The sequence below is a fragment of the Amphiura filiformis genome, chromosome 7 (assembly GCF_039555335.1).
Source record: "Amphiura filiformis chromosome 7, Afil_fr2py, whole genome shotgun sequence".
Classification (NCBI taxonomy): domain Eukaryota; kingdom Metazoa; phylum Echinodermata; class Ophiuroidea; order Amphilepidida; family Amphiuridae; genus Amphiura; species Amphiura filiformis.
This window is the reverse complement of record NC_092634.1, coordinates 52,680,475-52,806,691: the sequence shown is the minus strand read 5'-3', so window position 1 is coordinate 52,806,691 and position 126,217 is coordinate 52,680,475. Positions and strand designations below refer to the sequence as shown.

The 126,217-nt window shown below is 38.0% G+C and overlaps 2 protein-coding genes across 5 annotated transcripts; one reads left to right on the top strand and one right to left on the bottom strand.

Moving 5' to 3' along the window:
- Positions 1-4,771: 4,771 nt before the first annotated feature.
- On the bottom strand, positions 4,772-49,457 carry LOC140157328 (DNA repair protein REV1-like). Its single transcript, XM_072180475.1, has 14 exons — positions 49,295-49,457; positions 28,140-28,272; positions 17,806-17,974; positions 15,811-17,085; positions 14,696-14,850; positions 13,405-13,524; positions 12,408-12,628; positions 11,456-11,731; positions 9,969-10,394; positions 8,912-9,009; positions 8,262-8,472; positions 7,099-7,609; positions 6,289-6,391; positions 4,772-5,301 (listed from the first exon to the last, which is right to left on the bottom strand). Exons 1-14 carry the CDS (start codon positions 49,352-49,354, stop codon positions 5,187-5,189), a joined length of 3,873 nt encoding a protein of 1,290 aa, XP_072036576.1. The 5' UTR covers positions 49,355-49,457; the 3' UTR covers positions 4,772-5,186.
- Positions 49,458-49,664: 207 nt separating this feature from the next.
- LOC140157326 (chloride channel protein 2-like) lies at positions 49,665-115,453 on the top strand. 4 transcript variants are annotated; one of them, XM_072180470.1, is made up of 24 exons: positions 49,665-49,738; positions 63,812-63,953; positions 74,037-74,168; positions 76,035-76,163; positions 76,494-76,627; positions 79,528-79,605; positions 82,709-82,738; positions 91,394-91,598; positions 92,012-92,096; positions 92,943-93,044; positions 94,354-94,438; positions 95,672-95,815; positions 96,885-97,065; positions 97,715-97,812; positions 98,647-98,762; positions 100,088-100,221; positions 101,140-101,315; positions 102,100-102,160; positions 103,857-103,885; positions 106,353-106,445; positions 109,775-109,810; positions 111,582-111,686; positions 114,127-114,213; positions 114,834-115,453. In XM_072180470.1, the coding sequence occupies exons 1-24, from the start codon at positions 49,691-49,693 to the stop codon at positions 114,930-114,932; spliced, it is 2,529 nt and encodes an 842-aa protein (XP_072036571.1). In that variant the 5' UTR covers positions 49,665-49,690; the 3' UTR covers positions 114,933-115,453. The 4 variants fall into 4 exon arrangements, with proteins under 4 accessions (XP_072036571.1, XP_072036570.1, XP_072036573.1 ...); XM_072180469.1 differs by lacking the exon at positions 82,709-82,738 and adding an exon at positions 80,275-80,313; XM_072180472.1 differs by lacking the exon at positions 82,709-82,738.
- The last annotated feature ends 10,764 nt before the right edge of the window (positions 115,454-126,217 follow it).

Below are 126,217 nucleotides of genomic sequence, written 5' to 3'. Positions count from 1 at the left end.
ATCAAAGAAGTTGTTTGCTCTGGGTAGGATTCAAATCCGAGACCCCTTGCATGCCAAGCACAAGGTCGGCGACCGGTACCGTAGCCACAGGCCTTTCGCTGGCTTGGTCAATGAAGCGTGCCTATATATCACTTAGGGTGATTGCATCATCACATTACGTGGGATGCACGCACGCGCAGTCATATAGTATTTTGTAGTACCTGGTACTGTTAGTGATAATATTTCAATGTCTCGATATTTGATTTACCTGTTTAAAACATTCATTTTACCACTGGCTTTACCTGTATTCTGTATGGTAGGACACAAGTTGTCCCTACAAACAAAAATATTTTTAAAACGTTATAATTGTGTTATAAACATGCTATGGTTCCGAGTTCTAATGTTTTAATAACATTTAAATGTTGGGTTTCATAAAGGTCATGAAAATGTATTTTAAAATGTCTTACATGAGAAAACACTGCTGAACCATTTTAAACATGTTGTCAAAATGTGATTGTAAAATTTTTTTGACAAACATTTTTCGAAATATTTTGATGTTTGGCAAAAAATTTCCACAGCTGTTTTTAAATGTAATTAAAACGTTTCATACCTTTGCGTATTTTGATATTTAAATGTTTTCTGTAAAACGTATTGCATTTGTTGGGTTTCTTATTATTCAATAGTGGCTTTTCTCTGTTGTTGACAAAGTTATGTCAACCTTGTTGAGAAGAAATATATACAAGAGTAAAAGACATACCAAGAAGATTCGCCTAATTGCACATATGGGCTCCCTTATACATAACTGAAATTTTAGGCACAAACTAAAAAGTGTCTTCCTGTTAAAATCCCACCAGCAAATAAGGGCACAGACGCTTAATTCTTGTTTGGATTTTCAGAGCTGAGAGCTCCCTATTTGTACTTGAAATTTACTTTATGGCTATGGAGCCCATGTGTGCCATTAGGCAAATCTTTACGGTATTATATACTGAATACAAAAAAGTGCAGTGATTTATTATAGTGCATTAAGCACAGGCATAAATCCACAAGCTTCACCACTTTACAGATTTCGCTGACCACTATAGCCTAACACACAGAAAAATACATCGGTCATGCAATTTCACATCCCTCAATTATTTGAAGTATAGTTGACATCATTGACTTGCTTAGCGTCTTAACCAATGGCAGTGGCAAAGTCCCGCCCCTACCCCCTAACTTGAGTTTCCCCCCCCAGTCAATAATTATTGAAAATCCCAATTTTAGGGCAAATATGACATATTCCCCTCCCCAATTTCAACATGCCCCATGGAAAAATATCCTGGTGACGCACAGCCGGTCTTAACCAGACTTGCATACTTTTAGGGGGCCAGCTGTGTTGAAGGGGTGGGGAAGCTATACATTACCCATAGATATCAGTGTAAACTACCTCTTCATTTGAAAGAGGAGTGCTCACTGCTCAATAGGGGTTGGAGGCCTCAAGTCTCTTGCACTCTCCTCTGAATATACCACTGATATATTTATCATCACACAATTAAGCAAAGAAAAGCAAAAGGTTTGTCTCTCAAACTTGTGCACAAAGCTATGTGAAATCAGTTTCTACTCTGCCAAAATAAAAGAAAACAGAAAAGAAAAAAGAGGGCTAAAAACACAATAAAAAGAAATCCATTTTTTGCAGAGCATTTTTTTTACTAAAAAATTAAAATAAAACAGAAAAGCATAGCACATAGCTTTTTTGAAAAATGTTTGAGAGACAATCCTTCTTCTTTTCTGGGCATTAGCTATATTGCTATTTACAATAATAAATTATTACTTGAATTTTTGTCTTGAACTTTTGCAAGAGCAGCATTAACTTAATGTGAATAAATATACTGGACTTTCATTGGCATTAATGTACATTTTTATCAAAATGATATAATATAGGCTATATGTCACACGATCTGGTCTATGGGGGCCAAAGGCGGCAAATATGAAATTGAGATAAAGGCAAAAATATGGAGTAATAAACAATAAAATACATAAGAAAATAGACATCACAAAACTTCATACCTTTAGAACTAAGTATGCTAGACCTTTGGTGTTTTCAACATATAATAGCCTGAAGTTTGTATAAGGTAAGAATTACAATAACTCAATTTTCAAAAATGCCTCCTTTGGCCCCCATGGACCAGATCGTGTCACATATGCTATTTATTTCTTTGTAACCTTTTGAAAACATTTCTTTTATAAAAAATATTGATATCTATAATCTGACTTACACAATATAATTTGTTATATATTTGGTTTTATGTTGATAATGATAAGGCAAAATGGAAGACAATATTCATTCACAATTTCATACATAATTTGTCACAAACTTAAACAATGAGTTAAAGCTATTTTCCTGTTATAACATTTTGATGAATGTAATGGGCCATTCCTCAGTTTCAGAACAAAGGTATGTAACATTAGTAATCAATACTGCGTTGTATATCTTAAACATGAAGCAAGTCATATGCTCAAATGCTCAATTTTGGGGAAAAACTGTTTTTGACCAAAGCATAGCAAAGAAGTTTGTCAGTAAAAACTAAACAAAAACTAGATATAAATATCTAGGAAAAGGTTTTTTTTATCAACTTCATCAACATTGGTTGAAACTTGGGTAAAAATCTGGCTTTTATATGATTTTTTTTTAATTGGGCAAGTTTCAACTACTTTTGATGAAAATTTCTCAAAGTTGGTTGAAAATAAAACGATATAAAAAAACGTTTCCTAGATATTTCTGTCTTATTTTTAAAAATGAATAAAAAAACCATTTTTACTGACAAGTTTTTTTAAAATGTTTTCTGGGTACAAAACTGAGAATGTTTACCCAAATTTGAGCACACAGATGGATTCATCATGCCTTTGCCATTCTAAATAAGCAGTATACTTTTATATACTTTAGACCACAAATTTAGCAGTTATGGGGCCCAAAAGTCTTGTCCTTGCCATGATATTAGAATTCTGATGATCTGATTCATGCATGAGTGAGAGGAAAAAGTGTTGGTTACTCACATTACATACTATCATCCCGAAACTGTGGAATGACCATGATGACTCCTAAACAGGATAGCTACAGCAATGAATGTCATTGATTAATGGGAATTAATAGTATACAAATATTAACTGTCTATGAGTGTGATGGTCGAAATATAATCACGAGGTGAAAGATGGATTGTTCCATTCCACGAGCCGGAACGGCGAGTGGAATGGAACAATACATCTTTCACCGAGTGATTATATTTTGACCATTACACAAATTTAAGACAGTTAATATTTGTTTTATATCACTCATACATAAATTCTATTACTAAAATACTATTTAAGGTAGGAAATACATTTATTCATCAACATAACACCATGTTTTGCGGTGATATACTTCACATTTTGGGGTCCACCCAATAACTAAATCGGCGAGTCCAAGAGTCAGCGCACGGCTTGGCGCTTAGCGCACTCACGGCAAAGCACATGATGGTAAAGACTATCACACGGAGTGGGTGATGGTAAAAATGGCAAATGGTAATCAACCAATGAACTGTCTAGAATTTATGTATGAGTGATATAATACAATATAGAGACACAATGACATTGATCAAACCTAAGTGATCCTGTTCTTCTATTCAAGGAATTGATATTTACAAATTATATAAAAAACTATTCTTCTTTATCTCAAAACCATTTCAAAAATATTATTGCATTGCTGATATTTTAGAACAAACTGTACAATTTTTATCTCTTTCTCAATATTGCTGTTGGTATGTTAAAACATGAATACAAAAATATGCCCAAGATGCCACATTTGTTGGTGGTCTACAAACTGTGCAACTTCAAGTCTTAGTGCCATACATTTCTTGTACAATATCCTGGACTTTGTCTTCTATGACAGTTGACAGTTTCCACATATTATTTAGTCATTAATAATACCTCTGCAGATTTATAAACTTTGCAACTTGAGTCTACTGCCATAAGTCTCATACACAATATCCTAGACTTTGTCTTCCATGACAGAGTAAGCTTCCACCCATAGTCATCACCAATGAATTATTGTTTGGGAGATCTATCAGCTTTGCAACTTGAGTCTACTGCCATAAGTCTCATACACAATATCCTAGACTTTGTCTTCCATGACAGAGTAAGCTTCCACCCATAGTCATCACCAATGAATTATTGTTTGGGAGATCTATCAGCTTTGCAACTTGAGTCTACTGCCATAAGTCTCATACACAATATCCTAGACTTTGTCTTCCATGACAGAGTAAGCTTCCACCCCATAGTCATCACCAATGAATTATTGTTTGGGAGATCTATCAGCTTTGCAACTTGAGTCTACTGCCATAAGTCTCATACACAATATCCAGTACTTTGCCTTGCATAACAGAGTAAGCTTCCACCCCATAGTCATCAGCAATGCCTTATTGGTTGGGAGATCTATCAGCTTTGTAACTTGAGTCTACTGCCATAAGTCTCATACACAATATCCTAGACTTTGTCTTCCATGACAGAGTAAGCTTCCACCCATAGTCATCACCAATGAATTATTGTTTGGGAGATCTATCAGCTTTGCAACTTGAGTCTACTGCCATAAGTCTCATACACAATATCCTAGACTTTGTCTTCCATGACAGAGTAAGCTTCCACCCCATAGTCATCACCAATGAATTATTGTTTGGGAGATCTATCAGCTTTGCAACTTGAGTCTACTGCCATAAGTCTCATACACAATATCCTGGACTTTGTGTTCCATGACAGAGTAAGCTTCTATCCATGCCGACTTCCACCCCATAGTCATCACCAATGAATTATTGTTTGGGAGATCTATCAGCTTTGCAACTTGAGTCTACTGCCATAAGTCTCATACACAATATCCAGTACTTTGCCTTGCATAACAGAGTAAGCTTCCACCCCATAGTCATCAACAATGCCTTATTGGTTGGGATATCTATCAGCTTTGTAACTTGAGTCTACTGCCATAAGTCTCATACACAATATCCAGTACTTTGCCTTGCATATAACAGAGTAAGCTTCCACCCCATAGTCATCAACAATGCCTTATTGGTTGGGAGATCTATCAGCTTTGTAACTTGAGTCTACTGCCATAAGTCTCATACACAATATCCTGGACTTTGTCTTCCATGACAGAGTAAGCTTCCACCCCATAGTCATCAACAATGCCTTATTGGTTGGGAGATCTATCAGCTTTGCAACTTGAGTCTACTGCCATAAGTCTCATACACAATATCCTGGACTTTGTGTTCCATGACAGAGTAAGCTTCTATCCATGCCGACTTACCACATCTTTCACTTAGCCTGGAAAAGATTACAGCAAACAAACAAAGGGTTAGGAATAATAGACATGTTGGTCTTTCCAAAATTACAACTAACTTTGTACTCACATACCGTAAAACCTTGTCTACAAGCATTATAAAGTGCTTTTGATGAAAGCAAAATTAATTCAGGCACCATCCATTGACAAAATTATAACATTATGGAGTTTGAGCAAATAAATTACCGATACAATCATATACAAACAAGTACTATTGTAAGACCAATCTATTGTATTGGCATATTTACAGCTGCTTCGTATTATATTAGCTTTCATCAAAAACACTCTATATGCTTGTAGACGATGTTTTACAGTATTACAGACTTCCTTTCTGATATCGCAGTTTGGAATTAATGTATTGGAAACAAATGGGCTAATAACGCATCAATGGGTTGGAGATCATTTAACTTTATGCTGATCCCATGGTAATCCCCTTCATAACAGTACCATCAACTCAATAATATCCTTAACTCCATTCTTTTCCTGAGATGGATGCACACAGGTGGCTATTTATGCAAGTAAGGAAGATCATCCTAATGTGATATCATGTCCTTTTACAGGTGTTCATATTCTTTTGAAATATAAAAGTTAAATCATGTGGTTGGAATAGCTTTCTCTGGCAAATTTGAATACAAGGTCACATTATGGGTGTAAAGAAACAATTAATTAATTCATCTAGGTAGGTTTTATTTCTTAACATAAAAAAACACAGAAATTGTCATGTGAGACCTTCCCTTGAACTCCATATCTGTTCTAAATTAAATAACTAAATTATACTAATTTTTCCCGAAAAATTTGTCAACATTTTGGAAAAAGTTGCAAAACTGACAATTTTGACTTTGGTATAGCAATGGGTCCAAATTTCTTGAAAAATTGAATATGGAAGGGTCCACATTCAAATTCTCAGGTGAACACCCATACCCATATCAAACTTGTGAACCCCAAGGGTTCAGCATGCCCTTCAGTCTTACCTTTTAACAGCTCTCAATACTAAATCCACCATCTCTAAATTTCTATCCAGGATAAGTTGATATAGATATTCCACTATATGATGGACATCCTCATCAAGAGGTTCTGTGAAAGTCAAATTAAAAAAACAATAATTACAGGTGTCAGAGTACAAACAAACAAACAAACAAACAAAATGTAAAATAATCTGATTCAATTAGGCCAAAGGAAACAATTGTGAAGATCATGTTATCAACTATCCCAATTCGCCCTTTGCTACCAAAACGAGGTTGTCCCTGCAAATGCATGTGCAAAAAGTGCATTTTTGTTTCTCTCCCTTTCCTAGCAACGCGAAAGAAGGCTTTTGTAAGGCATACACGGCAATTAAAGCACACGTTCTACAGGCGTACGCACACGCAACACACACTTTGCAGGTATAAACTCACTTTGAGATGACCGTGCAATTGCCGAATGCCTAGACGATTGCTGTGGATTTACGTGTCTCTATTATATGTGGGGTTTTGACATCACCCATTTGCTTTGGGTGTGAAATTTGGTCAATGTCTACATGTTATTATGATACTCCTGGGCTTTGACGTCGCAAGTTTTCATTATGTAATTCGCTTGGGGTACCTGTCTGAGTACCTGAACCAGCTGTTTAAAAAATAGCTGGGTCATATATGGAATGAAATACACAAAAAACACACTCCAATTGCTATATTATTTCAGATAGCATTATTTAAATTTGCAGTAATCTTCATTTGAAGCATACAGCAGGTGCAAATGCATGAGACTCTGATTAGTACCTAAAATATTTCTGACAGATTAATTACCTGCAAATGCAGACATCCATTCTTTGAGCAAGTTTTTGACATCCTGCAACTTGACGGCACCACAAAGATTCACTGGTTGATGGGTGGACACCTCAGATGCCTCTCCAGTATCGTCCTGTAGATCCTTCACACCATCCCCTTCCTTGTCCTCTTCTACCTCCACCTCCTGCTTCTTGTCCTTTGCTTCTGGAATATCCTCCATCCTTGCCTGTTCCTCCTTTGCCTTCATACCAGGTGATCCTGTTATCATTTGTTGTATATCACGCTGATTGGTTGATCTTTGGAATACCTTCTTTGATGGACTGTTCTTTCGAGGTCTACCTGGTCGACGACGATTGATCTTAAATGGACTTCTTTTTGATGCAGATGTTGGTGAGGAATTTACTGTTGGTTGGTTAGCTTTCTTGGGTGTTTTGTTTTGTGGGTTAACAGATTTGTTTTGTTTTTTATAGGCAGCTTGTAGCTCCTGTTGTAACTCTGGTGGGAGTGCTTCCAGGCAACTTGGATCAATCTACAATACAACCAAATTATAAATTTATCAATGACATGTGTCAGTATCTCTTCCCTCTTGACCAATTGAGAGGTGCATATATTTCAGGGGCGACACATATGACTTGTTTTATTCTGTATTCTGAAACATGGAGGGGACCAAAATTCAGGGAAGACAAAAATTTGAAAATTAAATATTTGTAACCCCCTGTACATTTGGTACAGAGGTATAGGCCCTTGAAAACTTACCATGGTGTGAAAATAGGCCCTGATCAATGGGAATTCCTGAATGACAAGAGAGCAGCTTGTAAAACTTTTTGTGAGAACTACAGGTTGCAACAAAAAAATCTATACAATTTAGAAAATAGTGCCTTATTAATTGGGTTGAGTTTTACTTCATCGTAATCTGTTTTTCTGGATGATTTAGTTAATTGAGCATAGTGTTTGAGCCCCTGTCAAGAAACCAAGTAAAGTTTTTCTGTTTGCCAATATATTACTGATTCCATGGCATATAACATTGTTACCACGACCTCTTTCATTTTTTTCTAAAAGCGAAATTGCAATTGTATAATTTTCTGGATGTACACTATTTTGTCCTCTATGAGTGATACATGGCAGAGTCCGATATCTTTGACACAAACAGAAACTCATTGCAAGAGGGATGTTCTCTCTACCTGCGACATATTTGGCAGTGCTTCTATTTGTTCTGACTTCACTTGCTGCTCTTCTCCAGTCTCTTGGTCTCTACCTTCCATGATCTCAGCAAGAATATCTTCTGGTAACTCTGCTAGTACCTGAGGATCCCACTGCTGTGTCTGCCTTGCTGGGGTATGATGCCGGGTGATCCCAGTAGAGGTACTAGGTTCATCACTGATGTTTGAAGATCTATAAAAGACACAAGAATGAGTTATAGCGAGGTCAAATATTTTTTACTTCTTTTAAAAACAAATTGAACTTATTGAACCGGCAGAGAAGAACGGCGGTTGTTTATATTTTGAGAGCGTAACACAGTGTAAACACAATCATAACAACAGACCAAACTTGACGAGCAAGTCGGAAGATGCAGAATTGTTCACAAAGGTTAAAATTGTTACCCCTGCTTGTTCTCACAAAATATGGGAAAATATCTACGATCTGGTGCCATATTCTATTTAGCCTTCACAAACAAAAACTGACTGTGTTCACCAATGACTTGATCATTTTGTTCTATTGTGTCGTATACCTGTAAATCATTTAATTGATTCTTTGTCAATAAATACACATGCAATCGTAAAGATTTTTTTATCATATTTGTCAATTAAAAAAAAGAAGGAAAACAAATCACCTTTTTATATTTATCTTTTGAATATCTTGTGACTTGTAGTTGGCAAGAACCTGACATCGAATGTCCTCTGGTAAAGCTGAGAGTACTGATTGGTCCAGCTGAAACAATATAGAAACATTACACTAATTAAACTCAATCAAGTGTTTTACTGTCCTAGCCATACTCATAGCCATATAATCACCTTTAGGTGCACCTCAGTGGCCTAAACTTCTATAGAGGCTAACTGTGTAGCTGTAGCATTGGAGCATACCTATAATATCAGATAGATGTTAGGTTCCATATAGCCAAATGCAGATCAATATGGGAAATCAGCCATATTGGATTATAATATATGGGGACTAAAACAATTTACCTCCAGCATTTTCCAGTGATGGTCAAAATTATATCAAATGATAATCAGGGTATAAGAACGTATGTTTGCTCAACAACACTGGATAACAAAATAATGAAAACTTTTTATCTGCTACTGAGGAAAATCCATGTATTTTTTTTTAAATCAGGGCCTCTGATTTCAAATATGAAGTCAGAATTTACCCAGCACATCCCACTTTCAAGTTAGTTTTTACTGAGAATGCTATATAAAAAGACATTATAAAATATATTTGTCATCATGTTTAAGTTAAACCGTCCTTGATACCTAGTTTTCATTACTAAAATGTCTTGATGGAATCTTTCACCATATGCATCTTCATCACTTACATCACCCTTTATATTAGGTGTAAAAAATCAAGGTGAGAATACTAGCAGCACATTTTTAAGACTCATTTCAAGCCAATGATAGGCCTATATATATATCTTAAAATCCTGACGTGATGGACAAATTCTGACTTCAGATTCGGAATCAGCATGCTCGATTTAGTCTAGAACACAATACTTTTGCCCCAATAGTAAAATCTTTGTTGTCCAGTGTAATCAAACCACAAACTTAATATCATAGTTTGCTGGGAAGTGCATTGAGGGAGTGCACTAGTATTATCGCAAAGGGAGCAACATGCAGTAACTGTTTGATGGGAATTCGTACTATTTTGAGTTTTCCACTCTCGTTCTATGAACGTACCTGAGATGGTGTTGGAATACTAAATTCATCTTCTGGCGTCATCACCCTGGCAACTGGTGTTCCACAATCACTCGGAGTCTTAAAATCTGGCAACACTGGAAGAGGAGGCAGCTTCTTATCTCTAGCAGGAGTAACATCATTTGAGGAAACTTCCTGATTTTGCTCATTTTTATTGTGGTCAAGCATGGTAATTTCAGATTGTGGTTGTTTGGTAATAAAATCAAGCATCGTTGGCATGTGGGTTTTGGTTTTCTTTGTCTCTTTTGCAGTATCACCAGATGGTCTGGTGGCAGCATTTGATATTTGAACAGTGTCCAATTTGGACTTTCCTCTGTCAATGAAATCCAGTAAGGATTTGTTTCCAAGGAGTGTTGCTGACGATGAGGTTGTAGATTTTGATGTCAGGCGACTTATCTGAATTCCGACCTGTTAGTGGGAGGAAGAGAATAACAGAAAGAAGATTAATAATGACTTTCAAGAAATATAAAGCTTGGAAGTCTTCTTCAAAAAACCTGTTGTCTTGTGACAGGTTAACTATATGAAGATCTTTGGCTGAATTCATTAGGGCATTGTTGTATTATGGTAACTTAATACAGTCATTTGCCGGACCATTGCAGGTTAAGTGATTTTATCTTCATATGAATTGCCACTCTTAACAACTATTTGTTCCTATGTCTATGGTACCACAGAACTATACTCTTTGGTTCACATCAAGTTCGGTAGTCACATCAATACTTTATCACAGTTTCTCTGTGAACGTGTGTGTTTACGCTCTACACAAGTAACTTTACGGGTGCGATTTGATACTGCTACCAGCGAAATACGCACCTATTATCACTACCTATTATCATCCACATCTCATGTATTTAATATGTTTTTGCTAAACTTAAGATATTTACAATTTCTTGTATTTGATAAACTGTATTTATTTATCCTTATATGTATTATCTTGTTTTATAATATTACCTGTTATATGAGATGGAAAAAAAAAATTGAAAAAAAAAAAAATACCAAACTTGAGGTGAACCAAATCACCAATGTATAGTCACATGTAGCATGACATCATCAACAGTGGTTCAAATATATAATCCATTACATCATTACAGGATTATACCTTCTGCATTATCATTTCATGATATCTGTGGCATAAAGTTAACAAAGCTCACAGTATTCAAATCAATCTTCTTTATCATATGTATGCAGGTGCATATACAGAACTTCAGCAACCGGGGGCGTGAATATCTTTGTACGAAAGGATCACAACGTGTAAATATAACATATTGAAGCTTAAATGAAGCGTGCCTAAATTTCCCCTTTTTAAAGCTGAAATGGTCAAATATGAGATTCATTTGTAAACAATTTCATCAAAAACACATGCACACAGACGTTTCTCTTCCTCTCTTTTTTTGATATGGGGGGGGGGGAGGGAGGGCACACCCTGTATATGCTCCTGGCATGTGTACCACAATTATTTTCTCTATACCTACTCCTCTCATATCAGCTGCTGACACCCTGACCTGCTTCAGCAACTTAACACTCTCACTGGCTATCACATCCACACTTTCTGTAGGAATTGGCAAGTTGACAGATTTAGAGACATTGTCACACACACCATGACCAAGGAACTTGGAGGTTTCTTTCGGTGCACCTTGTTGACGAACTTTGAGTTTGAGAGTGATGACTTTTCCCAGCATATTGATGGCTAGAAGACGTTTGTGTACTTCCCTGGCAAGTTCTGAGACAAAGTTCACAGCTTCAATATCCTAGGAAAATAATAGAGGATCAGTAACAACCATATGAAACAAATGTTAGAATTCTCAGAGGATGATTTAAAAACTTCCCATAATTCATTGCACAGGTATTTTTGCCAGGGTTTCAACTGCTATTTAAGACAACGAATCCAATTGAATTATATTGCAAAGACTCTCTTTTGAAACTATACCACAGTGTAGAACCTAGTCAGTCAGTGGGACAGCAAAAAAGCTCTACTAATAGATGATATTTCAGTCTAACTATGGATCAAATTAATTAAAATAGTGAAAAATTGCAGTTTAAATAAAAACTCAACCCACACAAACCTATGCAGTGTACTTGAGACCTTGGCTTCATTGCTTACAACTGGCTATATATTGACCCAGTTGGTGTGGGGAAGTACTTTAAATCATCCTTTGGATATATCCTAATCCCGAATACTATTCCTCTTGTACAGTGCATATCAAATGTAGTAATCAATCTTGAGATCTAGACCAGGCCTCCAGAAATAGACGAATGCATGCCATTATTTTACTTTATGATCCTCAAAAGTGGGTTCCGGACAACTGTCGTGTTTCAACAGGTTACATATTATGTATACTTTAGAATGCCTGATGTGATCCATACTGTAAAACACTATCCTACTCCTTAAAATAAACTACTTTGGTTATATCATATCATGCCTACCTCTTTGAATCTAATTCCATAGTTAATCTCAGCAGACACTGATTTCCTAGCATGCTGTGCTTTGATAGGCCTATCATCTATACCCCTACAATACTGATATAAAGATTGGCCAGTCTTGGGTCCAAATTCTTTCTGAAGTACTGAAATGGTGAGTTGTTGTAAGTCTTCACAGGAGTTAAGTCCCATGGCTTGTAATCGTCTACTTGTAGACCAACCAACACCTGTATATTTCAAGAACATCAATATTTTATATAAATATAGAATTTCGAATGAAAAATGAAACAAAACCCTATTGAAAAAAAATTATGTTGAAACAATGATACTGAAAAAAACATGTGACTAATCACATCGAAAGAGGGCAACCATCATAAAATGAGAGGTTTCTGAAACAAGTGAAAGCATTGCATTTATGTTGAAACTAGACTTCATCCCACAAGAGGTATGCCAACTCTCTGACTCCAAGTGCAATACACTGTCACACTAGTCAGTGGTCACATTGCCTATCAGATCCCTTGATTTGTTGATTAGTAATATGGTACATATGTAATACACATATGTATCCAGAATAACAGTCCAGCAGAGACAGATTTTAATTTTAATATTTTCTCTGCCTATTTACATTTCAAGCAAAAAAACTAAGCAACCCTGCCGGACTAAAGAAAAGCAGTTCAAATGCATGAAATGTTCACCTTCATTTATATTAAATTTTGCAGCATTATTGAATGACTATTCCTGCATAAATATGTATATAATATTGAATGACTTTGGGTGTGATACAAGAATATATTGCACAAGATCAGACTGACTTGGTAAAAATAAATCAAACTTGACTGATTTGACCCAACTAAGTGTGATTGTGTGATGCCAATCAGCGAAATGTATGTGTGTGCACATCATCTGCACATACATCTGTGTATTTCGAAGACACTGCAATACACAGATTTATTTATCACTTGGAAGGTTGATAATAATGTATAATATGACAATATATACTAACCTGGTAAATCTTTAACTGGTTGTTTCTTGATGAAATCTTGTACAGCATCTGGTTCCAAATAAAACTGTCCATTGGGCTTGGCAATACGTGTGCTCATGCGAGCTAGCAGAATGTTAGAAGCTGCAAATTCAGGTCAAAATAAAAATATGTATCATACCTGAGGTACAATAATACACTTAAAAGTTGCTGGCAAAACCTTCATTCATTCATTCATTCATTTATTTTCACTCATCAAATAGCAAAAAAACATAGGATACATACAAAATCATATATACATCTAAATCTAGTTACAGCCTCTTAGCTTCTGTTAATGTGACTGTTTTTCAGATCCTGCCAGATCTGCCAGTGAAAACGCACCAACATACACCCTAAGGCACAGTCAACTTCCCACCCACCCACCCACTCACAAACATACATGCGAGTCCACCTGTAAACATGGACACAACACACCCTTTGACTATCGGTCTATCACCATACTTTGGACATGATACCAGTGGCATAGCCAAGGGGTTGGGAAGTCATGCCCCCCCCCTTGCCCCTGTGGGAGGCCTTTTTTGTAATTTTTAGCCCATTTTTGACCATTTTCGTCAAAGTTTTCCCCCTGGCAATTTGCCTTGCCCACCCCCACCTGAAAAAGTCCTGGCTAAGCAACTGCATGATACACATTTGGGGTGTTTTTTGCCTTAACGCGAACTGTTAGAAGCAGTGAGTTCATGGTAAAAGCTACAAAAGCAAATCAAACACAAAACTCAAATGTATGCCATGTCCACAGTCAAGTGTAGAGTGTGTCTACCCTCATTGGTAAATGTTCCAACAGATGGAGCTTTTACCAATGAGGGCAGACTCATCCTATACATCCAAATGCAGACATTGTTTGTACCAATGTATGTTGTGATGCGATCAAGCAAAATCAGTCGGAACTCGGAAATATTAAATTTTCAGTTTCTATATATAGGACAGTAAAAAGCATTTACAAAGCTGCATTATGCAGAAAACCCCATTGAAATTGAACAACCAGTTCCAAAGATATGAGCAATTAAAGAGTTTCCAAAACAACAGAAAACAAAAGGAAATATTTCCTTTGTGTGGCTATGTCTCAAAATCAATATTTCTGAGTTCCAACTGATTTTGCTTGATTGCATCACATTTATGGGTATTTTTATCAACTAGCACCATCTAAAAAGCACATAATATGCATGTCCACAGTTCATGTGTACACATATTGTGTATTGTACACATATTTCTTGTGTGTGTCCGTGTTTACAAACCCACCCCACCCAGATACACTTACCCAGTCCAGCTGATGCAGGACACTGTGTCTTTTCCTGTATCTCTTTTCTCAAAACTCTGGTAAACTCTAAGGGTGATACACCAGTGTCTTCTAAAACACTGGTAATGTCAACAAACATCTCATCGCAACTAACAGCTTCAATGTCATGTGTGTAACTGTAGTGTGAAATCAAACGATTAATGAAAATGTAAGAAATTCAAATTATCCAATCAACTTTTAAAAATTGCAAAATTAAACATGCCAACTCCATGGTTGATAGGGATTTACAAATGCAGCCTGGTCACTATAAGAATAAGATGTTAGGCAGATAAAACTCCCTGTAAGGCTGATAACTTTTGATTAACCCTATGAGAACTACCTGCTGATTGGCTAATATGAATATTGTGTCCAATTTTGAACCAATCAAGGAAGGTATAATAAGGTCCTCTGCAAATGCAAGTTTGACCATAAATAGTTTAAAGCTTAGTCATAATTGGCAATTGAAATGAGCATTTCAAGTTATCAGCCAATCAGAAACGCTGTTAGATGACCAGTGGTGTCCAGTAGGTTAACTACCTGACTGGCTAGTGTCACAACTGATTAGATAAGATACATGTACACCCCTGGGTAACATTTCTATATTTGAAATACATGTATAACATAGCATAAGTTTCATATGTATACAAGAAATCATCTGTAAATGTGGGGTGATATGATACCTAGGTAATTGAAACACGTTTTGAGCAAATTGTGTGAGTTTCACCAAATTTATGTCAAGTATAATATTACTTAATATAAATAATACAATTTTGTGTGTTGCTATTTTCAAACCTGTATGCCCGCTCCGTAAATACCCTCACCAAAAAACAAGTTTTATTAAAGCAGGTATGTAAGTGACCAAACAAAGAAGAGGAAAACAGAGGACAAACTGCTTAAGAGGGCTGAACTTCCACAAGCTCCTATACTTTTGTACAGAGCAAGTGTAAAAATAAAAGGTTCTACCTATTTCTATTAGCAGTTTTATTCTCATAATATGCCTTATTGTATTCACATGCTTCTTGATGCTTCAAAATTTTGAACTCCAAAATTTGAAAATCTGAAATTTGACTTTAGGAGGAACTCTCACATAAGATTACCTTGCCACTGTTTCATACAGTAAATGCGACACTCGTTTGTAGCCATCAAAATCATACGGAATCGTCTGTAAATCAGGACACAGTTGCTTGGCTCTGCCCATGAACATCCCATTCCTTATACCAGCCTTCCTGGCTTCGTAACTACATGATGCTATCTCAGCCATTGAGCTAAATGACTCATTTGATGATTGCTTGGATGATGCAGGTGTTTTGCTTGTGGTAGATGGAGGAGACTTTGCCGAGGATGTTGGTGGTAAGCTTTCACCTTCACTGATGCTTTCATCAGTACTGGTAGATACATTTGAGTTATCTAATGACGTATTGGCTAATTGGTCATGATTACTGTCAGAGCTGTCATTTTGGTCTAATTCAGACTGCCTATCAATAGTCCTATTTTCATTATCATAATTGCACTTTTCATTAGATGCACTGGCACCAGTATCACTTCTCAACAAGTTAGAAATATCCATATTCTTGTTCTGCTTATTTCTATTAGCAGTTTTATTCTCGTAATACGCCTTTTCGTATTCTCGTGCTTCTCTATTGAGAACCGGCATACCCTTGCCTTTTGAGTGTGTCACAGCCACAGGTTTACCACGTAACTCAGGCCTGTCAATCAAACCGACCGATACAAAGAAACAATCCATATCTATATGCATCATTATACGATCACTTTGTTGGCCTTCAGATTTATTGGATGTTTCTGATGCCTCGTTTGAGTATGAAGATGACCCTTGACTCCCAAGGTCATCATCTTTAAGCTTCTTTAATTTTTCTCTACCAGGAAACCCAATACTGCCTTTGCTCTGTAATGAGTTCACATAGGCCTTGAATTCAGCTCCCCAAGTTGCTATATGATGTAGTCTTGAGTTATTGTAGAATTCTGACACAAACTTAGGATCACCAGCGGTGGCAGTAGTTCTTGCAGTTTTACTTACAGCAGGCTCCTGTTGAGTTATGCTTGATTGTCTAGGGCCTATCCTCTGTGGTGTCTTAGGGCCTATTGTTCTTTGTGGTGTTTTGAATTGAGGTGTCCCTGCTGAGCTTGCATGCCCACCCACTTGAGTTGCTTCAGTAGCATTTGGAGGTGGGTGTTTCCCATTTCCTAACCCTGGTCCGGGACCAGATTTACTGTTTGTTTGGGTGTTATCTCGGACAGAGTTTCCAGGCTTAATGGATGTCTTGATGGAGGAGAAGTTCAGGGTCTTCTGAGCAGTAGAGTGCTGAGTGTATAACAGATATGGTTCACATGATAAGAGCTCACCAGCTTCTATGCTGTAAATGAATAAGGCACAAGGTAGAAATGTTAATACTGTTTCACATGGATGAGTATTTTCCCATTGTTCTGATAAATTCAGGTTTCATTGTCAAATATCTTTGTCATTAGTTTCAATGTAAACTTGCATTTCATGAAGCATGCTTTTCCATACATGTACTCACTCAGTCCACCATCCTCAAGTTTCTGAATGCATAGTTTTGTGAATCTATGCAAGCGTAAGTTGGGACTTTATTAACGAGCGCAGTAACAAAAACCAAATAATACTCACCAATTATAAGCCGAACAAACTTTACCCACTGACCACAAGATAAGATAAGACTTTCACTGCAAATATTATTGGACTGTTCCATTTAAAATCCACACTACCCCTGTGAAAGATTTTGGAAATATCTTCTGCATGGGGAGTTAGCACATTAACCAACTTTTTTTTTAAACGAATCTGTGGAAGATTCAGGTTGAATCTTTCTCAGAGGGTGTATAAAATTCAAATAGAGCTGCCTAAAGTGCTAATTCCATTAGAAATTCATACACTCCCTGTGGAAGATATTTCCAAAATCATCCACAGGGGTAGTGTTGATTTTAAATGGAAAAGCTCATTACTAATATTAGCCCCTATTTGCATTTAAACATGTCAGGAAATGTTGTCATCTGCAAAATAAATAATGCACACTTCTTCTACACACAACAACATAAAAACAAACAAATATATATCTCACCTATCCATGATCCACTCAGGTCTCACTACTTTTTCATCAGTCAACTTCTTTAGTTTGGTATGAGGTAGCATAGTAGCAATGATATGGCTGACTTTAGTCTTCCCATAGTAATGTTGATAGGCACCCCCGTGCAGCTGCATCAGACGTTTCAACTCATCTGAAGATGGCACTATTATCAAAATAAAAACACCATTTATTTAAAAAAATTATCACAAAGTAGATTAAAAAGTTAATGAATGGACAATATTGTTCTGTGAAATACTACTCGCAAAACACTGACAATCCAGATTTACATTCTTTCTTCATCTGTTCTTATGGTGTCGACCAATGTGTTTTTCAGCTCAGTGATATGGGACACTCTGTAGTGCGAGTGTATATTGCTGTGGCAGATCTGGCAGGAGTTGTGTGAATATTGCTGATAAAATATAATACATTCATATGATTTACAATTAATTCACAAATTTTAATTTTCACAGATGTCAATAGAGAAGTCTATTCCATTCATTTTTTGTATGTAATGTAGATCTATAGTTCTTCAAGTAGGTTCTGTATTTAGTCTTTACTCTTTAGCAACTTTCATGACTTTGATTATAAAATTAGACTTGTTAAAACTATTCAACTGGACTCACGGTTTTGAGAGGCAACGGTTTCACACCTTATCCTAGGTGCATCTTCAGGCCGTCTGTTGGTCTGTCGGCAATTGGTCACTGACCAGTGGCAAGATGGTGTTGCCAGAGGTCGTAGATTTAGAGCCAAACTTCTTTGGAATGTTCTTAATAACGGAATTGTAGGCCCCCACCAAGTTGTGACGCAGGCCGCCTCCCCTGTTGAGCAAAGTGACCAATTGCCGACAGACCAACAGACAGCCTGAAGATGCACCTATGATAAGGTGTGAAACCGTTGCCTCTCAAAACCGTGAGTCCAGTTGAATAGTTTTAACAAGTCTAATTTTATATTTGATTAAACCTGGATAAATGACAACCTTCACAAACAGGGGCGGACTGGTGGTTTTAGGCGGCCGTGGCAAATTTATTAAGACCGGCCCTATTACTCAAATAGAGCGTAGCGACTTGCGCATGGGGTCCAGGGGCCCGCGTAAGGGCCCTGGTAGGTCCAGGGCGAAGCCCCGGACAACTAAGGGTTTTAGCTATTCTAGGGGGTCAGGAAGCCCGGATTTGACAACGATTTCTGAAGCCAAATTCCACGTTGTACAGACTTGAAATATTCTTTATCCATTGTCACTCACTTGCAATAATCAAGATCAAACCAACATTTATTCAATTTATAAGTATAGTGTGCATGTTTTATGTTTTGACTCATTTGCACACATATAGAATTAGGCCTACATCTTTGCAGAACTGTTATCATATCGTGAGTATATTCAATCATCAAAAGGCAAATGCTAAAAATTGTTTAGGCCTACTGGGTAAAGGTTAATAGCAACTTTTTTAATCTATTGCGATTTGGTAGTTCACAGCATCTAGTGAATGGTAGTGAGCTTTGGCAAAAATTGCATTGATCATTTCCTAGCGAGCGTGATAAAACTCCACAGTGGCGTAGATTTGTTTTTGACATTGGGGTTGGAAAAATATTCTTGAAATAGCACCTTTTGGCTTACATTATAAGTTTATTAGTACAAATGCGCGTGAAGCGCATGACATTTTTGGCATATTGAAGCTAAACTGATGATGATGCAGTGGAATAAATTAAGCGAAGCCTTAAAAAATTGACACTTTTAGGCTAAAATGGCCAAATATGAGATTGATTTGGTCAGAAACTCAGTAGGCCTACAGGTGTCATCATGGGAGGCTTGTATGGACCATCCCCCTTTTAAAATATTGGGGGGATTTGATCCCCCATCCCCCGGGATCTACGCATATGAGTTGAAACATCAAAAGGGAAAGAAATTGGTTTGAGTATTGAACTGAGTAATGTGGCTGTAAGTATTAGGCCCTATGTAATGTAATCCCTGCATTACAAGGAGCACCCCAGCCCAGAAGTTTTCGAATGATGGTCTAGCCGTGCTAGTTTTGATAGCTGATGGTGGTCCAAAGGCCTGGAGGGGGGGCACTCACTAAAAATGAGTGAAGCGATGTGCGTGCAGTGCGGCCACAACCCACATTAACCCCCATTTTTCAACTCCCTCTCACTCAATGACCACTTTTTTATTTTATATTTTACTGAATTACTGAACTCCGAGTCCTCACTCAATGACCCCTATTTTTTCTTTTCCTGTCACAAAAAGACCTCCCTTGGTAAAGAATTTTTGACAAATTTCTGGTAGTCTTTCACCGTTGTTTCTAAAAAAATCCCATTTTGACGACTTTTGAAAAACAATTATCAAAAATTTGTCAACTTTTATATTTTGACCCAAATTTTGTCCCAGTCTAACTGAAAGAACCCCCTTTTGAGGCCTCCTTACTGAATGACCCCCTTGGTCATATGGCGTCAAAGCTCTCACCAAAAGACCCCTATCATGCCTATAGCATGTATAGTTTCAAACTGGTGTCCTATTTCCAAGACATCCCCGTCACTTGAAAGTCGAGTACCTGTAGGCCTATCAGCCCCTATTTCTACAGGCCTTAGGCCCTATCACTATGCAGACAAACAGCGGGCACACTGTGTAGGCCCTTATATTACTCATCCCCTAAATGATCCCCCTCCTTTCTTCTCTTTTCCTTTCTTTCTCCTATGTCTGCCTAGGCCTATATATACCAAATGCTCATATCGGCCCTAGCCTCATTCCGCAGCCGCAATGAAATACCAATATTCCATTGACAGTCAGCCCAATATTTTGCTGTTGGCTTAAATTTAAATTTTTTACTGTATCGCATCTAGAGTATTGGCCTTTTGCTGTGTATACGGTCTAGAGAGGCGATTCAAAAGGCCATTTGTAGGTGATGCTGCGACGGTGTACTAGTGACCGGCCTAATAGCTTAGTGTTAGGGCCTATACCTTAAGCCCTAGGGCCTATGTCTTAGGCCTTACGCCTTCGGCTCTCGGACCTATGCCTCGGGCCCTAGGGCCTATATATGTCTTAAGATACTCCTTCTCCATCCTCTCCCCTTTTCTTCTATTTTCCCTTTCTTTCTCCTCTTTTTCCTTTTCTCTCTTTCTCTTTTTCCCCCTTCTCCTTTCTTTTCCTTTTTCTTTCTTTTTCTCTCCTTTTTTAGCAACCGGCCCTGAGCGGCCCAGAACCAAGCGGCCCATGTGGCGATCGCCACAACGCCACAGTGGCCAGTCCGCCCCTGTTCACAAACGTTTCATGACTTTGGATTTAACAAAAGCAATATTATCAATAAAGTTATCAACAAATTAATTATTTGCAATATTCACATATTCAATAATGCGGCACCCTGAAGGGGAGAGCAGATAAAATCATATAATAACCCTTTGGGACCCAAAGGCCACATTGCTAAGTTTGGATAGTTGGACAGGCTGGTAGTTATTTGACAGGCTGCCTACAGAGTTATTATTATATACTTCATTAAGGTTATACTAAACTTTGTAATTATCGATCCACAATTAGACTGCATGTAGCCCCCTTTAAAATTATCTATTTCTGGAAATAAATATCGTAGAGAGAAAACGCAAACTACGTCTAAAAGCTGAAAGTGTAAGGGTTATTATTATGCTTGAATTTTCCACTTGGCTCAAAAAGAAATGTACCTTTCAAACATTTCAATTTTTTTTTTCAATATCAGGAGCATCAAGATTTTTTGGGAACACGGCCATAATTTCTCAGTGGAAGTGGCGATTTTGTTGGGAACTACGACGACATTACAAACAAGTCAATAAAAGAATGTGCATATTCATTCTTGATATTGCTTGTCTCGATTTGTTTTAGTAAGCTTACATGTTGGCGAATTTGAAGTAAAATGGCCTCCACTTGTATGTCGTTTTGTAACCAGTAATAATAATTCCGTGCACGATTTCATAGACAAAATTCTGACCTACATTATTTCTATAAACCTCTTCTATATGCAGGTGCTATTGAAATTTTTATTTTGATAGCAGAAAATTGAGATATTTGCTATTTTTCCGACTCGCTGCTGCCAAATTGTCTAGTTTCGCGATAAAAAGATACAGCGAAATCAATTTTTTTTTAGAACCATTTCACCTCGTGCTTTGAAGTACAAACTTCAAAATTGATATAGTGATTCTATATTTCAAGCTGCGCCATACTGTGTTTTTTCTTACCTCTGATTGTCGCTGCTCAAGGCCAAAATTCAAATTTTTTGGACAGAAGTGACACTCTCATTTTTTTTTTTTAAACACACTGTTTACGTACGACGGGCTCTATTTGCCCGATTCCTTACGTCACAAAGTGGTGTTGCCGAGTTTGGATTTTAAAATATTTAGGTATTTTCTAGCTTAAAATCTAGCACCAATGAACCTGGTGCATGGAAGGGGAAAATGGGGGGGGGGGGGTGGTTAGGACGCAAAAAAAAATGTGCACATTTTCATGCTTGCTGCGCTTGCAACAGGTAGATATTTAGAAATCCATTTAAGGTATGGGTATGGAAATTGGGGATCCCAAAAAATTGGCATATAGGCCTAGGCCTATGCAAAGGGGGTGGGGCATTTTTGGCAGGCCAAGGGGAGGGGCCACAAAATTTGGCAGTCCAGGGGGTGCGGACAAGCGATTTTTGGCTGGCGAGACGGAGGCAAGCGATTTTTAGCGAGTCGCTTGGAAATTTTGGCTTATAATTAGTAGGCTAATACCGGTACTGATTGCACAGCCTTTCGAGAAAGCTATTTTTTTGCAAGCCGGGGCCGGGGGAGGGAATAAATTTTGGCATGTCGAAAGGGAGGAAGAATGACTTTACCTAGCACACATTAAAGGGGCATTTCGTGATCCACAGCCTCATACAACCCCATAGGCCTACGTCCTTTCTCACAAGTTAAGATTTTTATACCAGTCATCCCGCTCTGGCCACATGTTTAGGCATTTTCACACAGATCAATTTGTTAAGCAATGGAAAATATTGCCAAATTTGAATTTCGTTTTAAAAGCCTACTCCCCATTAAAAAAAAACCACTAATTTGGGATGATTAAAAAAAAGTTCTGTAAAATGAAACAATCCTAATTATTCATTTAATAGGCCAGGCCTTCATTTCTGAAAATAGCGGGAGCTCAGTTAGTCACTCTCCTATGTGTACTGAGGAGTTTGACAAGGAGCTCAATTATATAATATCAATATTAAACCATAGGATTTTCAAGAAGTGAGCAGCTCAATAAATGCCATTGGTAAAATTATTAGGCCTACGATATTTTATTTGACTGTGATCCGTTTTAATAGGCTATATACACTGTATACATACCTTTAAAATTTCTAAAATTGGTGGAATTGAACAAGCTCTAAATTTCTCATCGTCCAGCATAACCAAGGGCAACTGGGGGTGGGGTGGGAAAGCCCCCTAGCTATGGCCATACCCGTAGTGGCGGAACCAGAATTTTTTTCGCGGGGCATGGGGGAAGTGAATTTGAGACAGGGGCACTTTGAAATCATTACACTAAATTGCCGCAAAAAGTGGAAAATTACATAATTGTGGGGATTTTGCCTAAAAACTGGGTGGGAAAGAAAAAATATTGGGGAGATACTGCCCCCCCTAAGCGGGCGCCACTGCATATCCATCCATGATGCTAGAATGACGGAAGTTCTGGCGCTGAAATTCAATTTCAATATCACGAGTTTTTATCAGGGATTTTACCAAGGGAAGGCGATAGGTGTAGGATTTTGCTGATATATACCCAGGGGTCACTCCCATTGTGGCCTGTACACCATCCGCGATAATGAAAATGTGTAAAAAGGGTCGTTTTTTGTTGGTAGGCACGATCCGCTCGTATCGCGTTTAGGGTGTCATAAACATGAAAAATTGGAAAAAAGGGTAGCAAAATTGCAATTTCTAAATACGCGGAAATGAAATTTAGGGTATGAAATTTGATGTTAGGAATGAAATCCCTGTTTAGGGTGTCGTTTTTAGCCAAGGGTTAAATCCTTGTTTAGGGTGCTTTTCAAAGTTGATTATCACGGATGGTGTACAGGCCACAATGGGAGTGACCCCCGGGATATATACCAGGCAACCCGAGAAAGGAACAGAGGTGTGGCTAAATAAGGGAGTGTTCATTATAAATATTTTCCATTATCATACTTTTGACGCCGAGAGCATAATTATTTGAAGCGTACATCGTGTCAGTCACATGGTCACATATTTTCTGTTGAAAGAGAAACGCACATGTCTCTGATTAGCTCGGGGTTTAGCTACTGCGCGCTGGCCTGTTGTTGTCGAGTGGAAATGGGAAATTTATGAATGAACTTCCGCAACTTTGCAACATCATCATGCAGCGGCGTAGCTGGGATTTTTTCCAGGAGGGGCAAGACTGTAGGCCCTATGGGCGGGCCCAAATCCACCAAATTTCCCACTGGGGCGGGGCCCAAATAGACAATTTTGCCAGGCTTATTGATAATAATCGTATGGTGGTAGGCCTATTGAGCTGTATTGCATATCGCTTTGGATTCCCCATCTCTCTGCCCCTCCTCTCACCCTCTCTTTTTTTCCTCTTTCTCCCCCCCCCCTCTTTCCCTCTTTTTTTCCTTGCACAATTTTTGCAATTGCCCCCCGGCAGCTACGCTACTGTCATCACGGTAGACATACCGCGGTAGCCTACAACTACAAGAAAGGTTTACAGACAAATAGGCCTAGTAGGCCTATCAAAATGTTATATTTTTATATTTTCTGGTGGACTCGCGGAGAATATCATGTCATGGAGCCCGGCGCTGGGTTGGGGGGGTCTCAAGGCATTTTGGTATGCCTACCCATGCTTGATTCCGGGAGGTTTTTTAGCAGGCCCGACCATTTTTTTATAAAAACACCTCGGGCGGGTCTCTTCAAAACATTTGTACCGCGGGGATCAAAGTCACCCAAATTTGGCCTAATTTGACGCTTTTTTAAGGGCACTTTTGCCAAAATGCGCCCAAAAGTTGGTCTTCGCTGTAAACCCACCCATCATAGTCGTTGAAAAGGTAGGCCTACCCAAAAACTGTGGCACATCCACAAACGCGAGGGAGAGACCTCCGCGGGTAAAAACACACCTCTAGCGGGACCAGATTTATAATTTAAAATAGGCCTACATTTTGGAAGCCAGTCATCACGACAAAACGGGCCATGGTAGTGTTAATGGTATTAACACTTTGATTTTAGGCTTAAATAACGAGTGTAGGCCTATAAATTGCAAATTTGCACACACCCGGGGGAACCTTCTCAAGTTGGTTTGGGTAAGGATGTGAGGCTGTGACTCAGAAAAACTACGGTACGATTTTAAACCAAATTTGAATAAAACAGACCCAAAATTGTATCAACTTTTGGACTGAAAGTTTTCGCAAATTTTTACTTTTTCGAGAAAATTATTGAAAAATACCCTTCTTAAACCTAATTTTCATGACACTGAGGGTCAATAAAATCATGGCTAAAAATACAACAGAGTCTAAACTAAATGGCTGAAAATGCACCCCAAATCTGCAAGCACATCCCCGACACATTTCACCTTATAGATTTTGAAAATTGTCGCAATAAAATAGGCCCGAACTTATCCTAAATTATCCCCCAAAAAATATTTTTTTTGCAGGTGAGGTTGGAGTCTTATTATTTTTATTCTCAGAGAGGATAGGGGTTGATATTTTTAGCAGGGTACAGTTTGTCTTGTTTTTGTTTTGTTTTTTGACGTTGAAGTTATTATTCATTTCCGTGGGGAAAAAGACACACAACAGCTACAGAGAAGCCACAAAAAACTCCTGTGAAGTGCATGAAAATGCCCCAAAATGTGCCAACCTAAACAACCCGAACAGGAAGATAAAATAAAAACAAAACCAAAAACCCAGGAAATTTCCCGAAATAAGTTCCAAATTCTTTGTCCCCCACTAAAATATATTATGAACACTCCCTTATGAAGTCTGCCCTCTTCTGGCTATTCTGGTAGTAGGCGTTGACAATTACCTTCATATTGTTGAAGCATGTTTGAACCCGATTTGTTCTCTATTCACATTTTTAACGTTGCAAGTAACATTTCAAGACCTCTATTTGTGACAGGTATTTAATTATCTTGCTAGAGTAGTCCGACGTGTAGGACCTTTTTTTCTTATTTCCCAGACAATATTCACCTCAGACTATGACCACTATCTCATATCTATGGCGCAAGAAAGACGAATCGCGAAAGTCCAGTGACCACGCCGCCCGACACTGGACTTTCGCGATCAATCTTTCTTGAGCAATCAGAGCCTGAGCAGTGATAGTTGGTAACTGAGAAAAAAACCAGGTCCTATTCGTCGGACTATGCTAGAGATGTGCCTAAAGTTGAAATTCAATATTTCGGATCGCAAAGATCGAGAGATATAAAGTTGCTGAATATCAGTTTAACACCATGGATCATATGGGCATCTTATATGAACGATTATGATAGCTAAGCAAAAATGGCTGGGATACAGGTTGTATAAACATGATAAATACTACATGAATATTCATGAACTATACAGATTCCATTCTTCTCTAATAATAATGATGTCAATCACTCTCCTAGACGACAGTCGCTTTTTTTCCGGATTTTTTTATTTCACATGATAAGTAGACATATTTTCTTATGTATAAGGTAATAATATATTTTTTCTGGAGGTAAAGCCCTTCAACACTTTGTTTAACCTTAATATATTCTTGTTCATTGATTGGTTAAAAGTGGATCACATGACCAAAAATAGTTCTACCATCACTATAATTGGTTAGCCCGATTTTAGCCTATTCGATTTTTTTGAAGGGCAAAATATAGGTTGTGCTTAAATTGGTTGTGCTGTTCATTTAGGATAGAAGCTGGAGTGTCAAAACGTCAAATAATTTTCTTTTAACCAATCAATGAACAAAGAACATATATAATGAAGTACATGTATAGTTTTAACTAGAACCTCTCATGGCAGTATATATTTGTAAACTTTTGTTTTAGATTACATGTATAATGACAATTGTTATTTTATTGTAAGGAAAGTAATTGCAGGCCGCCATGAACATCATCAAGGGCTGCAGATTGTAAACCGCTGTCACAGTGAACATGTTATGTAGTCAGTGACTCCACCCATGTTTTAGACAGGCCATCTCAAAAGTTGATGGGTGGAAAATCCTCAACTCATCTTATGGACACCTATGAGATAAATAAGTCTGTGTCGATCCAACAACATTTCAATATGTTCATGAAAGAATAAAACAGGCCACAAATTTCAATTACATGTACATGTACATACAATTATTACACCCGCAATATTACTTCATAATAAACGCATCCCAAAAAGAAAGTATCCAGTTTGATTTTGGTCCATAAATCAAAGATGGGGTCTTAAATCAAGACCTACCAAAAGTATGTTACAGATAAATTAATTTCGCACATTTTGATACCTCATTTGTTCAAACCGATGCAGAATTGATGACACAATGATCTTTTGAATGCAATCGCCTCAATTTTAAAAGGTGCAGTAAATTTCTATTGATTTGGTCCTGCTACTCAACATGCTCAATATGGGCAGCGATAGATCAAGGCCATGGCGCATCAGACTTCTCGCTGTGAGCATGCGCCGCAGATGTCTGGCAGTCATTGATGCAGCAGGAGGACATACCAGATATTGACTGTGAAGAGTGAAGGGTAAAACATTGAGGAAGGAGTAAAAGAGTATCTGTATTGAATAAAACACATGAAGTGAAGTCAAACAGTCTTATACCGTCTCTGTTATTGTGTACCTTTATGAAGAATCTTGAGAAACAGGAAAACCACATCAATAGGGATTATTGCAACTTTTAAATTTGAAGTGATTGCATTTAAAAGGTCATTGTGTCATCAATTCTGCATCAATTTGGACAAATGAGGTATCAAACTGTGCGGAATAAATGCATCTGTACCACACCTTTGGTAGATCTTGATTTAAGAACCCATCTTTGATTTATGGACCAAAATCAAACTGGATACTTTCTTTTTGGGATGCATTTATGAATAATATGTACACTCACAATTAATGCATTTAAATTTAGTCCTTGTATTTTATGAGAGTGTTTAAAAATATGCTCTACATGTCTACATGCTATATTAGGAACGTTTGATGATGATCTACACGTAAAAACATTTATAAGTACCTTCATTAGATAGGAATCTGGTCCCTCCCTCCTTCCCTGAAAACCTAATTTGCCCAACATTTTAACTTTTTTTGACAAACTGAATCAAACTTTTTGACCTCTTCCTTCCCCCACCAACAAAATGACTTTGGTTTATAGGATGCCAAACTTTTAGTTTGTTCTCTTACCTGTGTATCCATTGACATGGATAGTGATGCCTTCAAATATCCTTGAGGATGTTCTGCAATTATCCTGTTCCCTTTGGATGTCTCCGCTAAACTGAGCCTGAAGCTTTTGCTTCTTGGCATTCATATAACCACCCTGTAAATAAGATACCACAAAAAGTAGAAACATTATATTCGTATAGTACATGGCAGACTTTTCAACCATTTTAGTATAATAGTTGTATTTATTGATACACACATTGCAGCTGTAACTGTATTATATGGCTGAATTACATGATTTTTACAGTTTAATTAAAAATAGTATATATAAAACATCAAATAAAACATTTTAAGAAACATTTAGAAATTGTAAAAACATCAAATTACATAAAATTTGCACACAGGAATGTTAAATATTATGAAAAACATCAAATAATTATTGAGTTTAAATATATCTGACAAAAATGAGATCATACATGGGGGATGATTACACAGAACAGACCAGCTGTTAAAAAAGCTGTTTAAAAGGTATAGAATGTTTTCGAAAGAGATGTGTTTATTACAAGCAAATTTTCAATGTAAAAAGCTTAAAAATTAAGGCCCTTGAAACTCAATGTTGAGTTTAGCATCCAATTTTTTTCAGCTCATAATGAGGCAACGATTTCATAATTAATTGTGGGATAGGCTTTTACGACCAGGGGCGTCGCCAGAACTTTTTCATTAGGGGGGTGTAAGAGTCAATGATTGCTGACGAGCCGTCTGTTTGCCGACACACCAAATACCAAATAGCTGAATAAAACAGTATAATGTGGTCAAATCGGTAAACATATGAATAATATACAAGAATTTTTATCTACAGCCTATATGATTAGAAACGTTCGTTAAATGGGAAAATTATCGTAAAATTATGTTAAAAAATCGCGTTGCGCTTGCGCGACACAGGTTTTTAAAAAAATTTCTTGGACAAGTTTTCCCTATTTGTAGGCCTATAAATTGTGTTAAACATGTTAAAAAAAATTGGGATTTGGGAAATGTCGAAAGCAGAATCAAAAATGGTCATTTGTTTGACCACAACGCAGGGGGGTGTAAGTAAGAAACTTTTGTAAAATGAAGACCTAATTGAAGCGATTTGGTGGACCATTTGGACACTATTAGAGTGTAAAATTTTAGTATGAAAAAGCCCAAACATTGTGAAATGAGCGGTCCATGAAGCCTTTTGCGCAAATTTCGTGGACAAGTTTTCCCTATTATTGTAGGCCTATAAATTGTGTTAAACAAAAATTGGGAAATGTCGAAAACAGAAGCGGAAATGGTCATTTGTTTGGCCACAACGCAGGGTGGTGTCTGAGGGGGGATTTTTCCCCCTCAGAAGTAAGAAACTTTTGCAAAATGAAGACCTAATTGAAGCGATTTGGTGGACCATTTAGACACTATATTAGTGTGTAAAATTTTTGTTTGAAAAAGCCCAAACATTGTGAAATGAGCGGTCCATGAAGCCTTTTGCCCGAATTTCGTGGACAAGTTTTCCCTATTATTGTAGGCCTATAAATTGTGTTAAACAAAAATTGGGAAATGTCGAAAACAGAAGCAGAAATGGTCATTTGTTTGGCCACAACGCAGGGTGGTGTCTGAGGGGGGATTTTCCCCCTCAGAAGTAAGAAACTTTTGCACAATGAAGACCTACATGTAATTGTAGCGATTTGGTGGACCATTATAACACTATAGAGTGTAAAATAATTGTAGTTTGAAAAAGCCGAAAATTTTTAAAATGGGCGGTCCATGAAGCCTTTCGCGCAAATTTCGTGGACTGGCAAGATTTCCCTACATATACATGTATATTATTGTAGGCCTATAAATGATGATAAATTGGCAAATGTTGAAAGCAGAAAATGGCCACTTGTTTGTGCACTGCAGGGGGGTGTCTGAGGGGGATGTCCCCCTGAGAAGTAAGAAACTTTTGCAAAATGAAGACCTACTTGAAGCGATTTGGTGGACCATTTTTGCACTATTTTGTGTAAAATTTTAATTTGAAGTCTTTCGTGGACAAGTTTTCCCTATTATTGCAAGTGTATAAATTAGGGCCTAAACTTGCAAATATTGAAAGCAGAAGCGAAATTTGGCCACTTGTGTAGTGTCTTACACCCTCTGATATTCATGTATCAGGATGTCAACCTTATGTATCTAACTTAATCTAAGATAGTATGTCAACCCTGTGTGAAACGCCACTCAAGAATAAGAACATGTCTGAGTCACAACATCATATTTGTGTGTCTGATTAACTACATTATATTGGCGACGAGTGAACGGATTCCAGATAACAAATATCAACAATGGCAACCTTCAATATTCCAGCACCTGCACAGCTGGATATGACAGCAACTAACCTTGCCGTAAGTTGGTTAAAATTCAAACAACGCTATGAAAACTTTGCACTTGCCACTGGTTGTATCAGCCAGCCAGATGAAACACAAGTAGCTACACTTCTTTCAGTAATTGGACAGGAAGCAGTAGACACTTATAATACATTTGCATGGGCCACCGTCGGTGATGACAAGAAGATTGCCCCAGTATTAGCTAAATTTGAAGCGTTCTGCTCACCGAAGAAGAACGTAGTGTACGAGCGTTACATATTCAACTCGCGAATGCAAGCAAGGAAGGTGAGTCCATCGACTCATTTGCCACAAATCTTAAACTGTTATCTGACACTTGTGAGTTTGGTGCACTGAAGGAATCCCTGATTATGGATAGAATCAGCCTTGTTGGGTTACGCGATACGCGTATGAAGCAACGTCTAATGAACATTGACAAATTAACACTTGAAAAAGCTGTCAATCAGATTAGATCAGCAGAAACCGCTGCTGCACAGGTTAAACAGATAGATACGCCCAAACTGGAGCACGTCAAAGCAGTGCGACACAAAATCAAGCCCAAGCACAAGCCACAGTCAAACCCACAAACGCAACGACCCAAGTCAAAGCCACCCGCCAGTTGTTACTTGTGTGGAGGTCAGTACCCACACACTGGTGATTGCCCCGCTAAAGGAAAAAAATGCAACTTGTGCGGTAAGATGAATCATTACGCTAAAGTATGTAAACAAGCAAAGAAACAGCCAAACAATCGCGCTGCAGCAATTAGCACTAACAAGTCAGACTCTGAAGAAGACTACGCGTTTAGAATAACGTCTAATGAAGATAAACAACCTAGAGTAAACATACAAACGCAAGGATCAACACTGAATGTAATGATAGACACTGGTACAGGTAAAAACATCATGAGCACAGAAACATTCAAGAACTTGAAAATCAGACCACAGCTAGAAAAAAGTCATGATGACAGACCACTTTATGGTTATGGTGGCAAGGCACCACTAGATGTTGTTGGCAGTTTTACATCACAGACAGCATACAATGATGTGGAGATTGCGACAACTTGGTATGTCGTAAAAGGTGACAGAGGAACAGACTCTCTGTTAAGCTTCAGCAGTTCAAAGGAACTCGGTCTTGTTGCAATAACCTACAGTATTGCTAGTAATCTTAGTGAAGATGTGTTGCATAAATATGATGATAGATTCACCGGTATTGGTCAACTGAAGGATGCAAAATGCACTTTGCACATCGATACCAGTATACAGCCAGTCGCGCAGCCGCATCGACGCATACCGTTTCACTTAAGACAGAAAGTAGCCGCTGAGTTGCAACGACTCCAAGACCTTGACATTATTGAACCTGCTGAGGATCAACCAACACCGTGGATCTCCCCATTAACAATCGTCACAAAGCCCAAAAAGCCTGATGAGATACGCATCTGTATTGATATGAGATCCGCTAACAAAGCGATACAGCGAGAGAGACATGTGACACCAACAATTGATGACATCGTCACACAAGTCAATGGCGCTGTTATGTTCTCAAAGCTTGACTTAAACTCAGGCTATCATCAAGTGGAGTTGGCACCTGAATCAAGATACATCACAACATTCTCCAGTCATGTTGGTTTGTTCCGCTACAAACGCTTGAACTTTGGAGTTAGTTCAGCTGCTGAACAATTTCAGAACTTAATACAATCTGCGTTAGGAGGACTCAACGAGTCCTGAACATAAGCGATGACATTCTTGTGTTCGGACACACAGAAGAGGAGCATGCTGCTAATCTTGAAGCTTGCTTTGAACGCTCCGCAAAGAACTTGACGCTCAATCGCGGCAAATGTGAACTGTTCCAGCGAAGAATTGAATTTTTCGGGCATGTCTTTACAGACACAGGAATACAGCCAGATCCAAAGAAAGTATCTGCAATAACTAATGCTGCTGCACCTCAGAGCAAAGAGGAAGTCCACAGTCTTCTCGGTATGGTGAACTATTGCGCAAGGTTCATTCCAAACCTTGCAATGCTTACTGATCCATTGCGCCAACTCATTAAAGACAACACTATCTGGACATGGACTGAAACGCACCAGAACGCACTGCAGCAAATCAAGGACAAGCTAACTGCAGCAGAAACAATGTCATATTTCGATCCACAAAAGTCAACAGAAGTTATTGTGGATGCAAGCCCTGTTGGACTTGGAGCCATTCTAGTCCAGCATAGCATGACAGATCAGTCATCGTATGTAGTAGCGTATGCAAGCAGATCGCTAACTCCTACAGAACAACGCTATTCGCAAATTGAACGCGAGGCACTTGCGGTAACTTGGGGCATTCGACACTTTCGTCTATTTCTCTATGGAAGCACATTTCAAGTCATCACAGATCATAAACCATTGCTCACTTTGTTTAACAATCCAGCAGCAAAGCCACCGCTACGCATAGAGCACTGGTTGATGAAAATACAGGAATACAGCTACCAGCTACTGTACAAGCCAGGCAAGAACAATCCCGCTGACTTCCTATCAAGACACCCACTTCCAGAAAGTGCACATAAGACATCAGCAGAAGACTATGTCAATATGGTATCCCTCAATGCAGTTCCCAAGTCCATATCTCTAGAAGAGATACAGAATAACACTAAAGCAGATAAGCTACTGCAACTGTGCATGACTGCAGTTACGACTGGTAATTGGCATCACGCGCGTACACAAGTACCACCAGATCAGATCCAAGAGTTTGAAAGCATTCACAAACTGCGCAATGATCTGACTGTTGACACGAACATGGCATACTCTTACGCGATCATCGCATTGTGCTACCACGCGAACTTCGTCAACGCACAATCAACATTGCACATGAAGGCCATCAAGGCATTGTAAAAACTAAACAACTTTTATGCGTGAGAAAGTGTGGTTCCCGGCATTGACAATATGGTTGAAACCACAGTAGAAAAGTGCCTTCCCTTTCAAGTTACTACACCTGCAAAAGCTGTACATGAACCGCTCAAAATGACTGAACTCCTGACTCCCCATGGACACATGTCAGTATCGACTTCAAAGATCTTCCATCTGGAGATTACCTTCTCGTTGTCATCGATGACTACAGTAGATATCCAGAGGTAGACATTGTAAGTTCCACCAGTGCAAGATCAGTCATTCCAAAGCTAGACAGAATCTTTGCCACCTTCGGTAGTCCGCAAGTTGTTCGCACAGACAACGGTCCACCGTTTAACAGCGCAGACTTCGCAGCATTCGCCGACTACATCGGATTCAAGCATCGTAAAATAACTCCCCGCTGGCCCCAAGCCAACGGTGAGGTTGAAAGAATGATGAGGAATCTCAAGAAACTGTACAGAACAGCGATAGAAGAGAACCGCCTTGGAAGCAAGCACTTTACGCGTGCCTTCAAGAACTACCGTGCTACGCCTCACAGTACAACAGGTGTTCCCCGCAACCCTTCTCTTCCAACACAACTATCGCACACGCCTACCAGAGACTATAACTGTAAAACAATCTGCACTTGACAAAAGTGTCAGACACAAAGATAAGAAAGAGAAACAACGCATGAAACGCAATGCAGAAAAACACAAGACATTCAGAAAGACTAAATTTCAAATTGGAGATGTTGTCCTAGTCAAACGCACAGGCATCATTCCCAATGCAGTCAGTCCATATCACAGTGAACCAGCTCAGATCACTATGATAAATGGCTGCATGATCACAGCAAGCAGAAATGGTGCAACAGTCACACGCAATGCATCATTCTTCAAACGTCTTAAGCATCATAGCAATGACTCTGTGTCCCAATCAGACTTTGACCCTGATCCCTATGATGATCTCCCTGAAGACGACCAGCAACAGCCACCAGCAAATCCTCCAGCACCACCAGCGCAGGTACCAGCTCGACGAAACCCAATGAGAAATCGTCACCGCCCAGCTCATCTGCAAGATTTTGTGCTTGGATAATTTGACTGAAAAAAAAAACCTACAAATGTACATGTGTTTTTGTATGTCTATTTCACATGCATGTTTATGAAACCACAAAAGTTATGTGGAATGCTTAGTGAAATTTTGGACACTTTTCCCACAACAATCACATGTATTTCTGTGAGCCTATTGATTTCATAACAAATTTTGAAAATTGTGTCACCAAATTTTAAGTGAACATTTGTGCAAAGAAATGCACCTGCTATTTAATTACTGTGTGACAAGTTGGACACATGTAAAATCACATAATGTGAAAACAATATAATTTTCTTGTATTGATCAGTCACACTTCAACTACATGTAAATTTTCAGTACCACCTGGACTACACAATGTACATGTAAACCGCAATGTACAATGTACTCTGTATGTGAATTGAAACTCCCTACATGTATGTCCATGTGTGTAATCAAAGTGCACAATGGCCACAGCTTGTAATTTTAAAGACTGAAAGTTAAAAAGACTTTAACTTGTTAAATTGGTAAACTATGTAACAACATTGTACATGTGTTAAAGTGTTGACTTTATGAAACTGTTGAACAGTTTTCCCAGTTTAAGAAAGAAAAGACTTTCATGTTGTTATATGAACACTCAAAATACAAAGGTGAACAGTAAAGATGCAGTGAGTTTTCACAACACTTAAAAAAGGTTGAAAGAGAGACTATTGATAAAGGACAATGACAAACTGAACATTTATCATATTGAGTTAATTGAAACTGGAAAACCACCAGTATTGAATTTCTTCTGATCAAGGTTGAAATGCCAACCTGTATTTGAGTTGAACCTAATTTGCAAACTTTGAAAGCCACAAGTTTGGATATCACATTTTGCATCAGATCATATTAAAGGGTAAATGATCTCTCTAAAAGATGGGAGAGATGTAGTGTCTTACACCCTCTGATATTCATGTATCAGGATGTCAACCTTATGTATCTAACTTAATCTAAGATAGTATGTCAACCCTGTGTGAAACGCCACTCAAGAATAAGAACATGTCTGAGTCACAACATCATATTTGTGTGTCTGATTAACTACATTATAACTTGTTTATCCACTACTCAGTGGGGTGTTAGAGGGAGGATGTTGGCCCTCAGAAGTTGCGAAATTTTGCAAAATGAAGGCCCAATTGAAGCCATTTGGTGCATCATTTTTACACTATTTAAATCAAATTGCTTTACAAGACTTGAGACTCACAATATGCAATGCATGTATCGAAGTTGAAGTCAGCACGTAGTCTGTCTTAATAATATTGACTAAAATAGTCCAAAACAGAAATGTTTTGTAGACTCATAACCGGAGCGATCTTACCTTTCCGATGTTGATTAAGATACTTCTTGCATCGATCCCAAGATGCGGAAAACCAATAGTCATTTTGTCCCACATAAATGAATAAATAACAAAAAAACCAGATCCCCGGTGGACTCACCCAAAAGGTGACGTCACACCATATGAACTTCCCTTATCCGACTTGGGATCCCCTACTCGGACCAAACTTGTAGGGGTGGCGGGGTCTGGGAATAATCAACATCGGAAAGGTAAGATCGCTCCGTTATGAGTCTACAAAACATTTCTGTTTTGGACTAGACTCAGTACACCGGACGATCTTACCGCTTCCGATGTTGATTAAGATACTTCTTGCATCAACATCTGAAAGATCGATCTAGCAAGTAACCGACGGATGGAGGTACAAGATTGGTCAGCATCTGATCAGGGATCGAGAGCGGGTAACGATGGTTTTCGCGAGGTCAGAAATTATTTTCCCCCAACGGTCGGGAAAACAAAGAAGACCACGCGATCACAGACATAAACCTCCTTACTTAATAAGTTCGGTGGTTAAGAATAGAGACACTGGTTCTTACCATGCTGAGTATTCTGTATAGTCTGAAAACCTGGTACCCGTACACCACCGTATTATGATCGCCGAACAATGTCCCGGTAAACCTCCGCCCGTCTCTGATTACTAACGTAAGCGGAAGTATCGTAGAGAAGGGCGAAGGTGGCTTCCGGGACACCGCCTGCTAGATCTCCTCAAGGGACAACCAAACGGTATACCCAAGATGATGAGATAGCTCGTGTCGAGTGGGTCGTGGGGCCTTGAAACCTTCGCGATCGCCTCGGACTCCACCAACACCTGGACCAGCCATTGTGACAGCGGCTGGACCGAAAGGCTCTGTAAGGGTGATGAATGCGGTCGTGAGTCCCTCGCAAGGCTTGTGTTCAGAAGAAATAGTGCTGCAGCGCCTTATCGGACACCCCAGCCTATCTTTGGCTTCAGCCGAACCTTGCCCGACCCTGGGGATTGGAGAGGGACGAATGTCGGTATGCACCACGCCCGCTCGTAACCACGAGAACAGAGCGCCGAAACAGTGTCGCTCCAGTGTTTGTGAACACGGAAGCTAACCTCGAGACCGTGTGCAACTCAGCACCGGCGTCCCGAAGCCAACGCCAAACCGGAAAGCCATCTTGAGAGTTACGTACGATATTTAAGCGTCGCTTTTGAGGGAAGCTCAAAAGGGCGACCCTTAAAGTAATCTAAGACTGTGTTGGGATCCCTTAGGAGGATCACTTTCCTTTTTGGCGGACACTCGTTGAACATACCGTCGAGGCGTAGACTAATAAGGTAACCATTGGCTATGATAGGCGGCCCGTCTCGAAACCTCGGTGAATGGAGAGGATAGCTGACTTATAGCTGGCCCCAGTGGCCCGCTGAAGTCTTGCTTGGAACTTTTCTGTCAGAAACTCCGGAACTAGCAGCACAGAGGCTCTAGCGGAGAGCTATTTGTCTCATTGCACCAAGCGTAGTATGGAGCCAGACTCTGGCTATACGTACGGAGGGTAGACTTCCGTCTAGCCCCGGCGATGAGAAAAACAGCTTCTGATGAAAAGTATCCCTCCGCTGCGCGCTCCCTGGTAAGGGCCATGCAGCTAACTGCAGGTGCTCTAGTGATAGACAGGGTACCTCCGTTCCGGGCATCCGGAGTAGATCTGGTACCTCGGGGAGTGCCAGCGGCCTTGCCGCTAGCAAAATGACAATGCAGTCTTCCCACCCGATCTTGGCCACCACCCTCATGAGTAGTGAGATCGGAGGGACTGCATAAGCTGTCATGCCTCGCCAGTCTATGGACAGAGCGTCCACGGCGAATGCTTGGGGGTCCGTGACCCTTGAGCAGTACACCGGCAGTGGATGATTGCGATGAGATGCGAACAGATCTATCGAGGGGTGGTACATCCCCCTGAAGATCGTCTGAGCGACCTGCGGAGCAAGGGACCATTCTGTTGGTCCCGACACCCTTCCTCGTGACAGATTGTGCGTGAGGATGCTGGTGACGCCCGCGATGTGTATCGTTCTCATCGTAATCTGCCTGGACTTGCACCACCCTATCAGGTGTCGTGCATGCAGGCACAATCGTGGTGGCCCGGAGTCCCCTTGTTTGTTGGGGTAGGCTACCACGGTTGTGTTGTCCGTCAGGACAACGGTATGTGATTCCACGATCACCTCCTCGTAAGCGAGGGAGGTTGATGTGAAACTCTGTCTCTATGGCCACCATAGGCCCGAGACGGAGTCTCCGTGGATGTGGACCCCCCAGCCCCGTTTTGACGCTATGGTCGCCACTACGTGACATACCGGGGGTGCAGGAAAACCTGACACCCTGGGTCAAATTGGGCTGATGGGTCAACCACCAGAGTTCCAGATATTGGGTGACGACTGGGCCTGCAAGCAGGCTAGAAGGTGTAGTTGGGTAAGCCTAACATAGAAATGGCAGTACGGTACGAGGTCTACCATACTGGCCATTAGGCCTACCACCTTCATCCATGCCACAGCGGGTATTGCCCGAGACTCGGCCCAGAGTCGGGCACACCGCACCATGTTCGTCACCCGCTCGGGTGAGGGCACCGCGATCCCCTCCGTGAGGGTGATCTGGGCCCCTACAAATAGTGGTGTCTGCGTCGGGACCATGCTGGACTTTTCTTGAGCTGAACAAAAAATCCAGGGTCCCGCACCCTACGGACTATCAACCCTATGAGACCCGTAGTCTCCAGTGGAGTGTGTCCGTATATGAGCCAAACGTCCAGGTAGCAACTGATGTTGACACCCCTGTGCTTCAGGTACGCTGCCACCGCTCTGACCAAAAGTGTAAACACCCTGGGAGAGATGGACAGACCGGATGGCCGGTATCAAACTGGTAATTTTGATCCTGTACCTAGAAGCGCAGATACCTCCGATCTTGAGAGGCGATTGGCATATGCAGATAGGTGTCCGAGAGATCTAGCGATGCTGTTCTCATACCCCTGATGGAGCAGGCTAGCACCGAGGCGAGAGTCCCCACCCTGAACCTCTTGGGCCTGAAGAACTTGTTCAACAGCCTGCGGTTCCGATGGGGCTCCGTCGCCGGTCTTCCTTGGAGCCAATGGCTCCAAGATCACCCGTAGAGAACGGGGGTAGACCGGACAATCGCCCGCTTCGTGAGAAGCTGTGTGATCCCTGTCAGTAGTGCCCGACGCTGGGGGCCGTCTGACGGCACTACTGTGGACCTCTGAAATGTGCAGATTGTGGGGAGACTGGGTTGCCAGTCTGTAACCCCACTCACCACTGACCATACCCAGGCGCCCAAAGAGATGGTTTCCCACCTCTGGGCGAAAGCCATAAGCGGTCGCCCACTGGGGATCCCCTGTGGAAAAACCGCCGAGCCCCCAGGAATGCTCCGCCTAGCTTCCCTTGGAAGAGCGCTGCTCTTCTTCGGGGTTTGCCAGCTGTTCCTGTGCTACCCTTGCGCCTCCCAGAAATGGGTGCTGCAGAGGTAGTGGGCTCGGGTACTGTTGGTGGTGCACGGCCTGCTGAAGTCGGAGCTCCTACCCATGGTAAGAGCAGCTTCCGACTTCTTCAGAGTGCTCCCGTTGGTAGCTTCTTTGCACGGTCCTCCACCGTGGCGCAGAAGCATCCAAAGAGAAAAGGACCCTGCCTTTCCATCGCAGAGAGCGATTGGAGTGGTAGGCCCCACCCCCGGCGCTGAGTGGACACCCTATGGGCTAGGCCCATGGAGCTCTCATTGAGGCTAGCTGTTAGCACCGCTAATAGGCTCACCTCGCGGAAGAGCTCAAATGTTGTCTGAGCGTCATACGCTTGACGACATCTGGGTCCCTCTCGGATCCCCTCAGGTAGGTCCCGTGGTCCTCCCGCGTTACACGCAGAGGAAGCGTGCAAGCACGCGGCGTCATAGCTCTACTGAGCTCGACAGCCCTACGATATCTACCCTTGAGGTTTGCCGGGAATGAGAGTGCAGGCGTCCCCTGTGAGGAAGCAGCAGCTGAGCATCCTACTGAAAGGATCCCCTGGTCCTCCTCCATGGACTCCCCCTTAGGGGTGTCCGGAGGAAGATCAGTGTGTTGCTCCCTCACAAGGCAGCGGGGAAGGAGATTGTAGTGATGTCACTACCGGACTCAGCTTCTGACTCCTTTCCCTCGCCCCCAGTATCCGTATCATGCTCCGATGATGACGGTAACTGGGGACGGGCATCTGAAAGCGGGTAAGAAGGCATAACCACCGTGTGGCTCGCCGACTACCTGCCAGCAGAAGAGGGAGTACTCCCGCAAGACCCTGAGGTACCCGTCATGGCACCACTGGGTCCGCATGCTCTCTTGCAGCCGTCGCCTACTAGCACTGGGCCTACCCTGATCAAGATCTGGGTTAGCCCCATGCCGGCTGGCCTGGTCAACAGCTGATGGTACTGCGTGGCCATCGCTAGGCGACACTTGCCACGGTGCTAGACCGTGCAAGAAAACACCCTGCGGCGGGTACCACGGGGCATACCCAGCCGGCAGCTGACCCTGAAAGGATCTGCCACCAGGGTAACCCCATGGTACTGCAGTACCAGCACCGCCTCCCCCCCTTGTTGCCACACAGACTGTGGCGACTAAGGCGGGTGCTGCGGTACCGGTGCGGTATCAGCGTGGGTACCCGTGAGGGTTCCCAACTGTGGACCGCTGTACCCTCGCCACACTGCATTCCCTGTTTGGGGGATCAAGCTGTGTGCTGGCGTGGTACCGGTGCGGTACTAGGGTTCCCGGCTGTGTACCGCTGTATGCGTGGTTCCAGCTTAGGTGCCCGTGAGGGCTCCCGGCTGTGTACCACTGTACCCATGCCTCACTGCGTTCCCCGCAAGGGGATCAAGCCGTGTGTATGGGTACCCCGCTATACCGGCTGTCCCTTGGCTAGAGGGAGCTTGCCTAGTACCACGGGTAGCTGAGCGTGCACACCCCCGATCAATCACCTCGCCACCTGAATAGGCAGCGTCAATCAATGGAGCTATGCTCTGTTGATTTGACAGTGATCGATCAAGAGAGGGTAATTGACCCATTGACGATAATAGATCACCCACGCTCCGCTGGCTCTCGAGGACATAAGTGGGTTGTTGATCAGCTAGGCTGTTCAAGCTACCTACTCTACCCTCTAGAGCTTCGCCCAAGGTCGCTGTGTGTGGCGGACCACTCACGGCAGCTATGGGCGGGTGCATAGCGGCTACCACTGAAGTCAAGCCGTAGCTCGCCTTTGTAGCTGCCACCGAATGCACCTGGGTCGCTGTCCCGTGAGAGACTGCGAGCCCAACCCCTGAATAATCGCCAGCCAGTCCCTGTGGACAGCCAGCAGCTATTCTAGGGCCCAGGGTATCACTCGGCAGTCCCGCCATGGAACGCTGCCGTGTGACAACCCCAGTTGGTTCTGCTAAGACTACACCCACAGCGTTAGCCGCGGTATCGTCTCTGCTGAACCCATGCATGCTAGGGTTCAACCCAGGCAAGCCCGGGTACCCTTGCATGCTGCCCGTCGCTGGCTACTACTGTGGCTGTTTGAGCCCGTAGATATGCCTGCAACAGACGGGTGTCCTCCTGCTAAAAACCTGTGAGGATTTTTGCTAAAGGACTGGTATCCTCCTGCTACAAAACCCGCCAGGGTTTTCGCTGGTTACCGCTCTGCTGCCTGCTACTTTGCTCCGACGTATAGTCAGTGCTTTCGCTAACTACAGAGCCTGCAGGCGCGCTAAGCGGTCCGCGAAGGGACCGCGTGCAGGTCCCGGGGGCGGCGGCCTCATAAGCAGAACTGCCATGACCCATAGGGGCTGTCACAGCAGAATCTACCGTATCGACTGGTATCCTCCTGCTAAAAAACCCGCTAGGGTTTTCGCTGGTGGTTACCGCTCTGCTGCCTGCTAATTTGCTCCGACGTATATAGTCAGTGCTTTCGCTGGCTGCTGAGCCTTTGGACGCTTAGCAGTCCCGAAGGAACCGCCTGCTTGTCCGGGGACCGGAGCCCCTTAAGCAGACCTGTCATGACCCATAGGGGCTGTCACAGCAGAATCCACCGTGTCGACCTTACCAGTGCCCTTGGTAGATTTCTTCTTCGCTTCTGGCGATGGAGCCTATCCCAATCGTCAAGCTGGAACTCGGAGAGTCCTAATCAAAAGAAAGACATCTAGAAGAACGTGAGCACTCCCTGTGGGTGAAACAGAGCGGGTGTGGGTCCCACTCCGTCACCAGGGAAGGGCAAGCCCGACAGGGCCAAGGCGAAGCGAGGAGAAAGGGAGGGGGGGCACTCCCCCCCCCCCCCCAACACGCGACTCAAGCCCAGTAAGCAAACCTGAGCACGGAGGCTGGTCGCTAACGTTAGTGGTAAAGTAAGGACTGGCTAACTTTATTACTAAAATGTCAGACGGGTCCCTACCAAGCCCCACCGTATGAATATCTGATTAACTCGTCATATCGGACGGTAATGAAGACATAACGATAGAGTAATCACCCTAACATAGCAACAATAACCTACCGTACATGAAATACAATGTGCATGTACAAACATCTATTGTAACTTACAGGCTGCAATGGTTGTTTTACATGGGAAACAAAATGAATGGCGCCAACGAGCGGCCATTTTGAATTGCTCGTGTGTCCCGTATACAAATGGAGGCACGATATTTATTTATTTATTTATTTATTTATTAGAACATACACTTTTGTAACAGTGGCACACGCCAATCCGGCGGTGCGTTCATAAACAAGATATTAAAGGAAACAAAGCAAATTACACAAATATTATACAAAGGTGACTTAAAAAGCACAAGTCAAAAGTAAAACTTGTTGTACAGCAAAAGAAATACATATTGAATGACAAATGAATGAGGAAAACACACAACTACCTGAACCCAAATTGACTTGAAGTGGGTTTACGGCAATAAAAATATTATATACAATATAGATTATATTAAACAAGCAACGCAGAATTTAGCACATACAATTATTAGTTATAATATGTAGCTAAGTTTTGGATTGTTTTTGTCACTTTTTCGCCAGAAAATGTCGTCAAAACTATCCTCAGCCGAACAATACCGGTTTGGTTTTACCTAAGGTGTGAAACTACAACCGTATATCTCGCCTTTGGTCGAGAAATTGATACACAGTGCTATGAACAATCGATAGGCACGCCTGTGTCAGTCGGAGACCAAGGAGGATAAGGGCGATCAGATGGTGTGACGTCACCTTTTGGGTGAGTCCACCGGGGATCGGTTTTTTTGTTATTTATTCATTTATGTGGGACAAAATGACTATTGGTTTTTCCGCATCTCGGATCGATGCAAGAAGTATCTTAATCAACATCGGAAACGGTAAGATCGTCCGGTGTACTGAGTCTGTGACAACGGGCCCTGCATATCGGCGAGGGCCGACAGTAGGCCTAATTTCCACATGCTTGATCCGCCTTCAAGCAATGCCTAAAATAATTGCACTAAGACCTACTTCCGATCGACCCGACTGTATGTTTTTAGGCATAGGCCTATACGTGCAATTATTCTCTCCTCCTTTTCTCCCTTTTTTCTTATCTATTTCTCTTTTTCTCCTTTTTTCCCTCTTCTCTTCTCTTCTCTTCTCTTCTTCCTTCTCCCTCTTTCTTTTTCTTTCCTTTTCCTCCTTCTCCCCCTTTCTCTGCGATTTGCCGACGACGGCACGATTTTGCCGACGGATTTGACTATTGGGGGGTGTCACCCCCCCATACCGCCCTCTAGCGACGGCCCTGTTTACGACGGGTTTTTAGCGGGTTCGCCGTCAGACAAGTTTATTTTAGAACTATACTGGCGACAGGGGCGGCGGAACGATTTTGAAAGTGGGGGGCCAGTCAGGGTGATGTAAAAAATCAAAATCGCGGCCATCGCGTCAAGCTTATGCCGACGCAGGGGGGGTGTCTGAGGGGGGATGTGCCCCCCTCAAAAGTGAGAAACTTTTGCAAAATGAAGGCCCAATTTAAGCCATTTGGTGGACCATTCTGGCACTATTATTGTGTACAATTTTAGTTTGAAAAATCCGAAAATGGGTTAAATGAAGGCCCAAATTGAAGCCATTCGTGGATAAGTTTTCACTATAATTGTATAAATTATTTAGGCATGCCAGGTGAATTCAAATTTGCCATCAAACTGCATCATTTTATATATCAAATTAAAGCCCTTGAGTAAAGAAAGCCAACACTGAAAACCTTTTTGTCATAGCACTTTCTGTAGCAAAGTTACATCTTGTCAAAGATTGACTTTCATCAAAAAGATTCTGCTAGCAAAATTCCCCAAAACAGCATTACGGGGGTGTTTCTAGATCTTAGTCTCATGACGATAGCACCTTTTTTTAATGGAACTGCTATCAAAATCTCTCTGAAATTCCATGTGCGAGTCTCTCATCACCAAAAAAAATCATATATTTGGGTCAAGTGAAGTATAGACAACATATTTATGAAGGTTTCCTTCTTAAAAAGCTTCTTTTTAATTTCAATGTAAATTTGTATTGCCGGTTTAGGCCATTTTGACTGACTAACAAATGTGTTAACTGAGGTTTCCCTGTGATACCTAAATTATTGCTTTTAGTGTTGGGTGTCCTAATACAGGGGAGTTGGAAAATTTTGCAAAATGAAGGTCCAATTGAAGCCATTTTGTGCATAATTTTTACACTTTCTTTAAGCATGTTAAGGTCTAGAATAGAGATTTGATTATTTATGTTCACCCAGACATGTTACACACAGCACATTATGGGTTAAAAGTGGGGGGGGGGCAGGTCCCCCAGTCAAAAAAGTGGAGGGGCCACTGGCCCCCCCGCCCCCCCCGGTTCCGCCGCCCTTGACTGGCGAGATCTGCTTGTTCTCTGTTGACAAGGCCAAGGGGCAGTCTTCAGTGAACGGCTCTTTTCAGAGCCATCAGTAGGCGAGGGCCGGGACGGCCTTCATGTCTCATTCTTAGGTACTTTGGCCTGAAGAAGTTGAGTATGGCAAGCCACATCATTCATAAATGCGAGTTTTGCCCGCTATACTGGTCGAGGAGCCCGCTATACTGGTCGAGGAGCCCGCTATACTGGTCGAGGAGCACGCTATACTGGTCGAGCAGCACGCTATACTGGTCGAGCAGCACGCTATACTGGTCGAGTTTCACCACGCCGAACGGCGAGTTTCACAACGCCGAACGGCGAGTTTTCACCACGCCGAACGGTGAGTTTTCACCACGCCGAGCGGTGAGTTTTCACCACGCCGAACGGCAAGTTTTTCTGACGTCGATCTAAAATACTTATAGACCCTAGTTCACGAAAAAAATACTACATGTAGGATTATAATAATGTTTAAAAACAATTTTGGTAAACTTTTTTCGGGGGTGGGTCTTTTATCTAGTTTTTTCGGTATATCTCTTATAAAACGAATCAATGTGCCCGGAAGTTTTAAAAGCGGGGTTCTCTTGCTCTCGTTTCTGATTGGACTTAAGCCGTTAAGCCTACACAGGGCATTTAAACAAGCTGCGTCACGCAGAGTTTTAACCTTAACGCGATCCACGATTTGCTAGTTTTGCGTAGGCCTACACGCGCATGTATTATTTGTATTGCTACTTGAACAATGTTCAGAATGTTGTATGAACCCCAGACAAACGAGAACTTATTCATAGGATTTCGGGCATGATCGTTGATTTATACGAGTGTTCAGTTAAGCGATCATGCCCGAAATCCTATGAATGAACCCCTAATTCAATATGTTGCAAATTCAATCAGTCAGGTTATTTATTAATGTTATTTATTGAAGATCGGGTTAAGTAACCGGTATTCTCTGAAACTGTTCATTTTTCGTGTGCACTCTTTTGCCCTTTAAACACCCCCCCGGTACTCACATGTATACGGGATGTGCACCATGGTTTTAGTCTCAATGGGTTTTAGTCTCATATATTGTCCTACTTTATTTCGCCGGAGAGTACTGCAGCATTACAAGGAAAGCCGCATTCAAAGACCACAAAAATGTTTGGTTGTAGGCTACTTGTAGGGCCTACTCCACCGAATCGATCCTAATGTGCAGGGTCGACCCATAATAGTCCTAGGCCTATATCCAAATCCAAAAATTAAAAGAGTCTATTTTTTTTTTCAAAAAAGAAAAATCCAGTTTTCCCAAAAAAATTGTTTTCCTTCAATAATTCAAAGCACATTCCTGACAAGCACCCATATTGTTTAATAAACATTTAGACCATAATCAGAGAGGATGCCCACAATTGACAATTAAGAATTAAAAATAAAATAATGAAAAATCATAAAAAAGTGAAATGTAATATGATGATATTATATGATGTTATATAGGCCTACACTTAAAACCAAAATAAAGAAATACTTAAAGGGCCACATAAATAAAAATCACCAGCTATCTGGTCAAGAATGATAAGAGGAACACCGGTAACTAGAAAAGAGCGGGAACATTTTTACGTTAATTTATAGGCCTAATACTGAAAAAGAAAAGAGATCAGAACCTTTAAAATAAAACACAGCACAATTTTCCTTTTAATTTCCTTTTGATATTTCCAATTTATTTTCCATTTTTACACATTAAACAGAACTTCAGTCACATTTTCAAAGGGCAACACCTGATATATACATGTAGGGCCTGTCATTTTTCATAGAGCGATCAATTTTCAATAAGCTAGTGAGTCCAACTTTGGAGCCAAAAACAGTGGGTTGTAAAACACGATATTGCCTTCATATTGCAAAATTGTTTTTAAACATTATTAGGGGTGGTGCAATAATTGTGTGTACCCCCGGGGGGTGAATTCTCAAAATTGTCTGCCAAAAATCGCTGTTCCCTTTGGCCGTGCTAAAAACCTTTGCCCCCCCCTTTGACGTGCCAAAAATCTTTGCCCCCCCTCTTACACATGCAAGATTTTTGGGAACCTGAATTTAAAACCTTAAATTGTCTTAACATATAATGCGAGCGCAGCGAGCAGGAAATTTTGCATATTTGAACGTGTTTGTAACGCTTTTCCCTCGCCTTTTAGGGCGTAATATAGAAACGGTGCCCAAAATATCTGTGCCAAAAATTGCTTGCCCCCCTTTCGACCTGCCAAAATCGCTTGACCCCCTTTCAACCTGCCCGATGCTTGCCCCCTTTTGGCCTGCCAAAAATCTTTGCCCCCCTATAATTCACCCCCGGTACACATAATTATTGCACCACCCCTTATACTACGTGTAGGCCTATTATTATTATACTACGTGAATATTTTAGATCGACGTCAGAAAAACTTCGCCGTTCGGCGTGGTGAAAACTTCGCCGTTAGCGTTGTGAAACTTCGCCGTTCTCGGGCGTGGTGAAACTCGACCAGTATAGCGTGCTGCTCGACCAGTATAGCGTGCTGCTCGACCAGTATAGCGTGCTGCTCGACCAGTATAGCGTGCTGCTCGACCAGTAGGCCTATAGCGTGCTCCTCGACCAGTATAGCGGGCTCCTCGACCAGTATAGCGGGCAAAACTCGCATTCTCAAACTTATAATGAGTGCAAGTGATTTTGACAGTATTACTTCAATAACCAAATTCGTCAAGTCAGCTTTTGATTCACGTACGAATAGGGACTTATAAAGTTATAGATAATAACGAAGTTCCCCTTTTATATTGTAAATATTTGTACTTGTAACTTGTAAGTTTAAGATTACAACTTTAATAAGCCTTTTCGCAATTTCGGAAAATTGCAACTGCGCATGCTCAGACATCGTCACACAGTTCTTCAACGAGAGATAAACACGAGGAGGCTGCAGTGCGTTTCCAATGCGGTGAACTGTGCCGTTTGCATAAAAACATCTTGTACTGGAATTATGCCGATTATTTTGTCTTTATTTCTTCACATATGCAAAACTTGCGCGCATCTGCTCAACACAGGCCTAATTGGTTCATTAAGCACGGGATTCCGTCGGCGCATTTTTCGTTTTTGACAAAACTTTTGCTGTTGATGGCTTTTAAAATAAACTTTCTTTTATAATCGTCGGACGGTTTCATAAAATACAAAACTTCTTCTTTCAAATAAGCCTAAATTCGATTATATCCAATGACGGGAACCGGTGGGCAATTTTGATTTCGTTTGGTCATTTTTTAAGCTTCAATGAGGACAGTGCCTGTTTTTGACGATTTTCTACGGGTTGCCAGCGCTAAATTCATCAGCGAAATTAAACTATCTGTCAAATGTGAGGTCGTCGGACGGAATCAAAATCTACATAATATTCTCTTTCCAGTGATATAACACACTTCGTGATTGGTTCATGGGAAGAGGTGGGCAAAACTTGTCCAATCACGAGGACCGTGTCTCCAGGGTTGCCAAACCAGCGATTTGGTAGCCCAATTGGGCGACTTTTGAAGATTTTCCCATGACTTTTGACAATTTCCTGTCCCATAGAAACCAATGGTTAAGAAAAAATTTGGACGACTTTTCAACATTGTCTCCCACGACTTCCGATAGTTTCCTGTCCCATATTAACCAATGGTAAAGAGAAAAATTGGGCGACTTTTTCGATTATTTGACCCGCTGATTCGGGCCACAACACTTTACGATACGGGGATGTGTTTGTCGGCTATACTTCCTGCTATAGGCCTAACTCACTCTGTTACGCTAATGTTTAGGACCCATTTGGTAAAGTGGAATGGTCCACTTATCTGAGCAGTGCTCATGAGCCGTGCAATTAGGTCGTCGTGTACAAAAAGGTCACACACACACTGAGTGTTGCAAACAAATAGCTAATGCACAAATCAGGGCAAAAGTTTTCCATATGGATACATTGTACCGTATTTGATTAAATATATTGATATCATGAAGAAGTAAAGACAAAATAATTGGCAAAATCCCAGTACAAGATGTTTTTATGCAAACGGCACAGTTCACCGCACTGGAAATGTACAGTAGCCTCATCGTGTTTATCTCCAATTTTATCGGCAAATATTACCCATGATGCACCATGATCTGAAATTGCGAAAGGGCTTATTGTAAATATTTGTATTTGTAACTTCAATATTAACTATACCAGTTTGTTTGGTGAATGTTAATAAAATATATTGATATTGATTGAACGATGTGGCTTGCCATAGTTGAGCTACTCCTGACGAAAGCTTGACGAACCATGGCCATGGAACCAGGCCGTTGCAACTTCTATACTAGCACAATACAAAAAGATGGCGTCAGCGTCGGCTTCCCCTGTGTATTACCCTGTGCTGATAGCCTAAAGAAACTGCAGAAAAATGCTGCTGCCACCTACGATAGTACTGCGTAGTGTTGTGGAGACTTACGTTAACCTGGCGTCACGAATATGCTAATTACAGAAAAATGCTGCTGCCATCTACGTCCACATGTTGCAAGCGTGACGATCGCTGACCTCACATCGACGAACGGAGTTGCAAGTCCATCGCACTTCGTGCTCTATTATACGTCCATGATGGAACATTCATTCATGACGTCATTGCATAATAAAAACATACATTTACATGCATAAGGAAATCTGAAATAAAACTTAGTACGGCACTACATGTAGGTCCTTACCCACTCCGCAAATCCATTTCCTCCATCCACCCTTCTTCCTTTTCCACGGCCTCTTCGCATATTTCTTAACTCAACTTTAAAAACTCTTAGATTAACACTTCCTGCACCCTACAACTTTTCTGTAAGCTTACTTCGTCACAGGTCATGGGCGCTGACATCTTGGTTTTTCTTATGAACGGCTCTATTTCTAGAAACACCAATAACGTAGTTGGAAATTCTCTAAAAGTAAAATAAAATTTTGTTGTCGTATTTTCTTCATACATATTGATAACATTACTCTACACATTCAATATTTAATGTATTTAATATCTTTAAGATATATTTAATTGTCTTATTTTCACCACAACTGTGTTTATATTTTTAGATTAATATTCTGATCACAGAAACACCTTCAAAATGGCGTTGCAACCGGATAAAAGACAGCTCGGCTACGAGCAAACTTTGGTAAGAATTTCATCTTTAAGAACCAAAATAAATATATATTTTATTCTACATTGTATAAATAAAGCTTAATTCATTTCATCTAAGCGATTTAAAAAGTTGTAACTATTTTAAAAGGGTAAGAAATCCGCTTTGGTAAAAGAGGTTTCATTAATTTTTTAGTAAGCTTAAAAAGTTTTAATACGTTCATGCACAGGTGCATAAAAAAACATTGCACAGTACAATTTTAAAATATTGGAAATGATTGTAGACAACACAATAACATGATAATGCACTGACTTATGTAAGACGCTATTATTATTATAATATTAGACCTGTGAGGCGTCGAGGCTGTGTTGTGTGAAATGGTACCGGTACTTTTAAAACCATCCATATGTCAGATACGATATAAATGTAATTCCGCGTAACGCAAAGTTAACCGAGCCAAGCATGCAAGATAAAAGTCAAAACTCGCTAAAACTATTGCATGAAAATGATTGGCAATGCAATGTCATTGCTAAATTAAAACTAAAGCTCATTATTAAATGAAAAGTTTCCGGCAATTTCCCGGGGCAATTTAATAGTACATATGCCTTTTATGTAAGAAAAGTAATTATCAAACATGATCATGAATCACATGGTTTTTAAACAAACTCATAGTCATGGGGGTCATAGAATTTTGAGACCAAAAATAGGGGGGTTTAATATAATTTTTTAACAACCAAAATAGGGGGGTTATACATGTAGAAATATAAAGGACTGGTGACTCAAATTTTTTAAACTTAAAAACCAAAGTACACATATAATCTTTAGTAAATACAATGCAAGATTTTTGCGCGCTCCGCGCATCTTCTTTAGGCCTACACTTATGATCAAAGTTTTTAACGCGCTTCGTGCACTCCGCTCTAAAATTTTGGCGCGCTCCGGGTCTTACTTCCGCCGATGAATAATTTGTCTTGAGTCTGTATAAGCGGAAGGGGGTCATAAAATTTTTCGACCAGCGATGGGGGTCGTAAAAAATGGACTCCGGTCACCGACATATTCATGCCCCCCCTGCCAAAGAACATGACATGGACCCCCCTAAAAACGAATAAAAACATCTGTCTCTCAACACTGACGTCCCAGTTATACAATGAAGGCTGGCGACAATTGAGCACAAATAATCATTACGTCATTGTACTTAGACAATTTCGGCGCGGGAATTTTGAATATCGCGTGTTGAGAGCGAACTGTTTTTATTTGTTTTTATGGTCAATAAAACAATGAGTTTGTTTTTAATAAAACCATGTGATTTGTGCTTGATTATTATTTTTGTAACATATTGAAGGCATAACGTTATGATTGCCGGAGACTCCCTAAAACAAAACCACTGCACGTGCACATGCATTCCACAAGATGCGACGATGCAATCAGCTTTTAAGTCATACTCCTTGGTTACAGTTTGGTGATCTTCTGTGTGGCATGCGAGGGGTCCAAGGTTCGAATCCTGGTGGTATCAAGTGACTTCTTTAATTTTTAATCTTCCCTCCTTTTTGGTTTCTTCTTTCCCTTCTGATAGCAAAAAAGCCACAGGTTGGCTTGAATAGGGTTAATTATAAACATGTTTTTCCTACAGTACCTGACGCGTGTAAGTGACCAAAACACGCGTGCCCCGCAAATTTTTCTTTCCACGCAAAACTCCTGTGTGGGAAGTACTGATCGCGGTTGAATGCGTGTTGTAATCCATCTGGAAGGCATGATGTTGGTCGAGGAGATACGAGTTGGCAAATTATGTGTGGTCTTCCGTGCAGTAGCATCGTGTATCGTGTTGTGAATTCTTGTCTCAAAATCAATATCGTTGTATTTGTTCTGTCAAGTGCATGTACTCAAAACCAAACAAGACGACGATTAACGTAATTGTTGTGGTTAAGATGTCCAATTAAGCTCAATCAATAGGCTACTGTCGATCAAAATTCCCGTTATGAAAAGTTTCCTTAGTATAGTAGGCCTAAAGTTAGTAAACAACATCTTGCGGAAATATTCACAACATAATGGTCCAACTCGGCGGTCATGCAAAATTGCATAACGGGTAGGGCTATTTAAAATGTTATGTATTGTAGAGCCTACACGTTGAAATAACATTTTTATTTTTTATTTTGTCTTTATTGTATTTTTCATAAAAATGTCAAACAGAAATTTAGTAACTGACCTGAGACTAGAGATGAAAATATACTGGGATTATACTCAGTGCTGTACGGTGCAAAAACTGATTGAGGAGCCAATGGCTCCTTACTTTATAAATTTAGGCGCCCAAATTTTGCTCCCAGGTAAAAAAAATCTGAGGTGCCAACTGAACAGCCATGTGCGTTGAATGTTCATAGCTGCTGTACTCTGATCTACATATTCCCATTGAATGATACATACTTCATACGCAGCATGTACCATGCGCATATTTGGGGGGCTTTGGGGCGCCAGTCCCCGGGTCAAAGTAGGGGCGGCAAAAAACGAAGGGTGGTGGAAGAAGAAGGGCGGCAAAAACAGGGCGGCAAAAACGAAGGCGGCAAAACAAATTAGCAAAGAAAAAAAGAGGCGCAAAAATTTGAAAAAGCATAAAAATTTTGGAAAAAGGTTGATTTTAGGGCGCTAGTGCCTAAAATCCTTTTTTTTTTTTTTTTTTTTTGCTCTTTACTTTTTCAAACGACCGTGAAAAAAATTGGGTCAACCTTTTCGGGCTGTTAAGGAAGGGCGGCAAAATTGTTTCTTCTTCAGCCCCCGGGTTGGGGCGGCCACGGCACGCCACTGTGTACAGTGTACATTTGTAGGCCCTACATGTAGGCCTACGGTTTATGTTTTCCAGGAAGTCCCCATTGAGACATCATGATAAATGCATATTCATAGCATACATTCGTACTCTTGAATGCTACATTACATACATGTTTTGTTTTTGGCAATTAAAAGCTTCTGCAGTTGGTCGCCATTGGCGCCAGGGATTGAATATTTAGTCGCCATCAGCAAAAATCTAGTCGCCAATGCGCCTAAAATGGTCGCACCGTACAGCACTGATTATACTGATTCACAATTTCGCTACAAAATATCGTTACGAAATAAATCTGCTGTGCTTGGCCATACCCCAGATTTAATACCCGAGTTGAAGAGAGAAAGTACAAGCATTTGAAACCAAATTGCAACCCGAGTTTTATCCATCACCCGAGCTGAGCTCATTCCAGCGATACGGACGGAACCGGGCTATTGAACAGCGATGCAAGTGTCATACCGCGACGCTTCATAAATAAGCTTTCGGTTCTTCGTTTTTCACCATAAAATCATCGAGCTATACAAATTTATTTGTGATGATCAGTAATGATGGAATACAACATAGGCCTAGTTGTATTCCATCATCACAAATAAATTTGTATAGCTCGCCGAGGCGACAAATTCCACGGAATTTGAAGACATGGCATTTGGCTTAAAAATCTTACCTTATGATAAATTTAAACCTATCATCAAAATAGGCCTATAAAAGCTGCAATTGTAAAATTATATTCCAGAAAGTAATGTTGATAGCCAGAGTCGATAGCCGTTTCATTAGAAATGGCCTTCCGTCGAGGGCCTTTCTGTGTTGTTCTTTGAGGCGATAATGTCCCGGGATATAAATTCAAACGACTCCACGATTTCATATTTTCCCATCATCATTGATATCTCCTTATTTGTTTATTTGTAGCTCAATCTTTTGAATCTTGGCACTCGCACAATTTAAAATATTCCCACGCCCGGGCTGTCTGCCCAGGGCCTGCGCCTGTCTGTACAGGGTTTTGTAGAACATGTCAGGGGGTCAGCGACCAGGGTCTATGGCTCTGTACCACATTCCATTTCCGCCGTCACCATGATGACTTGGGATTGGGTTGGTATACAATACCACAAGTTCACAACATGTGGTTACTTGTCATACAGTCGGAACAGGCAGCATGCATGATACGTGACACAAGAAAATGTTTTGAAATTCACTGACAATGTTATTGTTGGTACAGTGTATTTAAAGTTTTTTGAAAAGCTTTTCATGGCAAAGGGGAACGTGTGGTTGGTCCGAATCGATTTGAATATTTAGAAAATCTCATATATTTAAAATCTCAATATTGCCAACAAAAACCTGACTTTTTCCCGCGATCCCGGGCTTGCCCCCCCCAATCAGGCCGGGGCCCCCGGGGCGATTGATATACCAAAATTCAAAATTTTCGGCCAAATTTAACCCAGGCCATATTGTCTTAGTTTTTACAAATTTTCCCAAATTTTTTGTGACAACTTCGAATTTTTGGCGGGCCGAGAGGGGGTGGGCAAACGATTTTTGGCGAGCTGTTTGGAATTTGGGGGGTGGCTCAAACTTATTGCACAGCCTCTAACCAAGCTGCGCAAATACCGTAACATTCCTGACAATTAATGTAATACAACTGTTTATAATAAACCAAATCACAGAATATCTGTGACCACCATCACTGTCCCATATTTTCTTTGTCACTGCTTGAATGGGGAAGTCCTATATAGGAAACGCGATCTCATTGGATAGTATTTTGCTTTGCGGCCGTGTGGGTCACGTGATCATAAATTATTCATAATTTTAAAGCAAGAAAAGGCATATTGCTATACGTACATGTACGGTATGCATAATCCTATATTTACCACACTCGATAAAAAGTTTATAACTTTGGACATTGGTTACCCGTATGTTGGTAAGAGGATGTGCAATAATTATATGAGCCCTGGGGGAAGGTAAACTTAGGGGAGGGGGTGTAAAGATTCACAATACACCAAATGACCCTAAGCATAAAATTGCTTAAAAAAAATATATGTGGCATTTTCCAATTTTATTGTTTTTATTTAAAAAAAATTGATAATCTACATGTTAAATTATTGTTAAATTATCAAAATCTTTTGAGCAAAAAGTCAAAACACTGTAATTATGTTTAATTTTTTGGCAGGTCGAGAGTGGGGAGCACATAATTTTTGCATATATTTAGGGAGCACCTTTCAAATTTACACTCTAGAAAGGAGGACGTTCAAATATGCAATGAATTCTTGACAGGCCGGGGGGGGAGCCATTTTTGGCTGGCCAAGAGGGAGAGGGAGGGGACACACAATTTGAAGATCCCCCCCCCCTGTGCTCGTAATTATTACACAGCCCTTGTGACTTAGAAATATGGGCTTCAGTTTCGTCAATACTGTTGTTTTCTTTGGGTTTTTTTGCCATATTTTTCATTTCAAAAATACCAAATGACAATTTGAGCGACTATCCTTCACTTTTAAGCAATTTATAAAATTTGTTTACACTTTTGCTGGGATCACTGAATGGGACTACATGTAAGTGATAGTAAAGCTGTCATCCCTTACATAATGACGCAATCATCCACCATAAAAATTAAGCGTTTGCCGGAAATTTCCGTTCTTTTGAAGGAGCACCAGTATGATACATTTTGAATGCGAGCCAGATGGTTGTGTGCAATTGGTTTCACAATTCACAATACACCAAATGACCCTAGTGACCCTTAGCATAAAATTACATTAAAAAATCTAGAAATATATGTGGCATTTTCCAATATTACAGATTTTATTAAAAAAATGATATCTACATGTTAAATGATTGATCAACCTAAGTCTTAATGATCAAAACACTATAAATTCTGTTTGCTTTTACAACTTAACTTAATATTTGCTCTTGTCAACAAACAAGCAACTCCCCATTTCACATGTGCATCATATGTATATCGCCCAATTGAAGCATCATCATCTACAATCCAACGATCACTTGTATCAATATGCAAATATATGATTCAATACGTGCATGTTGATTAATAGGGATTAGTTTTTTAACGGCTTTTTTAATAGTCGGGCATGGGCGGGCGAAGCGTAAATAAACATGTGTTGGTTAATCCTAAAGACAAGCAGGTCATTAATTTTTATTCTTTAAATAATCAAATAATAAAAAAAAATCATTCGTGGCGTCGCTGTAGCACGGCAACAGCGGTACCTTCACCCAATGGCAAGGTATAGGTTAGCGGCGTCACTGTAGCACGGTAACAGCGATACCTTCCTCCTCTTCATTACATTTATTTGCTAACATGATCAAGTCATTACAAAAAGTCTAGCTTTGCGCCGTCGCTGTAGCACAGCAACAACGATAGCTTCGCGCCGGCGGTGTAGCCCAGTAAAAAGGTATAGCTTCGCTGTAGCACAGCAACAGCGATACCTTCGGTTTAGCCCCTCAAAAAAGTCTAGCTTTGCGCCGTCGCTGTAGCACGGCAACAACGATAGCTTCGGGCCGCCGGTGTAGCCCAGAAAAAGGTATAGCTTCGCATCGTCGCTGTAGCACAGCAACAGCGATACCTTCCTCCCCTACATTAATTTGGTGACGTGACCAAATAAGGTATACCTCGGTGCCGTCGGTGTTACCATACGGAAATAGGTATACTTTCGCGCCGTCGGTTATGCCCCTCAAAAAGTCTAGCTTGGCGCCGTCGCTGTAGACGGCAACATTAAAAAGGTATAGCCGGCGCCGTCGCTGTAGCACGGCAACAGCGTTACCTTCCCGCCGTCGGTGTAGCCCTGTAAGAAAGGTCCAGCTTCGCGCCGTCGCTGTAGCACCGCAACAGCGATACTTTCGCGCCGTCGGTGTAGTCCAGTAAAAAGGTCTAGCTTTGCGCCGTCGCTGTAGCACGGCAACAGCGATACCTACCTCCCCTACATTCATTTGGTGACATGATAAAATTAGGTATACCTCAGTGCTGTCGGTGTTACCATATGGAAATAGGTATACCTTCGCCCCATCGGTTTAGCTCCTCAAAAAAGTCTAGCTTTGCGCCGTCGCTGTAGCACGGCAACAACGACACATTCGCGCTGTCGGTGTAGCCCAGTAAAAGGTATAGCTTGGCGCCATCGCTGTAGCACGGCAACAGCGATACCTTCGCGCCGTCGGTGTAGCCCTGTAAAAAGGTCTAGCTTTGCGCCGTCGCTGTAGCACGGCAACAACGATACCTTCCTCCATCTCACTCATTTGCTAATATGGCAACTTTAACAATTACGCCTACATAAGGTGCACCTTTGCACCGTCGGTGTAGACTTTCACGGAAATAGGTCTACCTTACAGCGTCGGTGTAGGCCCCTCATAAAAGGTCTATCTTGGCGCCGTCGCTGTAGCACAGCAACAGCGATACCTTTTACGCGCTCGCTGTAGCACAGCAACAACGATACCTTCATTCACCATCACATCAATATTCAATATTATGATGTATTTACTCCATGAAATAAATGCTACTCATTCTTAATCAAACCACTCATTAACAATTAACATTCCTCTTATCAATATAACTTTAATCACTATTAACAATCATTGTTAATTACTTACAACAACCCTCTTATCCCTCACACTCATTATTATTATGTCATAATTATTAATTAACTACCATCGCCCTGTAATCCATCATCATAATAAAGTTTTTCAATCCCAAAAACCAATTTAACCCCTGCAGAATTAATGCTTGGGTCCCCGTTGTCATGGCCCATTGTCTGTGTGTTTAACGTTACTAGGTCACATGGTTGCGGTTGGCGATGTCTTGCATTCCGTTTAATTCATGTAGCGTCATTGTTTTGTCAGATTCAACAGGACTAAGTTGTGTTTTACAAAATTTCTTTCCCACCCACCACTCCCGTAAAATAATTGCTGAAAGGCATTGGAAGTTGTGGGGCGGAAAATATATACAGAGAAATTAAAAATTTCTATGATTATGTGAAAGCTAAATAAGCAAATCTAACGTGTATATTAGACCAATCAGGTAAAAATTTCAAGAAATACAAGTTTAAAATTTTTATAATTATATTGGGTTGATAGAGCAAAGGGTTGGTACAATTTCCTTGGCTTCAGGTTGGTCTCGGTGCAGTCGTTTAACTTCATTTGAAAGCGGTAAATTGGTTGCTTTCAGGAAAGTTCTGGACATATGCCCATCCATTGCTCTATCAATTAACAAATTTCTAATGGATACCTCATCGCATAGAGATTTAAAGCTCATCGAAATCTCTTTTGTGGGCTAATATGTATATAGTTAAATATTATTTAAATGTTATAAATGTCAAACAAAAATTTGAAGGAAAATGACAAAACAGCAAATTTTGTTAAAATAAAATGCACACTTGTGCAACCATGTCTTTCAATTGCGCAATGCTAAAGCATTAGCATCAATTAAAAATTTTAATGGATACCTCATCGCATAGAGATTTAAAGCTCATAGAAATCTCTTTTGTGGGCTAATATGTATATATAGTTAAATATTATTTAAATGTTATAAATGTCAAACAAAAATTTGAAGGAAAATGACAAAACAGCAAATTTTGTTTGAATAAAATGCACACTTGTGCATCCAGGTCTTTCAATTGCGCAATGCTAAGGCATTAGCATCAATTAAAAAATTTTAATGGATACCTCATCGCATAGAGATTTAAAGCTCATAGAAATATCTGTTGTGGGCTAATATGTATATAGTTAAATATTATTTAAATGTTATAAATGTCAAACAAAAATTTGAAGGAAAATGACAAAACAGCAAATTTTGTTTGAATAAAATGCACACTTGTGCAACCATGTCTTTTCAATTGCGCAATATGCTAAAGCATTAGCATCAATTTAAACAAATTTAAAATTCATTGGCAGATATTTTCTATTTTGAAACATATATCTATTTAAGTATGGACAAGAAATGCCCGGGAAGAAATGCACATAAATTAAAAGTATGTAGACATTTTACTAGGGATCAAGTTATCCAATTTAACCTGTTTGGGAATTCCCCTATATGATTACGATTCCTGGAAAACTCACAGGAACATATATATAATTATATTTTGCATGCACAAATATTGTTAAAGGTTTCAGCCCATCATTTTATATTACTGGCTGTGCTCTTTGTTTGGATATTTATAATCTCCCCTTTTTGTAGTTCACTGGGGATGTGATTTCAGATAGGTCATCTGGGGTGCCGGGTGCTATATTAAATATTCCTAATTTTCTGTTAACAAGATATTATTCAGCTCCCTCTGTATGGGTCACGAGGGTGGTGGCTTAAGATAGGTTTCATCTAGGTCCTCTAAAATATTCTTGTTTATTTATAAGATATTTATAAGCCCTTTGTAGGTTACTGGGGTGGTGACTTTAGATAGATCGTCTGGGTCCTTTATAAATTTAAATATCGTTTTTTCGCTAATAAGTCCAGGTACTGGGGGCTGACTCCTTATGCATGCTATTTTGTTACATACTTATTGCAAATAAATCATACTTATATATCTGTTGAACGTCTGACAAAGGCGCAAATCACTGGTTCCGTTTTCATTATTTTGTCTGGGGTTAATTAGAATTATATAATCATTCATAACCAATTACAATCGGCCTCTTATACATCACACTAATTATAATTATATCATGCTTATTAACATCATCTTTTGATGTGATCAATCATTATTACGTGAGTACATTAAAATCTATTACGCATAATTAATACTTCTATAATTTAATACTTAAATACAGACATTAAGGGACGCACCATTAGATTCTCAGGATGGAGGTAGGAAGTTGGGGTCGGGGATTTTTTTTTTCGCCTCCGAACTCCGAAGGCGGCAATTTTTTTTTAATTTCATGCATTTATATATATATATACAGTTAGGTGGGGAAATTTTTTTTAATGTTGGCGGAAATGTTTTTTTTTGTTTGTAGTGGGTGAAGTTTTTTTTCAAAACTTCCTACCCCCACCCTGAGAATCTAATGGTGCGTCCCTAACATCACAACATTCAATACAGGTTTTATTTTTGGCTGTGTGGAGTTCAAAGCACGTAAAAATGGTGTAATTGCTTGACATTCAGGATTCCGATGCAATTTCATTTTCAACAAAATTAAAGATCCCGTTATAAAATAAATGTTGGCCGGAGCTGCAATCGGGTCAGTAAAGGATAAGACTTCATAGCCGTGCCATGATATTTTTTGGGTGAGGTCTTGCAAGCCTTGCTGCCCGGCTGGGTGGATCAATGAAGACCCCAGGTCTACGGTTTCTTTCAATCCTGGGGGAAGATGTGGGCTTCGGTGCACTTCGCAAATGGATCATTGGATATATAATCTGACTTGCTTGTTTAGTTCTGCAACGAAAATAAGGAAATAGAACAAGTACTATGATATCAGAAGCATGAGATGAAAGACAATGTAAGGTAAATCACAGTCTATGGGTAAATACGAGGGGGTATCAAAAAGTTTTAGAAATCGCCCAGAAGTGAAATAGCTTTATCAATGAAATTTTGTCAGTGCAATCACTGGTCCTTATGTACATTATGGTCCAAAAATGGTCTCATAGGTATGTTTACTTTTTTTACAGGTGCCACTAGATGCCAATAACCCGCTGCCCCAGTTACTGCGCATAACCTGCAAGATTGAGAAAATTGAGGCAAGCAGCATTATTAAGATCCTGCTTTTGAAGGGTTGCAGTGCCTAGAAAATTGATGATGAAATGAAAGTTATCTTCGGTGGTGATGGTGATATGTCACTGTCACATTTTGGAAAAGGAATTTTTATTTAATCACAGATTTTCTGGGCACTGTAACCCTTAAAATGGAACTTAATCATGCTACATGCCTCAATTTTCTCCATTTTGCTGGTTATCAGGCAGGTAGTGACATCTAGCTCCTGTAAAAAAAAGTAAACATACTTATGAGACCATTTTTGCACCATAGTGTACATAAGGACCAGTAATTGCACTGACAAAATTTCATTGATATAGCTCTTTCACTTCTGTGCGGTTTCTAAAACTTTTTGATACCCCCTCGTACATGCTCAGTTTGCGAGATAGGTGTTGCGGAGGATAAGTTTCATGGCTAAGGACTGCCTCTCAGTGGTGTAGATTTTTTTGGGGGAAGCCAGTTGGTGAAACATTACTGAAGTTGCCTGAGGTCTATAGGGAATTCTGACTCTTGGTACACATCGCTTAAAAGTATTACTAAATAGCGCAAAGCCTGCGAAAATGTGAGGTTTGTAATTTAAAATATGCACACACACACGCGCGGCGTCAACATGGGGGGGGTGGTGATTGTATGGAACTCGCATCCTCCTCCATTTTAATTCCTATTAAATATTTAAAAATACTAGGAATCATGACGAACGGCCAGACAATTGATACGAAAATCTAAATGGGGATGCATGTATCCCAGACCTGTTTTATCTTTGGTTCAATACATGTATGATGTCATTTTATGAAGTGTTGTGTGCCCGAAGTAGACAAAAACACCTGTTGCTAATTTATTCATACTCTTAAAGACCCATATAAAATTAACAGATGTGGAAATAGGAGTATAAACTGACCAATAGATCCAGTTGTAGTCCTACTAATTCATGGCATATTGGATGGCCTAGGGGAAAGTTAGCCCATATTAGCAAGACTATCCTTGCCTTCAAGGTGAAACAAACCTACTCATGTTACCCTCTGGCCATGGGCTGGCCTGGTATCAGATCTTACCCAGGGAAAGATGACATTCCAATATATGCCTTTAAGCGTCCCCTCCCCCGGGCCCCTCCACCATATGACAGGGGATTCCCCGAGATGGTGTCTCACACTCTGTTCGGACCAATCAGATTATGAGTATCATGGTGGGTCATTAGCATACGTAATTGATTGGGTCTTTTTGTCCTGAGATTCAGATTGTATTTAGCTGAAAAATAAATACTTTGCCGTAAGAATGTACATGTACGATTTGAACTTACTTTTTCGCAAGCCCCAAGTATACAGTCCATCTATGTAAATGTAAAATATTGTATTGTGATTTAATTGTATAAAATATTACAATATTAAGTTATTTCTTATGGATCCTGGCAATCAACTTCTGGGACTGGATGTGTTGTCTTCTTCGTGTCATGACGCAAAATCCCTGAATGTCATGAAATTATATTTTTCACTTACGGATAATGATGTTGAATATTCCAGATATTAAATTGTAAATATTGTTAAAGCGCTCGGCTCAGTGTGCGCGATGTGCCATACATGACTTTTTTCGTAACAATGGTCCCATATACTTGTTATTAATATTGCCCGATTAATTAACAATAATAAATAAATAATATACAGTAAAACCAACAACACATCAAATTAATGGATGATCGTATCATGAAAAATGATATAACATGTTGACATGTGATTGAATGAAATGATAAATCAGATGATATTTGACCATCAGGGAAAAAGATAGACATATCACAAAGTCATACTCGGATGATATTCACTTTTACAGATACACAAGAACTTCGAGTATGCGTTTGCAAACTGTCGCGATGTCGGCCTGTTTTCCATGGGAGATCACTGGCCGGGGATAACGGTGATCATCGGGTCGGCTGGCCCCCGGGGATGGCCCGCCGCGGACGGTTCATTTTCCCCGGGAGCTGCATTTAAAAATAAAGGGCCAGTCATGCAAGGGGCCGGCTAAAGCAGTCACACTGGCTCTATTATTTTGAACCAACTTTGGCATTAAAACCCAATTAAAACTATATATTTTAACGATGCATAGGCCTATCATTAAAAGTAACCGCTGAAGAAAATGGTAAATGAAATTTACGAGACTGAACTTACGTAGGCCTATCACTATTTACCCATAAAGCCTAATTAGAGACTTGAATTTCTACTTCCACGTTAACATAAAATAACTCAATAAACTCAATATTCTGATAAATGAATTAGCACTGCAGTTCAGCCAAACTGTACCGCATGACATTACCTTATTGAAAGGAAATTGCCCGGCGATGTCACTCAGATGATCAACATAATACTGTGGGTAATCATTCTCAAGTGTTTATTGACAAAGCACTTGACACTTGGTAATTTCATCAGCAGCTATCAAGCGTGTTATACCGTGAGAGCGTGTGTTGTACCGTGAGATTGCGGTAGCTTTGAGTCATATACCAAACACCCAAGAAAACTCGGAACAGCTGATTTAGACCACTTAAAGTCAACACGCGTGTTGTAATACGGATTTTCAACACGCAAATAACACGGCAAAATAAGCGTGGCACACGGTCACTTACACGCGTCAGGTACTGTAGATATAGGCTTCCTTAACCCTAACTGAACCAAGTCTTACTAAAGCTCACCGCTGTACGACTGTGCGTGCATGCATTCCACGTGACGCAATCAGCCTAAGTCATATTTACCCAAGGAATCACTGCCCGGGGCACCGTAACCTCCTTGGCTACGGGTCGATGACCTTCTGCAATTGATATAATATAAGGCCTGATCTTTCACAAGGCCATAGGGGAGCACTTAGCATTACCAGTGCAAAACTACGTCCAACTGACCCGGAGGCTCACTCGCAGATCATCGCAAGGAGCTTTCATTGAACATCAGGCAAGGATTGACTACCATAAGTTCTCCTTTGTCCAAAGACAATAAGGGATTGGAATATTATTCCATCCAACATCACTAGCATCCCAGATCCAGAACATTTTAAAATTGCCTTGGGTGATTTCATTAGAGCCCAGGATGGGAACATTAAAGACTAAAAAGTCCTAACTGCGCACACCACAATCCTATGCGTCTTGTTCCACCAGGAATGTTGCACAGTAAGTTCAGTAACTAAAGAAGAAGAAGATTTTGAATGCTTATTTTGTCACTACAATTGTAAGAAAACATGCAAAATTGCATATTTTTGGCCCATTTTCCCTCATATTGTCCAAATATTAAAATTTTACTTTTATTGGCAGTTAGAACTAACTAAAGGATTAGGATTTAGTTATGTTTCATTTGGCAAAACAAGATTTAATTTTTTTTTTAATTCCAAAAAATGAGTGCTGTTTTTTCTGAAATAGGGAGTAATTAAGGTGCCCTACATATACAATGTAATGGATATGCCAAATTTGACCTTCCATGAATGAGAAAATAAAATTCATTTTGCACATCAACGTTTTTGTAGAGTGAACAGCTGAACAGTGAACAGTTCACACAATGACACAAACATATCGCACATACACACACCTGCACCCCCCCATCTACAGACACATTTTTGTGTATGATGTGTATCTAATAATCATGATATTGGACTTTGTTTGCCTTGATATGCTAGATGTATGGCCGCTATACGCGGGAACTAGGACAGTATGCCAAACGTGAAGCACAACGTCTAAGAGATGAACAAGAAAGGAGAAGACAGCTAGAGGATGACTTATTGAAGTATGAAGAACGCACATACTGGCACAGGTCCAAAGGTAATTATGGAATTGTGATTTTTATGCCAACGCTAACATATATACAAACACATTTTGAATTTACTCAAAATCACTCCAATGTGACTGATTTTTTTTTAGAAGTTCACGTAAAAATCGCAATAAAAAAGTATGTTTTAAATATCTGAAGTTAAGTATTTTAAGTAAGTACGGTACTGTATTCGCACATTAATAAACATTGAGTAAATTAGTTTCCAATGATTTTTTACGTTTTGGAAAAATAAGGGTAAAAATAGAACATTCAGGGTATCAATACCGTATTTCGTCAAATAAACGCCCCCGGGGGCGTTACATTTTCCCAAGCGGGGGCGTTTATTCAAGGTCAATTTTAGAACGATAATTCCCGTTAAAATCATTAGGTAAACTAAAAACACACGCTAAAATGACGAACTATGAACTAGAAACACTGACTTGTGGTGCACTTCCAGGTTGCTGATCCAGATTTTCGCCAATTATTGACGATGTGCGCAACTTGGTAAGCTTACTACACAAGATAGCATGGAAATATCGGCATTTTTAAAACATCTTGGTTGAAAAAAGTGGTGGGGGCGTTTATTTGAGGGGGGGCGACTATTCGACGAAATACGGTATATTGCTTTTAAGCAATTAAAATTTTAAACATAAAATTTTAATTATTAATTTTAAACAATTAAAATTGTTAAACTTCCTGGGATTGCCATGAAGGGGGATATTACAATAATGCATACCTTCTGTGTGATTATGTACATTTGTACAAACATGCGAGTTCAGAAATCAATGCTCCACACTGACCACATACAAAGTGAGGTTCCCCAAAAATGTTACAAGTTTTGTGTCCAAATAGTGAACCAAATTGACATTATTCACCTGCTTTACCAGGCCTGATGTTTGTCAACAATGCAAGCATGGAACAATTGACAATGAAAAAACTAGTCACTAAAATTAAAGATACCGTATTTCGTCGAATAAACGCCCCCGGGGGCGTTACATTTTCCCAAGGGGGGGCGTTTATTAGAGGTCATTTTTAGCACGAAAATTCCCGTTAAAATCATTAGGTAAGCTTAAAAGTCACGCTAAAATGACGAACTATGACCTTTTGACACTGAGTTTTGGTTCACTTCCGGGTTCGGATGCAGATTTTCGCCATTTATTGCTGCTACTCGCGACCATGTGAGCAACTTGGTAAGCTTGCTACACAAGATAGCATGGAAATATCAGAATTTTTGAAACATCTTGGTTGAAAAAAGTGGTAGGGGGCGTTTATTTGAGGGGGGCGACTATTCGACGAAGTACGGTAAGCTTAAGATGTAATTCAGGGATGTAAATCTTCTGGAAATTTGGCAAAACAAAATCCGGAAATGTAAAAAAAAATTGCATAATTGGATGATGATAATTCATCATAAAAAGAGCCAAAAATAACTTTTTAGGAGGGTGGTGATCCCCTGTAGCCAGCCGCCTGGCCAAGGACCAGATGGATTTTCAGGAAATTGATATGTTGCCCATTTACATCCCTGATGTATAACATCACCATTATTTACATGTACAATAAAAGAACTGCATCAGTCTTCTATTTCATTCGTAAGTGGTGCGATTACAATTCCAATATTCTGATAATGCGTAGGTGGTATGGTAATATTTCGGTGTAAATGAACAACATACAATGTGGTCTCTGAACTTTAAAAAGCCATAATGTATGATTTGCTCCACAGCAATGCCCTCAATTTTTTTTGAATTTCTACTTTTTGCACCATTGTAATGGCCATTGTTGTACATAATGCCCTGTGATAGACTAAGCCTGACGTGCTTTTAATTACAGTAAAATTTAACATTATAAAACCGGGTTTTATGTAAGGCCGTCGGTAGACGGAAGGCGTTGATGGAAAAAAAATTGGGTTAACAATAGACTATTTTTTACCCAGGGTGACAGAAAAAAGGGGATAATTGTAATAAGATAATGATGAAAAATTGTGAATGAAATTGAATTTTACATACAAATTTTGTGTTTTTATGTTGGTACCGCCTATTATCCTTTTTTTTTTTTTTTTTTTATTTTTTTGCTACGCCACTGGTTAAAGAGGCACAGTCGTGTTTTGGCTATGACCTTTAAAAAATATATTTTTGAAAAAAATCCCAACTGACCGACCCAATTCTGAAAAAGGAGGACAAGTAAACATTTTTTTTTTTTTTTTTGCTTCAATAGTTTGCCTTGATGTATTGCTTTGTCAAAAACTTGTCAACGTCAGATCTTGAGATTTGACGATTGCCGACAATGTAAATTCTACTCAACAACAGCCCTAGATGTATGCATAGATTATAAATTATTATTTTTGATAATCTATGATGTATGTATGTGACTGGGCCTTTAGATCTAGATGTCATTAAAAAGTGATGATGGCTGCCCAAATAGTAAAGCTTGTGTGTGTGTGTGTGTCCAAATCAGTGAACCAAAATGACATTTTGTTTTATTTTATTTTATTCTTTAATCCTGATGCGATTCACCTTGGGTGAACAAGATAATTTTGGCAAATTTATGCCAGATGAATAAAGTGCTTTTAATCCCATAAAAATGAGCTTTAAACCTGATGGCATCTTAATTTATTTAAATTGCATGGATACAGCTTTTGTGATAAATTAACTTTGAGTTGACCGTAAAAGTTGTCCACAAGTAAATCCTTGAAGTAATGAAGAAATGTGTTAGCATTAGCAAGTTGCTTTTTTTGCAACAATTACTTGGTATGCAAAAAGCAAAAATAACTGTACTGTTAAAAAATTCCACTACATGTAAGGCCATCTTAATTTAAAAGTTTGTCTCAAAGCCCCACGCTCAGTAAAATCACCCGCTTTTTTGCGCGTTATTCAGTTTTTGCCGCAGTTTTTTTCCCAAATCCGCCACACAAAAGTCTCGCATCTGACATTGCCATACGTCAAACTAGCCTAAATCGTAAAAATCATCATCTTGACCACAGTGAAACCTCCTTGAGATATGAAAAGGTGGTCTTTATAAGTTCGTCCCACAGATAACAAAAATTAAAGTAAAAAAAAACCTCTAAAAACATTGTGTTCCTCATTAGGTTTTTAACTTGCGAAGGGCTTTGAGACAAATTATTAAATTAAGATGGCCTAATACAGTGTTATTATTTCAAAACCGACTTAGAAAGAGCTTAGTATTTCACAAGAATTCGATTTTACCCTAAATGGGGCCTTAATTCCCACTGTTGGTTTGCCACAGATAAGCTGACATACTTTACACCTGTTTTATTGATGACAGACAGAACAGAATTTACATGGAAACATTTCAGACTTGACAAATTCCCTAAGGAGCTTGCACCAGAAGTGGGATGACCATGTTAATTAATCTATGATTCATATGTAATTTTCAAAGAACTATTTAAAATTAAAAAAGGTTATTAGCAGAAGATGCAGCATAATGGTACATTGCATAAGTTTGAACAAAAGTAATTTTGGTGGCAATGGCATTTCCTTTATCAAAATCAACACATGAGATTTAATTTGTGAAGTGTTGTTTTTAATTGCTTGAAACAGCAGATATGACTTTGAGTCATGTAAAGTATAATATTGGCAAATCATACATCTCTTGCAGCGGAAGTATTAATAATAATATTTAGGTATTTGATGTGAAATGCAGTCACATGCAGATCCATAGCCCCTTCCCAACCAGCAAAACCTGATGATCATTAAAGGTCAAGCAAAGTTAATTTTGAGTTCCTGGTTTTGTTTGGTTGTATGTGTTTTTTTGGTTTTTTTTGTAGTTGTACAGTAGGCCTATACAAATATTATGAGTACAAATTTAACCAGGTTATAAGATTTTCATGGACTGTTCCATTTCTACAAGACTTTGCTGAAATATTCGGTCCATTGTATGAATATTTTTAAAGTATTCAACATTGTTTAGGGACCGCTCATAAATACTTTGGTGGGGGGACTGGGCAAAGTGTGGGGGACACAAAAAGTTTTGAGTTGTACAAAGGGGGGACCAAAAGTTATGGTTACTAAAGGAGGGGGTCAAAAAGTTTTAAACAAAAAATACCAAAAGAACAAGAGCATACAAAATTTTTGCGCGCTACGCGCGCATATGTACCAATAAAGCCCGTTTTTACCACGATTATGGCCCAATGAGTGTAAAATACATCATTACCGATGTCCCATTAAAGCCTTTACATGTATTCCACAGTCGCTATAAGAAAAGGGTGATTATGTATGTATCCCACTGATAATACCGGGTCAAAATGATGCAACCAGGATTTTTTTTTGTCTTTGCCCCGAAATTTATATTTTGCCCCCGACCAAGAAAGCTGGCTACGCCCCTGATAAACAAGTCCATATCAAAACGTTTTAGCTGTGATAGACCCTTTACAAACTGCGACTTATTACTTATTTCCAACACTGTTTATAGGGATCACAAGGTCAAACGAGATCTGTGCATATCGTTCTGTGCAGGCTCATGTTACCAGTCGTAACCTTTTTGAAACCTCACTATACCAACCGCCTCACTGCACGTATTGTATACAGAGTGCGGAAAGACCAATGGTATCTGGTTCACGAGAGGTGATTTGGGGCTGTTGCTGCAAAAGTTCAATACTAGTTTTTTAGATTTTCCGCTGTTTGCGAGTGAGATACTTGACAAATCAGATTCTTTCTTAGATGATTGGCTTGGAAACATCCCAGGCTCCAATTGGATACCAGGAAGCAGGTATACAAATGGTGTCATGACATTGAAATGCTTTGAGATAAATGGTCAAAATACGTAGAAAATCAGTGAAAAAGCTGAAAAACGCGGATCGCAGGCAGAGAATGAAGCAATATTAATGCATAGGTGAAGGTGAATAAAAATTATTTGCGAGTGAACTATATCATCTACATTATTTTCGATACGATCATAAATTGCAGGACATTCTCATGTTTGTTTTGGTGTAAAGAAGCATGATATAGGACTAATAATTTCAAAGTTATGATTTTAGTAATACAAATGTTTTGAGAAAATGTCTGATTTTTGTTGATGTCAATGGATGGTTGTAATGGAATGAAATAAGAAAATGATCAATGGCGCTTAGGGTACCCTAACGTTTTGATATGTTAAGTATTAAAAATCTTGAGTATGTGCCCAGATGTTGCTCTGAATTTCCAATGGATAGCGACGGGGGAAGGTGGGGGCATGTGCCCTGGGCGCCACTCTTAGGGGGCGCCAAATTAACCAATTCAGCATCGATTCTGCGCCACTCTAAGCGATGAAAGTCAAAATGCGCTTTGCGCGCATATCAGGACAGAGTCATTTGAAAGATCAATTTAAGATATTCTTTCATTATAACCAAAATTAATTAGTGGTAGGCCCTATTTGTGCTCCGGGCGCAATAATTATTTCAAGAATCGGGAGCGACACCTAGTCCTATCCTTAGCCCTGGGTGCCACAAGCCCTAGCTACGCTACTGTCAATTTCCCTTTTTTGTATTACTTTTATTTATTTATTGGTTATAAGAATGAAACAAAAGTTAGAATGCATAAATTGAAATCAAACTTCATACAAGTCACAGCGTGTGAAAAACACCTTAAATATTCAGGCCTATAATTGTGACTGAGTTTGCACAAATGGAGTAGCCCCCTCCCAGACTGTTTTTTAACCTCTTGGAAAGCTGAGACGAATATACCTAAAGTATATTCGTCTCAGTTGGAAAGGGGGGGGGTCAAAAAAGTTTTATATGTCTAAAGAGGGGGGTCAAAAAAGTTTTAGGTTCTCTGGAGGGGGGGGCAAAAAAGTTTTGACTCCAAAATTTCCAAGTGCCCAGCCCCCCCCCACCAAAGTATTTCTGAACGGTCCCTTATAACTCAAATTCCTTTTCTTCCACTTAATTTCATAATTTACCAGGACAACAAAATAAACTAAAAAATATCTAAAATATGTTTATTTTAGAAGCAACACCCATAATTTTTGGTTAGTCCAGGTGGTTAGCATCCATAGAAAGTTAATGCTACACATGCAGTTATTACTTAAAACTGTGAAGTCACATTCCTATCCTTATTCATCTGCAATATGGTATGGGTGAATGCAAGCATTTGGAGCATTACGGGATCATAACGTGCAGACAATGGAAAATTAAAACTGCTCTCACACGGAGTGCAATACCCAGAATAGGAAATATATCAGTTGACAAATTTTATGTATGGTATATATTCCTTTAATTTGCTGAGAAAAAAATATTAATAAAGTTAAATGTTATTCAATTCAAATTTTAAGATTTACTTGGGCAGTTGATAGGAAATTGATTTTGCTTGACCTGGTTGATTGATCATTTGATAGATCAATCAATCTATTGATGAAGTGATAAATTGTCAGCTCATACATGTAGACCAAAATTACCAGTAAATTGACAGTCAGTGTAATTGATCATTCTAAATTAACCACTGTAACATGCAAGTTAAAACCCAAGTGTAGCTATGTTAGATGTTCAGTAGTGGATTCTCCTGTGGGTCATTGACATGGATGTCAAGTGTAAAACTCACACCATAATTGAAGCTATTTGGATAATTACATTTGGATAAGTGCATCAGTATAAAGTGCGATATTATTCTCCATAATGCAGGCATTTTGACAGCATGAAGTAAGGTTGATAATTGCAATGGCTCCCATTTTGAATTCCATGAAGTATAGCCTTACATATACCCAATAACTAAGTTTGCTGGAAAATGTACAGCTTGAGCATGAATGTGTGTAGACATGTATTGGCCTGTTACTATGATGTAGGGCTTCCTGTTTGAGGTTCAGAATGGGTTTCCTCTATCAGTTGACAAGTTCAGGGGCCACTAAAGGGATACCTATAAACACAAACAGACGAACAAACACAAATATCTCCCTAAGTTTACACACATCTGTCACAAAAAGACCCCCCGATTTCTATTTGTACATTTTCTATGCTATGTGAAACACCAAGTACAGTAATCTTAATGTAACCATGATCAACACTAAGCTATGAGAGTCCTGGACCCTTAAGTTTTACCACTTGAACCCAAAAAAGTGGTCTTCTTACTCTTCTCATATAGAGAGTCTCAATCCGGAAGTGGCAGAAACAAATTACCCTTGTATCACCCCGTTGAAGAAGCATGTAAATTGAAAAACAAAAAGCAGCCATAATTTTTGAAAGTAGTTATAATATCGTTGATACAACTACAAAGTTTTATATTCACAATGTGTGCAAAAGTCAATTTCTTTGCCAGTTCTAATTATTGTAGACTACATTTTATTAAGAACTGTTATTCAGATCAAAACAATGCCGTTGAATATAAAATTTGTTAAAGCTAGATTCTGATTGTATTTTTGGAATTGCTCAGAATTTTGTTGCCAAAATCCGCATCCTCCATTTTGAACTTGACAGTGGCACTGAATTGGTTACACATGGTGTTGCATTACCATTAGGCCATGTAAAAATAATTGTTTGATGAGGGTTGCATGCTACTCGAAATGTAGGGTTAGTCAGTCAATTTATTTTGTGTGAAACTTGAACATTACTAATTCCTGAGATACATTTTAAGAAGTTATGACAAATGTGGCAACTTTGTTTTTGCCCCCCCTGCACCGATGCCTTAAAAAATTGGGGTGGAGGTTCCTGAGCTACGGTCAGTGGGGAAACCCTAACCATATAATTATTTTCTATGGCCTTAAGGGATCTAGAATGAGCATTTATTGCGTTTCGACAGTATTTTTTGTGGGACATGAGAGCACCTCAGACCTAGTAATAGTTTGTCTAAGTCTTTCAATCATATTCATAATCAATACCGTGTGAAAAGTTGGTATGAATCGGCATGTCGTAAATCTTCTTTGAAGGAATATGTCCAATTTAAAAGACTCCTCACTTAGAAAACTATTTGCTTGACAAATTAGATTTTTATGGTGCAAGTATGAAGTTCAGAGCACGATCTAATACACTCTCGTTAGATAGAAAGTTAAGCATTTGGGATTATAACTTAAGTGGTATATGTACGCTATGTAATGATGGCACAGAGGATATTTTACATTTTATGTTTAAATGTACAGCACTAAAGGGTGTCAGAGATGACGAACTAAATATCCTAAGGAATAACCTTTGCAATAATGGTTTCTTTTATGTTTGGAATATTTTTATATGCAGTGAGATGAATATCAAATTACGTTTTGCTCTAGGTAGTAATGTATCTGATGGTCATGGATACGTAGGCCCACCATTCTCCACAGAATTCCAAAATATTATTGATGATATGTTTGATTCCTATTGTAAATCGTACATAAAACGTGCATGGTCTTTAAGGACACATTTGAAGGCATTATAAATAATGTCTTTATTATTTTTCTTTTTATATTCAAGTTCTGATTAATGTCCTTGAGTAGGCTACTAATTAATGTACATATAATGAGGTTTACTTCAGTGTAAATATTTTTTATTTTTTATTTTCATGTTTGAAACGTATCATTTGTATTTACTGCTGTTTAATTTTAAATTAATTTAATTTTGTTTTATATATTTATTCACATTGTTATTATTTAAATGTTTTTGGATGCACCATCATATTAATGAGTGCCACTGATGTAAAAGTGATATCCTAAACTAAACTAAACCTATCGAATTGCATTCTGAATACGAAGCATGTCTTTCTGATATCAAATAATTTTCATTTTTTGAAAATCACAATATAATACAAATTTTATGACAAATTATAAAAATTTGGATATATTCTTATGTATGTAGCTGGGAGAAAAAGCCGACGGTCAATTGAAAATTTTGACCTTTCATATTGAAGATATGGATTTTTTCCCAAAAAGACCTAATTTTTTGGTGTTTTGGGAAAAAAAATCCATATTTCCAATACGAAAGGTCAAAATTTTCAATTGATCGTCGGCTTTTCATCCCACCTACATACACTACTTTAAGTATAAATCATCAGATTTGTAAAGTTTACTTGAGTACTGTTAAATATCAAAATATCAATTTTTAATGATTTGCCATAAAATGTGTATTAAATTGCAATTTCAAAAATCAAAATTATTTGATATCAGAAGGACATTCTTCGTATTCAGAATGCAATTCGATATGTTTGATGTGCTCTAATGTCCCAAAATAAATACTGTCCAAATGTTCATACCCCTTCCCTTAAAAGTATCTTGCATTTAATACTGGTAAGTGCTTTATCAAATGTACCTTGAATTTATCAAACTTTTTTGATTTTTTTTTGTTTTAATCAAGTAAGATAGCGACACATTCCTCTTTCATTCCACCAGAGATTTGTCAACATTGAAGTAGAAGAACTATGAAAAATAAAATGTGCGGCTGGTTTATCTGTTTCACTCCGCTTTTTCAAAGTGCAGACAAGTCTAGAAGCAATTTATTTTAGTGTGACATCAATTTATGTTCAGTAGTGTCTAGAGAGTTCAGTGTACGTTGCAAGGTAAAATTACATTTCTAAGTGCTAGCATAAATAGAGACAGGGATCCATAGCATCACCTGTGACCAGTAAGAAAAACACTTCAGAATGGTACACTATAAGGCTAAAGAAATGTAATTTAACGTTGTGATGATATTTGTGTGACTGTTGTCTTATGGATACTCCAAAGTTGAAAGTCTACATAAAAGACTGCCGCTGTCAGAGATGCCAACATCAAAGCTCTAAATCTTGTAAGGCTACAGATTTACGCAACTAGATTGTGGTGATATTTGCATAATGCGCATTTCTAAGGCGTATCTCAAGAAGTTGCTAATGAACTGAAATGTGTTTGGAAACTATCACCGTTTGTGAATTTACTGTTACATTTGTTTCGCTCACTAGGACATTAATCTCTCATTCTGCAAAAAAGCAGCAAGGATTCTATAAAAATAATGCTTTTAAGAAGCGAGGACTTTTAAGGAAAGTGAACTGCAAGCGCAATGAAAGTGCATCATTGGTGTAGAATGTTTGCAATTGCCAGGTGTTTCATATCATTTCTTGATCAATGATACGCATTTGGAAATCTCATACCAATTTCAAAGTTTTCTTTGTTTGCACAAGGAGATGAGTCTCTTTGAAATGGATGTTTATACTGACCTCATTTTTTATCATCTTTTGCAGCCAATTTTAGATGGTTTCGAGACTGGGTGTTTACCAAAATCGGTGAGGATTGGATCTTCTTGTCACTGCTTGGAATTATTATGGCATTATTATCATTTGCAATGGACTACACAATAGCAAAATTTCAAACAGGTAATATTGTGGATTAAGTGAGTCAGTGAGTGAGTGACTGAGTCAGTGAGTGAGTGATTGAGTCAGGGGTAGGTGAATGAGTTAATGAGTGAGTGATTGATTGAATGAGTGGATGAGAATGAAAATATTAATGACAGGGAGTGAATGACTCTGTGATTGAGTTGGTGGTGTAAGCATGAGTAAGTAGCTAGCAGGGTTCCTGCGGTCCTTGAGAGTCCTTGAAAGTCCTTGAATTTGAAAACACCTTTTCTAGGCCTTGAAAATCCTGGAAATTTGCACAAGGGTCTTGAAAGTCCTTGAAAATTGGAATTGTACCTAAAGTATAATTTTGACAAAATTTGGGGAGTGGAGAGGAGCTGTCAATTTTGTCAATATGTGCCGCATGGAGAGCCGCATCATGATTTTTGTGTTGTGGTAAGTCCTTGAAAATCATGCTTTTGGACCTTGAAAGTCCTTGAAAAGTCCTTGAATTTTAAAGGCTTCAAGGTGCAGGAACCCTGAGCAAGATATTAGGAGAGAGTAAATGAGTAATTTAGCAAGTTACTCCTGTGATTGAGTTAGTATTGAAAGCATAAGTAGAGCTAGTGATATAAGTGACCAAATGAGTGACGGATTGAGTTGTTGTAAGCGTGAGTAAGTAGCTAGATATTAGTGAGTGAGATAGTGAAAGAGTAACTGAGTGAGGGATTGAGGTCCGGGGGTACTCAGTACAAATGACCATACGGGACGTGCATAAACATGGGTAGCATTTTCAGCCTTCTGGTATATCAATGACCCCTTTTTCAAAGCCTATTTTGGTATATGAATGGGTCCTTTTTTCAAAATTTTCTCATTTTTTTCGGAAAACAGCCCAATTTTTCCTTAATCTAGCCAAAATTTTCAAAATTTTGGGAAAAATTTGTAAAAACTAAGACAATTTTGGGTAAATTCGGCCGAAAAATTTGACTTTTGGTATATCAATGGGTCCAAATTTCTTGACAAATTGGTATATTTATGGGTCTACTTCCAAAATCTCAGCGGCACGTCCCTACCAAAACCAAACTTGAGTACCCCCCCGGGATTGAGGTACATGTAATTGAGGTGGTGTAAGCATGAGTATAAAGTAACTAGATATTAATAGTTTGAGTGAGTGAGTACTGTAATTTAGTGAGTGGCTCTGTGATTGAATGGGTGTTGTAAGTGTCAGTGAATGAGTAACTTAGTGAGTTGCTTTGTAATTGAATGCATGGTGTAAGTATAAGTAAGTGGCTAGATATTAATAGGACTGAGTGAGTGATTTGTGGTGTAAACATGAGTAAGTGACTAGCCAAGTATTAAATATTCATAACCTCATTAATAAACGCGATGCGTGCGATCCAATTACATTTAGTTATTTGTGAAAATGCGAATGCAAATCGAGGTCATTAATATCTCACAATTAACCGCAAAATGCGTAATTGTTCCAATGTCGCACACAATTGACCGGCGCTTTGCATGTTGTTGTAAAGTCAAACAAACTGGCTTGCTGCGCTGGCTGCCATATTTGGATTATGCGCTACCATATTTGCACAGATCGATTTTTGGAAAGGGAAGATGTATTAATCATCTATTTTTATAAACTTTTGAGCAAAATTTTGTGTTATTTTGTAAGGTGAAGAGATTAAAGTGACGGTTATGAATGAGGTTAATAACTTTGCATCGGTAATATGTCGGGCATTGTGAAAAATCTAAACATTTTTCTTTAGACCTCGGAATATATTCCTCGGTTCCAAAGGCAAAATGTATAGATTTTTCACAATGCCCACCAAATAACCGATACGCAGTTATTAACCTCTAATTAATCCAATTTTCATTTGTTAACATGGTATGTTTTTTAATCCATTGTAGCCCATGTAGAACTATTCCGAATGCTGAGTTATAGTGCTGGTTTACAGTTCCTGGCGTGGGTTGGGTTCCCTGTGGTATTCATGGTGTTTTCTGCTGGTTTTGTACATTTGGTATCAGCCAATGCTATAGGTAAGAACATTTAGGTGTTGTTTTTGTTTGTTTTATTTCTCGATCAATTTTTGAAATCACTTTGTTGTTTGTTCGTTTTTTGCTCCCTGTTTGTTAGATGGTTTAAAATTGAGGAAATTCATGAAGGTTGTGATAATTAAAACATTAACTTACGAAGTGAAGAATATTGTTCTTAAAGTTAAAGCCACATTTTACCAATACCTATGGAACTAATATGAGTTGCTGAAGTCTTTTTTTGTTGTTTTTGTTTCCCAGAAGGGTATTTTAACCAAATCCAAATATCCAAATTAGTTAATGTTGCCGCAACATTTTGTTCTTTTTGCCTTTCAGGTTCAGGTATTCCAGAAATGAAGACCATTTTAAGAGGTGTGGTCCTCAAAGAGTATTTGAATTTTAGAACATTGGTATCGAAAATAGTAGGTCTTTCCACATCGCTAGGAAGTGGGCTTCCACTTGGGAAGGAGGTGAGATTTATTTTTATCCAAAAGAACTTGGGGAAATTGGAGTGATTTTATTATTATTTGATTTAATTCCTTATTTTGATTTTATTTATATAAATATTGTGTTTTTGCTTTCTGTAACTCAATATGTGCATTGCATTTTAGGGGAAACATCTTTAAAAGAAGATACAAAGATTCCTCTTAATCTTGCATTGGTATGACTAATATTGATTCGGAAAAGATAACATATTGCCAGGCCTCGAAATAAGCCAGAATTTCTGAGGGCCATTTGGACCCTCGATCTTAAATGTTTGAGGGCCCTCACAAATTTTTGTGGGCCCGAATTTGGGCCATTGGTTTTAACCTATGAACCCCACAAAATAGTGAGAAAAATGGTAAATTATTTGTGGGCCATTTGGGCCTGCCGGATGTATTTTTTGCAGGCCCTCACTGATTTTCGGGGGCCCTTGGGCCCTCCTTATTTCGAGGCCTGCATATTGCAATACTATCAATTTTGGTAAGACACCATGTCTTGGCATTATTATGTTTTCAGAATCTTGCTTCCTATACCTCTCCACACAGTTTAAAACGTCAAAAAATAGCATATTGGATGCATTTTGAATCCAATTTTAGCGCCACCTGGATCCCAATCCCCCGTGATTTTTAAAATCACAGATTTTGCCGCCAATTTTAACGTATTGCAAACAGCAACGACCGTATGTGAGACTAGCGAACATAAACGCACTGAATGAGACTATTCATTCATGAACTCGATTTTGTTTATTTTGCTATCAAACCGGGAGAATTTGATTTTCTACGGACGCGAAAGAGATGTTTAATTTCATGAACTAGGCTTGAAAATCAACGTTGTGGTGTACTAAATGCATGTTTCAGCTGCTAAGAAATGAAGAAATTAATGTTGTTTGCCGTTTATCTGTACGAAAGTACAAAAAAACGAGTAAAAACCGGTGCTTAACAACCACGTAAAAGCTGCAGAATTCGCACTCTCATGCCTCGGACATCGAAAATTATCATATTTTCTGACCAAACCAGAGGATTTATACCTGCCAAATGTCACTTTTGTAACTAATTGAAGACTCTGCAAGGTTTGAATGATGTTAGCACAGACACGGTAGGGTTTTAGATAAGCTTATGAAATCGGCAAATATAGTCCACCCAACTGCACTGCACTGGCTCTTGCACACTCAGTTGCACTGCAGGCTTGCACTCTGTATTTTGTAGCTTAAGTTAAGCTTTACTTTATCAGTTTATTGCCTATCAAATATTATTAGGCTAAGTAAAAATAAAACATGTTTCACGTCCGGTTTTCAAAAAAAGGAGGAAGAGGGGCTTTTTATTTTCTATTTTTTATCGCAAAATTGGTGTAAATACCCATACTTGGAGCTGTTTTAGCGTATAATCCGTACATACAATAATGCCTGGAAAAAGGAGGAGGCCCTTTTTATTTGTTGTTCTGAGAGTTATACCCCCTCTAATGATCACAAAACCTTCCTAAAATGTTTCTTGTATCTTAACAAGGCTATAGAAAGCATCCCAACTTCCTAGACATATTTTTTGAAAAGTGATAACTGAATTTCAAAAAATAAAAATTTATTTGAGAAAACCTCAAAAAAGGAAGCGGGAGGGGACGTGAAACATGTTTATTTTTTTATTTGGCCTTATAAACACTTTATTACTTCATATTTTCAACCCTCATAATTCAATTATATCATTTCGCAACTTACGAACGACTCGGAACGAGTACGTAACTTCATGAGACATAGGGATTTTTTCCCATTTTTTTCCCTCTAGTGTTGGTAGGCAATCTCTGGGAAGTGCAGATTAGTAAATAATTTTAGTGAAATGTATTTTACAATACGTTCTAAAGTTACGATGGATTCTGAGACTTACTGAAGCGCCATTTAATCGTCATAAATTTTGGTGAAATGAATCCCGTTGATGTAAATGTTACGGAAACTTGTGGAATTGACCTCCCCCAAAAAAAAAAAAAAAAAAAATCTAAAAAAAAAACAATTACTGAAAAAAAAAATTGAATTTTGTCTTAAAATAAAGATTCTGAAAACATAATAATGATAAAATTGATGGTTTATTTCACCCAATGCAAAATTTATTGGTCTAAGCTATGAGTTTTAAAATATTGGACTCGACTACGCCTCGTCCAATATTTTAAAACTCATAGCTTGACCAATAAATTTGTGCATTGGGTTCAAACCATCCAATTTTATATCAAACTATATCCAGAAAATGGGGATTAATGCAAAATACTATCAGATAAAGCCTATAAAGGTCAATATTGCTTCATGCATCACATGAAGTGTTAACTTGTTAAATATCACCGTTCAATCATGCAGACAAATTATTCAGCTTTAGCAAGTGGTCAACGGGAAGCTTAAAGATCTAAGGAAAAGAAAGATGTACTACATGAGCAAAATGATCCAGTCCAATTTTGAGTGATCATGAATGGGGAATATGTTCCATGCACATTGCATTCTTGATCAATTCAGAATCAACATATATTTACTGTCAAAACAGCAATAAAATATTTTGAACTTTTGATGACTGAAATTGATAGCACACAAACATACTGTAACTCATGAAATGTTCAAAACTTTGCTGCAAATTTTGCGAGTGATATGGAGAAGCTAAATGTTTATGCTCGGAAAAATGACATTCTGTGTAAATGATGGTTGTTTTTGAATATTTCCTACTGCAAAAAATATTGTGCTTTACAGTTGTTTTACTAATTGTAACTTTGCAACAGTATTTTCTAATTGCCAAAGATGGCACTTTCCACTTGCCCAATTTTTTTTTGAGACAGGCTGTATAATTCCTGATACTTCTTATACATTGTAGTAAACCAATAATTTAAATGTTATATTTTTTTTTCAATTTTCCCATAACAGGGTCCATTTGTCCACATTGCCAGTATTGTGTCTACCATGTTGAGTAAAATGATTATCACATTCAAGGGAATATTTGAGGTAAGTATGTATGCATGGTCTGTGTAATAAGCATAACAGGTTGCACTACATTGATGTACATAGCCTGTAAAAAGCATAGTGCCCCTTTAATATTTGTCCATCTAAAACTGCAATAATAGTTCAGGCCATTATATAGTCCCATGTCTTTCCAGGCATTTTTCTGTTGCATCGTCCATGACAGACATCACATTTTTCAGTTGTCTGCAGAGACTTCTGTTTCTCAGCTGTGATTTTTTGTTCAAGTGTTTAGCTTTGTAGACAATGCAGAAATATTTCGCCTCTGCCAAAGATGCCAGTAAGAAATAAGCCGCTATGTCTGTTGCAATGGAAAATACACCCTCAAGATGTTGGACTATATACAGGCCATTATCCTGAAGTAAGGTAAATAAAGGCTGTGATAGATGTATGGGTTAAAAGAGTTTTGGACACTGTCACTCCTTAATAGATTGATGAAAATTGTAGATGATGATGATATATTTTATACATTCGAAATAACAAAACTTTATAAATCATCATTTTGTGGATGGTACAACTCTTTTAAATTCATTTTCAGAATAAAGGTATGTTTCAACACAATAAATCCATATTGGTGTCAACCCATCAGAGAAAATTAGCATGATTTCTGCTAACAAATTTTGTATGATTCTTTAATGCATCGTTTGGTTGCAGAGAAATTCTTATTTTACATCCCCAAATTCATGGAGCACAGTAAGTAGGAGACGGTGGTTTCTTGAAATGCCCAGAAATATGTGTTCTTATAAAGGGATGTTTTATAGATGTTCAAGTGGTAGTACAGTTTTCTAAAAGGCTGCAAATTAGTTACGTATGTGAATTTGTGGTGCAGGTAGAGTAAGAAATATGTGTACATGTTTGCGCAAAACATTATTATTTTGATTTTCATCGTTTATGACATTGTATACATATATTTTGATTATTAGTCTTGAAATACATGCACTACATTAGTGTTATTCTCAGAAATGCATAATTAGTTGAAATGATTTTTAACTAGAGTTGCTTATTTTTGTTCTGGGCAGTGCATGTCATGTAGATACTATATAAATATTCATCATATCAATGTACATACTATAATTTTCATTTTCGAATATTGTTGTTCATGAGTAGCATAATTTGCTGTCCAATGAAGACCTTGTGATTTCAAATGATGGGAAAAGTCTTATTAATCCATATTAATATCATATAAATAAGTTATAAAATGAATGGTAGTCATTGGCGGAATATTGTTCTCCTTTGATTCATTGATATTAATTTTGGTAGAACAAATAAATGAAATTGGTTTTAATGCAGTGAATTCAAAAATCACTTGACTTTCAAGTTAAAACAAGTTTGTTTTAAATTATAAATTAAACAGTAACTTGGATTTCACTCCAATATAGCATATTCATCGCATGGTCAATATAATTTCTACATCTTAAGCATCTGATTTCAATTTAGTAGCTAATAAATGATAGCATTTCATTTCAGCAAGCATGTGCATGTACTTCTATGCATCACCGTAAAGAACAATTAAACATCCTAAATTAGAAAAACAATATTAATTTTGAAGCAGCTGCTTTACATACAAAAGGATGTGAGTGGCAATGTAGGTTTAATAATATGTATTTTTTCAAAATTTAGTTCTTATTTTTACTATGAATTAAATATATGCTTTAAAATTAAGTTTAATGTGATATTATGAAAAAGTAATATGACTTCCAACAAATTAGAATGATTAACAAATACATGTATAGGGCATCATATGGAGCAAATTTACTTTATTTCGATTCCTGTGTGCATACAATACACATCTTGCATGTAGAAGCACATCATAGGCCTAGTTCTAGGATCTGAAAAAAGAAATATAAAGTATTTTGCTGGGCTTGTCATTTGTAAAGTGATGGGGGCTTCAATCTGTAGCTGTCGCTGTACCAGTGTGCCACACTGCATGGTTAAATTCTCTTGGTAGCTTAGATATATCCATTAAAGGAGCCAATTGCTAACTTCAACCAATTATGGAATAGTACACTCAAAGAAAAACTAATACTGTAAATATGTTGAGAGTGTAAGTATAACAAAAGCAATATGATAAAGCTATAATATAACTGGTCTAATAGTAATACATAGATATAAATATCAACAGAATAAATGGGCTATTCCATTTAAAATACACATTCCCCCTGTGGAAGATTTTGGAAATATCTTCCACAGGGGGAGTATGAATTTCAAATGGAATTAACACATTAGCAGCTCCATTTGAAACTCATCCTCCCTTTGTCTAAGATTCAGGTTGAACCTTTCTCAGAGGGTGTACGAAATTCAAATGGAGCTGCCTAATGTGCTCATTCCATTTGAAATTCATACTCCCTCTGTGGGACATGTTTCCAAAATTTTCCACAGGGGTAGTGTGGATTTCAAATGGAATGGCCCAATTTCCTTTTCACCTTCCACATTTGTTGAAGTTGCAAAAACAGGGATAAACACAATTCAATTCAACATTGTCGCTTCATGTTTAGACATCCCAATTTACTATATTTGTGTAAAGTGTCAATATAATAATAATATAATAATTTATTCTTATATAGCGCATTACATCAAAGACCACAAGGCGCTTTACAATTAAAACATGTGTACATAAAAACAAAATACCCATTGAATTATAAATATACATCATTAAGAAATAAGAAACAAAGGAAATAGGCACACGATGAACATTGCACAAAAGGGATTGCACGGAAAAAAAATGCATGGAAAATGAGCAGAGAAACAACTAAGTGAAATGTTCAAAGTGACGGCATAAGCAATAAAGCAAAATAAGTTTAACCAAATAACAATTTTGTATAAACAACGGCAATATACTGCAAACAAATATCAGAGATGAAATATTGTTCCAGGTTCTGCAAACTGTACATACGCTAATAGTAGGGATGATGATAGAGCTGTATGCTAGCTTGTGTAGAGTAATGTGGAATGCACATCATTGCATTGCATCATGTAGAAGTAATAGAGCATATGAGCACATAAAGCATAAGACTGTTTTCTCCTATGTGAACTAGTAACTGGTGTCCCTATATTGCACTATGTTATTCCTGTTCTCTTTTATGGCCAGGATAAACGTATGTATTATAGTAAAGGACAGGTGAGTACATGTTAGGGTTTGGTTTGTGTGTATTTCTTTATACCCTACCAGTGTGATGAATGCATGCAAAAAGAGGTGCCAAGTATACATAGTTTGGTAGATGGTGTGTATATGTTATTGTTACCCCATTTTGGTACATGAATTGGAAATTGGGGGGTAATAACCGGAAAGGAAATATTCTGGTTACTTGTTATTTAGCTAAACAGGATGTTAATTGTTAAATTTTCTTTAGGAAACTAGTCCAGTAAAATTCTACTTGCATGCAGAGATTTTAACAGAGCTAAAAGTTGTCTTTTTATGAACACTAGGCCTATTGTTGCATGGACATGAACTGCCAAAAAAGTGTCTCAACCCACAAAAGGGCAGACAATTAAAACATCATTGATGACACTGAGACAAAGGTCATCATGAGCAGAGACGAGGTCAATACAACTAAAGTTGCAGTGGTAATCAAGGAAATCATTAGCTGACAACCTTGTGTACCAACTACATACCATATATATGTACTTATATTATTACTTCTCCGTCCAAAGAAACAACTGTCAGTTGTACTAGAAAATATTTGCATATCAAGTAGAATTTTTACAGACTAGTTTGACATTTGACCTTCACAGCCCTAACATCTTCATGTTGAGCAATTGTTACACAGCCGTGACGTTAGTCACGGCTGTGTCTTTTTTCTTACAGGTTCTTCTTTCTTTCTTCTTTCTTCTTTCTTTCTGTCAACCATTACATTTGCTCTAGCACTCACATGCTTACATCGATTTTGACCTAACTTGGTCACAATGATCATTGACCGTGCCCCTACATGTCACATGAAACTTGTGGGGTCAAAGGTCATGCAGGGGTCACAGGGGTCAAAAACGTGATTTCAACTAAAAATGCATCTTCTCCCACAACTTACGTTGGACAGTGACCCCGCTTGCACACATGCATTGTTATTACCCAGTGTCTATGTGGTGTACACAGATTTGGGGTCAAAGGTCATTACGGGGTCATTTCCGGTATAAAACGAAAAACCTTCAAAATTTTTTATTAACTAAGTAAAACATAGCACAGTAACGGTATGTTCACATATGATCTGCAGTCACCCAATGTATATGTGGTATTTTTTTTTTATTTGGGGTCAAAGCTCATTAAGAGGTTACTTCCGGTATAAAACGAAATACCTTTAAAATGCATCTTCTTCCACAGATTACGCCACAGTGACGCCACTTGCACACATGCATTGTTATTACCCAGTGTCTATGGGGTGTACACAGATTTGAGGTCAAAGGTCATTAAGGGGTCACTTCCGGTATAAAACGAAAAACCTTCAAAAAATTTTATTTGCTAAGAAAAACATAGGACAGTGACGGTATGTTCACACATGAATTGTTGTTACCCAATTCGTATGTGGTATTTTTTTTTGTTTGGGGTCAAATGTCATTAAGGGGTCACTTCCGGTCTGAGACGAAAACCTTCAAAATGCCCCTTCTGCCACAAGTAACATAGCAAAGTGGAGCCACGTGCACCCATGCATTGACATTAGCCAATGTCTATTGGCGTTTTCATATATTTTGGGGTCAAAGGTCATTTAAGGGGCCACAACACGGCTGTGTTCGTGGTCTTAGACCACAGCTAAGTCTAGTTACACAGCCGTGACGTTAGTCACGGCTGTGTCTTTTTCTTACAGGATCTTCTTCTTCTTCTGTCAACCATTACATTTGCTCTAGCACTCACATGCTTACATCGATTTTGACCTAACTTGGTCACAATGATCATTGACCATGCCCCTACATGTCATATGAAAATCGCGGGGTCAAAGGTCACGCAGGGGACACAAACGTGATTTCAACTAAAAATGCATCTTCTCCTACAACTTACGTGGACAGCGACCCCACTTGCACACATACATTGTTATTACCCAGTGTCTATGTGGTGTACACAGATTTGTGGTCAAAGGTCATTAAGGGGTCACTTCCGGTATAAAACGAAAAACCTTCAAAATTTTTTATTAGCTAAGTAAAACATAGCACAGTAACGGTATGTTCACATATGATCTGCAGTCACCCAATGTATATGTGGTATTTTTTTTATTTGGGGTCAAAGCTCATTAAGGGGTCACTTCCGGTATAAAACGAAATACCTTTAAAATGCATCTTCTTCCACAGATTCTGTAGGACAGTGACGCCACTTGCACACATGCATTGTTATTACCCAGTGTCTATGGGGTGTACACAGATTTGGGGTCAAAGGTCATTAAGGGGTCACTTCCGTATAAAACGAAATAACTTCAAAAATGTTATTAGCTGAGAAAAACATAGGAGAGTGATGGTGTGCTCACACATGAATTGTGTTTACCCAATGTATATATGGTATTTTTTTATTTGGGGTCAAAGGTCATTAAGGGGTCATTTCCGGTATAAAACGAAATACCTTTAAAATGCATCTTCTCCCACAAATTACGTGGGACAGTGATGCCACTTGCACACATGCCTTGTTATTCCCCAGTGTCTATGGGGTGTACACAGATTTGAGGTCAAAGGTCATTAAGGGGTCACTTCCGGTATAAAACGAAATAACTTCAAAACAATTTATCAGCCAAGAAAAATATAGCACAGATACGGTACATTCACACATGAATTGATGTTACTCAGTGTATACGTGGTATTTTTTTTATTTGCGGTGAAAGGTTATTAAGGGGTCATTTCCGGTCTGAGACAAAAACACTTCAAAATGCCCCTTCTGCCACAAATAACATGGCAAAGTGATGCCACGTGCACACATACATTGACATTAGCCAATGTCTATGGGGTTTTCATATATTTTGGGGTCAAAGGTCATTAAGGGGCCACAACACGGCTGTGTTCGTGGTCTTAGACCACAGCTAAGTCTAGTTCCTTTTGTGATATCATAAAATATTCTTAATCTGAAGATAGTGTTTTGGTGCTAAGTAATGTAGGTAAAGTTGGTGGTCTGTCTTCAGCTTGTTAGGTGGTTTTAGACTGCTACATTAGTAGGAAATGTCTTCCAAAGTTTTGCTTGTGAAAAGAATGATTATTCTTAGTTTGATCAACCCATGAAAAAAGATTTTAAACCTATTTTGGTTGTTGTATTTTGGACAGTTGTTAGTTTTGTTGGAGATCTTTGACAAGTTTGAGATAGTGAGTATACTATCATTAATAAACTGCATATACCGGTAATATAAGGTTGGTGTATATTGTCTTGCCCCTTGTACACACGGTGGTTTGTTTTAAGTGAGGAGAAGTATGGTACACGGAGTTTGGTTATTAAGGTGTTGTGGTAAGTTCTGGTACTAATACAAACAGATCAATGAAGGTCCAACTTCCAAGTTCTTGGTTTGAAATTGGATAAGATATACATGTATGTTAACCATGGGAATAATAGGTCCACTTGATATGTCTGTAACATCACTGGTTTGTAGGGATATGTGTGTACATCCATTTCAGTCAGTTTGACAGTAGTATTCAAGAGTATTTATCATTGGGTCGTGCAGAAGGTTCATTTACAATGTAATGGGCCATACTTGGAAACCATGGGGAACTCAACCAAATTCCAATATTCCACCAAGCTGGACAGGTTTTTAATGTTCACATCAGCTTCTGGTAATAATGGTTTGGCATCATAGCTTTAGAAGTTCTTAATAGTTCAGCTGAGCAGGGACAGACTGCTAGTCTAAGGTTCTCTATTCTCAGAAAAAGGTTCGCTAGTCCAAAAAATGTTTCACTTCTCCGAAAAATAAAAGGGGTTCCCTAGTCTGAAAATTATGGTCAGGGTAAGGGTTTAGTAAATTAGTACTAGTAGGGTTAGGTTTAGGGGTATGGTACTATGGAATCTTCGGACTAGTGACCATTAGGACAAGCGAATGATAGAACCTGCTGACCTTAGAACTATATTGTGTCTTGTGTCAAGTTCAAAGTAATCCCATATTGGATGTCACAGTGGCAGTTTTGAATCACAAGTGATAACAAAATCCCTCTGGGCGTATATACACACTCGTGGAAGTGTGATGTGTCTGAACGCTGGCGATGTAAACACATTGACAGCATGACAGCACTCTCAACTTGAGACAAGACACATATAGTGGACCTTAGACTAGTGGATGTAGACCAGCTGAGCTCGTTATGCATCTTCTATGGATGTAGCATGTAGCTGCAGCGATATGTGCCAATCAAGTAGTAATGAAGGGGTAAGACTTGGCATCTCTCAAGCTTGTCTTGTTCAGTGTTTGTTGGTGTGTGTGTGTGTAGTTGGTTAAATATCTTCCAGCTTGCACAAAACAAAAACCAGCAACCTTGATAAAATAAGACTTTTGTAACTCTTAACAGGTACAGTGCTAAAGAATGTCATTTTAGCATGTGCTAGGTAAAAATGGAAATTGAAGGATGACTCAGCTTTCCTCTTTTTATTTGATGATAAAGTTGCTGGTGTTGTTATCCTGTAGTATTATCCCGTGGTATTATACCCATTTACAATATGAATGTTACTTGTGCACAACATTAACTTTAAGGGTGTACAAACCAGCTGAATTTGTCTTCACCCGAAGGCGAATCTCAAAATTAATAAATGGAAGCAAGAAATAAGTTTTTATGGACTAAAGAACTTTTTCATTCTGTTACCTTTCATGGTGATATGCAGCACTAGTACTAGTTTTCTCTGGGCCACGATTCTTAAAAACAACATTGCCAGTGTGCATAGATATATGCGTCATCAGCAGGGTACGCATTTGATTTGGTGCAATTGGCCATGAGATGCTGATATTTCATTATATAACCGATTTGATAGTTGAATTTGCCAGCGAAGTGCTTAAACATAATTCCTTGGTAACTGGATCACGCTCCTTTTAGGAATGATGGGGTACATCCGGTAGACTGTGTTGTGATCATTTTGATCATGGTTCGGAACTCATAATGTGTGATCCAGTTCACACGGTAAATGGCTTACCCATAACATTGCGATTACAATAGCAAATTAATTGCTGATGCAACTTTCACATTTGCACTTGAATTTTATGCTATGTGCTGAAGAATTGTGCCCTGGTTGCTAGTGTTCATTTTACTGTCTATGTATGATGTACGCCATTAAAGTGTTATCTTTGCCTTTGAATTTGACTATTGCAATGACAATACAAGTAGGTTTTTTCCTTATTGTGTTACAGAAATTTTACACACTTAACTTGTAAAACTGTTTTGATTTGAGTTTGAATGAGTGCCTTTTTCTCATTTTACTAAATTTTATTTGTAATCATTATTTGATTTCAGTTTATTGTAAAGTAGTACTTCTTTGATTGCATTTTGACAATGAAACCTATATGTCCATCCTAATCAGTACCCAGGGTGGTATACAAGTCTTTGCCAGGTATGGGGGGGAGACACTTAAATTTTGTTTTCTCATTGTTTTTGTAACCCAATGTCACATGAACACAGTGCTGTTGAAGAAGCACCAATAGTGAAACATGTGATTTAAAGCAATATTGTAACATTTGCTGTAAAAATCAAGGCTTTAGGTGCTGTATATTTTGACAAAATAGACTTTTTTAGTAAAACGATGGGACATGTGACGTCATTTAGTTCATAATATGTTCAAAATATTACTGAATTACAGTACACGATCGATGGAGTAAAATGCATTGCAAGATAGGCGCTTGAATTAAATATCGATTTTCTTTGTTTTACCTCATTAGTTCTGCTGAAAATACAGAATCAATATCTGGCAGTGGAAACTATCATTTCTTGTAAAAATAATACAAATCTATTTTTTATGGAAATGTTACAATATTACTTAAAGGAGCTGTAATATTTAAAAATTGTATAGGCGGTGGGAGCTTTCTTTACAAAATGTAGTAGGGCAAGGGTACTATTTAGGATGACTGCAGTGTTTGTTGTTCACATATTTATTATAGCATACATTAGTAGGTATTGTTTGCAGTTGAAGCACAAACCTTGATTAGTTGATTTTCATTTCACAGGGTTTCAAAAGATACATAGATTTACGATTGTATGATAAAATGTACCAAGATTGTTTATTTACACATGTGTGTTACTAGTATAGTGGTGGGATTGTACACAAACCATGCATATACAATTGTAGCATTGTCTTAGCTGTCAGCCTGGCTGGCAGCTTGCGCAATACGGAAACTAGTATGTAGTCAGTAATGTCAAAGGTAAAAGTATATCAAGTTTCTCACAAGGATTTTAAACATGCTCATCTGTCATGCCACAGTTCTTTAACCCCAATATGGTGTACACTCACAGAATGAACTTTGAATGTATCTGGTGTAAAAACTCATAGTCCACAATTTGGAGTTGAGCTATCATTGTTCAATTGAGGTTAATGACCTGTACGATGTGCTGTTTGAAGTGAGATCACAACATCTATACTGCCTTGCATAATTATTAATGTTGGGCTCTGATAAAAGGGTGTCTGACCTTTATGTAAAAGGTTTGCCATGTCAAATACAAAATAAGGTTTTGTATATATCAAATATGAAATAAGGTGGGCTAGGGTTAAGGTTAGAGTCAACATAGTGAACCTTATTTCATATGGCATATAGTGAACCTTATTTTTGACATGGCAAACCTTTGACATACTGAACCTTATTCTCGACATAAAGAAATTTAAACATAGCAAATTATAGCATATGTGATAAAACTTGGGTGGGGAGCATGTTCATGTCTCCTGAACCATAAGCCATAAAGGAATAAATATTATCAATCCGTAACACACAACCTGTTCCTGGATACAAATGTTATTATTTCTTCATCCCATGAAAAGAGACATCCTATCTCATCAGTTCTCCTCTGGATCTCCCTTTATGGATGGCATTACCTGTTAACATAAGTAGAGTGTCCACTTCTGTTATCCAGCAATAAATTCAAAATAGATAGGGTAGGGGTGAGTAGACATATGCTATGATATCCCAGGTGTACATTCAGTATGCCCTCTGTTGGTGTTGGTTAACACCAGGCAAAATAATACAACAGTGTAATCGCAGACCACATGAAATCTTTTTAAAACAGACTTCCAAAACCCTTTGTTGTATTGATTTGGTGTTATTATGTAACACCTGTAAGCATGTTTCATACAAATTTTGGTATTATTTGCTTTGAAACCAAAGTTAAAGCAAAAAACACAATTTTCTCCATGTAGTCTACAGGGGATTTTGCCCTGCAGTTTTAATCTCGTACCAACAGATGGTGTACCAAATTATATGAACATGTGTTATACTCATCTATGCATTACTGGAAGAAGGCTGTGTATGACAAAATTGGAAGCTACATATATCATTAATTCCTGGTGCATGTACACTTCATAAATGTGAAACATATTTGAAATGGCAATTTAAAGTTGAACACTCCAAGTATTTGCTGGAAACGTGGTCAAACCTTTCCTAAGATGAAATTTTATATGTTAGCCGGCGAGCCATTTCCTATGTGTATTGTAAGCAAATGGGGAATTAAGTTGTTTTTCCTTGCAAGAATTGAGTTTGAAAGTTTGATAGTTTATTTTCCTTGTTACTTTTATAACCTTACATATTCAGTTGTTGGTGCATGTACATGTATCCCTAAAAATGCATGCAAGCAGCTATATGCTATCAGCTCTTACATAAAATCTGTTGCCCAAATAAATGTTCCCCAGCAATCAGTTTCCCACAACATTCCTTAGAGAGGGGAAAAAGACAGGGAAATGGGGGAAGAAAAGACCCCTCTTTTCTATTCAAATTAATCTTTACCAAAGGTACAGAATTGAGTGTCACGCCAGGGAGTTACAACTCTCCAAACTGGCATTGATTTGCCATTTACAATGTAAGTCAAAGTTGGAGGAAATTTTCAATTTGAATTGAATCCTAATGGACTGGAATATACTGTAAAAGTGGACATTTTCACGGTACATTAATTTTGTGCGCTTTTCGCGCGCAACACAGCTACCGCGAAAATAAAAACATGCGAATATGTTCTTTTAATGTACAGTCCAACCTCTTTTATCCGACCATGGTGGGACCAAGCATTGTCCGGATAAGTGAAAAATCCGGATAAGTGAATTACATGTAATTCTGCATTGACTGTCCCAAGTACTGAAATTGTGACAACAAAAGATTGTTTCAACATGGGGTAATAGCACTAATAGATGGCATTTGAGTGATTTATGCAACATAGATATGCCATTCTCGGCATTCAGAGCATGGAATTAAGGTGTCAAATTATCAAAAACATGTTTTCCAATGAAGATTTCAAAGCCGGATAACAGAGAGATCCGGATAAAAGAGGTCCAGATAAGAGAGGTTGGACTGTATAGGTCTATGTAAGAAAACTCAAAATCACAAAATTAAAAACAAGCAATGTAGTTCAAAATCGGCAAAGCGCAAAAAATTTCACATGAAAATTAGCACTTTTACAGTATTATGATTTTGACATTTATAACTGGTTCAACAGCAGCAACAATTCAGTAAGTACATGTATAATGTGCTCTAGCTGACTTGTCCCTGCATTTGATCAAATACTTTTGACAGCTATACATAGCAGGTGTATATTTTTGTAGATTTACACTGTTAAAAAAGAATGTATTTTGATTTAGCCCTGTGCCTTGTCAAGATGCACATACAGCATACTTCATCATTGTGTTAATCATGGTATTATGTGGTTGCCCCAACAGAATGAATCCAGAAACAGCGAGATGCTTGCTGCTGCATGTGCTATTGGTGTAGCGTGTAACTTTGCAGCGCCTATTGGTGGCGTTCTATTCAGCATAGAGGTAACCTCAACATATTTTGCTGTGCGGAACTATTGGCGAGGCTTCTTTGGCTCAGTTTGCGGAGCGTTTGTCTTCCGATTATTAGCTGTATGGAATAAAGAAGAAGGTAGGTTAAGGTCATCCATTTATTGTGTTGCCTGAACAAAGAATGTTCATGGTGACACCAGTACACATTATGTCTGTAGGGGTTAATGGGTGTATGTATTTGAGTCTGTTAAAGTTGCAGTAAAGGTTTTTTAAATTGCTCCCATTTAAAGTGTAGGGCCCCTTATCAATATAATTTTGATGCAAGTATCTATGGATAGTAAGTTATTACTATTATGTAAGCTATGTTTTGGGTCAAAGGTCATTTGGAGTTGTTTTCCAAACCTGTTCAAAATGCTCCTTTGTCTAGAGAATTTGATGGATTTTGATGGAAATTTTAGGTTTGTTATATTTCCCCTCTAACTGAATAGTACTTGTGTATTATTGTCTTAGTAACACAATAATTATTATTACGATGTTTCTTGTTTGTTGCAGAAACCATTACGGCTCTGTTCAAAACCAACTTTCGTATTGACTTCCCATTTGATGTACAAGAATTGGTTGCATTTTCATTTATTGGGTAAGTCCATATTGAAATTCACAGAGCTGGAGTTTTCTGTTCAAAACTAAAATGTCATTATTAGTATTAAGTTCATCAGGGAGTAGATAGAATGTATAAATCTTTAAGGTTAGTAACTATTTAAAATTCTTGCGATTTGGTCATTCATAGCATCATTAAGTAATGGTAGTGAGCTTTGGCAAAAAATTGCATTGATCATTTCATAGCGAGTGTGTAGAAGAATTCAAATATCAGAGATATACTTTTGTAGGTCCTGAGGTTCTTGAGTTATGTTGTAAAGAGGGGTGAAACAACATCACCTTTGTAAAACATACACAACTCATTAACAACAATAAATCAAACAAGTTTTCAAAGTTCGGTATATGATATGTAGACAGAACTTTTGCAAAACATCAAGGTTTTATTTATTCAATAATATATTGATTTAGACAATAAAAAAGAATTTTTTGGCTGCCCTGACCAACAATACTTAGTCAACCCTTAAGGAACAAAGAAGATTCTGCAATAGCCATGCTATGAGAAATCATCCATATTGGAATGCCAACATGATAGGGTCTAAAACGGTATACTCAAGCATTTATTGCTAATCAGTATCGTAAAGCATGTGTGTTTCAAAGGTATCAAGTATTGTGTGTTATCGCAGACTTTAAATCAAATTTTGTTGGGTGTAAGTTGGAGTTACATTATTTTAAGCGACATGCATATGGACTTGGACATCTCCTAGTCTAAAATCAGTTATAAGGAGAAATAACAAAGTGGAAAAAAACTATATAGTTCTGATATTACCCATTTGGACCTCGCCAAAAAATCATGTATTACATTTGTTATTTTTGTCTGTTTCATCAGTGTTGTATGCGGTTTAGGAGGATCTTTATTTGTCTACCTACATCGAAGAATAGTTGACTTCAATCGTAGTCATAAACGATGGAGCAATTTTCTAATTAAAAAGTGAGTGAACTGCTTGTCATTATTCATTTTCTCCCACCAATACACACTTATTTATTAAGTTCCCATGACAAAATATGGGTTAATGCTGACACCAGGGGTAGTGCTCTATTGTCAGGGTCCAGAAATAAGAATAATTACAATTTGATTTGTTCAGGTTTTTGACAGCCCTGGATAACCCAAGAAAGCCTCTGTTGAAGCTTATTTCCATTGGGGTCCATTTGAACACCAGGCTTAACGTCCCCTCCGAAGGATGGAGCACTTTCATGATTCATTTACCAATTCTAAATGAACCATGGGGAGAGCAGAAGTCTGAATTTGATCTACAGAGGTTGGCAATTAATTGCAGACTTTTTTTTCCAAGTCACTATCCTAGCAAATCGTCACTGCCAGGAATTGCCACTGCCAGGACCTCATGCACTAAAGGCAAGTACCCTAACCATTGCGCCACGCTCTCCCTACACCAGGAGTAGTGCTCTATTGTCAGGGTCCAGAAATGAGAATAATTACAATATTACCTATTACTTTTTTCACACTAATCCAGTGCATTTTTTTAACCTTTCACTTGCTGATTGATGGAAGTTTTGGTGTCCAAAATTTGAAATCTATGAGTTTTCAAATCCTGGACTCTGTAACTAATTCTGAAAATTGACACCCCTAGCTGCCCTGGAACTTGTGCATCAAAGCAAAATTATAAACTTCATATTGGGTTATAATAGCATGTTATGTGGTTAAGCATACTATCAACATATAAATGTTAATACTTGTCAGATATCAAACCTATCTGTATCATGGTAAAAAGTGATAACCACTACCAGTATGGGGAATTGTTACACATGTGTTTTTACTTCTCATATCAAAGCAGCTGGAGCAATATAACTCAGAATTTGCAAATAAGTTGCTTTAAGGTTGGTCTTAACCCTGGAATTATGGACATTGTTGGGCCTCTGCTAAATTGTTGATATAAGAATAAAGTATTGATGATCGGTATACCCAATGATCGTAAGTGAGGGTATGCTGTGAAACTAGTAGTAACGGTTGCCTTTTCCAGAGGTCTATACTTTGAATTTGTTTCTACGCTCACCTGTAATGGGTTTGAGCACTTTTAATTCCAAAGTTAGTCACCTGAAAAATAAAACTTGTTATAAGAATAAAGTATACATATTTAGAATTGCAAAAACTTGACCAAACCATATCTGAAGTCAAATTTGGGCAAAAATACTCAGTTTTGGAGAAAAAAAAAAGTAATATAGAAAATACAATATAAATACATCTGAACACCCACCTTTAATTTGATTTCTTGCATTGACAGTCGTCTGATCTATCCATTGGTTGTGTCATTGGTTATTAGTTCCATCACTTTCCCTCTGGGTCTGGGACAGTTCATGGCTGGTGAGGTAAGTTAAATCATGATACTGCTTTTACACAAAGAGATGAACATATTGATAGGTCATACAACTTTGATGTGTCTGTACTTTTATACAAGTTCATACTTGCCCACTTCAGCAGTACGTTGTGTTAAATAGGCTGATAAATCTTTGACCTCTGTTTAACTTAACTGCAATTCGGTTAGGCAATGTACATGGTGCATTTTTCATGCATAATGCATGATAAGGAAGCACAGAGCATGCAGTCTCAAAATAGTTAGTGAAAACCGATTTTTTTCAACATATTACTTGTGTGCTGTACTATCATTATCAGTAGCTTGCAGTGGAACACGATCAATAGGTAGCTGTGTTAGTTACTATACATTGGTTTGCTCAAGTTTGGTAGTGACGTTAGCGCATATTTCAATTGTAGCAGTACTGAATCGCATGCGTATACAGGTTTGTTGGCAGGCATGCAGCACAACTGCGAAAAAGCATTTGCCTCGCTACCGAACTTCAGGTGAACCAAAGAATATGTCACAATGTGATTCATTTTAGTGCAGTAGTTAGGCAATAGATACAAATTAGTTAGATCTTTCGATCGACCATCGATGCTTATTTGATCCTTATTATTTATGAAATCAATGAATTAACGATTATTAATTATGATAACATATGAATCTTTTGCCTGTATTGATATTAACCAATATAAATTTTAAAAAAAAAAACAATTTTCAAAGTTTGCTGTGCTGCACTGCAAGTACTTACTGCACTGAGGTACTACAGTTCAGTACAATGGCCTGTGTGCAAAATGTAATGAATAATTTCTCAACGGTAAAGCTCATTACAGATTATAGGGAAATAAACACTAAATTACCTTGGACAAACACATGACCATCAGTTCATTAACTATAGACCTTTTCAGGACTTTTACGAAAACACTGATCAAGCATGACCATAATACATATTGTAGCAAGCAATGCATTACATAATTTGTGCGAACATTCGTACTGTGCCACATGCTCAGCAAACACGCTGTCTTCAGTGTGGGATTGGTTGCTGTGTTTTTGTTTACCGCACACATCATCTTTCTGAACCAATTTTCAAAGATTTTTGATCAGTTGCTGAAAAGATCTATAAGCTACTATAGCTGATTTCATAAACAAGATGTAACATTTCTTGATGACACATCCACTGCTACAAAAACGTAACATTCTTACACAATATAATAACATGATTTTTGTTTTTGTCACACTATTTCAGCTGACACAGAAGCAGCAGATCAATGAATTATTCAGTAATTACACATTGGGAAATGAGCCTGAAGATGTGAACCAAGAAAATATCTACAAACCCTGGCATAGGCCTAATGTCTTTGTTACATTGGCTGTCTTTATTGTTATGCAGGTAAGGAAAAAAGCTCAGTGATTTATAGTGCGCTACACACGGGCACAATGCCTAGATGTTGATCCACAAGCCTCAGCACACTTAACAGGTTCTCGCTGACCACTACAGTCCCACATCATTCCATAAACCATTTAACAACAATTTAGGGACTTTGCTGCTACAAGAGCGCACACCCTAGACATTCCACAAAAAACTTTCACAACCAGGATCAGCTCCCCAAGTTTCGTATGGGTTACAACAGGACAATTAGCAGTAAGTTCCATGTCCAGGGAAATTTCAAGCTAACTCAATTGTTCCACAAGAGCGTACTAGGCACCGTCAAGGTTCGAACCCGCAACCTCTCGCCCCGTAGTCGAATGCCTTATCGATTGAGCTAACTTGAAACATCAGGTAATTTGAGTTATTTATCACTCAAGACTAAAGGAAAAACTTCAGAGCATAGTTGATGTTTATTTATCCATCTGCTTTGGAGCTGGGAAGTTGACTGGAAATTTTGGTATTACCAGAAGTGGTTCTTCAGTCTCCAGAGTCTAGTCTACCAACTGCCAGCAGTGTAGTCAGCATGTCAAGAAAAAATTATTGTAACATAAGAGTTTCAGATTCTAATTAGACCAAATTGACTGCATTTGATGGATTGATTGAAGTATGTAGAATAACAATAACTGAATGTTGCAACGATTTGTATAGTTTAGGGAATAGCTGAGTTGATGCATTTCTACAGAATATGATGATTGCTTTAGTACTTTGTGAGATAGCAAGAAGATTTGTACTTGAGGGAAAAAAGAATACTTTGAGGCATCCTTGCAGTATTCAGCAAATGCACAGCGCAATATTAGAAATAAGTTGATTCTTATGTTGTTTCAGTGAAAAGATATAAAAGTGTTATAATGCAATGATGTGCATTATTAAGATGAAGTCTCGCTCTGCTTTTTCCTAAAGTAGGGCTGTATTGACTTTTCTGTGGAAAGATTACATCCTATGTGTGCGTGTTTACCAACCTAGGTTACAAAGTCTTTTCAAAGTGTACTTGTTATAATTTTAACATATCTATAATATCTTTGTTCAACAGTTCTGGATGACGGCAGTAAGTGTTACCCTTCCTGTGCCAGCCGGTGTGTTCATCCCTGTGTTTACAATAGGTGCAGCATTTGGTAGGCTTGTTGGAGAGTGCATGGCTGCATGGTTTAAGGAAGGAATTCGCAATGGGGACACTCTAAATAAAGTTATCCCAGGAGGATATGCTGTTGTGGGTAAGTATACTAACTGAATTGCAACACTTTAAATTGAAGTCGTCAATCATGTTGTACCATTGTTCATCACTGTTTAACAACAATGTATATGTCCATGTCATCTGCATGATTTACTCAAAGCGAAGTAAACCTCACCGATGCACCGGACGCAAGTTGTTATATGGTGATGAACAATGGTGAAACATGATTGAATCCCTTTCAACAATGAAAACAAGCTAAGGATTGTATAATTCACATGATTATTTCTGGGCATGTCAGTTAATCATTGCCACTGAACATTACAAGAAGATCCAAGATTTCTCTGTTGATACCAATAATAAAATCACAGAATAAAACAATGTTTGGCTGCTTCCTCCAAAATAATGAATTCAACATGAAAGCACACAAATTCCAGACATGACAAATTTTTAGGCGCTCACAATAGCATATGCACTACTATAAAAGTGTGGATCCAACACCACTAACAAAGGTATAGGAAGAGTTGTTGAAAACAATAGGATATCGCTGGGTCAAGCCTATTGAAATGCCAGGTTTTTACCTGGATTAAATACTGGCTTACCCTTGTGTACATGAACACCATACATGTACATCAAAAAGGCTTATTGTTTCTGTTGTTATAATTGTCATTTTATTTGTCATCCCTATATAGGTGCAGCAGCATTATCAGGCAGTGTGACGCATACCATATCAACATCTGTTATTGTATTTGAGTTAACAGGACAAATCACACACATTCTTCCTGTCATGGTAAGGTTTAAACAAACATTGCCCTTATTTGCCAGTACTATTATAACATCTGAATTTATGTTTACATGCAAGCTGTATACTATTTTTTTCTATTCTCAATTTAAATTTGTATTTAGAACAGTTCATTTGAAATTGTTGGGGTCCAGAGGCAACAGACGCTTCTGTGTTTTATCGTTCTTCAAACACTCATCTGTGATGTGGTTATTGTGGCCCCTTCTCTGCGCTTGCTCTGGTTTAATTGGTCACTAATTAATAGTTCAGGATTTTTTGGAACCACCCTGTAGCATCTCTGATTACTGACACTTGTGATTTTCTTGCTAAAATATGACCTATAAGAAATAAGAGTGATTGAGATGTCAGTACTATTTTCCTGACCTGATATATTAACCCAATCAGCACCTTACAGTCACTTTGCAAGTAGCATTTTACCTTTCTCATACTTCCTTGCTGTGATCTATAGGCAAATCTCCATATCTCCATGTCAACGCAACCTTAAGAACAAACCAAAAGATAACAGAACTATTTTTTTTGCTAGAAAGGGAACAGGTTTAAAAAAAGTCAAATATATTTCTCCTATACTCTTAGCGTTACTTTGACCCACTACCGGTTTCGTTATAGATGGGGAGGGAAGAGGTCAGCTATGAAACAAAACTTGTTACATTTATAGGACTATGTTAATGTTTTGGTTGTTCCCTCAATATGTTTTATGTTGAACAAAGTCAATGTTTCTTCTTGCATTAGCCGATTTTAAAGACCTTGCAAAGGAATGCACCATATATCAATTTGTAAAAATCTCAAATATTAATATAATCTTGTGCTTCTTTCTTCTCACAGATTGCTGTATTAATTGCCAATGCTATATCTCAGCTGCTAACACCGTCATTTTATGATAGCATCATTCAAATTAAGAAACTACCATATTTGCCAGACATCAGCCATGCAGGGTCTAAGTAAGTAGGAACTGGTTTTACTTACACTGAGAAGGCACTGTGATACAGGGGTAAATGCAGCGGCATAGGAGCTGCATTTTAAGGCAGTGGTGCCACTCCTTGCAGTTGTAGAGCTGTTTTTTGTGACTTTTGCATCAGAAAACTAGGTGTGACTTTTTTTTGCTTCTTATCAATTTCAACTCTCAGTTTTGAAAAAAAAATAGCCATTTTGAAATAATAAAGTGTCATTGGATTACACCAACTTCAAATTTGATATCATTGAAATGCCAGAAGGCTACACTCACCTGGTTAAAAGGGGTTACAGAATAAATTAGGTTTTGACAGATCGTAAGTGGCAGTGCTCTGTTATTATTTTGTACTTACGACCTTCTTGAATTAGACTGACAGATTTGATAATTGTGGGATGGCTAATTTGATTCCAATGATGGGCAAATTTAGTTTATATAGCTAAGCTAAAGACAATACCAGCCAGTGTTCGAAATATGCCTCAAAAAGTTACAGGCCAGCCGGGCTTGACCTTAAAAAGTTACCGGCCAGCCAGGTCGGCAACTAGATGCCAGTCAGAAAAGTTACCGGCCAGGCCAAAAAGCTACAGGCCAATGGCCGGCTGACCGGCCCTATTTCGAACGCTGATACCAGCTGCCATTGCTTCTCTTGCCAAGTAGACTTGATATTCAATGCTCTTGAAATGATAGTCAGGGAATAGGCCAATCAAACAATGCATATTTCTGTAATGTACTCTCTATACTCTGATCAGCTCGTAATAGGCGAGACTCATAACATCGTGGATTGATACAGAATGGTGTACACACAGCTAGGCGCATTTTGCGTGAATGACGCGTGCTGTTGTGAATTTACGCATGTGTAAGTTGGAACTTTATTGACTCACGCAGTAACAAAAAACGAATAATTCCCGCCTATTAAGAGCTGATCATAGTATAGGTGATTTGCACCAGTGTGTTGAAGTGATTGATATCTTCATACATACACGCTATGTAACAGCGCGCAAGATTGGTCGAGAGCCGGGCATAAACAGCTTTTATGCCCGGTGTCCCGGATGTGAGATCTCCGGGTAGGGAAAATAAAGGAAAATCATGTTTTTTAATAATGTTACTATTGTTGTTATTATTTTGATGAAATAAGAATCACAAAATGTTCTGGTATGTATGAACGGGTTCATTCATATATTTTCATGACTAAACGGTTGTTAATGCCCTCGGGCTGTGTGGCCCCTCGGGCATAAACAACCGTTTAGTCATGAAAATGTATGAATGAACCTCTAAATTTTAGTCAAATTGCAATAATTATCTGTGATTTTTCCGCAGAACATTCAACATTTATGTAGAAGACATAATGGTACGAAATGTCAAGTTTATCTCATGGTTATCTACATATGCTGACTTGCAAATTCTTCTAGATGATTCTATGTTACAGTCGTTTCCATTGGTGGATGCACCTGGTAAGTCAAGATATTCATTGTAAGCAACCTATCACAGTTATTAACAAAGACAGACTTGATCATGTGTTCAACTATCTATGTATGTATTCTGGAATACCCAGTTGTCTACCAATAAATTCTCTTCAGAAAAGGCCACAATCTGCCCTTTCTGAAAGTCGGTGAGTTCACTAGCTTAAGGCATTTTCGCATTTGTGATAACCTCACGTCAATCTGTACACTCCCTTGCACTAATTGGCTGGTTCGTGATGTTGTAAAAGCACAGCGTATTGCTACAACATAGCTAGCAAAAGATGATGAGTCATAGCCAAGCCATGTCAACATTGTGACGTTGATGCTAATTTTATGCTTATAGGGGACCCCTGGAGGACTTTGAGATCAACTGTGCATGTCCAGGGCTTATGGAATCTTACTGCGCACATATTTTTTTTTAAAGCCTCTCTCATCAGTCCTGAAAAATCCCGTAGCATATTGTTATCAATAATGAGCTGATGAATAATTAAGAAGATGGATTTTGATGGAAATTTAGCATTGAAGCTTAACTTTATTGTGAAAAATTAGCATTATGATTATTGAAGATGTTTAAAAAACCAAAATGCAAAGGAAACATGAATTTATTGATAAGAAATAATTGTTTAACAAGCTCAAACAATGATTTGGTGAGAATCTTGAGCAGTTTATCAGCTACATGGCAAGTTATTGGCAAGTCGCCAGTGCACACATTGTTATGAATGGGATTATACTCTGTTAAATTGCTAAATAAACAGCAATTTTGCTGCAATTGTTAATTTTGATATGAAATAAAATCTTGTGTTCATGCATAGATTTTTGACATTTGATTGTTCTTGACATTTGCACTTTAAGGCAGTTGATAACCATCATTTATTATTAATAACCTTCTCATTATGTTTTCTGCTATAGAATCCATGGTACTATTAGGATCTGTACAAAGAGTTGAGCTAGAATACATGCTAGATTCACAAATAGGACGAGCAAGAAGGTTGTTGGTTGTCAAAGAGAGGAATCAGATTGAAGATGGTGGAGGTAGCCCTGCAAAAGATAAAGAAAAAGTTACTGTGGTAGAATTCCATGCAGGGGTAAGTGATGAAATGTAGAGGATGTGGGTGTATGTACTTAACACTGGTAAACAAACATATCAGAAATCTCTCTGTAATTGCAGGAGCACGGGATCTGCAGGCTTACACAGTTCCTGAGTGGTGTTTCTAGATCCAAAACGGCATATAATCACATTTTAAACAACAACAACAGTGGAGATGTAGGGTCTGCTCACTCATGGATAGTGAAAACTGAAGTCATAGTGGTAAAGCGACACATTAGAGAAAATCTATATATATTTTGACAAATTTATGGTGCTGGCATGTTTCAGATGTTTCAAGGAAGTTAAGATATATTCATGAGAGTGATGACACCATATATCTATTCTTTTTACACTTTAAACATTTGAAAATGTGTTTATGGCACTAATGAATTCATGATATGTCGCCGGTGCACAATAAAATATCTTTGCCACGTATAAAACATATTGTTCCCTGCTATTTTAGCTGAGCATGACACGGAATATGGTCCCTAAAACTGGCGACGGAAATTCTGAAACTCATTTAATAGTAGAGAGGCCACATCGGTCTACCTGGTCTAGTTAAGATTATCGTGTAACATTTTTAGACTAAGGTGCTAGCCGGGTTAGAATTAAGTATTGGGGTCTCTTTTTGTTTAACCCGGTTGGCATTACTGAAAGGTGACATGAGCTGAGATATTTGAGTTTAAAAATGCAGTTTTTGTGATTTTTTTTTTACCAAAAGTTTTCTATTAAAACAGCTATAACTCTTACTAACAAGCATGTATCTTATATTTTCCATGTAGTCAAAGGACAATGTTCAGCAACCAACCGCCGTCATAACCGCTAATGGACAAGAATTACAAGGTTAGTATGCACTAAGGCAAAAAAAAACAAGTTTGTTTCCTGTAGCACACGCATTACGTTTTTGACGGCTTATTTTGCCCAGAAAAATCACAAAAAATTATATCAAACAGTACTAAAGTAAATATTTACACATTACACAACAAACGAGCATAGTGAAAAACTACTGGAAAAAACATCACACATTTTTTTAAATACCTTTTTTAATCTGCAGGTTGAAAGGGGATCATGAATATTCTTGAATATGATTTTTTTTGTGTGTGTTGGAGAGACCCACTGTAAATTCCCATTCCAATTTGCAGCCAAAAAAGGTATTTTTGTCATCTGAAGACAAGGATTTAAACAAAAAAAAACATTTCACATTTGAATTTTCTGACCTGCTACAGGAAACAAACATGTTTTTTTTGGCCTAATCAGCCTGACTATAAATAGTATTGCTGTCATATAAATGTTTTTTTCTTGTTGACGTGTCGGAAATATTTATGTCAGCAACATGTCCACATAAAAGTATGCCCATGACTGGACTGAGAATGTTGATGAAGTTGAATTATCATATATACACCATAGTAAATACCACAGTAAATGTGTATTCTACGCATTATCTTTAATGCATGAAATAAGCTTAAGTACAAGGTACTGAAGCTACTTACTAAGCGTAAGACATTATGGTAATTTGAAGATTTTTAGTTAATTTTACCACTATTTTGTAAGTACTATGTGTCATAAACAGTGTCGATAAGTGTTGCAATCCAAATTTTATGTTAACATCAGCAATTTTTTCTGATGTTGACAAAAGGTCGACATAATTGCAAGTCGATAACATCACTAATAAATAGCACAATACCCCTATGCAGGTTTACAGGCGAGTTGTACCAGGTGCATGTGCAAAATGTAAACTGCAGATTTACCTTTGTAAATGACATGGAGTTCTCTTGACTGCTATATTTTCAAAACTGCTATATTTTCAAAACTGCAGTGTCCTTTGAGAGAATAGAGGAATTGAAACCGATGCCTATTAAAAAAATAACCACATGCATTACTTTGGGTGGGAGTTCAGGCCCGATTTTTGTATTCAAATAGTTATATTATAGTTATAGTTTATAGTTTCTCCATAGAAAGCCATTGAGCATTACAGGTCTTTGACCCGATTGACATCCCTCATTTATCTACATCAAAATTGAGATTTAGGTATCAGAAGAAAGCTCATATTTTTTTCATTATCCAGTGAAATTTAATGTCCAAGTTAATGTTTAAATTGTATGAACAAAACCGTAATGATTTGTGGTAATATAACCACACCGGAAGTGCATGTACTATCCTATGGGACATTGTTATACATGTTTTTGTTCTCAAATAAAAACTGCTGGACCAGTATAACTGAAACTTTGGAAACAGATTAATTTAATGGTAGGCCTCAATCAATCAATCAAACAGAACATGAAAAATTGGACCACGCCTCTTTAAAGCCGATCACCCAACTGTCATATTTTTTGTTCATACCGCCTAAATGAAACATATCAGGCCTAAAATTTCACTTGGTTATGAGAAATATATGAGCCTTCACCTGATACCAAAATCTGCATTTTGATAGGGGGTACCATGGCGGGATGAGGCTGTCAATCAGGACACACACCTTTATTAAAGCAACTGTGTCATTTGATTTATCTTTGTTTATTTTTTATTTATTTTATTTTCATAGATTTGTCAGATCTAGCTGGAAGCAGTCAGGTATGTGTATTTATATCTTTTCATAATGTGATTATCATTGTTTAAAACACACTGAGAGATAATGTGTTCTTGTTCATGTTGATTATACATATATTTTGTCAGCCTAATATGATACCTCTGTTGGTACGCCTCTGGTTGCTAGACTACCCAGGAATAAGCTGAAGATGGCCAATTAGTGTGTACAGTAACCATTGGAAAATGCTTTTCAATACAGAATCAAGCATGACCTTCATGCAACATTTTCCAAGCGGCACAATTGATATCCCATTGAAAGCATTTCTAACCATTACTCACTCCACCATGGTGTAAAATAAGATTGCTTGGACGTATGACATGGAATCATGAGCAGTTTTAACTGAAATGGTGCCATGTTTGTAAAAACATTTGTATCTGAAATCTAATGATCATAAATGTTTTCAGTTAATAATAGTAAATCCAATCTAGTATGTCTTGAAATAAGACAAAGTTAATTGTTTAAAGTCCGTTGGTATTTTAATGTGGGAGTACACTGGTAGTCTTGGTGTAAGTCAGGAAGAGAATTCTGGCGTGAATCTATTAATTGAACTAGCACATAATATTCATAAATAGATTTGCATGAAGCAATTTTGATTTTGAACCGCATGTGATTCTGGTGAAAATCAACTTGATTCACACACCTTGCAATGTTATCCTACCAAAGGGGCCTGCAGGCTGCAACCTTGCTAAATCTTGTGAATTCAAATACTTGTCCTTCTACATAATATTCCTTTATCCTTTCCCAGATGGGCTATTCCATTTAAAATCCACACTACCCCTGTGGAAGATTTGTCTAAAGTCTTCCACAGAGGGAGTATGGGTTTTGAATAAAATAGACAATTGGGTAGCTTCCATTTGAAATATTCACTCCAGTTGTGGGAGATATGGATAAAGCCATAATACAGGGGGAGTATGAGTTTCAAAATGAATAACTCTGACCAATTACATTTGAAAAACATACTCCCCCTATGGAACATATTTCCAAAATCTTCCACAGGGGTAGTGTGGATTTCAACTGGAATAGCCCAATTGACCAGTCCATAGTTTGTCTGAACTAGTCACATTGGATTGGACTTACTATACTGTGTCTCATCTTGGGTTGAGAGTAACTCCGTGTGCATATTTCGCAGTGGCAGTTTCAAATTGCATGTGCTAACCTAATCCTGTTAGGTGTATTATACACCTGCGTAGAAGGCGCTTTGTCTGCACGCAGGCGACGCAACCACATAAATACGCTGCTGGTGCTCTCAACTTGAGACGATATAGATATATATAATGAAAGTAATGATTTTAAGCTAACACTTATTGTAATGTTTCATTTTAAATTGTATCTCCTGTACGGGTCTGAGTCCAGGGACGGATTTAAGCAGTGGCCCGGTGGCCCGGGGCCAGTTGATTTTGCCTGGGGCCAGTAAACTTCCAACAATGCTGGCCCGGCGGGCCACTAGATTTTTGATCCTGATATAACTCATATGACTGAGGCAAAATATAATTAGTGATGGACACAATTGGACACAGTTTCTGCTCCACTTGTCACCTGTACCTGTGTGTAATTTATATTTTTATTTAATGATTTTTTTTGGTCTATTTATTCTTATCCTTGCGTTGCAAGCAAGTTGGAAATATACAGCCGCTTTTTACGGCGATGTAGGCCTATGTACTATTTCCAAGCTCTTTCATGCTCTATCTGATGATGATAGCGATAACACAAATACCCCATACTTGAACCTTTTCTTTTGTGAACTTTTGGACCTATAGATTAAGGAAAGACTACTGACTGAACTTGTGTTAGTGACTAGTCTCTCTATATGAGTATGCTCAAAATTATTAAAAATGTTCAGGTTTGCTTGAATTAAAGTGGCACCATAGATCCTGGAAAAATATTTTTAGGGTCCATGGTGGCACAGAATAAAATAATGTTAACACACAAGTAACAGTCAAGTTTGGTAGGCCTAATTGGTAGTCTCTAACTTTAAAAGTCGCATTGGAACGTGCAGGCCCATAACCAGGATTTATAAAAAGTGGCCTTTTGTTCAAAATTTGGACCTTTTTGACCGACAAGGACTGAAAACCTCTATTTTTTTTTTTTTTTTCTCGTGAATGGGTCATTTGGCAGTAGAACATATTGAAAGAGTTGGGCCAGTAAATTTATTGCAGGGCCAGTAGATTTGCCGTTTCACTGGCCCGGAGGGCCAGTAGAAAACTGAAACCTAAGTCTGTCCCTGGGTCTGACCCCTGATTTGCCCCCCCCAAAAAAAAAAAAAAACCCACCCCACAATAACTGCTCTAAATGTCTTTGTTTATTCTTTTCACGCCTCTCACACTTCTCTGATCACATCTTTTTGGCTTGCTTTTTCCACAACTTGTTCTTATCATTCCCACAACCCTTCCATTCTGTTTTCATCACTGTGTGTGTGTGTGTGTTTGTCTGTCCGTCGGTCTGTTTGTGAAGATGGGTGAAGAGCCCACAATCGACTCTGTCTTCACTTACGATGCTCAGACGACAGAAATTCCCAAGAGACGTAAATCACAGTATGTGGCTCGGGTAAGTGAGAGCGTCACCATTAGATTACAATTACAATGAGTACCATTTTTGCAATGCAATAATGTAGTACATTTTGTTTGCAAACTGGCATTTTAAAAATAATACTTGATCTTTAAGCATGAATATGCACTTAAATTAATTTAATAATTTATAAAGTTTACTATCATTTTATAAGTGACATTAATTCTTGTCATATGCATATTTAATAAAGCATGGCATTTATATTCATCAAGATGAATCTTTTAGCTGTGAAAAATGCAAACTTGTATGCATTTTGTTGCATATTTGTTTCTCTTCTATTTATTAAAATGCATGTTTCAGTATTTTAATAATTAAATATTTATTTTGGCTGAATAAGCTGTGTTGGTTGTGGAATAGTTTTGTCACATCTGGTATCCAAATTAAAAATTTTCACCAAATGTCCCAACTCTGATTTTTCTAGTCAATTCTAAACATCAAGTTTGTAAGCACATTTTCATTTATTAAACATTAAAATATGTATTTATTATCATTTGTAAATTAATGATTTGAGAGAGCAAAAAATATCAGAACCAGTGGGGATTTAACCGATGCACTCCTGGTATAGAGCTTGTCCTACTGCCCCACATGGAACTACAGTACGTGGAATGCTTGTGAATGTTTTACTAGTCATAATGATAGTGATCTCTTCCTCTCTCAAGTGTTTCACTGGCCAAATCCAATATTTTTTATTAAGTTATCGCTCATTCTACAAAATCCGGTGCACATCCACTAAAAAAATAGAAAAAATAAAAGTTGTTCAAAAAAACCAGCTTTTTGTGTTTTTTAAAAGTAAATGTATCACTACTTTCAGATGTAAAAAATTGTCAACACCACTTGCATATTTTTCTTTCAGGATGTCATGATGTTTTTTAACATTAAAACTCAATGTAATGTTAGCTACGTTACCGACTATAAAATGGGCTGTTTTTACTCAATCCAAGGTCATAAAAAGCAAATTAAAGATCACTTGAGTGAAATGTAAAACAGATTTCACCATTTCATAGAAGTTTTGAAGATGCATAAATGAGTGTGTAACGTAGCTCACAGTAACGTAGTTCACTGGTTTTTAATGTTTTTAATGTGATTTGCGAACGTTAGAACGTTATGTCGGTTAATTCTAATATAAATGGGGTTCGACCACTGGTAGCTTTCACATATTATTAGGAAGTACATGTAATACAAGTGCATACTATAGAATTCTGGTAACGTAGCTCACCAATCTTAACATGGTCGGTCGAAATTTCAATGTTTACAACATTTCTATGCCAAAATGCTACAGCATCACGATTTTTACTGTGATTTTTAAAACCTATGAGTGTTTCCTTTCAAAAACCGCAAATTACATTGATACCTCTGTTTTACTTCTTTCCAATAACGTGTGTTAAAAAAGGGGTAACGAGCTCACAGCGCTTTTGGTGGAAAGTGCAATTTATTTTAGAATTACACAAAGACATTTTAATCACTAAAAAATAATGTTGATAAACAATATGATGGTGCGTTAAAAAAAAAAAAACAACAAATATGTAAAGAAATCGCATTTATTCAAAGAAAATATTTAGGGTTAGATGTGACACTTGAGCTGTGGAAACGCATTTTTAGCGATTTGTGAGCCTTTGCAAGGGTTAATCAGGCTGAAGAAAGCATTTAAAGTATGGAAAACTATATATGTCCGTGTAGATCTCGTTGAGTTCTACCAGAAAAACAACATATTTGATGCCCTAAATGCTCGACAAAGTTTTTGTGGACCAAAGAATGGAAAAAAGGCTATTGGCACCGGATTTTGTAGAATGAGCGTTATGAAGGTGGTCTGAATACTCCATCCTATCATGGGTAAGATAATGCGAGACACTAATAATATATGCAAGGATTGCATATATAGGACGCTGACCCAAAAGAATAAGATTTCAAATAATGTGTGATTTGCTCACAAGAACATCCTCAATTATAAAAAAAATCATGATTGTAATATCCAATGGTATACTTAAATACCATGTGCAAGGCTAAGCATGAAGTGCTTTTTTAATTGCAGTCAAATTTAAGAGTTTTTGATCAAAACCGGGGATCCCTGCCGGTTTTATTTGCCAATTCCCCCGTAAGAGCTCCACAGTTGAGCGGCTAAGTGGTTTTCTTTCTCTCTTTTTTTACCTAATTATTTTGGCTTAAAATGATTAAAAAACCTCCTTGACAGTTATTACTAATATTATGTAATAAGTTTTGGCAATGAATAACAAATGACCAAAATCATACATTCAGGGAATTGAATCTTTACACACAATATTGGCTTATTCAGTAGTGACAATCACCTACATGTAAGCGACCCTCTTCATGTATTTAATACACTTGTTGGATAAAATAAAAAATGCACCAAAAATGCTCCTATGATAGCATGATATTATAATAGCATGTTGTTTTTCATCAGTTTCTATATGCATGAGACATGTGCATGCAATAGACACATTGTCCCTTGTTTTTGCACCTTCTCGTTTCATTTTTCTCCTGTTTATTTTGTCTGATTCCTCTATGGGAAACTAATTATCTACTAATTTTATTTTGATCGTTATGCACTTACGTGTGATTGTTTTATACTAGCATCTTGATTTTTGATTTTTTTTTTTCACAATTTTTCATCGCAAGATATGGTTGAGCAGTTATTACCAAGAATGAATGACGTATACTGATAATTATATTTAGATGTTTCAAAGTCAAACTATATACAAATCTATCATTGTAATTTATAAGCAAGCATTAGTTAAGCAAAAGAAAAAATTGATGAGAGTAGTTATTGGTTGGATAATACAACTTGAGTATGCCTGGACCAGGAGATAGAATGAGCTTCTGGTCCCAAAGATGGCTCCTGGTCGTATAGTTTGTAGGGTAAAATATTGGGCACAAAAAATGCCTCCTTCCACCCTGTTGTATAATTGGTATCTGTAAGTTAACTGTCTCACTCTCCTTGGTGTATACTTATTTTTGTGTGTCGAGAAGGTAAACTGAAGCTCATTGTATATACAGATACAGAAACAACTGTAGGAGATGTTTTTCCTATAAATGTGATGACCTTTTGACATGCAATAAGTTGTTGATAATGATATAGTGTACCTTATCAAATTTAGGAGTGCGAGGGTAAAACTTTGTCTTCAGCAAGACACTAATAAGTTGCATGCATTTGGTAACTTTTGGTAACTTTTGGAAGATTGTTCATCAAATAATGAGCTTGTTGGTAGCATTGTTTGCCAGTGAATAATGCCAATTTTAGTGTGATATGCTGATATTTTGTGTTTTTTCCCTAAATGTTATTGTATTTCTAGGCCCTAGAGAAGTTTGATGACATGACACCAGAAGAGGTAAGACAATAGATTAGCGCTAACCACAGAATTAGAGAAGGAGAACTGGGACTTCCTATACCGCCACATACAATTGCGGCGACAGCTATGGGGAGAAAAATGCGTGCAGGTCGCATCAAGTGCGTCTCTCAAATGCGCCCTTCATCCATGTCGTGCTTGCATGACAATGAATGCCTCAAGTGCATTCTGAGGGAAACCAAATTGTTTGCTCCCTGTCTGTATCAAGATGGTGGTCGAGTCCCGGTTCTTCTCTTTCTCTAATTCTGTTACTGTCCCATGCCCTATGTGTTGCTGTCCCTGGTTAGGGAGGGTGATTGAGCATGTTGAAGATAGGTTGGTGTGCATGTGTTGAGAGTGTGGCAAGAGGCAAAAAAGAGAGGAGAGCAAAAATGGTCAAAAAAGGCACTTTGGGCCAAGGCAATGTTGCTGGCTGTCAGTTATGGCATGGGACTGGTGACGAGCCATAACATGCTTGATCTGAGGCTATTGACGGACGTGTTGATACTATGCTTTATTCTATACAGTATGTGTATTGTTATAGAGGACCATGCTATGTACTGTATGCATTGTAATATACAATAAGTAGCCAGGGTTTGGAACAGTAATCTCAGATCGTGCTCTATCCATGACGAGCACTCATATGTCATCTCTCCCTTACAGGATCATTGGAATAGCGCTATATATAAAACCTTATACATCCATTCCGTTTTTTTGCCAAATTTGGGGTTTCACCTCTTTATCCTATGGGCCTTATTAATGAGCATCAGATCCTTGCAAACAGTCCAGGTTTGGCTATTTTCATGAAGTGTAAGAGACAAAATTGGTGTGTTGGCGCTGCTCTGTTACAGCATAGTTTTCAAAGCGCAATCTTGATACTTTTTCAGTCGGAACACAGGTAATCTCACCTAGTCATGATTGCCTACTCTCTCATTATGTCTTAGCTAAACTTTGTTCAGCACCAATTAGGCAGAAACTGTAGCTGTGTAACTCTACTGTAAACAAATGATCTTTCCTTCCAATACCTATCCAATTTCTTCAATTGAATTGATCATTTTGGGAAATCCTGATAACAACCAATCTGCAATTTTTAAATGAGTCTTGCCTATTTTGGTACATATCAAAGTATAATAATGATAAGATTCCACATTTTGTTTATCAAAATCGTCCTATATTTTGTTATTTATCAACAATCTATCACTTGTGCAAACCCAGCTGTTTTGTGGGCCGCCGTTTTGCACCATAACAAGTATACACATTGTGTGTGAGACTCTTATTTACTAGTCATTTCTCTACCTGAGAACTCGACAATAACACAATAACAGCAAGTATTTGTATGCACCTTCACCTAGGGATTCAAGTTGCAAGAGAAAAGAAAACCAAAAAGTTTATACAAAAAATAAATGGTGAGCGTAAGGTGGCAAATAAAACCTGTACTATCTGTGGGCGACTTTCCAACTAGATAGGGTCTGTGTGTTTTTTGGTGGTTGTTTTTAAAGATGCTTAATGATCCACACAATTTTTGCAAACATGTTTTTAAAATGTTCTGATTTTGTTTCAAAACATTTTTGAGTCCAAATTAAACCAAGTAGGCCAATAAATGAATTTTTTTACTTGCATACAGCTAAAACAATCCCTAAAATGGCAGGGCTCGTAGAACAGGCTGTTTTTTGGTCACCTGAGATAGTGCAATTTATTACGAAGATATGCAGATACTGAAAAATTCTTAAGAAACTGACTAAACAAACATGTTGTATTTCTTGTATTTGTGCAGCAAAGAGAATGGGAGGCAGAGCAATTAGCCAAGCAGTTGAATTTCACTGACTGTCATGTAGATCCAGCCCCATTTCAGTTGGTTGAGAGGACATCACTACACAAGGTAAGAAATTGTAGGAATAATAGGTTATTATTCCATTTTCATCGCCAGATATGAAACATCTTGGAATGTAAATGAAATTATTTAACTTTTTCTTCCCGCCATGAGTATTTCCAACTTTGTTTATTTATTTAAATGTTTGTATTTTTGTCCTGCCTTGCCTGCAACCGGTATGGGTTGCAGTAGATCTGGGCTTTATATGTGTTTTTCTTTATGTTGAATAAAGATGATTTATATATATATAAACGATAATATGAAAAAAACACATTTACAAATCATAATGATCATCACCTGGTATATTGCGATACAGAGTTAATGGGGCTTACAAAAAGAAAATTTAAAAGTAAAATTTCACTGAAATTAATAATCATGATCATGTATATTTTCAATTTCACATTAAACGATAATATGAAAAAACACATTTACAAATCATAACGATCATCACCTGGTATATTGCGATACTATGCGAGTTAATGCGTCTTGCTAAAGAATGTTCGTAAAATTCCGATAGTTGAACTGTTATCTCTTTGAATAAGTTCATTAGGACTGATATGAATAAATTAAATATCAGATTTTGTTGTTCAAGTCCAGAAATTTACTCGCGTTTCATTTTCCGCACGGAAGATGAAATGTCTAAAACGTGAGTAAATTTCTGGACTTGTACAACAAAATCTAATATTTAGTTGAACGGTTATGTTGGGAAAACAAAGTACTTTACCATGGGGCCCTGTAAATATTAATTACATTTGGGCTATCAGGCCCTTTATATATTTGACCCTTTATAGGCCTATACGCCGTAGAAGTGACGTCATAATCAGATTAACTACCATAGCAATAGATGAATACAGTTTTTGAATAGATCGCTCCGCACTACAAGCAGATTACACTAATCACCCGTGTAGGTCAGCACACATAGATTGAATACAATACCGCTCTTTTTAAAGATACTAATCTTACAGGTGCGAGTGATCAGTCTTTCTTTGAAATCTATGGTTCAATGCATCGGTACCGTGTTAACGTTTTAGTGAAGGGCGGTATAGTCAAAATTGTATTCATCTATTGCTATGGTAGTTAATCCGATTACCTACGTCACTTCTACGGCGTATAGGACTAAGATTAACATGTAATTTATCTTTGGACTCCTGGTAGCAACTAACAAGTGTACCTGCAATGCATGAAAAAAATACCATGTTTTGGGCCCAAACTTGAAATTGCTCCTGCACAATAAATGCAAAGTCAAGCCGGCAAAAAAGTTCCCCCACTAAATGGTAATGTTTTTGGTGTCACTGGATATAATATACCGAGCGCAAACTGGGCGTCACTGGATACAATATACCAAGCGGAATGGCAACGCTTGCCTAGCATTATTCAAACTAGAGAGTGATTCAGTCACTCGCCTAGCATTATGCTAGCGAGTGATTAACCACTCGCCTTTAAAGTCTAGACGGCAAGGCCTGGCCCATTTTGTGGCTCTTTGGCCTGCATTTCAGATATTTCTCACCAGTTTCAGGTTTTTTGAGTGAAACTGAGGGGCATCTCTATAAATTGAAACATGCATGTATTACAAACATAGATTATTGAGGGTATGACAAATTAGTCACACTGTACGTGGTGGCACCACGAGGGAAAATGTCCCCAGTCAGAAATTTTCCCTCAGTTGCCCCCCCAAAAAAAAAAATAATAATCAAAATTTATCATTTCTCAGCAATGTGAAAATTTCATGATTTTTGACCCCCTGAAATTCACTTTGCCCTCCCCTGGAAGAATTCTGGTGCTGCTACTGGTGTTCTTGTTGATTTGTTTCAATGTAGGCTATTCCATTTAATTATTTCATTCCATTCTCTCGATCATTGATATGCACCATGTGCCACTTTACGCTTTAATTTCAGTGAAATGTTTGAAATTTGTACCAATCAAATGAAAATTCCAAGTTCTGTGGCAACACAAGCAAGTAAAATTGCTTCAATAATTTGCTAACCAAATTTGGGATTGTAATTATTCTTTGAGTTTTTACAAACTCAATGAAATTATTGCAGTTGTGTATGATCCCCACTGTTTCCTAAATATTTTGTCATTGAAGTTGTTTAGCGCCCTCTATTGTTGACTGGCTTTGCTATTGCATGTTTGCTCAAAACATCTCAATAGAGGGTGTTTGTCACTGAAATGAATGCTGTAGTATTACTACAGAACCTGAAGAACTTCATGGTGTTTCCCCCAGGGGGTGTTTCTTCTATCCACCTGTAAAAATTGTGCACATGGGTCCCAAACCCACGATTTGGTAGCCCAATTGAGTGACTTTTGAAGAATTTTGAATCATACTGTCCCATCAAACGCAATGGTTAAGAGAAAAATTGGGTGATTTTTCAATGATTTGACCCACAATTTGGGCTTCCAATTTTATGGCAGCCGTGATTCAAGTATTTTCTCTTTTTTTTCTAACCAGATTCATTCCATGTTTTCTCTGCTTGGTCTCAACCATGCCTATGTGACAACGTTGGGCAGACTTGTTGGTGTTTTAGCACTCAAAGAGGTAAGAACGGTGATGCTCTAATTTAGTATTACTATCATTATCACTATCGCTGTGTAGTTATACAACACCACAGACAGGCTTTGAGTTTGAAAATACTAGGTGTGCATTAAATCACACTCCTTGAAACATTAAGGCGTGCTGTCAAGTGTGCTATAAACTGTAATTGTGAAGATGTCCTCCGCGAGCGTTGCACTCACTTGCCTTAAAACTTAAAGCCTGCACAGGGAAAGGCATGATTGAACAGACTTTTTTACAATCATGAAGTAGGCCTTTCACAGACGGGAGTGAACTGAAATGTTATTTATCTGTCTTTATTCAACAGGAAAATACAGAAAAAACATTTAAGTAGTTAATTTTTCATTTAGAACTTTGAAACCCGGTATGTTTGTTTATTCCATGATTTGGCAAAGTTCCTGTGTGTCCATCAGACGGATAAACCAGCATGTCTGATCAAAACATTTCCTGTTGAACGGGCACTGTTTTACACACTGCCCTGCAGCCAGTATGTACTCTGTGAAATATACAAATCTATTTATCAAAATGGTCCTGTTTGTCTTCCGACTATTTTTGCCAGTGTGCATAAGTGTCATTCCAACTTTTTGTGTGTGTTTGTATTTCAGATTCGTATAGCTATTGAAAAAGGTGCAACGTACCGAGGATCAAGGGCAAGGTCAGGGTTATCATCCAATACAATGGACAGTGAAGTGTCATCTAGTTGAATGGTGAACTAATCAGGGATCTACAGTTTGTCCACTCTGAAGTACAAAGTGACAACGTATACAGCGCGTAAACAGTGGCGCAATGCTGCGTCTCTGCTACAGGTATGCGTGCCTTCAAAGTCGGCACAATGTGTGCATCCGCGTCGGTACTTTGTACTTCAAAGTAGACTGACTACATGTGCCAAAGGGTAAACTGGTCAAGTTTGCTGTACATGGATATCTTTGCCAATCAGGTGGGGTTGGGGTATTTGGTGCTTAAATGTCTGTATAAGTGATAAGGACCTTGGGTTTGATTTCACACAGACTGTATTTGAGGATAAATGTTCATTTTGCGGAAAACTAAAGGGAAATAAGTCGCACAATGTCATCAAAACCAAACTAAATTTGAGTCCCTACCCTCACCTTTGACCTTGTGTTTTGAGCTCAACTCCTCACTGTTAAAACACAAGGTCAAACATAGGATTGCACCAGTTGGTTAATTGTGGCTGTTCAAGGCACCACATTGAATTTGGTTCTATAGTGCTATCGGTGCCTGGTTAGGTACCGATTACTCTTTCTATTACACTCTGGTGATGTAATCAATTGTATCAAGCATAATGAATAACAATTGCAAGGTGTTATAAATTTTCATTAAAATTAAATGCAAACCACTGTACAAATGTTCAGGGTATGATAGAAAGGGCTATCGGTGCCCTGATCAGTGTTTACTCAGAGGCTGTATGTCTCAATTTTGGCCCAGTGAAAATTATTTTTGGCGCACACAAATTTGCAATGCTGTATTACAATTAGTCAATTTGAGGAATTACTGAGCCAAAATTGGGCCAATTTGGGAAGAAAATATTTCATTTGGTGCACCCAATTTCCAAAGAGAGTAAACACTGGCCCTGATAGCGATATGGGACCAAATAAGATGTTGTGCCTAAAGGATGTGATGCTTCTATGTAGTTTGGGACAGAAATGGTTTGCTACACCGGAAGGAATTTGTCAATGTCTGTTACATGCTAAAGGCTAGTTACATATAATGTACCATATTATGTTAAAATTGTTGAAGGCAGCATGTTTTTCTTTTCTTATGTTTATACTTATTTTTGTTATTTCCACAATTAACGTTGTGTCAAATTAGTTTTACTTTCATCCTTTGTAACATAGTTTTATCCCCTAGGATCCATCCTGTGGTTCCCTGCTGGTCAGTTGGAACAGGTTTTCCTTGTTTTTAAAGATATCTTAAAATAGTTTCATACAAGAAGAAGGTTTGAGCAGAGTTTGACAGTTCAGATTCAGATGGTTGAGTTGATATTGATGGTCCATTATTACAAGATATGTTGCTACCACAGATTATTGTCAACAATATTTAATGACACAGCAGCAAGGCAAGCTGTTTTTAGCAAATGCCAAAACTAGGCCTATAGGTGGGGGTGCCATTTTTGCTGGTTAACGTACAGTTTTGATTAGGAAGTTAACATTTCCTTTTGCAAATAAAGCCTTGGATTTGAGAGTCTTTAATAGATGTAGTCCAGTCAATCTAAACAAATAAGTGGTGTCACTCACCACTAATTGCAACAGAATTTTTTTCACTTTTATACATTTTAGAGATGTCCCCTGAACATCATACCAAAAATATACTAAAATATACTTGGTGGAAAGGTAGCTTTTGGCGGGAAAAGGTCATACAGGGTCAAATTTCAAAATTGCTTTAATCTTTTAAAAATGATACCAAAGCATTCCTCTAGTCTTAAGGATTCAGAAAAAGTATAGTTTGTCATATCTGTGATGTACCATTCTCAAGTTATAAGCAAAAAGGTCAAAGGTCAAATTTTGGGCTCCACGTGGGTCAACTTCGAAAAAATGCTCCGATTTCCTTAAAAATGGTCTCAATGTGTTTGTCCTTTAAAAACACTCCAAAATAAGAATAGTTTGCCATATATTGGATGTTTCGTTACCTAGGTAGCAGGGTAAAAGAGGTCATTGACCATTGAACTCTATTGACCCCGACCTAGTTTTCGATGTTACGCATGTAATAAACAACCTAAACAGTGCAAATATTCTTTAAATGAATTATGTTTGCAAGCCGAACAATTTGAGACCATTTTGGTTAAAATCAGACCCTTTTTAGTTTTTTGACCTCTGTTGAACCCAACATTTGACCTTTGACCTTTTCGGTTATAACTCAAGAACCGTACATCACAGATATGGCAAACTATATTTTTTCTGAATCCTTATGACTAGAGGCATAATTTGGTATAGTTTTTAAAATGATTGGAGCGATTTTGAAATTTGACCCCTGTATGACCTTTTCCCGCCAAAAACTACCTTTCCACCAAGTATATTTTAGTATACTTTTTGTATGCTGTTCAGGGGACATCTCTGACATTCATAGCAGTGAAAAAAATTCTGTTGCAATTAGTGGTGAGTCAAAACCCACTTTGACTGGACTATGTACGAGTCCTGTAAAATGTGGCAAAAATACAATTTCTGAAAAAATCTTCAACTATTATAATAATAGTGTTGGTCTTGTTTGACAAGAAAAGATATTTGAATAATTTATAAAGGCTTGAAAAATATAATGTTAACTATATTTATAATACCGTACTGACGCGAGTATAGTCCCACCCCGTTTTTGGGTGAACATTTGTCAAAATTGGGGGTGGGACTATACTCAATTAAAAAAAAAAAAAAAAAAAAATGCTAGGATCATTGATTTCATGGTTGACCTAAAAAAATAAAAAATAAAAAATTTCAAGATGTTTTGTATTTTTTAATATGAAAATTGATACTTTGTATTCATGTCATACTCTATTAATGATTTCAAAATGCATTGTATTTGAATGCATTTTGAAATCATTAATAGAGTATGACATAAATACAAATTATCAATTTTCATATTAAAAATACAAAACATCTTGAATTTTTTTTTTTTTTTTTTTTTTTTTTAGGTCAACCATGAATGATCCTAGCATTTAGGTCTAGGTCTTGGGACACTCCAAAGCCGAAAAAATAAAAAACTTGACTTGTTTTTTTTTTGTTTTTTTAATTTCTGAAATTTTTCGAAACTTTGGGGTGGGACTTTACTCGAAGGTGGGACTATACTCGCGTCAGTACGGTAAATGGGGAAATTTGACTTGAGATTATAACATAATCTTACATTGTAAGATTGATCCCTGTGTGTACCCTTCATCTTGACTACTTGACTAATAAAAATTCCTTTAAAAAAGGAATGTGGCGCCCAATGTGAGCTGGACGGGATATGGTGAATTCCATGGTGATTAGATTTGAAATTATAATGATTTTTTTAGGGAAGAGTAGAAGATGATCAAATACGAGAGAAATATTGTTGAATTTCGTTATGCAGGGCCTAGGGTATATGATGGATAACTAGAAGACACAAATAAGTAAGCTTCCCCCCCTAGTCATCTATACACTCATCCTTGTCACACGCCCAATTTCGACAAAGTCATGTAAACGTAATTTCGTTTTTCACCCGACCTCCGTCCAGAAACAATCCTGAAATGTTGAAAACTTGGGGTCGGCGCACTCATGCCAGTTTATCCTAAGGTATACTCTGTGTCTTTTGTAGCCAACCATGTGGCTAAGAGAGGCTAGGAAATACTTAAACTAATACAAAACAATCATACCCTCCTTTCATATCAAACAATACCAAGAAATTGACAGGCCTGTTAAATCAAGGGTAAGATCGATCGTTATTCTTCATGAAACGGGCACAGCCCATTTTTATGTTATTAATTCTGCTAAAAATTAATTAATAAATAACAAAATTACGTCATAGAACTCTATTTTAAACAGACAAAATAGCCAGTGGGGTTTCTTTCACTTAACCTTGCTAGGAACCCTTCCCAGCAGTTAGGCATTACAATGAATATTATTTTTGCAAATACACTTCTGACCTTCAACACAGTCATGTCTTCCGAATTTATTCCTTTCTCTGCTGACCAGAACTGATTTTCGTTAATTAATGTTTTTATCAGAGATAGTCACCACAAAGATACTGAGCTTCTAATATCTTTGGTCACAATCAGTTAGCAGTCGATTCAAGCACATAAAGTCATAAACCAATTAGTGATTTCATGATTGGTCAGTGGTTGTGTTGGTCAACTATAATTAATTGGTGTTGGTTTAAGGATTAGGTGCACCGCGTGCAATCACTATGGACCACAATGGCCTCATCCAGTGGCATATTATCAATAACCTCAATTAAACAATCATAGTGCAAAATTTGACCTTAAGTTGCAAAGTATGAGTTTTTGTACTCACATTTTCAAAGGTCATTCAATGAATGCACACATGTATTGGGGTTAAAGAACTGTGCCCTGATAGATGAGCATGTTGTAGATTCTTCACACTGTAAACAACTAGTTCATGTGCAAACATGTTCAAAACATACATAATTAGAATGGTCAAATGTCACCGTCTATCGGGTTCTAAGAGGCGGTAAACTGGTTTAAACCATACAAAGGTCACGGGTTATTTGGTGTTTTTATAAGTCCATTAATTTTGTATTTTAAACAAAGAATATACACACATCATTTTATCCCGTGCATATCAGAAAACAATAATAAAATAAAATCCTAGCATATTGTGGTTTTATTTCTGAGCTGGGCATAATTTTAGCAAAACAATTAAGGAGTAAATCTAGCAAGAGTGAAATTAGAAGCTATTCACAAAGTACATGCCTATATGTGGCCCCTCCGTAGAGGGCGCCACAAAAAGTATGAGAATGACATAGTCAGGGCGCCCTCTGTTGATGAAAATTGTCTAAATGTGTTATTTTTGATTGAGGGCGCTGCATACATCTTCACCTGCAAAATTGGGATACCTTAGAAATGCTACATTAGCCTGGATGAAAGGCATGCTATTTCTGGCATCCACAATGCAGTGCCTTGCTAATATAACTCTATCCTGGACTTTATCTCACTGAACCAAATACTTGAGTTAAAAGAAAGCAACAATGAAACAAATCGCTTGTCCCTCCTCCCCCCCCCAAATCAGGCCCGTGTCCCTCCATACATGGTTGGTGCCCTCCCCATAGGATGGCGCAAGCAACAACTGACCCATATATTTATCCATTGTTAACATGTGTATTATGCTTCCTTGACCTGAAATGTAAATATTTCTATTGGTGCTTAGGCCAGGAAAAAAATAATATTGGTGTATATAAATGGGGCCTACCAAGTAACTATACAGGAAACTAACTTGTGAGGTTTTTATGGCTTAAATGTTAATTTGTTTCAAATATTATTACTCTGCCATTTTTTCATACATGCTGCACAAAATTGGATTGTTCAACATAATGAATTATATTCCATATTAGTGGAGTGTTTTTCTTCTCTCCTTTTTTTGTTTTTTTTGTTTTGTTTGTTAGTTTGTTTTACTTTTTTGTCAGTGATGAGTGTTAGTGTGTGATTTTGTACTCTGATTTTCAGTTTGATATATAATGTAGTGGCCAAAAATCATATACAACTGAGAGAAAAGTAATTCCTTTATTTCTTTAAAAGAGTAAAATATATAGGTTATTGTAATAGTATATACTAGGCGGTTACCCATTTTTGGCGGTTCTCGGCTTATATATGTAATGTTTTCAGGTCACAGGTGACCAGAGAAAGGTGGGGTAGACTCCCCCCTTGGAAAAAATATTATAAGTTAAAATTTGGCCCTTGAAATTGCAAGTTATCATATGAAATGGACATGCCAGGCATGGGATTCTGTGAGGTCTGATCTTAAAGGGGCTCGGAGAGATTTCACAAAAAATAAAATTAAATGAGAAAACATTGCCTTATTTTGCGTAGATTGAATACTCAAAGCATCTACTGACCAATACATTTATAAAAATCTGTGATATTGGAAATAAGAGACATATTGCGAGTGCCGTGTTAAGCTTATCTGCTATTGAACTGTGTTTGGATTGAAGATCCTGATCCAGACTATCCGGATTCGGAACTTTATTACAAAGTTGTGATTACTGAATTAAGCTTTTGTGATTAGAATACATACAAGCATTGCGTACATATATTAATAACTGGACTTTGCCTGAAATTGAGAGCGTAATTTGAGTGAAATCTTACAGCGCCCCTTTAAATCAAACTGTGACATACATTACATGCTATTTTGTTTTCTATGTATATTTGTCAAAGTTAACAATGGTATCAACACTGTACAGTTAATTGATTAAACATACTTGTAGGCTGTGACGAAACTTGTAGTGAGTTTGAACACAGATATGTAGCTACATTGATGTGTCGGTGGGTTTATAGGGCTTTTGTAGGTGGCATGCTCTCACAAAATGAACTTAAAAGTTGACAAAATAACCTCTTAAAATTTTCCCGATCTTAATTTCTTACTTTTATAAGCTTTTAAATCAAAATATTCTTTCCCATCAATATTTCTGACGGAAGTTCCTTTGCTTTCTATTCCCTGGCAACTTTAGGCTCATTGGGCTATTCCATTTAAAATCCACACTGCCCCTGTGGAGAATTTTGGAAGTATGGTCCACTGAGGGAGTATGAATTTCGAATGGAATGAACACATGCTGCTGAGCTGCTCCATTTGAAACTCATCCTCCCTCTGTGGAAGATTCAGGTTGAATCTTTCTCAGATGGTGTATGAAAATCAAATGGGAGTTGATTTATGTGCTAATTCCATTTGAAATTCATACTCCCCCTGTGGAAGATATTTTCAAAATCTACCACATGGGTAGTGTGGAATTCAAATGGAATAGCTCAATTTTTGTGAGAGCAGGTCACAAATGTGACCCATCACATGATTAAAACAGGGCAGTTGACTTATGTACATTTAGATTCGCAAGTTACAGAACTACTTTTCTGCTATGAAATTACATGTATAATATAAATTCCTTATTATTTTCCTTGTTTGTTCATACATATTCTTTATATTTTAGTTTATATTTTATTTATTCATCTTCTTGGATTTCCAACAACTAACTGCCTGTGCTTTGATGTGGTGGGTCACCTATATGTAGGAAGCTTGAATCGGTAAGGCCAAGTAAAAATAAAAATGTTTCTCATCCGGGTTTTTGAAAATTAGGAGGATGAGGGGCTTTTTATTTTCTCAAGCGGCCACAATGAGAGAGTTATCATGGGGACTTAAGTTGAGATTGCCCGAGTACCGACTGTGAACTCAGGTTGTACAGTGGTAAAGCTCTGGACCGGTAATCCAGCGACCGGGGTTCAATCCCCGCTGAGTCCTGATTTTTTCTCTCTCAATATTTTCATATGCCAGTTTGCTCGAGCCCCAATCACACAATTTTTAAACATTTCAACATTTTCAACAATTTTTTCCTCTTTTTTTTTCTTTCATAATTGTTTTTGCTGCCCCTTCTTCTGCCTTCCATTCCTTTTGCCACCCCCTGCTTTTACCCCATGGGGATCATGTCCCAAAGCCCCCATATATGCGCATGGACCCTAACCCTAGTTGACCTTATTTCATATTTTAAATAGCGACCCTTATTTTTGTCTCGCCTGATAAGGCAGGAGACTATATAATCACTTTTCCGTATGTATGTGTGTATGTGTGATGTGTGTATGTGTGTATGTGACAAATTTGGTTAAAGTTTTGGTTAAAGTTTGCTTTCCGCCTATTTTCTCGGAGACTATGAGTCGACGTTCCTCAAACTTGGTGGGTGGGTGCATCTTGACCCGAGACAGAACCTGTTCGTATTGGTTAGTGGGTCAAGGTCACTGAGGTCATCTAGGGGTCATCTGAGGTCAAATTAGTAAAAACTGTCGTATGGCCATGAAACTTGGTGGGTCCAGTCAACATTTAAAGCCAAATTTTTGGAAGGTCATTTCAAGGTCACCAGAGGTCATCTGAGGTCAAATTAGTAAAACTGTCGTATGGGCATGAAACTTGGTGGGTACAGTCAACATTTAAAGCCAAATTTTTGGAAGGTCATTTCGAGGTCACCAGGGGTCATCTGAGGCCAAATTAGTAAAAAGTGTCGGATGGGCATGAAACTTGGTGGGTACAGTCAACATTTGAAGCTAAATTTTTGGAAGGTCATTTCGAGGTCGCCAGGGGTCATCTGAGGTCAAATTAGTAAAAACTGTCGGATGGGCATGAAACTTGGTGGGTCCAGTCAACATTTAAAGCCAAATTTTTGGAAGGTCATTTCGAGGTCACCAGGGGTCATTTGAGGTCGAATTAGTAAAAACAGTCGTATGGGCATGAAACTTGGTGGGTACAATCAACATTTTAAGCCAAATTTTTGGAAGGTCATTTCGAGGTCACCAGGGGTCATCTGAGATAAAATTAGCAAAAACTGTCGGGTGGGCATGAAACTTGGTGGGTACAGTCAACATTTAAAGCCAAATTTTTGGAAGGTCATTTGGAGGTCACCAGGGGTCATTTGAGGTCAAATTAGTAAAAACAGTCGTATGGGCATGAAACTTGGTGGGTACAGTCAACATTTAAGCCTAATTTTTGGAAGGTCATTTCGAGGTCATCTGAGGTCAAATTAGTAAAAACTGTCGGATGGGCATGAAACTTGGTGGGTGCAGTCAACATTTGAAGCCAAATTTTTGGAAGGTCATTTCAGGGTCACCAGGGGTCATCTGAGGTCAAATTAGTAAAAACTGTCGGATAGGCATGAAACTTGGTGGGTCCAGTCAACATTTAGAGCCAAATGTTTGGAAGGTCATTTCAGGATCACCAGGGGTCATCTGAGGTCAAATTAGTAAAAACTTGCATGGGCATGACACTTGGTGGGTACAGTCACCATCAGCCAGATAATCGTGCCCAGCCGATAACCGCCAAATTCATTTACCGCTACCAAAAGTAATTGAAAAAGCAGGCGGTCGCAAAAGCAGGCGAGACTCGTGGTTCGAGAACCGCCTTGTTGACATAGTGAGCCTTTGAAATTATCACATATTGAATTTTCAACATAGCACACAGGTAAAACACCACAAAAACAGTTGTCATTCATGTATTATAAAAATGATCACAATATTTTTTAGAGTAACCATATTATGTAATACAAAATCTCATACTCAAAAATGGTTATATTTTGTTATAAAAGTATATAAGTAATTGCATCTTGCAGAATCTATATGAAAAAGAATTTACTATGGGCATGTTCAAAAGATATATGGAAACCAGAGTTTGTATATGGAAACATATAATTCCAATTTTCTTTCATTGCCAAAAGTGAATATATCATAATATAAAATGTATACGCGCACAAGGCATTATGTGAAAGTATATTTTTGTATCTTTGTAAAAATCATGACCTTTAACAGTTGAAATAGTCTACCATTGTGGGCCCATTGTACATAATACCTTGAAGTTATATACATTGAAATACCCTTGGCTATATCCACCTGTGACATTTACCAGTGCATATTTTCTTTCCTTTATATCTACGTATATGTAATTAAAGTTTTTTAAACAGGTTGATTATAATTAAAAGGTTGTGGTTTTGTAGCAAATTTGTGTCTCATTAATTAGCCACGCATTGTGAGATTCTGATTTTGCCAAGTCCGTTCCCACGATTAGTACCATTGTTTTATTTCTTATTATATATATAGGTTTATATATATCATGGGCGAATATTTTTTGTGGTTTCAATTGTTAACTCGGTCAATATCATACCTGTATTATGCTGTTATTTTTATGAGTGTTTTATTTTCATGTGTATTGAAAAATTTTAAAAAAGGAAATATATCTTGCATACATGTATTTTCTGTGCAAGAAAATAACAGCATACATGTAATGTTCACATAACTTTAATTGTTGGGTTATTAAAAGATTTAGTAAAAAAATATTTGATGTCAAGAAATGTTTTCAAGATGTTATTGCAAAATGTGTTTTGCAAACATTTTTAAAGTAAATCTTTGTCAGTTGAAAATGTTATAATACTCGTATATAAACCAGATATTTAAACATTTTCAGGCAATCTTTGTATACCCTTTTGAAATTGTTACACAAGTGTGTTTGCTGGATAACTAGAGAACATGCAAACATCAAGATTATGATGAATCTTGAAACTGAAGTGCATAATTATTCCGGGCAGTATTATATAAGATCTACAGAAAATAATATAATTACGTGTTCTATATAAAATTATAGAGCATTGCTAACAAATAGACTGTAGGGCAAGAATTATTATTTGTGCATGACTATTTTACAATTTCACATGGGACATGGACTTGCATGTATTAAGGTGGTATTGGACCCATTATGAAAGTGCTCTAAACATGTTTTAAACAGATTAATTGAGTAGAGCAAAGCACACTTATCAATATGCCTTTTGTTTGAAGCAGATCGGACATACGGTTTTCAAAATATATCAATTTATATTTTCTTTATATCTTATTGTTTTTATCAATAATCAATAGTTAATGAGCTAAAATGACTGGAGAAGCTCATTAACATATCATTTTTGCCAATATTTTGCTAAAAATCCATGCATAAATGTTCAGGGTACTTTTATTTTACATACTTTTGCCTTGAAACTTGGTCAAAGTGTTCCTAATGTGTTCTAATGTATTTTATAATGAAGCCGCCCCCTAATTTGCATATTTGCATAATTAATTAGCATTTATGCAAATTAGCTCATTAATTATGCAAATATGCAAATTAGAGGGCAGCTTCACTATATAATACATTAGAACATATTAGAAACACTTTGACCAAGTTTCAGAACAAAAGTATGCAAAATAAAAGTACCATGAACATTTATGCATTGATTTTTAGCAAAATATTGGCAAAAATATATATTAATGAGCCTTTGCAGTCCTTTTTTAGCTCATTAACTATATTGATTATTGACAGAAACAATAGGATACAAAGAACATATAAATTGATGTATTATGGTATGTCCGATTTGCTCCAAACAAAAGGCATATCGATCAGTGTACTTTACCCTACTCAATTAATCTGTTTAAAACATGCTCAAAGCATTTCCTAATTTCCAGGAAATGCATCCAATACCACCTTAATCTTTAATATGCACTGAAATTATCAAGTTTGTGAAACTTAGGCCAAACAAAAAAAACTTATGTCTCAAAGCCCCGGGCACGTTTGTTTTTCTTAGTGCGTCCATGTCAGCTGAAACAGCAATTTATTTTTTATTTCCCTCTTTTTTTGATCTTTTTAGTTTTTTGCCATGAAATTCTTGAGACAAATTTGGAAGAAAAGTTACTTAATTCGATACTCGCATTGTTTAGGTATAAAACCATTGATATTTGTACTTCAATTGTGTAAATCAACCACAATTTTACGGTGTGTACTTTTGAACACTCGAAAATGACATCTTA

Excerpts from the sequence above, each read along its gene's own strand:
- LOC140157326 (XM_072180469.1), top strand. The coding sequence starts at position 49,691 with ATGGCGTTGCAACCGGATAAAAGACAGCTCGGCTACGAGCAAACTTTG. Across the intron at positions 102,161-103,856 it reads TAATGGACAAGAATTACAAG|ATTTGTCAGATCTAGCTGGA; the intron begins GTTAGTATGCAC and ends TTATTTTCATAG. Across the intron at positions 106,446-109,774 it reads AATCACAGTATGTGGCTCGG|GCCCTAGAGAAGTTTGATGA; the intron begins GTAAGTGAGAGC and ends TTGTATTTCTAG.
- LOC140157328 (XM_072180475.1), bottom strand. The coding sequence starts at position 49,354 with ATGCGAAGAGGCCGTGGAAAAGGAAGAAGGGTGGATGGAGGAAATGGA. Across the intron at positions 17,086-17,805 it reads CCTGAGTGGATCATGGATAG|CATAGAAGCTGGTGAGCTCT; the intron begins GTGAGATATATA and ends ATTCATTTACAG. Across the intron at positions 13,525-14,695 it reads TCCTGCATCAGCTGGACTGG|CTTCTAACATTCTGCTAGCT; the intron begins GTAAGTGTATCT and ends CTGAATTTGCAG.